Below are 144,179 nucleotides of genomic sequence, written 5' to 3' on the forward strand. Positions count from 1 at the left end.
CAAAATTACCAGCAAATCTGAGTTTATGATGAACATATAGAAAAAATTTACAGCAATTGTATTAAGATGAAAGACAACTTACTGTTATTGTTTGTGATGTGTATTTCCTTAACTTTTGTAATACCCTTTTAATTTGCATTAGAATTTTTAGAAAAATAATAAAAAATTCTTATATGAGAACTGGAAAAAATAAACTGCGACCTGTGCCTCAAACATTAATAACTTCTCTTATAGAGATACCGCAGTTCAACTCCACGTAGTATCACAGCCACTAGGGCTAAGGCACCTGCAAAAGGAAGATCCAAGGGATGAAATGCAAACCTTGTTCTCTTTAAAAAAAGAAAACCAAACCCCCCCAACAAAAAAACAAACCAAACCTCAACCTCTATCAAATGCACTTGAGAAACATTGTTTAAGAGCTGACAGAAGTGTACCCTGCTCAGCTAAAAAGAAAAAAAGAAAAAAAGGAAAAAAAAAACTGTGAAGGACAGGAGCAACATTCATAGTCACATAAGATCCACTCCTGCAGGGCTGACAGAAACAGCCTGTATCACCTCTCCAATTTCTCTAAAATATGTTTGATCCTTAGAAAGTTCCTGGCCATTGAACCTCTGTCTATCCATCTCTCACCGTGGGGCAGGCCCTGCTCCTGGACTCTATTAGACTTACATAGCAAGCAAGGACTAGCAACAATTTCTGCTTTAACCACAAAACCTGTAGATTTGGTCAAGAACCTGCAGATGCTTGGCACTACACATGCTTGAACAGGGCAAAAAACCAACACCAACAGCCAACTCGGGCCAGCTCGGAGTGGACTGTTTTCTCCATCAGCATCCCAGGAAAGAAAACTAGAGACTACAAAGGGTGGCACAGTGGGGGGCAGCAGTATCATCCCATGGGTGCTCCTGGTGCTGACACCTACTTTGCATCACTTCTGGTGTGTGCATTCCTGGAGTGAAGTCAGAGTTGGGCCGTGCTCTTCGCTTCAATGGAATTTTCCAACAGAAAATTTATATATATCTATAACACACTACAATGTCCAGATCATATATTAAAATTTTTTGAAGTCCAAAGATTTAATCTTCTGGGATTACTTAGCAAGAATATAAATGGAAAGAGACAGTAGATTTATTTTTCTTTATAGAATTTGTTTACCCAGTCAAGCTCTGATCTGATGCAGTCCTTGGTTTCCAGTCAGGCCTTTTATCTCTTATTTTTTAAAATAAAGCTGGGGAGCTGGCGCACAGAGAGAACACGGGAATGGCCTGAGGTGAATGGTGCCAAACAGGATTGAACTCACCACCATCCTGGCTCCTGGGCTACAGATGTCACTGAAGTCATGGTACAAAACAAAACTACAAAATAGAATTTGTCATCAATATTTACACAGAGAAGAAACTTGAGCAGATCTTAGCTAACAAGTCACATTTCAGAGACTGGTAAGCACTTATCTTTATTTCAATTGGACAAACCAAAATTCAGAGCCAAGTTCTTCCTTCCTCAACTGCGCTTAAACAAGATACTATCAATAAGATGCAAGTCAATTTTTGGAAAAGGATTTTACTCTGAGCAGGATGGCTGAAGAGAGGCCAGTTTCTAAATCTGTTGACTTAAAAAAAATATCCTGATGTTGATGATGCTTCTTTTAAGACCTTTCTCTCATTCACTAGTCTTGTCTGTACCCGGAAAAAAGACCAGGTGAGAACCTTTCCCAACCACTCATACCATACCTGCTCATCTCACAAATAAAATGGAAATTCTTCTACCCCAGTAGCAGACGACATCCTTCTCCAGTGAATCTCTCAAACATCCTCTTGTACCTGTATCTAATTCACACTCACATTTTCAAGGCCTTGCTGTGTGTTAGACCTTACCTACAGGTAGTTGTCTTACTCTGCAGCCTTCTCTACTCACCCTGATGCTCCCAGTTCTTTGCAGGTTGAACTGTAACCTCTAGCATCACTTCCTACCCTCAGTTCATTCAAATCGATCCTTGGCAGACTGAGGTGGTCAGTGTTGGATCCTGCACTCCCCTCCCCAACACACCCCCTGCCAGCACACTGAGTTTGCAGACTGTCTGCCTTCTGCTGAGTTGCAGAAAGTTGGAAAAGTTGGGGGTGACCTGCAGCTTCCCCTCACCTATTGGTTTCAAAGAGAGAGCACAGCAGCAGAAGTGGTTCTGTAACACTGCTGCACTTGGTTTTGTAACACTGCTGCACTTGGGTTTGTACAGAGGAAAAAACACAGAGAAAACAATGCAATAGTAAAATGTGGACAAAAATAATCCCTCCAGGGAAGACAGTTCCTGACACGTGCCAATCAGCTGTGCAAAGCTCCTCTACCAGCTACTGGCATTGAAACAGTGTATTTTATTAAACACTGCTTCCCTGCAAGAGATGGAAAGATGAAAATCAGGGGAGCAATAGTCCCACCAAAAAGATTTTTCTTCACCAAAGAGGCTACTGGATACTAAGGTGCTCTGCTCTGTCTCCCCTGGCTGGTTCATTGCATCTCTTTTATCTTCTATTATGAGAAAAAAAAAGAATAAAGGGAGATTTGATGACATTCAAGTGGTAGAGAAACATTGTATGCACTTACACACGCTCTAGGAATTTGTTAAAGCTGAGAATTTAGCATAAATAAAAAAAACAATAAAGATGGGGTATTTTGAGAAGGTACTCAAAAACATACTGACCTATTGTAATGAATGATGATACATTTTTGGAGGAGAGATTGAAATATCACCTTATAGCCTATTGCCATTGTTAGCTACCAGTCAGGATGTTGTCCATCATCACCCCGTGCCTCCCTACTGAACAGCAGTGCAGTGGTTCCAGCCACTGCCTGAGATGAGATATTCATCTATGCAGACCTCCTCCAGACTAGACTACATTTCCTCATGCAAAATCCTTGGCCAGCATGTGCCTTAAGGGGTGCACTGAGTTGGCCCTGGAGAAAAAATAATTGCCTGCCTCCGAGTACAGCAGAGATGTGCCTTAAGTTACAGGAGTGAAAGCAGTTCAAGGGAAAATGCTAACACCACAATGTTTCATGCTAAATTTTTATTTCAATGTTATGCAACTGCATAAGTATAAATAATTGTGTTCAATATACAACAATTATGATATCCATAAGGAGTTTCTTAGAGAAAATAAGACTGCAAACACTTTATTGCACAGACCCTAACGATTCTTTCCCTTTTTTTCCCCCTTTTTTTTCTTTCCTTTTTTTTTTTTGTAAGCTGAGAAATCTACAGCAGGAAGTCTACAAAGGAACACATCAGATTTACAATCACATAAAGACTGACCAAGTAGCACACAGGTAGGAGGATCTCTAACAGCTCACTGATAAGGTAAACACCAACAAATAGGTACTATATAAAAACAAGCTTAAGTACTGTAACACTTCCAAAATGCAAAAAACATATTTGTTAGAAGTGATAATGAACTATACAAAATATACACGAAGGTCTACTGTAAAAAAATAGTTAGATGTGCTTTAAAGGAAACTAGGATAGTTTAAAAAATGCAGAAGACTGTAAACTAGGAAATACCTCACAGACAGAAATGTTATATTGAAGTACATTAGCATTCATTTGTAATAACTGCCAAAGCACAGATGAACTGTAAATGTCAAGATCATTTTCTCTTTAAAACTGCTCAAAAAATATTATCCATCACTCACTAGCTCTTCTGTGAATGCATCAAAGGCAGTATGAACACTCCAGTGCCACATGAAAAATGAGGAACTGTTTGTGATTTTTTCTTTCCATGAAAGGTTTGCTGTACTCCAACTCAACTAATAAGTGTAATAATGCTTTTCCCAGAGGGGACTAAATTCTTCACATTGTCAGTTGTCATACAAACCGCACTCAAAGGGTTGCGGTCAATGGCTTGATGTCCAAGTGGAAACCAGTGATGAGTGGCGTTCCTCAGGGGTCAGTACTGGGACCAGGGCTGTTTAACATCTTTGTCGGTGACATGGATGGTGGGGTTGAGTGCACCCTCAGCAAATTTGCTGACGACACCGAGCTGTATGGCGCAGTCAACGTGCTGGAGGGAAGGGATGCCATCCAGAGGGACCTTGACAGGCTTGAGAGGTGGGCCTGTGCGAACCTCATGAAGTTCAACCAGGCCAAGCGCAAGGTCCCGCACCTGGGTCGGGGCAATCCCAGGCACAAATCCAGGTTGGGCGGAGAATGGCTTGAGAGCAGCCCTGAGGAGAAGGACTTGGGGGTGCTGTTGGACGAGAAGCTCAACATGAGCAGGCAATGGGCACTTGCAGCCCAGAAAGCCAACCGCATTCCTGGGCTGCATCAAAAGAAGTATGGCCAGCAGGTCGAGGGAGGTGATTCTGCCCCTCTACTCTGCTCTGGTCAGACCCCACCTGGAGTACTGTGTCCAGCTCTGGAGTCCCCAACATAAGAAGGACATGGACCTGTTGGAGTGGGTACAGAGGAGGGCCATGAAGATGATCCGAGGGCTGGAGCACCTCTGCTATGAGGACAGGCTGAGAGAGTTGGGGTTGTTCAGCCTGGAGAAGAGAAGGCTCCATGGAGACCTTATAGCAGCCTTCCAGTACCTAAAGGGGGCCTACAGGAAAGGTGGGGAGGGACTCTTTATCAGGAAATGTAGTGATAGGACAAGGGGTAATGGTTTTAAACTGAAAGAGGGGAGATTTAGATTAGATATTAGGAAGAAATTCTTTACTGTGAGGGTAGTGAAACACTGGAACAGGTTGCCCAGGGAAGTTGTGGATGCCCCATCCCTGGAAGTGTTCAAGACCAGGCTGGATGGGGCTTTGAGCAGCCTGGTCTAGTGGGAGGTGTCCTTGCCCATGGCAGGGGTGTTGGAACTAGATGATCTTTAAGGTCCCTTTCAACCCAAACCATTCTATGATTCTGTGATTCTAAACCTCCAAGTCAAGTTTACACTGTGCTTTTATGAAACATTTTCTAGCTTTTGAGACAGAAAGACAATCCATATGCCCTGATGAAACAGGTAGGGGCCTAGCTCTAGTGTGGGTACATAGTACATATAACAAATAAGCAAAACCACCATTCTATTGATCCCAATCATTTTAAAACACGCATCTGACAGGGAAGAGCAACAGACATCATCTACCTGGACTTGTGCAAAGCATTTGACACTTTCCCGCATGATATCTTTGCCTCTAAATTGCAAAGGCATGGATTTGACAGATGGACCACTCAGTGGATAAGGAATTGGCTGGATGGCCACACTCAAAGAATTGCGGTCAGTGGCTCAATGTCCAAGTGGAGACCAGTGATGAATGGCGTTCCTCAGGGGTCGGTATCGGGACTGGCACTGTTTAACATTTTTGTTGGTGACATGGACAGTGGGATTGAGTGCACCCTCAGCAAGTTTGACGATAACACTAAGCTGTGTGGTGCGGTTGACACGCCGAAGGGAAGAGATGCCATCCAGAGTGACCTGGACCACTCCCTACAGAAGAGGCGCTTTTCTTATTTAGCTCCTTGCAGCTGGTTGCAGGAAGCTCAGGTGAGCCTGCTTTAACCTTTGCTAAGGATGCATCACTCTTCCCTGAAGACAAAATAGATACTTTTTGTCTACGTTCAGAGAAATTGGCTGAACAAGTCAGCAGCTTTCCTGGTGTTGCAGCCACATGACAAGAACTCTGCCCACTGACAGCCAATGTATGTTTTATAGCAATCTTCTTGTTTGCATCTTCTGGCTGTTTTTATTAACTTGTCCTTTCCCTTTTGAATCTTGAGAGCTTTTGCTACTCGCGATCGTTTTTTCTGCTCCTTTCCCTCTGACATCACAGTTTGCAAGGCAAAGGGTAGGCTCTACTTTCCCCCTGTCATGTTGAACATAAAGTGCATCAGTGCATATTTTTCCTTCAGGTCTTTTGTCTGCAGAGATCATCTGGTTACTGGGGCTTCTGTCTGTCTGTTTTCTCAGCAAGAGACAGTCTTTCACAGTGGAAAACTTTGGAGACATGGTTTGTTTTTCACTGAGGTGAAGTTGCTTTTGATCAGCATATTCCCAAAAGCCTGCTGGTTCTTGCCTTTGCATTTGCTTAGAACTCTCTGGGCCTGCTGGTACCAGGCCAACAGCAGAGAATTTAGGTTTGGTGTCAGGAGTGATGCTGCTCATTTGGAGGGTGACTACTGAGCCATGCTCCAAACTCACAGGCCTTTCAGTCTGTGCATGTTCATTGTTCATTTTTCTCAAAGAGCCTGAAACAAAAGAAAGTGGATTTTAGCACTGGACAGACACTGTCATCTTTTTCTTCAAAGGATATTTTCTTTTTAAGGTAATCAATATTTGAAAGTTTACCATCTAATCTTTCAAATTTGACAAATTCTTTCATTGGTACATTTTTATCTGTGTTTTCTTCCTTTCCGTTTAGCATCCTGTCAGAGGACTGAGGTAGCACATCTTGCAGTGTACATGGAGGGGAAATTCCTTTGAAGTTATAAGACATATGATGGAGTGCATTAAGCGAAGACCCATGATGCATCTGTGCATCTAAAGCAACACAATCATTTGATCTTAAGCTTGCATTCTTTTGAAGAGTGCCTTTGAGTATGCCACCAGCTGACTGGGTCTCCAAAGCAACAATTTTTGTTTCAAACTGATTTGATCTTTCTAATACCTTCTGGAATTCTTTTTTGTTTCTTTCTTCCAGTCTTAAGGTATTGGGATTTTCTGGTTCACTGCTAGGTTCATGTATAGCAGCATTTGCTTTTTCAGCAAAATCTTGCTTTTTCATAACTACCTTGACCTTCAGCTTCTCTCTGTCTAGCTCATCAATGGATTCTTGCCTACCTGATTTTCAGGAGATGGGCTGTTTCAAGCAGTTCTGCTCTGCGGGCCTGACTTGTGTGAGTGATGGCACATCACATACATTCTCCTCCAAGCTATGAAGAGTTACTTCCCTTTGGGACAATTCTCTATTCACTTCTTCCTGGGTCATTTCCAGACTGTGTTTCTGTGAACATAAGTGTTTCTTATCACCACCCTAAGAGGGTGCAAGTTTCTCTTCAGATTGGACTCTCTTTAACAGTGGAGATCTTGGTGACTCTGCACTCCTTGGCCTAACAATATGCCTTACAATAGTTGGAGGGGAGTACATTTTGCTAGGAAAAGACTGAGCTATTTTTGTATTTCCAATCAAATGCCCTAGCAATGGTGATGGAGATCGCTGAGGGGATGTCAGGTGAGGTGTTGGAGAAGGTGTCTGTGCCAGAGGAGAGAGAGGAATGCTGCCAGCTGATTTGCATCTTCCAGATCTGTATCTTTGCCCACCAAGCTTTGGACCCAAGCCATGAAGAGTGCTGGGTCTTATGTGTCCTGAACCAGCACTTGAACTAGGGGAGCTAATCTGGGAAGAATTAGTACCTAAACAAACAAACCAACCAAACATAATATTAGCAAGGTTTTCTTGAATCTTGTCTAAATGCTCAGTTAGAGGCAGCACTTGCACTGGTCCAAAAAGGCATAAGTACTGTCTGCTGCCACAATGTTCCAAAATTTGGAAGGTTTTGAGTGACTGGGCTGTAAAACCCGCATCGCAGGATCATAGAATAGAATCATAGAATAGTTTGGGTTGGAATGGACCTCCAAAGATCATTTAGTCCAACATCCCCCTGCAATGAGCAGGGACATCTTCAACTAGATCAGGTTGCTCAGAGCCCATCCAACCTGACCTTGAATGTTTCCAGGGATGGGGCATCTACCACCTCTCTGGGCAACCTGTTCCAGTGTTTCACCACCCTCATCGTAAAAAATTTCTTCCTTATATCTAGTCTGAATCTACCCTCTTTTAGTTTAAAGCCATTACCCCTTGTCCTATCGCAACAGACCCTCTCTTTCTAAGCCCACTTTAAGTGCTGAAAGGCCGCAATAAGGTCTCCCCAGAGCCTTCTCTTCTCCAGGCTGAACAACCCCAACTCTCTCAGCCTTTCTTCATAGGAGATGTGTTCCATCCCTCTGATCATTTTTGTGACCCTCCTCTGGACCTGCTCCAACAGGTCCACGTCTTTCTTCTACTGAGGACTCCAGAGCTGGATGCAGTACTCCAGGTGGGGTCTCACCAGAGCAGAGTAGATGGGGAAGAACCACCTCCCTTGACCTGCTGGCCACACTTCTTTTGATCCAGCCCAGGATACGTTTGGCCTTCTGGGCTGCAAGCACACATTTTCGGCTCATGTCCAGCTTTTCATCCACGAGTACCCCCAAGTCCTTCTCAGCAGAGCTGCTCTCAATCGCTTCATCCACCAGCCTGTAGTTGCCCCGACCCAGGGGCAGGACCTTGCACTTGGCCTTGTTGAGCCTCATGAGGTTCACATGGGCCCACTTCTTGAGCTTGTCCAGGTCCCTCTGGATGACATCCTGTCCCTCAGGAGTGTCAAACGCACCATGCAGCTTGGTGTCATCTGCAAACTGGCTGTGGATGTACTTGATCCCACTGTCTATCATTGATGAAAATATTGAACAGTACTGGTCACAATATGGACCCCTGAAGGACACCACTTGTCCCTGATCTCCATCTGGATATTGAGCTGTTGACCACTACACTCTGGATGCAACCATCCATCCAATTCCTCATCCACCAAACAGTCCACCCATCAAATCCCTATCTCTCCAATTTAGAGAGAAGGATGTTGTGGGGGACCGTGTCAAAGGCTTTACAGAAGTCCAGAAAGACGATATCCGTAGCTCTTCCCTTGTCCACTGATGGAGTCACTCCATCATAGAAGGCCACTAGGTTGGTCAGACAGGACTTGCCCCTGGTGAAGCCATGCTGGCTGTCTCGAATCACCTCCCTGTCCTCCATGTGCCTTAGCATAGCTTCTGGGAAGATCTGTTCCATGATCTTCCCAGGCACAGAGGTCAGGCTGAAAGGGTGGTAGTTCCCACAGTCCTCCTTTCCCAGGGTCTCCCTTTTTAAAAATGGGTGCGATGTGTCCCTTTTTCCAGTCACCAGGGACTTCACCTGACTGCCATGACTTTTCAAATATCATGGAGAGTGGCTTGGCAACTACATCAGCCAATTCCCTCAGGACTCTGGGATGCATCTTGTCAGGTCCCATCATTCCAATTATGTTGCTATTGCTCCCTTCCTTCTGTTTAAATAGAACAGCTAATGCTTTCTGCCACACTTCAAAGCAACAATCAAGGCTTTCCAAATAATTTACCCTTGGCAAGGGATTGTACAGTCACTTTTAGTAACACACTAAAATCATGACACAAGTAAAATGGGAAAAAGGGGCAGGCGAAGTACTTTTAGGAATCAGAAAGATGCATATTTCAGTACCCAGCCAATCTTTTCAACAATAAATCCATGTTCATGAGAGCCCATGTTAGTTCCATTACATAGGAACTTTTTCTTCAGTTTCATTCTTTTATCAGTCAGCTTCTCCTAGGCAAGATTCTACCTTCTACTCTAAACCTGGATTGTTTATTACTCAACTTATAGCCATCGGACTTGGATTTAAACTCTGGGACAAACCTAGCAGACAGTTCCCTTTTAGGTACTTCTGTGTCATGAAAACTCCTTTGATTTTGTATCAGGAATCTTTTTCCCTTTTCCAGAGATTAACCAGCTGTTCAATGATTATGATTGTCAGAGCTGACTACTCTCAGCAGTGTAACAGATCTGAGGGGCTCACAAGAAGTAAAATACATGTCAATTTCAAGTCCTTTTCCTCTGCCCTCCATTCCTTCACACTCACCAGATGGAAAATCAGGAGTGGACCAGTAGCTTGGGGTAGGTGATCTGGGAGACAAACTGTGGGTTGGAGACACAGACAAGCTCTGCCCTGATGAAAGTGATTGGTTCAGACAGGAGAAACTTATGCTGGTGTGAAGAATAGGAAAGGGTTGCTTGGCTAGTTTTTTTAAGACAGATCTCCTCCTAGCATGAGAAGAGCATGGCGTTAATCAGAAACAAAGATGCACAAAAGATACTATTACCACAGGCAAAGCTCTTGTGGCTGACATTGCTTCACTCTCCTATTACCCTCAGAAAAGCAAATATTAAATCTATGTTTACATGAAAGCAAACCACACTGCAGAGTATGAAGGCTAGAAAATATACTGATTTCCTAACAGGTAGGATAGATATTGTAACTAAATCTATTTGTACTAAAACTTATTCACTGTATTTCAAAGGAACTGTTAGCTCATTATGAGTATAAATTTTCGTTTTCTTAATTTAAGAGCAAATCAAACCTGAAGGAATATCTGTAGAGTACCAGCAATTTATTTACAAAGTGCACATAAACTTAGCACTAGAAAGTTTAATTAAACAAGTAAAAAAAGATATACTGAAACCAAATTAAGATGCAATCTCAATTATTCACTTTCTTCCCTTTATCTGTGTGTGCGCCATGCAAAATTTTTAAGGGGTATTTTAACAGATCTAGTTTAGGCAAAACAGGATTGAAAGAATGTGTTACAATCATAGGATCTCATAGAAGGTAAAAAGAGGTGTAGAAGGCAAAAGAGAGAATTGTATTAACTTAACTTTAAAATTTAATAGTTATGTACACACACAGACAAGGAAACGTTTGCCATAAAACAAAAGGATTACTCACCTCTCTAAACTCTCTTTCTTCTTGGTTTTCTTACTGCGCCTGACCAGTCGGCTCCTGTAGCTGCTTTTCCTGGCAGGTTCTGTCTCAATGGAAGTGTTTTCAAAAGGGGTTGCTGTTATCGACACTTTGTTACCACTCTGCCAAAATGAAGGAGGAACCTTTAAGTGTGAGTAATACAAGACCACTTTGCTTTACACTGAAGTTACACTACACACGCAAATTCAACGAGACAGAACTCCAGCATCAAAGTAAGAGCTGGCAGCATAGGGAACCCTATGCAGATGTTGCCAGGCTAATTTATGTCAGATAAACAATGACTGGAAAATTCTCAAACTGCTGTCAAATTTCCTAAACTTCCTCAATTCCAAGAAACAGCTTCAGGACAAGCAGAAATTCCAATAATTGTAGCTAGACAGAAGGAGACCAAGGACTGACCAAGACTGCAATTTTCAAGAAGAAAATTTCTATAGAAACATCTCATTTTCCCCACAAAGAAAAGCTGTCACCATGCAATGGTCCATTCACCGGCCAGTCACGTCTCAGGATACAGACTGTTACAATGATGAAATGGAGGAGAAAACTTAATCTTCATTATCAGTCACAAACAATCCTTTTATCTTGTTCAAGAGATAACAAATATAATTAAGTTAAGCTTTTTAGGACTGTTTGCATAAACAGATGACAGCTGCTCAATAAAAAAACCCAACTGGAAATAAATATCTTATGTTTTAAAAATCCATACCTCCTGCCCAGCACTGTATAGTACTAAAGTGAACTTTTTTTCAAAGGTATTCCAATAACACAAATTAATTTATGATATATCACATTTGGATAAACAGTGATCTTTTGTGTTGAGTTTACTCTTGTAAGTAGTGTGCAGGGCTGTCATGTTTCTCTTTTTCTGTATTTTTTCTGTATCTATCTGATGCAGAAAACAACTGCACACCTAACTGCCTAAAATTACCAAATTTTCTCTTATATGTCTCTTGCAAAACTGGAAAACCTGGAAATTCCTCTTGGTTTCAGAGAAGGAAAAGAAAGACTTAAGGAACAGTGTATTTTGCATCTTTCCTCAGCTCTCTATATTCCCCAATACTTCATTGCTTTCCAATCTTCTTTTATAACTGACTACTCTCTTTGACAGGCAAAGCTCTGCATGTAACACAATGAAATTGTTAATAATATAGGAAGCAAATATACAGCTGTCTAAAATAATTCTACTTTAGTCTATGCTGCAAAGTTTTCAGAAAAATTGCAATATGAACTACAGTGAATAGCTAAGACACTACCATTCATTTAAAAAGTTGGGGTTTTTTGCTTGTTTGTTTAAGAAAAAAAATGTTTGTTTAAGAAAAAAAAAAGTATGTATAATTTTCTAATAGGACAGACCTCGGAAAACTCCACATGTCAGGAGCAGAGGGTACCAGTCACGCCAGAAGAGAAAAATATGAGAGATTATTCATAAAAGTCCAACTGCAGGATCAGAACTTCATTAAGCAAAGAAACTTTGTGGGACATACCTGGATATATACGAGACAAAAACCTTTTGGGCCTTAAGATTATGAAAGGCAAGTTTCTGTACAGTAGGTATTCTTTGGTTCCACTTTTCCTCATTGATTTCACTTTAAAAGGAGAAAACGAGAAGTAGCATCATCATCAAAAGCTTTAATTACCTGATGAAGATGGGGGAATTCAAGGAAGTGCTTGAAAATGTAAAATTTTTTGAGAGAGAGAGAGAGAGAAAGATTGAGAGAGAGAGAGATCTCTCTGTGTCAGTGCCCTGAATGTACTTTAACTATCTCAGCAGCAATGTCAGTTTATTACAGAGAAACTAAAATCATAACAGGATATATGAAGTCGTTGACCTTTCTCCAGATCTGTGCAATAGTAGCTTAGAGTTTGTACTTGAACAACCAGAAAACCTAATAACTAATCTCTGAAGGAAACAAACATAATCCCTCAAATCCTTGGTGAAAACATCAAGTGCTTTTGTATCCCAGTTGTCCAAGAGTTACCTTTAACAACAACTCAGTGACTTCTGTATGAAGAAGACCATGCACCGGCTCTCCGTTGATATGAGTAATCAGGTCTCCAGCTTTTAAACCCGCTTGGTATGCTGTGCCTCCTTCTTCCACATTCTAGAAATTGGAGATGAAAAGAATGTACACAAAATGGACTCATGTTAACTAAACCTCATACTTTCAAGAGTAGGCTTTGTTTAAAGTACTCTTTCTATAAAGCCAGTTGGCAACGAAAAAACCTTAGAGATATTAAGTTCTATGAAGGAAGAGAAAAAGAAAATCAGACCAGCCATTTCACCATCAACTACTTGAACTTTATACTTACATGGGGCCTGGAATGGTTTCAAAGCTCACTGAAACACTGCTTGTTGCCACTGATATTAAATAAGCTCTGTATAGCAGGGCAGTTTTCATGCAGAATAAAGAAGGGGTGATTCATTCCCCACAGCAAAATTTCAGATTTGAATGAAGATTTTTAACATCTGACACTTCAAAATACTTGCATGATTAAGGCAGTGGTCACATGCAGTACCCTAATCATGATATAAAATTTTAACTCCACCATATAGTTAAAGACTGTTTGTATTTGGTTCTAATTTACCAGGCTGACCATTAGAGGGAACAAAGGTGATGTAGGACCAAAACAAATTGAATTGCAAATGATCAAATAATTTATTATATTTAAAAATGAGCTTTTGAAGAATTTTAAGTCATGCTGCCACTACTGAAGTCTACAGTGCTTACAGAGCTATAAAAATAAATACCTACAGTATTTTGAAAAAAGCCAAGGTTTCACACTTACTGCAATGTACCATTATTGATGTGATGCTACACCAGTGGCGAAAAGTCCAATTTTTTGATTTATTCCATTATCAGTCACATGTACCCCAATCTCCAGATTCAATGTTCATGATGGATTAATAGGTCTGAGAAGTAAACAACATGAACAAAAAATAAATGATACACTACCACATTAGTAGCATTGCTATTTCAAAACCCACCAGGGATATTTACAACAAAACATTGTACAAAACTTCAAAGCTTTTGATAAATTTGTAATGAATTTTTCAAAATTATTTTAAGATAGTTGAAATATTTTAGTTTATATATATATATATACACACACACACATATATATGTATGTATAATATATAAATTATATAAAATATATTACTGGTTACCAACCTAAATTATAAAATAAATACAAATACATACATATTTACATAAATATATATTTATTTTAGAATTAAGGAGGTTGATAACCAATGAAATGCAAGAACTGCTGTCTTGTCCTTTAGCCTGGTCTCCCACTTATATCTCAAACCAGTAGTGAATGGAGGATGAAAAATACATGATTTATTCATGACAGTCAGTCTTTTTCCTGTGCTGTAGAAACCTCAAAGATATTCACAATTCCAAATGATTTGCACATTTCTACACAAAAGAAAGTTGGTGCTTGAAATCTGCCTACTTGTGTCTAGTAAAATACACAAGGAACCTGTTGACTTTCTGAATCCCTTAATTGAAGCAGTTTATTAAACTCCGTGTATATTTCACGGTTCCAGCCACTGCCTGAGATGAGATATTCATCTATGCAGACCTCCTCCAGACTAGACTACATTTCCTCATGCAAAATCCTTGGCCAGCATGTGCCTTAAGGGGTGCACTGAGTTGGCCCTGGAGAAAAAATAATTGCCTGCCTCCGAGTACAGCAGAGATGTGCCTTAAGTTACAGGAGTGAAAGCAGTTCAAGGGAAAATGCTAACACCACAATGTTTCATGCTAAATTTTTATTTCAATGTTATGCAACTGCATAAGTATAAATAATTGTGTTCAATATACAACAATTATGATATCCATAAGGAGTTTCTTAGAGAAAATAAGACTGCAAACACTTTATTGCACAGACCCTAACGATTCTTTCCCTTTTTTTCCCCCTTTTTTTTCTTTCCTTTTTTTTTTTTGTAAGCTGAGAAATCTACAGCAGGAAGTCTACAAAGGAACACATCAGATTTACAATCACATAAAGACTGACCAAGTAGCACACAGGTAGGAGGATCTCTAACAGCTCACTGATAAGGTAAACACCAACAAATAGGTACTATATAAAAACAAGCTTAAGTACTGTAACACTTCCAAAATGCAAAAAACATATTTGTTAGAAGTGATAATGAACTATACAAAATATACACGAAGGTCTACTGTAAAAAAATAGTTAGATGTGCTTTAAAGGAAACTAGGATAGTTTAAAAAATGCAGAAGACTGTAAACTAGGAAATACCTCACAGACAGAAATGTTATATTGAAGTACATTAGCATTCATTTGTAATAACTGCCAAAGCACAGATGAACTGTAAATGTCAAGATCATTTTCTCTTTAAAACTGCTCAAAAAATATTATCCATCACTCACTAGCTCTTCTGTGAATGCATCAAAGGCAGTATGAACACTCCAGTGCCACATGAAAAATGAGGAACTGTTTGTGATTTTTTCTTTCCATGAAAGGTTTGCTGTACTCCAACTCAACTAATAAGTGTAATAATGCTTTTCCCAGAGGGGACTAAATTCTTCACATTGTCAGTTGTCATACAAACCGCACTCAAAGGGTTGCGGTCAATGGCTTGATGTCCAAGTGGAAACCAGTGATGAGTGGCGTTCCTCAGGGGTCAGTACTGGGACCAGGGCTGTTTAACATCTTTGTCGGTGACATGGATGGTGGGGTTGAGTGCACCCTCAGCAAATTTGCTGACGACACCGAGCTGTATGGCGCAGTCAACGTGCTGGAGGGAAGGGATGCCATCCAGAGGGACCTTGACAGGCTTGAGAGGTGGGCCTGTGCGAACCTCATGAAGTTCAACCAGGCCAAGCGCAAGGTCCCGCACCTGGGTCGGGGCAATCCCAGGCACAAATCCAGGTTGGGCGGAGAATGGCTTGAGAGCAGCCCTGAGGAGAAGGACTTGGGGGTGCTGTTGGACGAGAAGCTCAACATGAGCAGGCAATGGGCACTTGCAGCCCAGAAAGCCAACCGCATTCCTGGGCTGCATCAAAAGAAGTATGGCCAGCAGGTCGAGGGAGGTGATTCTGCCCCTCTACTCTGCTCTGGTCAGACCCCACCTGGAGTACTGTGTCCAGCTCTGGAGTCCCCAACATAAGAAGGACATGGACCTGTTGGAGTGGGTACAGAGGAGGGCCATGAAGATGATCCGAGGGCTGGAGCACCTCTGCTATGAGGACAGGCTGAGAGAGTTGGGGTTGTTCAGCCTGGAGAAGAGAAGGCTCCATGGAGACCTTATAGCAGCCTTCCAGTACCTAAAGGGGGCCTACAGGAAAGGTGGGGAGGGACTCTTTATCAGGAAATGTAGTGATAGGACAAGGGGTAATGGTTTTAAACTGAAAGAGGGGAGATTTAGATTAGATATTAGGAAGAAATTCTTTACTGTGAGGGTAGTGAAACACTGGAACAGGTTGCCCAGGGAAGTTGTGGATGCCCCATCCCTGGAAGTGTTCAAGACCAGGCTGGATGGGGCTTTGAGCAGCCTGGTCTAGTGGGAGGTGTCCTTGCCCATGGCAGGGGTGTTGGAACTAGATGATCTTTAAGGTCCCTTTCAACCCAAACCATTCTATGATTCTGTGATTCTAAACCTCCAAGTCAAGTTTACACTGTGCTTTTATGAAACATTTTCTAGCTTTTGAGACAGAAAGACAATCCATATGCCCTGATGAAACAGGTAGGGGCCTAGCTCTAGTGTGGGTACATAGTACATATAACAAATAAGCAAAACCACCATTCTATTGATCCCAATCATTTTAAAACACGCATCTGACAGGGAAGAGCAACAGACATCATCTACCTGGACTTGTGCAAAGCATTTGACACTTTCCCGCATGATATCTTTGCCTCTAAATTGCAAAGGCATGGATTTGACAGATGGACCACTCAGTGGATAAGGAATTGGCTGGATGGCCACACTCAAAGAATTGCGGTCAGTGGCTCAATGTCCAAGTGGAGACCAGTGATGAATGGCGTTCCTCAGGGGTCGGTATCGGGACTGGCACTGTTTAACATTTTTGTTGGTGACATGGACAGTGGGATTGAGTGCACCCTCAGCAAGTTTGACGATAACACTAAGCTGTGTGGTGCGGTTGACACGCCGAAGGGAAGAGATGCCATCCAGAGTGACCTGGACCACTCCCTACAGAAGAGGCGCTTTTCTTATTTAGCTCCTTGCAGCTGGTTGCAGGAAGCTCAGGTGAGCCTGCTTTAACCTTTGCTAAGGATGCATCACTCTTCCCTGAAGACAAAATAGATACTTTTTGTCTACGTTCAGAGAAATTGGCTGAACAAGTCAGCAGCTTTCCTGGTGTTGCAGCCACATGACAAGAACTCTGCCCACTGACAGCCAATGTATGTTTTATAGCAATCTTCTTGTTTGCATCTTCTGGCTGTTTTTATTAACTTGTCCTTTCCCTTTTGAATCTTGAGAGCTTTTGCTACTCGCGATCGTTTTTTCTGCTCCTTTCCCTCTGACATCACAGTTTGCAAGGCAAAGGGTAGGCTCTACTTTCCCCCTGTCATGTTGAACATAAAGTGCATCAGTGCATATTTTTCCTTCAGGTCTTTTGTCTGCAGAGATCATCTGGTTACTGGGGCTTCTGTCTGTCTGTTTTCTCAGCAAGAGACAGTCTTTCACAGTGGAAAACTTTGGAGACATGGTTTGTTTTTCACTGAGGTGAAGTTGCTTTTGATCAGCATATTCCCAAAAGCCTGCTGGTTCTTGCCTTTGCATTTGCTTAGAACTCTCTGGGCCTGCTGGTACCAGGCCAACAGCAGAGAATTTAGGTTTGGTGTCAGGAGTGATGCTGCTCATTTGGAGGGTGACTACTGAGCCATGCTCCAAACTCACAGGCCTTTCAGTCTGTGCATGTTCATTGTTCATTTTTCTCAAAGAGCCTGAAACAAAAGAAAGTGGATTTTAGCACTGGACAGACACTGTCATCTTTTTCTTCAAAGGATATTTTCTTTTTAAGGTAATCAATATTTGAAAGTTTACCATCTAATCTTTCAAATTTGACAAATTCTTTCATTGGTACATTTTTATCTGTGTTTTCTTCCTTTCCGTTTAGCATCCTGTCAGAGGACTGAGGTAGCACATCTTGCAGTGTACATGGAGGGGAAATTCCTTTGAAGTTATAAGACATATGATGGAGTGCATTAAGCGAAGACCCATGATGCATCTGTGCATCTAAAGCAACACAATCATTTGATCTTAAGCTTGCATTCTTTTGAAGAGTGCCTTTGAGTATGCCACCAGCTGACTGGGTCTCCAAAGCAACAATTTTTGTTTCAAACTGATTTGATCTTTCTAATACCTTCTGGAATTCTTTTTTGTTTCTTTCTTCCAGTCTTAAGGTATTGGGATTTTCTGGTTCACTGCTAGGTTCATGTATAGCAGCATTTGCTTTTTCAGCAAAATCTTGCTTTTTCATAACTACCTTGACCTTCAGCTTCTCTCTGTCTAGCTCATCAATGGATTCTTGCCTACCTGATTTTCAGGAGATGGGCTGTTTCAAGCAGTTCTGCTCTGCGGGCCTGACTTGTGTGAGTGATGGCACATCACATACATTCTCCTCCAAGCTATGAAGAGTTACTTCCCTTTGGGACAATTCTCTATTCACTTCTTCCTGGGTCATTTCCAGACTGTGTTTCTGTGAACATAAGTGTTTCTTATCACCACCCTAAGAGGGTGCAAGTTTCTCTTCAGATTGGACTCTCTTTAACAGTGGAGATCTTGGTGACTCTGCACTCCTTGGCCTAACAATATGCCTTACAATAGTTGGAGGGGAGTACATTTTGCTAGGAAAAGACTGAGCTATTTTTGTATTTCCAATCAAATGCCCTAGCAATGGTGATGGAGATCGCTGAGGGGATGTCAGGTGAGGTGTTGGAGAAGGTGTCTGTGCCAGAGGAGAGAGAGGAATGCTGCCAGCTGATTTGCATCTTCCAGATCTGTATCTTTGCCCACCAAGCTTTGGACCCAAGCCATGAAGAGTGCTGGGTCTTATGTGTCCTGAACCAGCACTTGAACTAGGGGAGCTAATCTGGGAAGAATTAGTACCTAAACAAACAAACCAACCAAACATAATATTAGCAAGGTTTTCTTGAATCTTGTCTAAATGCTCAGTTAGAGGCAGCACTTGCACTGGTCCAAAAAGGCATAAGTACTGTCTGCTGCCACAATGTTCCAAAATTTGGAAGGTTTTGAGTGACTGGGCTGTAAAACCCGCATCGCAGGATCATAGAATAGAATCATAGAATAGTTTGGGTTGGAATGGACCTCCAAAGATCATTTAGTCCAACATCCCCCTGCAATGAGCAGGGACATCTTCAACTAGATCAGGTTGCTCAGAGCCCATCCAACCTGACCTTGAATGTTTCCAGGGATGGGGCATCTACCACCTCTCTGGGCAACCTGTTCCAGTGTTTCACCACCCTCATCGTAAAAAATTTCTTCCTTATATCTAGTCTGAATCTACCCTCTTTTAGTTTAAAGCCATTACCCCTTGTCCTATCGCAACAGACCCTCTCTTTCTAAGCCCACTTTAAGTGCTGAAAGGCCGCAATAAGGTCTCCCCAGAGCCTTCTCTTCTCCAGGCTGAACAACCCCAACTCTCTCAGCCTTTCTTCATAGGAGATGTGTTCCATCCCTCTGATCATTTTTGTGACCCTCCTCTGGACCTGCTCCAACAGGTCCACGTCTTTCTTCTACTGAGGACTCCAGAGCTGGATGCAGTACTCCAGGTGGGGTCTCACCAGAGCAGAGTAGATGGGGAAGAACCACCTCCCTTGACCTGCTGGCCACACTTCTTTTGATCCAGCCCAGGATACGTTTGGCCTTCTGGGCTGCAAGCACACATTTTCGGCTCATGTCCAGCTTTTCATCCACGAGTACCCCCAAGTCCTTCTCAGCAGAGCTGCTCTCAATCGCTTCATCCACCAGCCTGTAGTTGCCCCGACCCAGGGGCAGGACCTTGCACTTGGCCTTGTTGAGCCTCATGAGGTTCACATGGGCCCACTTCTTGAGCTTGTCCAGGTCCCTCTGGATGACATCCTGTCCCTCAGGAGTGTCAAACGCACCATGCAGCTTGGTGTCATCTGCAAACTGGCTGTGGATGTACTTGATCCCACTGTCTATCATTGATGAAAATATTGAACAGTACTGGTCACAATATGGACCCCTGAAGGACACCACTTGTCCCTGATCTCCATCTGGATATTGAGCTGTTGACCACTACACTCTGGATGCAACCATCCATCCAATTCCTCATCCACCAAACAGTCCACCCATCAAATCCCTATCTCTCCAATTTAGAGAGAAGGATGTTGTGGGGGACCGTGTCAAAGGCTTTACAGAAGTCCAGAAAGACGATATCCGTAGCTCTTCCCTTGTCCACTGATGGAGTCACTCCATCATAGAAGGCCACTAGGTTGGTCAGACAGGACTTGCCCCTGGTGAAGCCATGCTGGCTGTCTCGAATCACCTCCCTGTCCTCCATGTGCCTTAGCATAGCTTCTGGGAAGATCTGTTCCATGATCTTCCCAGGCACAGAGGTCAGGCTGAAAGGGTGGTAGTTCCCACAGTCCTCCTTTCCCAGGGTCTCCCTTTTTAAAAATGGGTGCGATGTGTCCCTTTTTCCAGTCACCAGGGACTTCACCTGACTGCCATGACTTTTCAAATATCATGGAGAGTGGCTTGGCAACTACATCAGCCAATTCCCTCAGGACTCTGGGATGCATCTTGTCAGGTCCCATCATTCCAATTATGTTGCTATTGCTCCCTTCCTTCTGTTTAAATAGAACAGCTAATGCTTTCTGCCACACTTCAAAGCAACAATCAAGGCTTTCCAAATAATTTACCCTTGGCAAGGGATTGTACAGTCACTTTTAGTAACACACTAAAATCATGACACAAGTAAAATGGGAAAAAGGGGCAGGCGAAGTACTTTTAGGAATCAGAAAGATGCATATTTCAGTACCCAGCCAATCTTTTCAACAATAAATCCATGTTCATGAGAGCCCATGTTAGTTCCATTACATAGGAACTTTTTCTTCAGTTTCATTCTTTTATCAGTCAGCTTCTCCTAGGCAAGATTCTACCTTCTACTCTAAACCTGGATTGTTTATTACTCAACTTATAGCCATCGGACTTGGATTTAAACTCTGGGACAAACCTAGCAGACAGTTCCCTTTTAGGTACTTCTGTGTCATGAAAACTCCTTTGATTTTGTATCAGGAATCTTTTTCCCTTTTCCAGAGATTAACCAGCTGTTCAATGATTATGATTGTCAGAGCTGACTACTCTCAGCAGTGTAACAGATCTGAGGGGCTCACAAGAAGTAAAATACATGTCAATTTCAAGTCCTTTTCCTCTGCCCTCCATTCCTTCACACTCACCAGATGGAAAATCAGGAGTGGACCAGTAGCTTGGGGTAGGTGATCTGGGAGACAAACTGTGGGTTGGAGACACAGACAAGCTCTGCCCTGATGAAAGTGATTGGTTCAGACAGGAGAAACTTATGCTGGTGTGAAGAATAGGAAAGGGTTGCTTGGCTAGTTTTTTTAAGACAGATCTCCTCCTAGCATGAGAAGAGCATGGCGTTAATCAGAAACAAAGATGCACAAAAGATACTATTACCACAGGCAAAGCTCTTGTGGCTGACATTGCTTCACTCTCCTATTACCCTCAGAAAAGCAAATATTAAATCTATGTTTACATGAAAGCAAACCACACTGCAGAGTATGAAGGCTAGAAAATATACTGATTTCCTAACAGGTAGGATAGATATTGTAACTAAATCTATTTGTACTAAAACTTATTCACTGTATTTCAAAGGAACTGTTAGCTCATTATGAGTATAAATTTTCGTTTTCTTAATTTAAGAGCAAATCAAACCTGAAGGAATATCTGTAGAGTACCAGCAATTTATTTACAAAGTGCACATAAACTTAGCACTAGAAAGTTTAATTAAACAAGTAAAAAAAGATATACTGAAACCAAATTAAGATGCAATCTCAATTATTCACTTTCTTCCCTTTATCTGTGTGTGCGCCATGCAAAATTTTTAAGGGGTATTTTAACAGATCTAGTTTAGGCAAAACAGGATTGAAAGAATGTGTTACAATCATAGGATCTCATAGAAGGTAAAAAGAGGTGTAGAAGGCAAAAGAGAGAATTGTATTAACTTAACTTTAAAATTTAATAGTTATGTACACACACAGACAAGGAAACGTTTGCCATAAAACAAAAGGATTACTCACCTCTCTAAACTCTCTTTCTTCTTGGTTTTCTTACTGCGCCTGACCAGTCGGCTCCTGTAGCTGCTTTTCCTGGCAGGTTCTGTCTCAATGGAAGTGTTTTCAAAAGGGGTTGCTGTTATCGACACTTTGTTACCACTCTGCCAAAATGAAGGAGGAACCTTTAAGTGTGAGTAATACAAGACCACTTTGCTTTACACTGAAGTTACACTACACACGCAAATTCAACGAGACAGAACTCCAGCATCAAAGTAAGAGCTGGCAGCATAGGGAACCCTATGCAGATGTTGCCAGGCTAATTTATGTCAGATAAACAATGACTGGAAAATTCTCAAACTGCTGTCAAATTTCCTAAACTTCCTCAATTCCAAGAAACAGCTTCAGGACAAGCAGAAATTCCAATAATTGTAGCTAGACAGAAGGAGACCAAGGACTGACCAAGACTGCAATTTTCAAGAAGAAAATTTCTATAGAAACATCTCATTTTCCCCACAAAGAACAGCTGTCACCATGCAATGGTCCATTCACCGGCCAGTCACGTCTCAGGATACAGACTGTTACAATGATGAAATGGAGGAGAAAACTTAATCTTCATTATCAGTCACAAACAATCCTTTTATCTTGTTCAAGAGATAACAAATATAATTAAGTTAAGCTTTTTAGGACTGTTTGCATAAACAGATGACAGCTGCTCAATAAAAAAACCCAACTGGAAATAAATATCTTATGTTTTAAAAATCCATACCTCCTGCCCAGCACTGTATAGTACTAAAGTGAACTTTTTTTCAAAGGTATTCCAATAACACAAATTAATTTATGATATATCACATTTGGATAAACAGTGATCTTTTGTGTTGAGTTTACTCTTGTAAGTAGTGTGCAGGGCTGTCATGTTTCTCTTTTTCTGTATTTTTTCTGTATCTATCTGATGCAGAAAACAACTGCACACCTAACTGCCTAAAATTACCAAATTTTCTCTTATATGTCTCTTGCAAAACTGGAAAACCTGGAAATTCCTCTTGGTTTCAGAGAAGGAAAAGAAAGACTTAAGGAACAGTGTATTTTGCATCTTTCCTCAGCTCTCTATATTCCCCAATACTTCATTGCTTTCCAATCTTCTTTTATAACTGACTACTCTCTTTGACAGGCAAAGCTCTGCATGTAACACAATGAAATTGTTAATAATATAGGAAGCAAATATACAGCTGTCTAAAATAATTCTACTTTAGTCTATGCTGCAAAGTTTTCAGAAAAATTGCAATATGAACTACAGTGAATAGCTAAGACACTACCATTCATTTAAAAAGTTGGGGTTTTTTGCTTGTTTGTTTAAGAAAAAAAATGTTTGTTTAAGAAAAAAAAAAGTATGTATAATTTTCTAATAGGACAGACCTCGGAAAACTCCACATGTCAGGAGCAGAGGGTACCAGTCACGCCAGAAGAGAAAAATATGAGAGATTATTCATAAAAGTCCAACTGCAGGATCAGAACTTCATTAAGCAAAGAAACTTTGTGGGACATACCTGGATATATACGAGACAAAAACCTTTTGGGCCTTAAGATTATGAAAGGCAAGTTTCTGTACAGTAGGTATTCTTTGGTTCCACTTTTCCTCATTGATTTCACTTTAAAAGGAGAAAACGAGAAGTAGCATCATCATCAAAAGCTTTAATTACCTGATGAAGATGGGGGAATTCAAGGAAGTGCTTGAAAATGTAAAATTTTTTGAGAGAGAGAGAGAGAGAAAGATTGAGAGAGAGAGAGATCTCTCTGTGTCAGTGCCCTGAATGTACTTTAACTATCTCAGCAGCAATGTCAGTTTATTACAGAGAAACTAAAATCATAACAGGATATATGAAGTCGTTGACCTTTCTCCAGATCTGTGCAATAGTAGCTTAGAGTTTGTACTTGAACAACCAGAAAACCTAATAACTAATCTCTGAAGGAAACAAACATAATCCCTCAAATCCTTGGTGAAAACATCAAGTGCTTTTGTATCCCAGTTGTCCAAGAGTTACCTTTAACAACAACTCAGTGACTTCTGTATGAAGAAGACCATGCACCGGCTCTCCGTTGATATGAGTAATCAGGTCTCCAGCTTTTAAACCCGCTTGGTATGCTGTGCCTCCTTCTTCCACATTCTAGAAATTGGAGATGAAAAGAATGTACACAAAATGGACTCATGTTAACTAAACCTCATACTTTCAAGAGTAGGCTTTGTTTAAAGTACTCTTTCTATAAAGCCAGTTGGCAACGAAAAAACCTTAGAGATATTAAGTTCTATGAAGGAAGAGAAAAAGAAAATCAGACCAGCCATTTCACCATCAACTACTTGAACTTTATACTTACATGGGGCCTGGAATGGTTTCAAAGCTCACTGAAACACTGCTTGTTGCCACTGATATTAAATAAGCTCTGTATAGCAGGGCAGTTTTCATGCAGAATAAAGAAGGGGTGATTCATTCCCCACAGCAAAATTTCAGATTTGAATGAAGATTTTTAACATCTGACACTTCAAAATACTTGCATGATTAAGGCAGTGGTCACATGCAGTACCCTAATCATGATATAAAATTTTAACTCCACCATATAGTTAAAGACTGTTTGTATTTGGTTCTAATTTACCAGGCTGACCATTAGAGGGAACAAAGGTGATGTAGGACCAAAACAAATTGAATTGCAAATGATCAAATAATTTATTATATTTAAAAATGAGCTTTTGAAGAATTTTAAGTCATGCTGCCACTACTGAAGTCTACAGTGCTTACAGAGCTATAAAAATAAATACCTACAGTATTTTGAAAAAAGCCAAGGTTTCACACTTACTGCAATGTACCATTATTGATGTGATGCTACACCAGTGGCGAAAAGTCCAATTTTTTGATTTATTCCATTATCAGTCACATGTACCCCAATCTCCAGATTCAATGTTCATGATGGATTAATAGGTCTGAGAAGTAAACAACATGAACAAAAAATAAATGATACACTACCACATTAGTAGCATTGCTATTTCAAAACCCACCAGGGATATTTACAACAAAACATTGTACAAAACTTCAAAGCTTTTGATAAATTTGTAATGAATTTTTCAAAATTATTTTAAGATAGTTGAAATATTTTAGTTTATATATATATATATACACACACACACATATATATGTATGTATAATATATAAATTATATAAAATATATTACTGGTTACCAACCTAAATTATAAAATAAATACAAATACATACATATTTACATAAATATATATTTATTTTAGAATTAAGGAGGTTGATAACCAATGAAATGCAAGAACTGCTGTCTTGTCCTTTAGCCTGGTCTCCCACTTATATCTCAAACCAGTAGTGAATGGAGGATGAAAAATACATGATTTATTCATGACAGTCAGTCTTTTTCCTGTGCTGTAGAAACCTCAAAGATATTCACAATTCCAAATGATTTGCACATTTCTACACAAAAGAAAGTTGGTGCTTGAAATCTGCCTACTTGTGTCTAGTAAAATACACAAGGAACCTGTTGACTTTCTGAATCCCTTAATTGAAGCAGTTTATTAAACTCCGTGTATATTTCAACAATTTCTGTTTACAGTCTCTTAGTTTTGCAGACCCTGCCCCCAATCAAAGAGGGGCTGCACCAACTCTTTGGTTTTCTAAGCTACAGCACTCTGAACTTAGACAGGGCTGTTCACAATAGCTAAACTTGCTAAAAGTGGAAGTGATCCATGCAGAGGGTCAACATTACATGTAGGTACCACATCTGTCAAAGGTGTGCATTATATGGCTTGGGGCGGCCCTACAGCCAACACTGGCCTTGTGCACAGGCACAAATTTCATTCTAAGAAAACTGTTTGAGACACCATCACAATTTACACAGTAACTGGTCAAGAAACAGATACCATGGTGTCCTGGTTCTGGGGGGGATAGGGTTAATTTTCCCCAGGCTCTGTGAGGGACACAAGTATTCCATCCCATGTGAGCCATACCCAGTCTGTAGCCGGGAGCTGGCCACCAGGAGAGGGCTTGTTGTTTTCCTCTATAAGTGTTATTGTTGTTGTTTTCCTGTTCCCTTTGCTGTTCTGTTAAACTGTCTTTGTCTCAACCCATGAGTTTTGCCTTTTTCTTCCGATTCTCCCCCCACAGACAGGGGTGGGGGGGTGCTGAGAAAGCGGCCTCATGGTTCTTTGTTGCAATCCCGACACATGGGTACAGAAGACCAAAAGCAAATATACATCATTACAGTTTTCTGTATATAAGCAAAACCCAATAATAATTATCTTACCAAAACAATGTCGTGCACAGTGTAGATATCACTGTCACCCACATAAACCCTGATTGCTCGGATGGTAAAGCAGCAGCAATCAAAGAATCATGGCTGGGGGATGAATCTCGGGAGGGTGAAGGATCAGATGATATGGAATGAGGAGTGCCGTGGTTTAGCCTCAGACGGCAACAAAGAACCACGTGCCGCTCGCTCGTGCCTTCCAAACACAGGAAGAATCGTAAGAAAAGGCAAGACTCTTGGGTTGAGACAAAGGCAGTTTAATAGAACAGCAAAGGGAACAGGCAAACAACAACAACAACAACAACAACAACAACAACAACAACAACAACAACACAGATAGGGGAATATACAAACGCGATTACGGAACCGCCGCTCGCCGCTCGCCGGCCCGACCCGGGCCACCCCAGCCCGCTTTTAAGCAGCAACTTCCTGCCCCCTCCCCCGGCAGCTCAGGGTGGGCGTGGCTCACATGGCATGGAATACCAGGAAAAATTAACCCTATCCCCACCGGAACCAGGACATTATCCACCCCTTATTCCATACCATCTATGCCATGCCCAGCAGGTTCCAATGAATTGCCACCACTTTCCCCTGTTATATATATATATATATACACACACATATAATACCCTTAGTTTATGGGTCATCCCTCCAAAGTGTCCGTTGAGTTCTTTTAATCCACGGCTTTGGGCTCCATCTGTTAGAAGAGTCTCTCAGGGCAGGTGAGATGCTGGGTGGTGCTGGTCTGTTGCATGCTGTATTTTTCGGAGCTTGTGACTGGTGCACCTGGTGTGGCTCATGCACGCAGTCCATGGGCTGAAGATGTAGATCTTGAGGAAACTCCTGGGCGCCGGCTGCTGAGATCAGTTCTTATCCCATCATCCCTGTGCCTTACTTGTAGTACAACTGATAGCAATTATAGCAATGAGGACATACAGTGACAGTGTTACTTAGCAATTAACAGCACACAATCTGATTCATTGGCTATTCTCGCCCAAAATCAGATCCCCATGAGGTACACATCGGACTTCCCCATCCTTCCGCATCACCCACCAAGTGCACCCAGGTCCTTGGGCAAAAGCAATCCCACGGATGGGTTTGCCTTTGCCTGAGGCAGGACTAACCCAGACTGTCTTCCCTAGCATATTCTTCATGTGCACTACGGGGACTTTATCCCCTTCTACAGTACGTGGAAGTTTTGATTGGGCAGGGCCAGCCCGATTGTTAGATCCCCTGGTGTTAACTAGCCAGGTAGCTTTTGCTAAATGCGTATCCCAGTGTTTGAAAGTCCCACCACCCATTGCTCTCAGTGTAGTTTTTAACAGTCCATTGTATCGTTCTATCTTCCCAGAGGCTGGGGCGTGATAGGGGATGTGATACACCCACTCGATACCATGCTCTTTGGCCCAGGTGTCTATGAGGCTGTTTCGGAAATGAGTCCCATTGTCCGACTCAATTCTCTCTGGGGTACCATGTCGCCACAGGACTTGCTTTTCAAGGCCCAGGATAGTGTTCCGGGCAGTGGCATGGGGCACAGGGTATGTTTCCAGCCATCCAGTGGTTGCTTCCACCATTGTGAGCACATAGCGCTTGCCTTGACGGGTCTGTGGCAGCGTGATATAATCAATCTGCCAGGCCTCCCCATATTTGTATTTCAGCCATCGCCCTCCATACCAAAGAGGCTTCAAACGCTTGGCTTGTTTGATCGCAGCGCATGTCTCACATTCATGGATGACCTGTGCAATAGTGTCCATGGTCAAGTCCACCCCTCGGTCACGAGCCCATCTATATGTCGCATCTCTTCCTTGATGGCCTGAGGAGTCATGGGCCCACCGAGCTATGAATAGTTCACCCTTATGTTGCCAGTCCAGATCCACCTGAGCCACTTCAATCCTAGCGGCCCGATCCACCTGCTGGTTGTTCTGATGTTCCTCCGTGGCCCGATTCTTCGGTACGTGGGCATCTACATGGCGTACTTTCACAACCAGATTTTCTATCCGGGCAGCAATATCTTGCTATAGGTCAGCAGCCCAGATGGGTTTGCCTCTGCACTGCCAGTTGCCCTGCTTCCACTGCTGTAACCACCCCCACAGAGCATTTGCCACCATCCATGAGTCAGTGTAGAGATAAAGTACTGGCCATTTTTCTCGCTCAGCAATGTCCAAAGCCAGCTGAATAGCCTTCACCTCTGCAAACTGGCTCGATTCACCCTGTCCCTCACTGGCTTCTGCAACCCGTCGTGTAGGACTCCACACAGCAGCCTTCCACTTTCGATGCTTTCCCACAATCCGGCAGGACCCATCAGTGAACAGGGCATATTTCTTCTCATTTTCTGGCAGTTTATTATATGGTGGGGCCTCTTCTGCACGCGTCACCTCCTCCTCTGGTGACATTCCGAAATCCTTGCCTTCTGGCCAGTCCATGATCACTTCCAGAATTCCTGGGCGACTGGGGTTTCCCATTCGAGTTCGCTGCGTGATCAGTGCAATCCACTTACTCCATGTAGCATCGGTTGCATGATGTGTGGTGGGGACCCTTTCTTTGAACATCCAACCCAGCACCGGCAGTCGAGGTGCTAAGAGGAGCTGTGCTTCTGTACCAACTACTTCCGAAGCAGCTCGAACCCCTTCATATGCTGCCAATATCTCTTTTTCTGTTGGAGTGTAGCGGGCTTCGGATCCTCTGTATCCACGACTCCAAAACCCTAGGGGTCTCCCTCGAGTCTCCCCTGGTGCTTTCTGCCAGAGGCTCCAGGTAGGGCCGTTCTCCCCGGCTGCAGTGTAGAGCACATTTTTAACATCTTGTCCTGCCCGGACTGGCCCCAGGGCCACTGCATGGACTATTTCCTGTTTGATTTGTTCAAAAGCTTGTCGTTGCTCAGGACCCCATTTAAAATCATTCTTCTTCCGGGTTACTTGATACAGAGGGCTTACAATTTGACTGTAATCTGGGATATGCATTCTCCAAAAACCCACAATACCTAAGAAAGCCTGCGTTTCCTTTTTACTAGTTGGTGGAGACATAGCTGCTATTTTGTTGATCACATCCATTGGAATCTGACGGCGTCCATCTTGCCATTTTATTCCTAAAAACTGGATCTCCTGCGCAGGTCCCTTGACCTTACTTCGCTTTATAGCAAAACCAGCGTTCAGAAGGATTCGGACTATTTTACTCCCTTTCTCAAAAACTTCTTCTGCTGTGTTTCCCCATACGATGATGTCATCAATGTACTGCAGATGTTCTGGAGCTTCCCCCTGTTCCAGTGCAGTCTGGATCAGTCCATGGCAAATGGTGGGGCTGTGTTTCCACCCCTGGGGCAGTCGATTCCAGGTGTATTGGATGCCCCTCCAAGTGAAAGCAAACTGTGGCCTGCACTCTGCTGCCAAAGGGATTGAGAAGAATGCATTCGCTATATCAATCGTGGCATACCACTTGGCTGCCTTGGACTCCAGTTCGTACTGGAGTTCTAGCATGTCCGGCACAGCAGCACTCAACGGTGGCGTGACTTCATTCAGACCACGATAGTCTACAGTTAGCCTCCACTCTCCATTAGATTTTCGCACCGGCCATATGGGACTGTTAAAGGGTGAGCGAGTCTTGCTGATCACTCCTTGAACCTCTAGTTGACGAATCAGCTCATGGATGGGAATCAGAGAGTCTCGGTTAGTGCGATACTGCCGCCGATGCACCGTTGTGGTAGCAATCGGCACCTGTTGTTCTTTGACCCTCAACAACCCCACAACAGAAGAATCCTCTGAGAGACCAGGCAAGGCAGACAACTGTTTAACTTCCTCTGTCTCCAAAGCAGCTATGCCAAAGGCCCAGCGGTACCCTTTTGGGTCCTTAAAATACCCTCTCCTGAGGTAATCTATACCAAGGATGCATGGAGCCTCTGGGCCAGTCACAATGGGATGCTTTTGCCACTCATTCCCAGTTAGGCTCACTTCTGCCTCCAGTACAGTCAACTCTTGGGATCCCCCTGTCACCCCAGAAATACAAATGGGTTCTGCCCCTCTATAGCTTGATGGTATTAAAGTACACTGTGCACCCGTGTCCACTAGAGCCTTATACTCCTGTGGGTCTGATGTGCCAGGCCATCGAATCCACACCGTCCAATAAACCCGGTTGTCCCTTTCCTCCACCTGGCCGGAGGCAGGGCCCCCCTAATACTGGTCATAGTATCCATTACTCCCTTCTTGCATAAATGACTTGGAAGTTCCTTCAAGAGGATCAGAAGCAAGATCAGGCCTTCTGCTTTGTCTGGGGAACGGCCCACTGGAAACTGGGGCGGCACTTTTCCTGGAGGGATCCCCTTTTGTGGTTGTCCTTCCTTGCAACTCCTGTACCCGTGTCCGCAGGATCGAAGTAGGTTGTCCATCCCACTTCCTCATGTCCTCTCCGTGGTCCCGCAGGTAAAACCACAGGGTGCCTCGTGGTGTGTACCCTCTGTACTCTCTCTCTTGAGTGGGGAAATGCCTGCTTCTAATAGCTGAGATGCTGGCCCGTGCAGGTGGGGAGTAGAACATATTCTCTTCAAGTTGCTGGACCTTCCGCGACAGTTTCTCCACAGCTGAGACAAGGGGGGAAGAGAGACTTTCTTCATATCGCCGGAGCCGACCAGCTACCTCATCCACCGTTGGTCCCTCTTCACCTTTCCATTCCATTACTGCCAGGGAGTTGGCATATGACGATGGTGCGCTCCGTACAAACTTCCGCCACATGGGCCTTGTGCATCGCACCTCATCAGGGTCTGTGGGTAAGTCTGCATTGTCCAAGTCATAATAAATCATCTCCCGCACGGCTAATTCTCTCAGGTACTGGATACCTCTTTCCATGGTAGTCCACTTGCTTGGCTGACATACAACATCCTCACTGAAGGGGTACCTCTCCCTCACGCCTAACAGGAGTCGTTTCCAGAGGCTGAGGGCTTGGGTCTTTTTCCCAATCGCCTTGTCAATGCCGCCTTCCCTGGACAGGGATCCCAGCTGCCTGGCCTCCCTACCCTCTAATTCCAGGCTACTGGCCCCATTATCCCAGCACCGGAGCAGCCAGGTGACAATGTGCTCGCCTGAAAGTCGGCTAAAATCTTTTCGCATATCCCGCAGCTCACTCAAGGATAGGGATCGAGTAATTATCTCTGGTTCTGCCTCTTCCTCCTGCTCTCGTGATGGCCCTGGTTCATCATCATCTCTTACTAAGCGAACTGATTTCTTTGTGTACTTCTTCTTCTGTATGGGGGCAACTGATACCGGCACGGGTTGGTTCCCTGGTTCAGTGGCAGTGGCTACCACGGGGGTTGCAGTAGCCGCAGTGTCTGTCGCAAGGATTGCAGTAGCCGCAGTGTCCGTCGCAAGGATTGCAGCAGCCGCAGGGGCCGCCGCAGGGGCTGCAGCAGCCGCAGGGGCTGCCACAGGGGCCGCCGCAGGGGCTGCAGCAGGGGCTGCAGCAGCCGCAGGGGCCGCCGCAGGGGCTGCAGCAGCCGCAGGGGCTGCAGGTCTGGTTTCCATCTCTTCCCCTTGAGGGTGCTGCATAATTCTGAGCAGTGCCTGGTAGATACTGGCCAGGGCCCAGCACAGCGCGGTGAGTTGTGCCTCTCTAGAATAGCCACAGCATTTTCCCTTCAAATATTCTACCACTTTATCAGGGTCCTGTAATTGTTCAGGGGTAAAGTCCCAGACCATTGGAGGTGAGTAGTTCTCTAGGTACCTGCCCATGCTCTCCCACATGCCATGCCACCCCTGACTATCCAGCCTCGGAGCAGATCTCCGGGTGGTAGTCTTAAATAGTCGCTTAACCCTAAACAAGACCTGGAACGTATTCAGGAGACATAGCACTAGGAACACGCTAGTTTGAGTATCCCAAGGATATTCAAAATTCTCAAAAGCTGTCATACCTGACCCGAAGGAGAAAAGGGAGGCAAAAGGGCTGGGGAAATTATTAACAAATTCTGAGAGACGGTGTCCAATGTACGGACAGGACAGGAAAACCACATAAACACCCCAAAATAGCCGTCTGAACAGTGATGTTATCATATCATAAACAGATATCGCACAGGACAGCAGAATGATAATCCTCATCCCTCTTCCAGACATGGTAAACAGCATCGCAGGGAGTACATAAGCCATATAGGAATTTATGTAACACAGCCATGAGAACAAACCAAGCAACATGATGACCAGTGACTACTTACCTAATAAAATAAATGCATCCAAAAAAAAAAAAAACAAAACCGTTTTTTCCACGTTCTAGTTGGATTCTGTCGTTATCTCAACCCTTCGAGCCCCACGTTGGGCGCCAAAAAGGACTGTCGTGGTTTAGCCTCAAACGGCAACAAAGAACCACGTGCCGCTCGCTCGTGCCTTCCAAACACAGGAAGAATCGTAAGAAAAGGCAAGACTCTTGGGTTGAGACAAAGGCAGTTTAATAGAACAGCAAAGGGAACAGGCAAACAACAACAACAACAACAACAACAACAACAACAACAACAACAACAACACGGATAGGGAAATATACAAACGCGATTACGGAACCACCACTCCCCCACCGCTCGCCACTCGCCGGCCGGACCCGGGCCGCCCCAGCCCGCTTTTAAGCAGCAACTTCCTGCCCCCTCCCCCGGCAGCTCAGGGTGGGCGTGGCTCACATGGCATGGAATACCAGGAAAAGTTAACCCTATCCCCACCGGAACCAGGACAGGAGACAAAGGACTTCCTAAAGGAGAGAAACCAAACACATCTGAAAAAAAATAATAAATTCTGCTTATTAGAGTACATTCTGAGCGCACACAAACACAGACACAGAACAGGGAATCGTTTAAAGTTTTATGACACATTTGTGTAAAAATATCACTGTGTTTGCATAAACACTCTCTCCTCCTCGCTCAGTGTGAATCTTAGTGAATGAGTAGTTTGACCGACAACCAGATCTTAGAACTAAATTTATTTCCCCATAGCTTAACCCCTATTTTCTTAATGCAAGAATTAACTTGTTAGATGTAGGCTGCCTTTTCCTTTTAGATAGGAAACACTGATTGCTAACATTGAAAGAACATTTCTCAGTCTTCTTCCTAACAAACACTCACGAAAAGAAAATCAGAGTTTGGTAGCAGATGTCATTGTGGGTATACCCCAAACCGTCCCCCAAATCATCCAGCAGTGCTAAAGAAAGTGTTAGTTGGTATTTTGTATTCAGTTATATATAGATAAAGACTACTGTACTTAAACCACAATATCTAGTTGGTACATAGGATAGTAACTCACAATGCTTGTACCAAGCCTCCATTTTTCTACATTCTGCTACTTCATGTAAGACCACAAGAATTTCTTGCAACAAGAATATCAATTATGGCTTTGTTTTATTTCATTGTTTTGAAAGCGCTCTGTGCTTGCGTTTGTGCAAATGTAAACACAATTGCAGCAGCATAAAACACACTTTGGTGACTGTAACAGGGTGACAGCTCTCGAAAGGAATGCAGCCCAGAAATATTCCAGGTTTGGTTTCCATGCCAAGTGATGTCATGTGAGGGCAGATACGCTTTGTCAGCACAGGCCCTACTCCCTAGATGTGAGTCACCAGAGGCTCCTAGAGATTGGTATCACTAGGTTAATGCTGAAATCCCACAGAACAGCCAAGCCCAGAGGGGCTGTCACTGTCACCCTCTGTCTCTGAAACATGTCTAGATCCCTCCATTTTTGCTACCTGATACATGTGGGACGTCCTGTGACTCGGACGCATGACTCAGGTCAGGAACACTGGTCATTTATTACTGTAGTTTATTTTACTGATAAACATGAATAAGGTAGGTTTTTGGACAGTATTATATACAGCTAACATATAAGATTTTGGTTGATATAAAAGCATTTTTCAGTGTAGGCAAAGCTAAGTTCGGATTTTATAGAACAATGCTGAGATTAAACTGAAAGAAAAAATGTAGTTTAATAAACACAGTAACTCAGTCTATACCATCTCTGAATTTAGTGATTCTTACCCAACAGCTGTGAAAGAACTACTAGAATATAAACTGATGAATAACCCTGAGTATTACTTGTCTGTGTAATTATCTGTGTATATCATACTCCTGTGATAGCTAATCTCAATAATTATCATGCACTGCAGGCCCCCTACAAGCAGAAAAAATAACCACGATGCTAACTGTTACAGGGGTATACCAAAAAAAAATACTTATGACATTTGGGAGAGAAATAATATTTGGAAGAGGAATATTATTTGGAAGAAAGAGTCTATACAAGGAACAAGCCCAGAGTGTTTGCAAGCCACTTGCAGTTTACAGTGTCAACAATGCCCTGAACAGGCTGAGCACATGGTCACTACCTTTCTTATTGTAAACATAAAGCCATCTTCACCTCTTACACGCATTTTGTGAGAATGATCATTCACATTCAGACAGCATCACAGAAATGCTAAGTATTCTTTTCATTGCCACCTGGCTGTCCTCATTCAAGCAGGGCCAAAATATTCCTCTTTAATTGAAACTCAAAATTTTCCTCTTGACTTAACTCATTAAAAAAAGACTCATGGTTAGCTGGTAGAATTACAGGTATTGCATAGGAAGCCTATTCTGTTCTTTAAACTGTATGGTGAAGAAGGGTAGAAAACACGGGGTAAATCAGATGGGCCTTTCACCTCTCCAAGGTCTCCAAAACACATGCACAATAGCATTGTTTGCTCACCAAGGTATTATGGAGCGCATAGGGCACATGTGCTTTACAGCCCAGAGATAGGTGACGTCTAAGATGCCAACTCTCTCCGCCTCAGAGAGCCAGAACCAACTCTTCAACGCTGCGTACAATTCTCCACTAGCCTGAGGACTCAAATGTTCATCTTTGAACATATGAAGCAAGTGCAGGGTTATGTTATCAGACCAGCAGATAAATATTACACCTAAGGTCTAAAAGGTGGATGAGGAAAAGGCTGTGGATGTTGTTTACCTGGACTTTAGCAAGGCCTTTGATACAGTTTCCCACAGCATCCTCCTGGAGAAACTGGCTGCCCATGGCTTGGATGGGAGTACTCTTGGCTGGGTTGAAAACTGGCTGAAGGGCCAGGCTCAGAGAGTGGTGGTGAATGGAGTTGAAATCCAGTTGGTGGCCAGTCATGAGTGGTGTTCCCCAGGGCTCGGTATTGGGGCCAGTTCTCTTTAATATCTGTATCAACGATCTGGATGAGGGGATGGAGTGCACCCTCAGTAAGTTTGCGGACGACACCAAGTTGGGTGGGAGTGTCGACCTGCTTGAGGGTGGAAAGGCTTTGCAGAGGGATCTGGAGAGGCTGGATCGATGGGCCAAGGCCAATGGTATGAGGATCAACAAGGCCAAGTGCCAGGTCCTGCACTTGGGTCACAACAACCCCATGCAGCGTTACAGGCCTGGGGAAGAGTGGCTGGCAATCTGCCTGGCAGAAAAGGACCTGGGGGTGTTGGTGGACAGCCGCCTGAATATGACCCAGCAGTGTGCCCAGGTGGCCAAGAAGACCAACAGCATCCTGGCCTGTATCAGGAACAGTGTGGTGAGCAGGACTAGGGAAGTGATTGTCCCCCTGTATTTGGCACTGGTGAGGCCCCACCTCGAGTGCTGTGTCCAGTTTTGGGCCCCTCACCACAAAAAAAAACATGGAGGTGCTGGAGTGTGTCCAGATAAGGGCAACAAAGCTGGTGAGGGGTCTGGAGACCAAGTCTTATGAGGAGCAGCTGAGGGAGCTGGGATTGTTTAGCCTGGAGTAAAGGAGGCTGAGGGGAGACCTTATTGCTCTCTACAACTACCTGAGAGGAGGTTGTAGGGAGGTGGGGGTTGGTCTCTTCTCCCAAGTAACAGGTGACAGGACAAGAGGAAATGGCCTCAAGTTGTGCCAGGGGAGGTTTAGATTGGATATTAGGAAAAATCTTTACACTGAAAGGGTATTGGAACAGGCTGCCCGGGGAAGTGGTTGAGGCACCATCCCTGGAGGTATTTAAAAGACAGGTAGACATAGTGCTTAGAGATATGGTTTAGTGATGGTTTTTGTCAGAGTTAGGTTGATGGTTGGACTAGATGATCTGAAAGGTCCCTTCCAACCTAGGCAATTCTATGATTCTATAAAAGCAACATATGACCAGTGTGCAAAATTGAGATGTAATCCCACTGTTGGAAAAAGTACCTCCTAAGTTTGGGAAATTTGGACTTTGATTCTGAACCATTACAAAGCGAAGCACCAATGCTTCATCTGGAAACACTCAATACTACTATTATACGTCCACTTATTTATAGCAATATTTCTGGCTTCACATTTTGAGTACTCCATGTAAGCCAATATAGTACAAACAGGAGCCTACAGGCTATTTCCACTTTTGTGACACTTCTCTCTGTCTTATCACCTTTCCTTACAGGAGATGGGAGAGAACTAGTCAGGCTAGTGCTGTTACAGTGTGCTGCTGTAATAAACAGCTATTCATGGAGATGTACCTAGTGAGCTGCTTAGAACTTAAGCTACAACCCTACTGTAGGACAGGCCAGGACTGAAACCTGCATCCTGCTGTGCATGCACATGGTCGAACACAAAGTAGTCACCACTAAGCTACGGTTTTGCCTGTCAGAGAAGGTCCCTCAGCTGTGCTGTGACCACTGTGGCTGACAAGATGGGACCATCTAGTAACACATGTGAACAACAAGAGAAACAAAAAAACCCTGTAACATAGAATCCATTCCAGACTCTCCAAAATCTTGCATTTATGTTGTAAACCATCAAGTATGCACAAATCATAACATTTAAAACAAAGAGACTTCTCTCTACCGCCTGGAATCATGAGGGACAAAGCACTTGCAGAAGGGGACTTTGTGACTTTTCCAGAGATGATCTTTATCTCTGTGCTTTCTAATCGCTGATGAACCATGTGAGATGCAACTTCACTGGGTGGTTCTGAGGAATTATCTGTACTGTTCACACTCTCACTTCTTCTATTTATCTAATCTAAGTGCTCTGAAAAACTACCAACTGTACAAAGAAGAAGGGATAACCACATTGAGGGAAAACTGTAGGTCAGGGAGGGGAAATGGTACAATTGTGAGATAGGAATTTTTCTTTCTGTCCACAGGTTCATAAAACATTATAGAAATCTGAGTAATTCTTCCAGACTTGCAGAATGCATTAAGGTTAATATAACAAATTGAAGCAACAGTTTATGTAGTCACTGACTAAAGTAAAATGTAGACAAAAGCTAAAGCAAGTTTGGTATCTCAATATGCAGCACTCACCTTAGAGAACTTAATCATACATTTATTTTTCATGTGAACTCCTCCTAAAGTAAATGAGAGGCTCCAGTCCTACATAAGTTGCTATCAGCTTAACAACTTTTCCAAAATCATTAAAACACTAAGTACAGTTTTTAATTATTATGTTTTGCTTTTATTCTTTGGGTGGTTTTCTACAATGCCCGTGAGGAGAAAGATACCCGGTACCACAAGACTCAAAATTAAAATCACATTAGTATTAGTCTATCATAGGTAATGAACTTCCACAATACTGAATGGAAGGAAGGACAACAGCATTTCAAACAATGAAAAATACCATAAAGGCCTTGTGTCATGTGAACAACCTGCAAATGATTTCTTCAAAGATTCAAAGATGTCACAGGAAAGTTGTATGACCTTATGATACAAGCACCAAGTGTAGGTGGCCTGTTTAAAGACACAGCAGTAATTTCTAGTATTTCTTTAAGGTCACTGAATATCCTGTTGCTAACGGACCACAGAAAAAAATAAAAATTTTCTTAAATGTAATTGATAAGTGGCAAGAGAGGAACAGATGCTTTGAGTTATCACTGTGACTGTGATGCTAATGCCAACACCACAACATGGGGCTGGGGGAAGTGAGCAGGACTCAGGATACAGCACGGTCAAGGTTTTTGACAAGGGAAACAGATGGAAATAGTTGTACAGCTGTATGGGCTTGAGGAAAATGCAGACTACAAGGGCAATTAGGGGTATGGGAACAGAAAGGAGATATAATATATGGGGTATCTTGAGACAACTCAGTGAGGTACAAAAGAGAAATAAGCTGAAGACAGGTTGTTGTGGTTTAGCCTCAGCCGGCAACAAAGAACCACATGGCCACTTACTCAACCCCCCCACACCTGTGGGATGGAGGGGAGAATCAGAAGAAAAAGGCAAAACTTGTGGGTTGAGACAAAGGCAGTTTGACAGAACAGCAAAGGGAAGAGGAAAACAACAACAATAATACTGATAGAGGAATGTACAAAATGTGATTAATGTACAGCCTCTCACTGACCTGACCTGGAAGCTCCAGCCCACTCCCAAGAAGTGACTTCCAGCCTCCTCTCCCAGCCAGCTCTCCAGCTATAGACTGGGCATGGCTTCATATGGTATGGAATACCTGTGTCCTGTGCCAACTCCTTGGGAAAATTAACCCTATCCCCACCAGAACCAGGACACAGGTATATGTAGAGAAGAAGTAACTGGAACCCATATATGGACAAATCTGAGATTGATATAGGCCTAGACCTGTGTTAAATATCAGGTCTTCCCACAGTTATACAAAACTCTCCTCTGAAAGTACAAAACCAGCAAGATACTAGGGCCCTGGATCCTACTGAAATGCATGCAAATACTTGTGCTGCGAGACAGGTGCATAAAGGAAATAAATTATTCAAGTAGGGAATAGTTTACAACACTCCCTCCTAGATTCCTAATGACACAAATGACTTCCACAAGTCAAAGACAACCCTGCCAATTCTGAAAGGCATACAACATTGAGATATCTTAATTAAAAACACACAATGGTACAGCACAGAGTGTTAGAAAACAGCAATACAGATCAGTTGGAATGACTCCAGGATAATCAATCAAAAAAAAGTAAAAAAATCACCAACTTCATCAAGGGAAGGTATAAAAATAGTTCTAAAAGAGTTCTTTAAGTGCTCAAGGGATCCACAGAAGGATCCTGCAGCAGCTCTATGGCCAAAGTCATAATTTTATTCACTTGCCTAGCAGCCCTCCAGAGTCAGTGAAGTAACATCAAATGTTGGCATTTCCAAAAATGCTGACACTTTCCCATACATATTTTTATGGGATTTTATTAGTTTGAGCCTGAGCCCAAACCAGATCCCCTTTGAGGATGTTTTCTTTTTTAAAGCAGTTCTGAAATGCAGGACTTCTAAATCCATGAATGCTACTGCTAAACAAAGAAGATCCACAACTGTTTCTAATGTCATCATTCAAGAGGCCCACTGTGAATTACCTGATAACGTGGAGTGGTTACTTCAGGTTTGTCTTGCACTATTTCTTCACTCACAAATGCAGTCTTCCATTCTTCCTGAGGTCCCACTAAGCAGGTGGAATCATCCTGTTCTCCTTCAGCTGATATGGCCAACTTCAGAAGCAAACCAGAACTGTGTCGCTGCCTGCTACTCTCAGTGTCAGAGGAGATGGATGTAGATATTTGTTGTCTGCATTAAAATAAGCAAACTCTCATGCAGTTATTGAGATGAAGAGGCCTGCTACCTGACAAGCAGGATATGGACCACTTCCATTACCTCATTCTACTTACGTTTCAGAATATTCCAAACTCCAGCTTAAAGATTCCACAGAAGGCAATGTTATGCTTTTTGGTTTGTCTCCTGCATCTTTCTTTTCTTCACCTTGCGTTTGAGTGACTCAATCTGTGCTACTAAAAACCTATTACAGATACAAAAACAACAACAAAAAACCCAACTCATCACAGACATATTTGATATAAAAAGGTATGCGGGAAAGTACATTTCAGGTGGTACTCTGCATGTTCTAAATGTTTATACAGTATTTCACAGCATATACTTCAAACTTCTTGAGCCTCTTCAAATTTCTAAGAGTTTGTGTTCTTAAAATGCTTTCCTATTTTGCTTTCTTGGTTCCTCACATAAAGGGTCACAAATAACATCTCATTATGAATTCATCAGCTTTCTCCCTATTTCACTGTGTGAACTACGAAACTACAAACAAAATCCATAGCCTTGGGGGCTCTAGGTCACAGGATCAATGCACATCTTGGATTAATTCACAACCAAAAAATCAATCAAGAAAAAAAACAAACCAAACAACCACCAACCTTAACCCTAAGATACTGACTTAATATCTACCAGTCAGGTGTGGAGAGCAGAAAAATGAATCTGAATTGGCTTTGAAGTTAAGAATAAATTACTTGGCTAAAGGATTTAGAAAAAAAATAAACTCTGATCTTTGAAAGTCTGTTGTTTCCTTAGCTGACAAATTGCATACAGAAACTGTCAGCTGTATATTCTGCAGCCTGAGAGTCACAGCTAGAGATGCAATGACATAATGACATTAACAAACCAAACTATAACTGTGGTACAGAGCTTTCAAAAGGACAGAAGTTCACAGAATCACAGAATGAGGTCAAAAGGCACTTCTGTGGGTCATCTAGTCCAACCCCCCTGCTCAAGCAGGGTCATCTAGAGCTGGTTGCCTAGGACCATGTTCAGACAGCTTTTGAAGATCTCCAAGGATGGAGACTTCACAAACTCTCTGGACAACCTGTGCTAGTGCTCAATAACCCTCACAGTAAAAAAGTGTTTTCTTCCTTTCCAGGTCCCTGCTGACTGGAAGCCAGTCAATGTTATTCCAATTTACAAGAAGGGCAAGAGGGAAGATCCAGGAAACTACAGACCTGTTAGGTCTAACCTCAGTTCCTAGAAAAATTATGGAGCAGATCATACCGAGTGCTATTGAAAGGCATTTAAAGAACAAGGCAATCATCAGGCACAGTCAACATGGGTTCACAAAGGGAAAGTCCTGTTTAACTACTTTGATATCCTTCTACTATAAGGTCACCCACCTAACAGATGAAGGGAAGGCGGTGGATATAGTTTTTCTGGATTTTAGTGAGGCTTTTGATACTGTCCCTCACAGCATCCTTCTGGACAAGTTGCTCAACTGTGGGATGAGCAGGTACATGGTGCACTGGGTGAAGAACTGGCTGAAGGGCAGAGCTCAAAGGATTGTAGTGAATGGGGCTACATCTGGCTGGCAACCGGTCACCAGCGGTGTTCCTCAGGGTTCAATTCTAGGGCCAGTTCTGATCAATGTATTTATCAACGACCTGGATGCAGGAGTTGAATGCACCATTAGCATGTTTCCTGATGATACCAAACTGGGAGGTGCTGTTGACTCTCTTGAGGGACAGGAGGCCTTGCAGAGGGATCTAGGTACACTGGAGCACTGGGTAATTGTCAGTGATGTGAAATTTAACAAGAACAAATACCAGATTCTGCACCTAGGACAGAGTAATGCCAGACACAAGTATAAATTAGGAGAGGAGTGGCTGGAGAGCAGCCCTGCAGAATGGGATCCGGGAGTGCTGTTTGACAGCAGTCTCAATATGAGTGTGCAGTGTGCCCTGGCAGCCAAGAGGGCAAACTGCATCCTGGGATGCATCCAACACAGTATAACCTTGTCTAGTTTGGAGAAAAGGAGACTGAGGGGTGACCTGATTGCTCTCTGCAGCTTCCTGAGGAGGGGAAGTGGAGAGGGAGGTGCTGATCTCTTCTTCCTGGTATCCAGTGACAGGACACATGGGAACGGTTCAAAGCTGTGCCAGGGAGGTTTAGACTGGACATTAGGAAGCTGCTGCCTCCCTGGGGCACGGGTCAGGGATGTGTTGGACAAACTTCCGGCCCTAGTAAACTCCTCTGACTATTACCCCCTCTTAGTATTTCAGGTGGGTAGGGATGAAGTGGGTAGAAGGAGCCCAAAATCAATTAAAAGAGATTTTAGAGCCTTGGGACGGCTGCTTAAGGAATCAGGAACGCAAGTTGTGTTCTCCTCTATCCCTTCAGTGGCAATCACGAATGAGGAAATTAACAGGAAGAGGCAACAGGTCAACTCATGGCTCCAGGACTGGTGTCATCAGCAGGGCTTTGGGTTTTTTGATCATAGGCTGCTATACGAGACACCTGACCTGCTGGTGGCAGGTGGGATGCACCTGTCCCAGAAGGGGAAAAGAATTTTGGGGCAGGAGTTAGCAAGGCTCATTGACAGGGCTTTAAACTAGATATGAGGGGGGAAGGGGAGATAACTGGGCCTGTCAGGACTAAACCCAAGGGAGGCATGCCAGGGCTTGAAGGATGGTGGACTAGTGAGGACTCCCACTCTGCCATTTCATTTGAGAGAAGGGATAGATGTTTAGAAATCATGGAAGCACCTGGGAGGGGTCTGGTAGGAAATGGGGCCCACACTCACAAAAAGGTGCTGGAGTCATTAGCTCATCTGAAGTGCTTCTATACCAATGCACGCAGTATGAGCAACAAACAGGGGGGGCTTGAAGCCATGATGCACCAGGAAAACTATAACACAGTGGCTATCACAGAAACGTGGTGGGATGCCTCACACGACTGGAGTGCCACAATCAATGGCTACAAGCTCTTCAGGAGGGATAGACAGGAAAGGAGAGGCGGTGGAGTGGCCCTGTATGTTAGAGAATGCTATGAGAGCTCGGAAATCAAGTATACTGATGATGGGGTGGAGAGTGTTTGGATTAGGTTAAGGGCCAATAAAGCTGATGTCACTGTGGGAGTCTGCTATAGACCTCCCAACCAAAGCAGTGAGGTGGATGAAGCTTTCTATAAGCAGCTGGGGGGAATCTTGCAGTCACTTGCTGTTGTTCTTGTGGGGGACTTTAACCTCCCGGATATCTGCTGGGAATACAACACAGCAGAGAGGGAACAATCCAGGAGGTTCCTGGAATGTGTGGAAGATAACTTCCTCACACAGCTGGTAAGTGAGCCGACCAGGGAAGGTGCCCTCCTGGACCTGCTTCTTGTGAACAGGGAAGAACTTGTGGGGGAAGTAAAGGTTGGTGGCCGTCTAGGGCACAGTGATCATGAGATGATCGAATTTCTGATTCTTGGGGAAACAAGGAGAGGGGTTAGTAAAACTGCCACCTTAGACTTCCAGAGGGCAAACTTTGACCTGTTCAGAAGACTGCTTGACAAAATCCCTTGGGAGGCTGCCCTGAAGGATATAGGAGCCCAGGAAGGCTGGACATACTTCAAGAGAGAAGTCTTAAAGGCACAGGAGGAGGCTGTCCCCGTGTGCCGAAAAACAAGTAGGTGGGGAAGGAGACCAGCCTGGCCAAATAGGGACCTTTGGCTGGACCTCAAGAACAAAAAGGAGAGTCTATGACCTTTGGAAGAGGGGGCAGGTCTCTCATGAAGACTATAAAGATGTAGTGAAGCTATGCAGGGAGAAAATTAGGAGAGCCAAAGCACAGCTAGAGCTCAACCTAGCTACAGCTGTTAAGGATAATAAAAAAATGTTTCTATAAATTCATTAACAACAAAAGGAGGGTTAGGGAAAATCTCCCTCCCTTATTGGATGCAGAGGGAAACACAGTCACAAAGGATGAGGAAAAAGCTGAGGTGCTCAACGCCTACTTTGCCTCAGTCTTTAGCAGTGGAACTAGCTGTTCCTTGGGCACCCAGCCTCATGAGCTGGGAGACAGGGAGGGGAAGCTGAATGAGGTCATCACAATTAAAGAGGAAGTGATCTGTGACCTGCTACATCGCTTGGATGCACACAAGTCTACGGGACCGGATGGGTTACATCCAAGAGTGCTGAAAGAGTTGGCAGACGTGCTCGCCAAGCCACTTTCCATTATCTACCTGAAGTCATGGCTAACTGGGGAGGTACCAATGGACTGGAGGGTAGCAAATGTAACACCCATCTACAATAAAGGCAGAAAGGAGGATCCGGGAAACTATAGGTCTGTCAGTCTGACCTCGGTAGCAGAGAAGGTCATGGAGCAGATCACCTTGAGTGCCATTACAAGCCATATAAGGGACAAGCAGGGGATCAGGCCTAGTCAGCATGGGTTTAGGAAAGGCAGGTCCTGCCTGACGAACCTGATCTCCTTCTATGACAAGATGACCCGATTATTGGATGAGGGAAAGGCTGTGGACATTGTCTACCTAGACTTTTGAAGAGCATTTGACACTGTCCCCCATAGAATTCTCATGGGAAAACTGGCGGCTCATGGCCTGGATGAGCATCGTATGATCTGCTGGATCAAGCACTGGCTGGATGGGTGGTCCCAAAGAGTGGTGGTCAATGGAGTTAAATCCAGCTGGCGGCCGGTCACAAGTGGTGTCCCTCGGGGCTCAGTGTTGGGACCATTTCTGTTTAACATCTTTATTGATGACCTTGATAAGGACATAGAGTGTATCATCAGCAAGTTTGCAGATGACACCAAGTTAAGCGGGAGTGTTGATCTGCATGAGGATAGGGAGGCTCTACAGAGAGACTTGGATAGACTGGATCAATGGGCCAATGCTAACGGGATGAGCTTCAACAAGGCCAAGTGCCGGGTCCTGCACTTGGGCCACAACAACCCCATGCATCGCTACAGGCTTGGGGAAGTGTGGCTGGCAAGCTGCCTGGCAGAAAAGGACCTGGGGGTTCTAATTGACAAGCGGCTGAATATGAGCCAGCAGTGTGCCCAGGTGGCCAAGAGGGCCAGTGGCATCCTGGCTTGTATTAGAAACAGTGTGACCAGCAGAAGGAGGGAGGTGATTGTCCCGCTGTACTCAGCACTGGTGAGGCCACACCTCAAGTATTGTGTCCAGTTCTGGGCACCTCAATACGAGAGAGATCTCGAGATGCTGGAGCAAGTGCAGAGGAGGGCAACGAAGCTGGTGAAGGACCTGCAGAATAAATCTTATGAGGAGCGATTGAAGGAGCTGGGACTGTTTAGTTTGAGGAAGAGGAGGCTGAGGGGAGACCTCATCACTCTCTACAACTACTTGAAAGGACATCCCTTACTGGATGCCAGGGGGAAAGTTGCAACCAAGGACGAGGAGAAGGCTGAGATACTTAATGCCTTCTTTGCCTCCGTCTTCAAAAGTCAGACCAGCTATCCCCAGGGGGTTCAGCCTCCTGAGCTGGAAGATAAGGATGGAGAGCAGAACAGCCCACCCATAATCCAAGAGGAAGTAGTCAGTGATCTGCTTCTGCACCTAGACGCACACAAGTCTATGGGGCCGGACGGGATTCACCGAAGAGTACTCGGGGAGCTGGTGGGAGAGCTCACCAAGCCTCTCTCCATCATTTATCAACAATCCTGGTCAACAGGGCAGGTACCAGATGACTGGAGGGTGGCTAATGTGATGCCCATCTATAAGAAGGGTCGGAAGGAGGATGCGGGGAACTACAGGCCTGTCAGCCTGACCTCGGTACCAGGAAAGATCATGGAGAGGATCATCTTGAGTGAGCTCTCACAGCAAGTGCAGGGCAGCCAAGGGATCAGGGCCAGCCAGCATGGGTTTAGGAAAGGGAGGTCCTGCTTAACCAACCTGATCTCTTTCTATGACCACGTGACCTGCCTTCTGGATGCGGGGAAAGCTGTGGACGTTGTCTATCTGGACTTTGGTAAGGCCTTTGGCACCGTCCCCCACAGCATTCTCCTGGAGAAGCTGGCGAATCATGGCATAGACAAGTGTCCTCTTCGCTGGGTTAAAAACTGGCTGGATGGCCGTGCCCAGAGAGTTGGGATTAATGGGGTGAAATCCTCTTGGCGGCCGGTCACCAGTGGTGTCCCTCAGGGCTCAGTTTGGGGGCTGGTTTTGTTTAATATCTTTGTCAATGATCTGGATGAGGGGGTTGAGTGCGCCCTCAGTAAGTTTGCAGACGACACCAAACTAGGTGGGAGTGTTGATCTGCTTGAGGGTAGGAAGGCTCTACAGAGGGACCTGGACAGGCTGGATCGATGGGCCAAGGCCAATGGTATGAGGTTTAATAAGGCCAAGTGCCGGGTGCTGCGTTTCGGTCACAACAACCCCAAGCAACGCTACAGGCTTGGGGAAGAGTGTCTGAAAAGCTGCCCAGCAGAAAAGGACCTGGGGATGCTGGTGGACGGCCAGCTTAACATGAGCCAGCAGTGTGCCCAGGGGGCCAAGAAGGCCAACAGCATTCTGTCTTGTATCAGGAATAGTGTGGCCAGCAGGAGTAGGGAAGTGATGGTGCCTCTGTACTCGGCACTGGTGAGGCCTCACCTTGAGTACTGTGTTCCGTTCTGGGCCCCTCTGTATAGGAGGGACATTGAAGTGCTGGAGCGTGTCCAGAGGAGAGCTACCAGGCTGGTGAGGGGTCTGGAGACCAGGTCATAGAGGAGAGGCTGAGGGAGCTGGGCATGTTTAGCTTGGAGAAGAGGAGGCTGAGGGGAGACCTCATTGCCCTCTACAACTACCTGAAAGGAGGTTGTAGAGAGGTGGGTGTTGGCCTCTCCTCCCAGGTGAATAATGACAGGACCAGAGGAAATGGTCTGAAGTTGTGGCAGGGAAGGTTTAGATTAGATATTAGGAAGAATTACTTTACTCAAAGAGTGGTCAGGCACTGGAACGGCCTGCCCAGGGAGGTGGTTGAGTCACCATCCCTAGAGGTATTTAAGAAACGTCTAGATTTGACACTTCAGGGCATGCTCTAGTGGCAGAGATTGTAGGGGCTTTTTGGCCATGCGGTTGACTTTCTGAGCTGCAAGTGCACATTGCTTGCTCATGTTGAGCGTCTCATCCACCAACGGCCCCAAGTCCTTCTCCTCAGGGCTGCTCTCAATCCATTCTCCACCCAGCCTGTATTTGTTCTTGGGATTGCTCCAACCCAGGTGCAGGACCTTGCGCTTGGCCTGGTTGAACTTCATGATGTTTGCATGTGCCCACCTCTCAAGCCTGTCAACGTCCCTCTGGATGGCATCCCATCCCTCCAGCGTGTTGACTGCACCATACAGCTTGGTGTCATTGGTAAACTTGCTGAGGGTGCACTCAGTCCCACTGTCCATGTCACTGACAAGGATGTAAACAGTGCCAGTCCCAGTACTGACCCCTGAGGAACGCCACTCTTCACTGGTTTCCACTTTGACATTGAACTGTTGACCGCAACCCTTTGAGTGCATCCATCTAGCCAGTTCCTTATCCACCAAGTCGTCCACCCATCAAATACATGCCTTTCCAATTTAGAAACCAGGATTAGAAAAAAACCTTTAGAAAGGTCCTGGAGAACAGGCAAGGTGCCTGAGGACTGGAGGAAAGCCAATGTCACTCCAGTCTTCAAAAAAGGCAAGAAGGAGGACCCAGGAAACTACAGGCCAGTCAGCCTCACCTCCATCCCTGGAAAGATGATGGAACAGCTCGTTCTGGGCGTCATCTCAAGGCATGTGGAGGAAAAGAAAGCTATCAGAAGTAGTCAACATGGATTCACCAAGGGGAAATCATGTCTGACTAATCTGCTAGCCTTCTATGATGGCATGACTGGATGGATAGATGAGGGGAGGACAGCAGATGTGGTCTACCTTGACTTCAGCAAGGCTTTTGACACGGTCTCCCACAGCATCCTCATAGGGAAGCTTAGGAAGAGTGGGCCTGATGAATGGACAGTGGGGTGGATTGAAAACTGGTTGAAAGACAGAGCTCAGAGGGTCGTGATTAGGGGCACAGAGTCTAGTTGGAGGTCAGTGACGAGTGATGTTCCCCAGGGGTCAGTACTGGGCCCAGTCCTCTTCAATATATTCATCAATGACCTGGATGAGGGGATAGAGTGCACCCTCAGCAAGTTTGCTGATGACACAAAGCTGGTGGGGTGGCTGACACACCAGAAGGCTGTGCTGCCATACAGAGAGACCTAGACAGGCTGGAGAGTTGGCCAGAGAGGAACCTTATGAAGTTCAACAAGGGCAAGTGTAGGGTGCTGCACCTGGGGAGGAATAACCCCCTGCACCAGTACAGGTTGGGGGCTGACCTGCTGGAGAGCAGCTCGGTGGAAAGAGACCTGGGAGTCCTGGTGGACAACAGGATGACCATGAGCCAGCAATGTGCCCTCGTGGCCAAGAAGGCCAATGGCATCCTGGGGTGCATCAAGAAGAGTGTGGCCAGCAGGTCATCCTCCCCCTCTACTCTGCCCTGGTGAGGCCGCACCTGGAGTACTGTGTCCAGTTCTGGGCTCCCCGGTTCAAGAAGGACAGGGAGCTGCTGGAGAGGGTGCAGCAAAGGGCTACCAAGATGATTAGGGGACTGGAACACCTCTCTTATGAAGAAAGGCTGAGGGACTTGGTCTCTTCAGTCTGGAAAAAAGACGGCTGAGGGGGGACCTTATCAATGCTTATAAATACTTAAAGGGTGGGTGTCAGGAGGATGGGGCCAGGCTCTTTTCAGTGGTGCCCAGTGACAGGACAAGGGGTAACGGGCACAAACTTGAGCATAGGAAGTTCCACCTAAACATGAGGAGGAACTTTTTTACTTTGAGGGTGGCAGAGCACTGGAACAGGCTGCCCAGAGAGGTGGTGGAGTCTCCATCTCTGGAGACATTCAAAACCCGCCTGGACGCGTTCCTGTGCAACCTGCTCTAGGTGATCCTGCTTTGGCAGGGGGGTTGGACTAGATGATCTCCAGAGGTCCCTTCCAACCCTTTGATTCTATGATGTCATGCGGGACAGTGTCAAACACTTTGCATAAGTCCAGGTAGATGATGTCGGTTGCTCTCCCCTTGTCTACCAATGCTGTGGTAACATCATAGAAGACCACCAAATTTGTCAGGCATGGTTTGCCTTTGGTGAAACCATGTTGGCTGTCATCAATCACCTCCTTATTTTCCATGTGCCTTAGCAGAGATTCCAGGAGGATCTGCTCCATGATCTTGCCAGGCACAGAGGTGAGACTGACCAGCCTGTAGTTCCTTGGGTCATCCTTTTTTCCCTTTTTGAAAATGGGGGTAATGTTTCCCCTTTTCCAATCCATCCCCTTCACCAGACTGCCACAACTTTTCAAATATAATGGAAAGCAGCTTGGCAACTTCATCTGCCCGTTCCTTCAGGACCTGTGGATGGATTTCATGAGGTCCCATGGACTTATGCACCTTCGGGTTCCTCAGATGGTCTCGAACAGTGGGTGGTTCTTCATTCTCATAGACCCTGCCTTTGCATCCTGCAAGTTGAGCAGTGTGGTCAGAGCCCTTGACAGTGAAGACCAAGGCAAAAAAGCCATTCAGTACCTCAGCCTTCTCCATATCCTGGGTGACCAGGTCTCCTGTTTCCGTCTGGAGAGGGCCTACATCTTCCCTAGTCTTGCCTTTATCCCTGACATAGAAGATTTTCTTGCTATCCTTGATGTCTCTAGTCAGATTTAATTCTATCTGGGCTTTAGCTTGCCTAATCTGGTTCCTGGTCACTCAGACAGTTTCTCTGTATCCCACACAGTCAACCTGTCCTTGCTTCCACCCTCTGTAGGCCTCCTTTTTGCTTTTGAGCTTGTCCAGGAGCTCTTTGTTAATCCACACAGGCCTCCTGGTATTTTTGCCTGACATCTTCTTTGTTGGGATACATCACTCCTGAGCTTGGAGGAGGTGATCCTTGAATACTAACCAGCTCTCTTGGGCCCCTCTCCCCTCCAGTACTTTTTCCCATGTTACCCTGCCAAGCAGGTCCCTCAAGAGGCCAAAGTCTGCTCTCCTGAAGTCTGAGGTAGTGAGTTGCTGCGTACCCTCCTTGCTGCCCGAAGGATCTTGAATTCTACCATTTCATGATCACTACAGCCAAGGCTAGCCTTGAGCTTGACACTTGCCACCAGCCCCTCCTTGTTGGTAAGGACAAGGTACAGCATAGTTCCTGACCTCGTTGGCTCCTCTACCATTTGAAGAAGAAAGTTGTCATTGACACATTCCAAGAACTTCCTGGATTTCTTGTGCCCTGCTGTGTTGTCCTTCCAGCAGATATCAGGGTGGTTGAAGCCCTCCATGAGGACCAGGGTCTGTGAACACGATGCTGCTCCTATCTGTCTATGGAGGGCCTCATCCACTTTGTCGTCCTGGTCAGGTGGCCTGTAGCAGACCCCTACTGTAATGTCACCTGCCCCTGTGTTCCCTTTAATCTTCACCCATAAGCTCTCAGTTGGCTCCTCATCCATCCCCAGATGGAGCTCCATGGACTTGTGGAATAATTACTAAATTGGCTAAAAATACAAAAGAACAGCATTGTTCACACATTAAGGAAAAGTATAAAATCAAGAGGCTTCTGAGGTAGAAAATAGCCGCAGCTGGCATGAAGGACACAACACCTGTGGTTCCCTGATAAGCTACATGAGGTACGGGACGGGATGCAATTATTCCACGGCTTTACCTTATGATGTATAGCGGATACGGGAATGGGATGATACCATGAAACAGATAAGCTGCCAATTAGCTGCCCGCTTGATACTCGGAGCCAACATTTTGTCAAATTTTGATGAAATGCTGTCCTTTGTGTGAACTTTGCTCATTATAATGTCATTATAATACCAAAACACACCTCCATCCCGAAGGCTACCTGCCTCCAAGGTGCGACCACTCCTTCTTGAGTCTGCGCCCTGAATTTCTCGTAAACTATACCTTTAATTGTGAAGCGAGAGAATTTTACACCAATCATGATAAAAGTATGTATGACTAAAGTCACTCAAACTCCACCTTGAAGATAACACATAGTATAAAAATAGCCCGAGAGAGGGGGGATACCCAGGGAAGACACCATCGCAAAGAATTACATCACTGACTTCTGGGGTCAGTCAACGGGCTGAGCCTCTCTTCCCCCCCATAGGGACGCCTTTGGGTAAGACTTAGATTATATTGAGTGCTTTCTCGGGAAACTTAGAAATTTCTCTAGAGAATCTCTTTCCTACATTTATAGCCAGGCTGTATTGTTTATAACTTTGTCGTGCGTTTTGTATATGTAACAATACTTTCATTTGCACGTGCTTTGCAGACAGTGTATTTATCACCAGCGATCCTAAGAACCTATATACCTGTTGTTTAAATAAACTGCACTTTTTATAAGTAGCTAGTCGTTTTGGTTTCTCACTGAATGCGACCAAAGACTCGAGAGCAGCCGTGCTAGTTAGTGTATCCAAATCGTAACAGTTTAATACATATTAAACGCGATTGGACTGATAGTGCTGAATTTGGCATCACTCAGAATTTAAACCTAGCCGCACCTAGCCTCCCACCTCGGTGAGGAGTGTTAGAACGCAAGGGGGTTTATCTTCTGCCAAAACCATTTTGCCCCTTTTCACGCAACAGGACTCCAGCTTTTCATTGACATAGAGGGCAACACCCTCTCCTCATCTCCCCAGCCTGTCCTTCCTGAAGAGTCGGTATCCCTCCATTCCAACACTCCAATCATAAGAGGCATCCCACCATGTCTCTGTGATGCCAATAAGATCATAGCCCTGGAGGCATGTGTACATCTCTTAACTCCTCTTGCTTGTTTTCCATGCTATGTGCATTGCGTAAAGGCACTTCAGCTGGGCGCTCGATGAAGCTGACTCACCGGCTGGAGTGGCTGCATTTCCTTCATGCTGCTCTTCAGGTGGTCTTCCTCTGGGATGTTTTATCTGTGACTCCCTGGTTCCTATTGCCTCAGGAGCCCCTGGCTTGTCCCCATAAGACTTCGAGTGTGCTGCAGTGTATCCAGCACATCTCAGAGCAACAAGTTGAGGGCCTTCGCTAGTGACCCATCCCTCAGACCTTGGAGCATCATTAATATCCCCCTCCCCCAACAAGCCTAGTTTAAAGCTCAGTCCCCCCTCCCCCAACAAGCCTAGTTTAAAGCTCAGCCAATGAGTCCTGCTAGCTCACGAGCAAACACCCTCTTCCCCCTTTCAGAAAGATGAGGCCCATCCAACGCCTGGTGCTGTGTAGGCCATCCCATTGTCAAAAAACCCAAAACTGTGGCGGTGACACCAGCCCCGGAGCCATGTATTGACAGACTGCACATGTCTGTTTCTTTCAGAGTCCTTGCCTATAACTGGGAGAACAGAAGAAAAGATAACCTGCAGAAGCTAGCTAATACATATTAGATAGGACTGTCATTTGAAATGCATGGTGGAGCCTGGGATAAATCATGCTATTTTCCAGTGCCCCTGTGGGACCTGTCATGCTGCAGCCTCTATTTCCGTAAGTTGCTTCTGACATTTATAAAACTTTGTTGTGGTTTCTAAACACCCCTCTGCACTCCAAAGAAATGGCTGCCCGATTGCCTTCTTCAAACTGCCAACTCTTGAGAAACCATAAACAATTGAAAGAAATCAGACTGTAAACAAACTGCACAAATGCTCTGTGTGGCAGCACTGACCATTACAGGACTTAAGCCAGCCTCATTCTAGCCAATTCTCTTTCTCAACCAGCTGTAGAAAAACAGAGGCAGAATTTGCAGTCTACTTGTGATCCAGCCTCTCACAGGGTGGCAATCTTGCATTAATGCTGTGTTTACCAGGAAAAAGCATGCTGGCAATGAAACGATAATGCCTGAAAGGAGTATACTTAAAACAAGGGAATGGATCTAGTTGTGGCTCTTCATTTTGCCTTTGGTAGTGCCCTTTGGCGGTAGTGCCCTTTGGCAGCAGATGAAGCAGGCAGCAAGTGGAGAAGCTGACTGGGGCATGATACCTCCCTCACTCTTGTCGTGTTCAACATGAGGCAAGAGAGAACAAAAAAGTTTGCTGGATGCCACTTACTCCAGGACCATCAGCTACAGTGAAATCTAAAGTCTACAGAGATCCCAGATGCTCAGGGAGCAAGGGACGTGCAATTCACTTATCTGTCATGTCATCATGTCCCAAAGGAAGACCTGTCATTTGGGACCGCATCAATAGTACTTAGGGTCTGGGTTATACTCACGTTCCCCCTGAGTGGCTATGGTAAGGCCAGTTACGAACTGATTCCTAAAGCTCCTTTTTATATTAGCTCTAAAAATATGCAGCACGATCTGACTGCTGGACTCAGTTTTGCCAGCAATTTTCCAAATACTGTCATGCTGACTCAACCCACCCCTTGGTTTCCTTAACGTCCCCAGTAAATTTATATTCATGGTATACAGTATTCACTATAAATAAAAATATGGCTTTATATTCAGGTTCTTTTACGTAGGAGGCCTTTTTTGCTGTGTTTACACAGTGCTTTGCCCAGTGGGATGGCAGTCAGTGACTAGGGCTCCCATACTTTAACACTTTAAAATCATGTGCAATATTCTCTCTCACCCACGTTCCCAAATAAATCCTGCTCCATCAACTAACAAATAAACTCTATTACATAAATGCACAGTGCTTTCATTAGCCTATGCAGGCTCACTGCTCCTAATACCACATGCCAGGTTCTTCACTTGAAATGGAAAGCACTGAATAACTACAGTGGAATAAGCTGGCAGCTTGCATTCTCACCGATATCCATTTACTTCCTTAACATTCACACTTTTGGTTTTATTCTTTTTCATGCAAGGCAGTAGTGGTGAATGAGAATGACAAGACCTTTCACATGACAACCTAAGACAGTAATTTCTGAATAATTAGTTTGAGTACTCATCAACCACCCTAAAGCCTGGAGGAACTAATTTGCCAGGTTAAGATACTTCTGGAAAAAGAAGCATCAGTTGTGTATTGATTCCCCTTCTTTATTTCTGTGTTTAGTTATTTAATACTGTATTCATGAAGGAACCCTATCCAACAGCTAACTAGGTCTTTGAGAGGTTTCTGTTTTACTTGTCAAAGAAAGAGAAGAATAAATGCGAACGACCACATGTAAACTCCACAAAAGGACAGTCATCATCTTGTTAAGCTCATATTACTAGTTTAAATCGATAAAATAGCCTCTGCTATGATAACATGTTGTCATGCTACTTGCCCTGACAGTTGTTTCCTGAGCAAAACAAATAGGTTAACAGAAGCTCCCAATGTCAAATGTAGAAGCTATTTCTAGCACACTAACAATTTAAAATAGTGCCTCCTAACCTTTTCCCAGTCTTTCCAAAGGATTCTGCCTGAGCAGCAGGGTAATCAGATCCTGGGCATCTGGAGGTGGTGCTTCATCCTTTTCAGGCCAGTTGATTTCATCTAGCAAAACAGAAAGTTGTTTGTTATTATTAAGGTCTGATCCCAATATTCATCAGAAACTGTGTGAAAGCTCTCATAGTGAGCTAGCAAGAAAGCCAGAGTTAAGGCAACTTTTTCAAGTTGCTCTCTGTTCCATACCAATTACTTCTGATTTTAATACTCTTTATACAGACTCCATAAACATATTTTTATGGTCCCCTTTTCCTTGGAAGTATCCTTTAACCCAAAACCGTGTTTAACAACAGAATACAAGAATGCTTGGCTCATGGAAAAGTATTGCAAAACACTAGAGTATGCTTATGTTGTCCCTTCCTCCCCCCCAGTCATTATGGTTTAAATTTTAGTTCTGTTCCACAGAAACTACTGATAAGATGGACACAGCTGACATAACTGACCAAGCAGTACATCTGTAATCCTTCTCTAATGCTAGTAGATTCATTGAAGCCTTACTCCCATGACTAAGGGATGAAGTATTGGACTCCGCTCTGGAGAGATACATGCCAATGTAGCTTTTTTCCAAGTCTCTCGTACTTCAGAGGAAAAAAACCTCACTCTACTGACTCTTATACTACTAAGGCTTTTGCACTTCATAGCAAGTTGTATCTAAATCTTGCATTCAAGATATTAAAGCCCTGCAGCATCCAGGTAAGGCTGAATAAGAATGCTGCCAAACATTAATTTAAACTAAACAATGGAAAATTGTGCTAGTTTCAATATGAAATGAACTTTATAAAAGCTTACACAGCAAGTTTTGTCTGATTTTTAACAAAAGCTGCCTCTACAAATGTAATATATTGCAGGTTGAGACAAAACTCTGCAGAAGTTTCTTGGGAGGTACAAGGATTTTGGCATCAGAGAAACAGAAGACTACTAGAAGCTCAGGAAATACAGAAGACTCTTAAGGATTTTGTTGTAATTAGATGATCTAGATTTTTTCCTTCAAAATGATCATCATTGGAGAAATAATGATCAGAAGCTACACATGAGATTAATCTTTGCATTTCAGAGTTTAAAGAAAGGTACTGAAATAAACAGGCATGAAATGTAACCTGTTTCTGGAGGGTTATTTTTAACCATGATCATTTTAGGCATCTAAGTTTACACTGAGGCCTCCCATGGTTGTACTCATACAACTTGGAGGAAGGAAAGACAACCTACAATGAAGAAGAAAGGAGCTAAAACGAAGGGGCAAGATTTTAAAGTAGATTTTAACGTAGAATGTAGATTTCACCCACAGAAACTGGAATAAAAGTCTATGCTATATAGTTAGGATTTTTTAACATGGCTTTTACAGTTGAATACAAGGGGACCATATATGTTAGCACAGGAATCTTATCCAACAAAAGTTCTCCTGTAGATATTGACAGTAAGAAAGATTTCAGTAAGTAAGGTTGTTAAAAAAAAAAAAGAAAAAAGCCTGACAAGTCGATATCAAAACAAGAAACTAAGCTGACCATCAGTCTTGGAGAGTGAGTGGGAATGGATCAGGTTTACAAACATACACTTCTACAGATAATTTCTGGAAGATAAGTGGACACATTCAAACAGATAAAGTTATTTACATAAGCATCAGCTAGATTGTAACACATGAGAATTTGGTTTACAAAATGCAAAATTAATGCAACATGTGAAATAAAGTCTGAAGTGCAAATTTTGTCATTAATTTTAGACTATTCCCTCTCCTCCTCCTAGTCAGAGAGCATAAAGATAAAAACACATATGCATGTGTCTGGAAATGCAATAAAACCATGAGTTATTTCCATGTTTACCTGCCTACAGCTTCCACTGTAGTTTAAACCTGATTTGGAAAATAAAGCATGAATATGCATCACAGCTGTGAGGCATAAAGAACAAAGCCAGCATTTGCTGCTTGTGTTAATTAAACAGTTGATTCTCCTTGCCACTCCTTGGTGTATCACATCAGAAAACAGCATGGTTATAAATCCATATGCAGCTAGGATGTTGTACAAAGAGGTCATATACTAGAAGCAACTCACAAATCTATTTCATTACCGTTTATAAACATGCCTGGCTTTCAACTTCAGAGATGGATATAAGCAAGATGATGACAGAATGTCTCCTTATGTACAACAGGGAATTTGTTGCATTCTCAGAGAACAAGGAACCAGAGGTGTGGTTAGTTTTGTTTCTATTGGGTTTTTTGTTTGTTTGGTTTGGGTTTTTTGGTCTTAGCTAATGGACCTTTTAAGCAGACCATAAAACAGACTGGGAAATATTCAGTAATAGAGGTGCCATTCTGTTAAACTTTTGGCATAAATAGAAGCCTTCTACATCTATGCATCTGGAAAATTTATGGAAACAGCAGGCAAGATAGTAAATTATTCTGTTTAATTATCATTCAGTTTTGCCACAAGCCACATAACAATACTTAGGGTCAGCTTGCAGGTTAATATCTAAAAGGTTATTGAATTTTAAATGAAAAAAGAACAGCTGTTACAGGAATAACATTACACTACAACAGTCACCAATGAAATCATTAACAATCTGTGAATTGGTTTCCTTCTTTCCCATTATTTATTATTCGGGAGTCATATGTTTTAGAGTTTTATTACATCTTTGTTAATTTCCTCATTGTGCCATGAGGGATTTTCCCATTTATGCAAATTTATGTTAACCGTTTATTATCTAGTGTAACTTCTCTACTAAAGACTGAAAATGCTGTGCCATAGTGGCATGACTTTTCTACTAATACTACTTTTCTTTTTCAAACAGTGTAGCTTAACTATTGTACTTTACTGCATTTCTGTACCGGGCAACAATATACGGTAAATTCAGATTTTAATCCAAATTTATTCTTATTGCTTTGACAGCAAATTATAGATTGCAATAATGGTGCCTTTTTTTTTGAGCAAAACTAGCTTGAAAACCTAGTGTATCAGTAAAGTTGTAAATATCTTTACTATTAATATAAATTGAAATGTTTCACAGCAAGCTAAAACTTCTGTTCTTTTGTGATGATCCTCACCACTGATTACTTGTCCAAACAGCTCTTCTGGTATATCTCCAAAGAATGGCACACACCCAACAAGAAATTCATAAAGACTAATTCCCATATCCCACCAGTCCACTGGTTTTCCGTTTTTCTCAGTATCGCTTCAGGAGCTATGTATTATGGTGTACCACAGACCTAAAAGAAAGAAAATAAGCATGATGGTAAAATAAGTCTAGTGGTACTAGCTATATCACATCATTTATAATTCTTGAAATGAAAAATAATGTGGAAACATGGAAAAATGGAATTCTGTAGGTATTAGTCAGCTGAGTTTGCATACCATCTAATGTTTTTAGAATGACCTATCTAATATTTGAATGCACCCTCAGTAAGTTTGCCAACGACACCAAGCTGTATGGAGTGGTTGACACGCTGGAGGGAAGGGATGCCATCCAGAGGGACCTGGACAGGCTTGAGAGGTGAGCCCGTGTGAACCTCATGAAGTTCAACAAGGCCAAGCGCAAGGTCCTGCATGTGGGTCGGGGCAATCCCAAACACAAACACAGGCTGGGCGGAGAATGGATTAAGAAGGACATGGACCTGTTGGAGAGACTCCAGAGGAGGGCCACAAAGATGATCAGAGGGTTGGAGCACCTCTCCTATGAAGGCAGGCTGAGAGAGTTGGGGTTGTTCAGCCTGGAGAAGAGAAGGCTCCATGGAGACCTTATAGCAACCTTCCAGTACCTAAAGGGGGCCTACAGGAAGGATGGGGAGGGACTCTTTATCAGGGAGTGGAGCGATAGGATGAGGGGTAGTGGTTTTAAACTGAAAGAATGTAGATTTAGATTAGATATTAGGAAGAAATTCTTTACTCTGATGGTGGTGAGGCACTGGAACAGGTTTCCCGGAGAAGCTGTGGATGCCCCATCCCTGGAAGTGTTCGAGGCCAGGCTGGATGGAGCTTTGAGCAACCTGGTCTAGTGGGAGGTGTCCCTGCCTGTGGCAGGAGGGTTGGAACTAGATGATTAAGGTCTCTTCCAACCCAAAGCATGCTATGATTCTATGATTTATGGGCATCATAATCAAATTTGCATGTCTGTTATGCAAAGGACAGTTTGCTTTTCGTACATGGGAGTCCATCACAGCAAATATTTTATTTAACTTAAATATATCCTTATCTTTACATGAAAGTTGTGATGGTTTTATCTTAAGTAACTTTTGCAGTGAACAGATTGTGAGCAATGATAATGAGGCATGGTTAAAGGGAAATGAGCTATAGCAAGGATTTTAGCACCCTTGGTTGTACAATGCATCATGAGCTCCACAAGTATCTGCTGAGACTTCTGAATTCCCTATAAAAACAGTTTTACATTTGTGTCTCTCACAGATTTGCGTGCACACAATTAGATTGTTCATCTTACTAATAGATCCTAATGCAGAAAGAAAAAAGCCTAGAATAATCTGCAGGGCATCAGTAAAAGTAACTGACATACACAACTGGAACATCGATGCAGAAATAACAACAGTTTATACGGTATTACAGTACATTCTGCTGGCAAAACATCACTTCATTTGAACACTCGACATAGAAATGAAAAAAGCTGTGTCTTACTTGTTTGTCAAGGAATTCTCTGGCATCCTTCTCAATGTGACCCTCATACAGATTGGTAGTCAAACTCATTAGTCCCACCTTTGACAGGCCAAAGTCTGTAAGCTTTATATGGCCCATGGATTTCACCAATAAACTGAAAATTAGAATGATCTGAAGTTACTGTGATATAATTCAACATTATGTGCTTAGTATTATTATTCTTGGAGAAAAATGTTTCAGGATGGCAAAAATATAAAGACAGCTTAAAAAGTAATGTAACCAGGTACAAAATAAACAGGTTAAAAATCTGATAGTCTTACATTTGTTACTATTATTACCAGATGTAAACAAACTTCTCATGTGCAATTGCACATCATTTTATAGAACCATACAAGTGTTGAGAGTTGAATGTTAGATGCTTCAAACAAAAAGAAAGAGTCATAATTCTGAAAGATCTAGAATAGAATAAATTTAGCTTTTGAAGTGAGATGGGCATTTTCTGTCTGTAACAAGCTGGGTCATTAATTTGAAAAAAACCTCAGGTATTAAGATAGCTGGTAACTAACACTACACTGGCCTGAGGTTATCATGCTATGAAGGTATTGTCACTCAAGAGATGTGACTCCAATTCTTTTTTTTTTTCTTTAATATGAAACAGGGAAAAGATTAATGGGGATACAACAGTCATACTTTTCACTACAGCTTCTTGCTGTAATGTTATTTACATGTATAGGAGATATACTGTATTTCTAAATATTGAAAAAAAATGAAACAAGAAAGATTTCCCATCTGGTCAATCTTATCTTTGTATATACAAATATCTGCAAGTTGATGATACTTTGTATTAAACAGTGTTTTAAGCATACTTTGAAAGATATTTTCTTAATGACCAAAATGCATTTCCCTCCATTTCAGCCAGAAGAGTAAGTACAGTTTTCTTTAGCTACTTTGATAGCCCCTCCCATCTTAAAGGATTTTAAAGAGCACTTTTGGAAAAAACACATCCTCTGTAACTGTAGGTAATGAAAATGCACATATTGCGCAGAAATTGTGAATCTACATAACATTCACCATAACAAAACCATTTCATGCATAGCAAATTTACACCTTTCATATTTTATCTAACAGTTTCGAAGTCCTCTTTTGGTTATATTATATATACATACTTGTCTGGTTTCAAATCCCTGTGTACAATTCCATAATTATGAAGGTATTCCAAGGCCAGAACAGTTTCTGCAAAGTACATCCTTGCCATGTCTACAGGTAAGGGACCCATATTCTTCATCAAAGTAGCACAGTCTCCACCTGTGAAAACAGGACAAATGTTATAAATGACGCTGTAAATTCTTAGGTGTATCAGTATAAGTAGACACAAACTGCAGTCATAAATATTTAGTTTCCAGTCAGATGATCCAACTGAACATGTAAACCCACCAACTGCTGTACTGGAAAAACAGTGTGAAGCTGGGAGCAAGCAATTCAAGCAAGCAGTGGGTTCAGCTGGAAACCAATAAAGCCTGTGCTGCTACTTTAAAAAAATATTTAAAAAAGCAAACACACACACACACACAACCATAGTCTGGGTATCTCATCTCACACTGTCTCTGTCCACTGTCTTCCTTCAGCATTAGTACCTTTTCAAATTGCTTCCTCTTCCCTCTTTCTTTGTAAAAATAACTATTACAAATACCCCAAACATGCTAATGAAATTTTTAACTCCAGAAAAGCAAACAGCATTTCCACATGAACTTTGAATGCTAGGACACTTACGATTACAGTCCATGAGGAACTTATTCAAAGAGGAATTATTTCCCATTATAGCTGGAGCACAAGTGTTTTACAAGCTCTCACCAGTAGATGATGACTGGGAAAAAAGCCACCTTGTTGTTGGATTTAGATCCTAAATCTGTATTGCCAGAGTACAGAGGAGGGCCTTTCTAATGCAAGTACCATACAGCTTATTTTTCTTTCTTGGTGTAAGAAAACCCTCTTTTTCCTCTGTAAAACAGAACACTTTACCTTCTACATATTCTATGACCATGCATAAATGACATCTTGTTTCAAAGGAGCAATACATGCTGACAACAAATGGATTTTCTGCAAACATCAGGATATCGCACTCAACAAAGGCCTGTTGAATCTGGTTTTGGAGGATGAGATTGTGCTTATTAATTTTCTTCATGGCAAATCTTTGTCTGGTTTCTTTATGTCTCACAAAATAAACCACACAGAAGAAGTTCAAATGGGAGAGAAAAAGTACTGAATAACTGTATTACAAATGTATTTTTAATACTTTTTAAATAAATAAATATATATATAAACACTGTATAAATATTAAATAAAAGACTTGGTTTTAATTTAATGTAGTTGACCAGCCTTTCACATTAGAGAATGGCTACAGACCTCATTTTGTTTCATAACCAGGATAAGTTTCAGTCAACACAAATTAGTACACAAATTATAAAAAATCCCAACCCACACACCCCCTCCCTCCAAACCCCAAACAAACAACAAATATAGCAAATGCACCCTCCAACAGATATTGCAAACTCTCTCAGCTCAGACAGATTTTGGGCATTTCCATCAGTATAGGATTATATACAAACTCCAGCTATGGTACAGTGTTATAAATCATTCTGACAAATGCTTATTCTGTAAGTGTGCTGTCAGATAATTATGACTCCGACTCTGGTCCAGGGGATTTTAAAACATGTCACAGATTTCTCATGAAGGTTGTTCAGAAGTTGCTCAATGGGGTGGCTCCCTCACTGCCAGGTACAAAATCTTCTGTACTTGTGCAGTCCCTGACATCAGCACTGATTCATATCACATGTAGGTCACCAGTAGGTAATCCAAAACAAAGATAACTGCATGGTAATGTGGGATTAAGATGTATCTTGACATGCAGAATTTCCACTGGTGTACTAGGTACAAAGTTTCCTATAAGCTTGGTCAGATAAGGTCAAGGCAGTGGGGGAAGCAAAGTGAAAGAAAACTTCATGTAGACAAGCCTTCTTACTTTCAAGGCTCAGGAGAAGGAATCACTGGCATGAAACACTGACACAGGGCATTAGTGCTGCATTTCTCAAAATCCCTTCTGAAAATGTTTGCCTTGCTTGAGATCTACTCTGTAGCATTTAAGTATATAATTACCACAGTAGTGAGTGTTTACGGAAAGAAAGGATAAAATGGGGGGGGAGGGACTCAGTTATGTAGTTTTTAAATTCAATTTGTTGTCCCTATGAGGTCCTATTATCACCATACTATTATTTAAACACAAAAAGCAATTTTTGCCTTACTTTTTTTATTATTTTTATGAAGATCGTCACACAGCTACCAAAGTTACAGACACTGAGAAACATCAACATTGTTTCTGCTTTCCTTTGTGGAGGAAAACTTTTTCTAGACAAGGAAGTTTCTCTTACTGATTCCAAAAGCTGTCCCCAAGTGTCGCAAGTCTAAAGGGCGGGGAAAATGGCCACCCTGGATGAATAAGGAACTTCTGATGGGACTTAGGAATAAAAGGAGGGTTTACCACCTTTGGAAGAAGGGACAGGCAACTCAGGAGGAGTACGGAGATCTCGTTAGGTTATACAGAGAGAAAATTAGGAAGGCAAAAGCCCAGCTGGAGCTCAACTTGGCCACTAACATTAAGGACAACAAAAAAAGCTTTTATAAATACATCAACAGAAAGAGGGCCAGGGAGAATCTCCATCCCTTACTGGATGCTGGGGGGGAAAGTTGCAACCAAGGACGAGGAGAAGGCTGAGATACTTAATGCCTTCTTTGCCTCCGTCTTCAAAAGTCAGACCAGCTATCCCCAGGGGGTTCAGCCTCCTGAGCTGGAAGATAAGGATGGAGAGCAGAACAGCCCACCCATAATCCAGGAGGAAGTAGTCAGTGATCTGCTTCTGCACCTAGACGCACACAAGTCTATGGGGCCGGATGGGATTCACCCAAGAGTGCTCGAGGAGCTGGTGGGAGAGCTCACCAAGCCTCTCTCCATCATTTATCAACAATCCTGGTCAACAGGGCAGGTACCAGATGACTGGAGGGTGGCTAATGTGACACCCATCTACAAGAAGGGTCGGAAGGAGGATCCGGGGAACTACAGGCCTGTCAGCCTGACCTCGGTACCAGGAAAGATCATGGAGAGGATCATCTTGAGTGAGCTCTCAAGGCAAGTGCAGGACAGCCAAGGGATCAGGGCCAGCCAGCATGGGTTTAGGAAAGGGAGGTCCTGCTTAACCAACCTGATCTCTTTCTATGACCACGTGACCCGCCTTCTGGATGCGGGGAAGGCTGTGGACGTTGTCTATCTGGACTTCGGTAAGGCCTTTGACACCGTCCCCTGTAGGAATGTGTCTCAGAGAAAATGGCCATGTGAGCCAGCCTCCCTACTATGAGAGATTAGATTAAGGGCAAAACAGGTGGTAGAAGATGGAATTAGTACATGGGAAAAACGGGAACTGAGAAGGTAGAAAACATGTTGTGCTAATGACTAAGCAATTTACTATGTGAATTCTTGTAAACAATCTGATGTGTGAATGAACTGCATGGACAGCACGTGGACAGTGTAACTAGCTAATCAGAAATAAGCGAGTGGCATGTACGGCTACAACACAGGGTATAAAAGATGATGATCTGTGCTTAATAAACGGCTTCTGTTGATTCACATTGGATCGTCTGGAGTCCAGTTATTTCTCCTCAGATGGTGACCCCGACGTGATACCGATCGGCGCTTGGCTTGAGCAACGGAATGCGAGGGGCGGAAGACCCAGAAGGAGAATCCACCGGCTGGAGGACGGCTCAGCTGGACTGAGACCAGGCGGATTGGGCGGCAATCCGGAATAGAGGAAACAGACGACGTGGCCACGGACACCCAGAGAGAGGTGAGCAGCCGGGGCAGGAGATGGGGCAACAAGTAACAAAAGAAGAAGGGGCTGTATTAAGACTTCTCCTGCATATCCTCTCTAAGAGAGGGGTGAAATACGATGAGCGTATGCTCCGAAGGTTGTTAATATCTGGTGCAGAGGGAATGGATTCGCACCAGAGCCCCAGACAGCTTTTAAACCAGAAATATGGGAGGCTGTTGGGAAAAAACTGTGGGAAGTGATAAGTAAAGGAGACAAAGAGGCATCACTGTTAGTGACGACATAGCGGTTGGTGTTATCGACCTTACAAGATATGAAGGCGGAGCGAGCCACGGCAGCCGGGGCTTTTGCAGCATTACAACCCACGGGAGGGGGATCGAACAGGCCAGGTCTGAAGGTCTGGGACGATCCCCTGCTGATCCCCTCTGCTCCACCTGAGGCCGATGGAGGAGGCAGAGTGTCAGCAGAGAAGGACAGAGCCGGAGCTGTTTGCTCCTGCCATTGCCCGCCTCGCCCCCTCCCCTCCCCAGTCGTCTCCCTGAGATAGAAGTGCTGGTTTTGTATGTCTGCTGTGTGTGTGTGGGCGCCAGCTTATACCTGCTGATCAGCATGTGTGCTACTGTTTGCTTTTTGTTGTGTGCAGTGTCGTTAGGTGACTCCCCTTGAGCAGGTGTTCTGCCCGGTGTGGTACTGTTCTCGTATGCATCTAGGGCTGACACTCCGTCAAGTGAAGAAGTTTGTATATACACAATGTTTAGACGTAAGGCGAGCGCACGGCAGGTAGATACACCAGGATGGGCTGTAGAACCGATGGAAGTCCTGAAATATTGGGGGAGTTTTCACCAGCCGACACGTTTACGCTCTTGAGAACGGCTCGCCCGTGCAGGGTGTATCGCTGGTTGTTTGTTGTTTGTCTAGAAGATCATGGTTGATTGGGAAAAGGAGTTGAGCCAAAATCTATAGGATGCTGTGTAGGAAAATGAGAAACTTAAGGAAAAATGAGAAACTGAGCTCTCGTTGCAAAGGCAGACTTTTATGTCAGTCGTAAGTGATGGGAAAAAAAAAAAAAGAAAAAAAACTAAAAAAAAGAAAAAAGAAAAAAGAAAAAAAAAGAAAAAAGAAAAAAGAAAAAAAAAGAAAAAAAGAAAAAAAGAAAAAAAAAAGAAACCAAACAGGAACAATTAGATGGGAAATGTGCCACGTTAGCACAAAAGTATGCCATACGCACTACGAGAAAGCATCAGAAAAAGAGAAATAGGACACCTGATTCAAAGCAGTACCATAGAGATATGTTTTTGGTTGTTTCCTATATGTGTATATGTTATTGCATGCCTTAGTAGATTGCTCTGTGTTATACCCTGCGAGACTAAAATGAACCCCAGCAGAAGCGGTCTCTTGAGCAAGGGGGTGGAATATGGGAAAGCAACGGAAGATCGTCAAGGAAGATTGTAAATACACTCAAGGGACTCGCACCTGGGTGCTGGAAAACACATATATCACACCAATTGTTATTCAGTCTCGGGTGCTGGCAAGAAAAACATTTGGATGACATAAGCCTGTGATGGACTCACAGACACCTTATCCAGCTGCTTGAGAATCTTGGCCTGTTGTGGAGGAAGATCAAAGCACAGTACCAGCAAGAACAGGGAGTCCGCATGCGCTCTAGCTAACAAGGACTTTTGCTGCCAAGGATTCGTGATAACAAGGACTCTCTTGCTGCCAAGGATAAGTTTAGTAATGCTACTAGTATTTCTGAGTTATTGCTAGATGTAGATAGTATTCGATATGCGATGTTGCAAAACAGAACTGCTACTGATTTTTTGCTTTCAGCTCACAGACATGGCTGTCAAGATTTTAAAGGATTGTGTTGTATGAATCTAAGTGACCACTCCACATCCATCCTTGCCCAGTTGCAGGAATTTGTCTGTTTAGTATGCTGTTTGCTGTGTTTAATAAGCATTATGTGATCAGTTGTAGATGCCGCTTTGCATCGTAGCCTTGTACAAGTTGTAGAATATGTTGCTCTAAAAACTATGTGTGTATCCATGAGAACCTGACCTTCACAGAAGAAGATAACAAGAAGGGATTACAACAATGTAGTCACGTATCAGACAGCCGCTGTTAGCAAAGCTGGATCATGAGTTTGGTGAGACTCGCTGCATATGCTGGCCACGCGTGCAGCGACTCTAGCCTGTACTTTTCTACTCAGTCCAGTGCAGGAGAGTCTGGTGGGACTTGCTGCATGCACTGGCCACGCATGCAGCGACTCTAGCCTGTACTTCTCCACTCAATCCAGTGCAGGATATAGGGGGGCTGTCTCGGGTCAGAGAGGGGGAGAGAGACATGAGCGAGGGGGAGAGAGACATGAGCGCACTTTGAAGGTACAGGGGACACCCTGAAGCACTGTGTCTGCCCCCGCTCCCCCCCCCATAAGTTCTATGTTCATTAACCCCAACAGCTCCGAAGGCATTACAGCATGTTGCAAGATAACATATAGTCTACTACTGCTGCAAGACGCACTGAACACCTTCCTACAAGAATTTCAACCTTACGCCCTGACAGGACAGTGGGATGATGCACTCACAAAGAGCCTGACTGCATTAGAGTGGGTATTTTTGCCACATACCTTTTCAAAAGCAGTAACTATGATGATTGAAATGTTACCACGATTGTTTTTCCAGGGTCGTTTGTGCTGTCACCAGCTTTCTGGAATGGATCCAAGCCACATACGTGTCCCCATCAAAAAGGATGACCTTGACCCTTGGTTATCACAAAGTCTTAACCTACAAATTGCCTTAGTACATTATATTGGGCAAATAAATTACTCTTTCCCCTAGCACAGACTATTACAGTCACTTTAACAGTCAGCAGCTGGCTCCTCTGCCATCATTTGCGGGGGTTAACCCGCGAGGCCTTACACCTGATGAACTTTGGCAATCCGATGTTACGCGCATTATGGAATTTGGACATGTTTCAGTTGATATGTTTTCTCACTTTGTTGTAGCTACTGCTCATACAGTATGCTCATACATATTATCAACAAAACTACTCCCATCCACAAATAAATTCATTTCTGCTGAGTCTATAGGTTCATCCTTTAAATCCGCTTGGCTAGAATAAACTTGTTCAATTGTTGCCAAACAGTCATGTTCTAATTCTACCTCACTCGGTAAAGGTAACAAGGTTTCTGGGTTCAGTACCGAAGTCACTTTTAATTCTACATCATCCTGTTCTAATAAAACAGCTTGATATTTCATCATTCGGCTAGGGGACAACCAATGCCCCCCTTTTGCTCTAAACAGTAGCCACTGCATGTGGTACCTGAACAATCAGCTTCTGCCCCAGGGTTAACTTCCGCGTCTCTTGTATGAGCATTACAGTAGCTGCCACCACCCGCAAACATGAACCTTTACTTACTTGGTCTAGTTGCTTGGAAAAATACCCTACCAGTCTTTTCCAGGATCCAATCTTCTGAATCAGTACTCCCAAAGCAATTTGCTGTTTCTCATAAACAAACAACTCAAAAGGTTTTTCCAGGTTTGGTAGTCCGAGAGCCGGGGCAGCCATGAACGCACGTTTCAACTGAACAAACGTTTGTCTGCGTTCCGGAGTCCATTCTAGGAGATTTCCAGGTCCCTTGATAGCTTCATACAAGGGTTTCGCTAACAAGTTGAAATTAATGATCCACAGGCGACACCATCCGGCCATTCCCAGAAACGCCCTCAGCTCCTGTTTAGAGTTTGGTTCAGGTATTTGACAGATTGCTTCTTTCCGCTCCATTCCCAGGCTCCGTTCTCCCTGCGTAATCGTAAAACCCAGATAAACAACGGTTTGTTGCACCGCTTGAGCCTTCTTCTGAGATACTCGATATCCAGCTGCTCCTAGAAAATTCAAGAGATCAATTGTATATTGAACACAATCGGGTTTTGTCTGTGTCCCCAGGAGAATATCATCCACATACTGTAACGAGGTTACTGTCACAATTTCTTTCTGACAGTTCTCTAATTCTTTAGCCAGCTGATTGCCAAAAATTGTGTGACTATTCTTAAATCCTTGCGGTAATACAGTCCAACATAATTATGTTTTCCATCCCGTAGTGGGACTTTCCTACCCAAAGGCAAACAATTTCTGACTTTCTGCTTCTAGTGGGATACAAAAGAAAGCATCCTTTAAATCCAATACAGTAAACCATTGGTCTATTTCTTTATGGTGGTCAGCAGAGTATACGGATTAACCACTACTGGGTGTACATCTTGTACAATTTGATTAATAGCTTGCAAATCTTGGACCAATCTATACTCATCAGTATGCGGCTTCTTTACCGGTAAAATGGGAGTATTATATTCTGATTGGCATTCCTGCAACAGTCTGTATTTAATAAACTTTTCTATCAGTGGTTCAAGTCCTCTCCTCTTTTTGCTTCTAATTTTATTGGATATTGTTTTCATCTTACCGGTCATGCATTCAGCTTTAAGTCAATTTTTACTGGTTCTGCTGCTTTAGATTGTCCCAGCATTCCCGCTTCCCATACAAGAGGATTCACTGCATTCATCACTTCCTCCGGGACTGTAGATGTCTGTACATCTTTGTTTTGCTGGAATAAAAACTTGCACCTTCAGTGCTTTTTCTTCTGGTATTTGCACATGGATATGATTATCTCCAAATACAATCTGAGCATTAAGTTTACTTAATAAATCCCTTCCCAATAATGGCATAGGGCAATTGGGTACATACAGGAACACATGCATAAAAACTCAAGATCCATATCCACATTTCATAGGTTGAAAGAAAAGCCTTATTTCTCTATTCCCTGTGGCACCAATCATAGAAATATTTTCACTGCTTAATTTTCCTTTACAAGAATTCAAAACTGAGCATGCTGCTCCTGTATCCACTAAAAATTCTACCTTCTGCAGGGGTTCTGTTGAGGACACTTTCGAGTTTTTCCCCGGTCCCCGTCACTTGGAATCCTGGTCCAGAGTGAGCAACTCTGTTACCCTGGGATTTTCCACATTTCGGGGAAATCTTTTCTGAAATCTATTCTGGGGACATTCTCTCTTCCAATGTCCCTTTCATCTACAAAGTGCGCACTGATCCTTTTCCAGAGTGGGGCGAAAATTCCCATCTCTTCTCCTTATGTTTTGGTCCCTTCTGTTTCCATCCATTCCCTTCTGCAATAGCTGCTGCTAACAACCGTGCATTCTTCACTTGCTCTCTACCCTGTCTCTTTTAGTATTCTTCACTTGGTCTCTACCCTGTCTCTTTTTCTATTATAGACTCTGAGCTGCCTTCTGCGGATATTCTCTATAAGTTCCTGACATTTCCTTCCAAGCTTTTAAATCTGATTTTTAGCCACACAGGTTCCCCTGCAGGTCCTACTGCTTGTCTCAAAGGAGCCTGGAGCACTGCTCCCCCCCCTCGCCTAGCACGACCAGCCACAGGACTATAATGCTGCCCATCCTCTATCCCTTCCTCAACTTCTCTCCTTCTTTCCTCTTTCAGCGGTGCCACCGGCAACTGACTATCTTCCTCTTCTACTTCATCCTCCTCTTTATACTTATTACGTCTTTTGTCAATACTACAAGCCAAACATCACCTCAACAATCTTGATTTCACGTTTTCCTGTTCTAATGCCAGCACATTAGTATCTTTAACTATTAAGCCACAATCTTTTCTGCTCTTACAGTAATTTCTTAAGGTGAAAAACAAATCAACATAGGGAATTTCATCCCATTTACCTTCCCTTCTACAAAATAATATTAATTGCAATATGGTATTATATTTTAACATGCCATTCTTTGGCCATTTTTCCTGATCTTCCAACACATATAAAGGCCGCCATTGATTACAATATTCAATTAATTTCTTCCACATCAGGGGATCTTTCCCAAATTTTCAATGTTTCAAATTACATCCTAAGGGAAAAGCCTTTGCAATACCCCCTTCCCGGAATGATGAAACATTTCCCATTATTCCAACCCTTTACCTGCTCCGGTCGTCACCGTACAAGCGCAGGAAAGGAATCAACCCAGCAGCTGCAAATACCAATTAACCCACTGACATGTACCCCTTCTGGTACGATTTACTCGGGGGGGTGGTTACCATGCAATTTTTACCATGCAATATCTCAACTTGTTGCTCAGCTGGTTACTCACCGCCCAACAGGGAATCACCAGGGAAGTCCCCAGAGAAGAGGTCCAGTGCGTGCTGGAGTTCCGCTTGTGATTCCCCGCAGTGATGAGAAGCAGTCAAACGCCAAGCCTATATGCGATGTCCCATCTGGGTCGCTAAAACTGTTACCTGAAATAAAAGCTCTCGAAACCAAAAGTAGTTTAGAGAGGAGATATTGCTTTATTCAATAGGGGAAAACCTACAAATCTAGCACACCTTACTGGCGATATTCACCCATTATTTCTACACAAAAGTTTCTCATAATTCCGCCTACCTAATACATAACTCCACCTAGACTTACATATTCATTAGGATGACTGAATAGTCTTTTTGCACATGTGTATCAAATTTTGCTGCGTTGGCAAAACACTTCTGCACAAGTGTGTCTTGGTGGTCGTTTGGGTAAGGAGACCCTTCTTCACATTATCCTTTTAAGGTATTGAGTCATCTCAGGACAGTAAAAGTTTACTGTAAGTTTGCCAACTTCTTGAGGATGAAAAGGATGTTCCTTGAAGTAGCCACAGCTCTGTCCTAATTGGTATAGGAGTACATACTTGGCACATAAAAAAAACCTTGAAGTGATTAACTACTTCTTGTTATCCCGTCCTTGGTGATTAGCTACTTCTGGCTGTCTCCTCATTATCACTATTTGTAACATCAGCTCAGTGACTAACTATTTTCTCACACAGTAAGAAGGTCAGTAATTAGCTATTTTCTCACACAGTAAGAAGGTTAGTAGGAAACAAACCGCATTTTAGTTAGCATATGATTATAAACAAAGCAGAGGCCTGTCTTTGGTAATAGAGGTGGGGAGAAACCTGAGACGAAACTGCCCTATAGCAGTGCAGTGGGTCGTACTGATACAGTGAACATAAAAGGGGAAAATAAATGCCACTGGGGGGATACATAGAAGAGCGCTCTTACCCCCCCGTTGACATGACCAGCGCTGGAACCAGGACCAGTGATCTCTTTATCTCTCTCTCCTTCTCTATCCCTCTATTTCTCTTTCTTTTCTTTTTTCTTTTAAAGTTGTTAAGTAAGTAACATGAGGCATACCTTACCACTCGCCATAATTCATTGTACATCTGTTGTTAAGTATTGCTTGCCATAATTTGTTGTATATCTGTTGCTAAGTAACACAAGGCGTACCGTACTGCTTGCCATAATTTGTTATATACCTAATCGATTATCGTGGACCTAGTTAAGACATATATTAATCACTTTGGGAATCTAATAAATGTTTGTATACGGACCTTGAGAGTTGTCTCACCTTAGTCCGTCCTGCTGGGGATTTGCGAATCTGAGTAACTTACCCCCCCCTCTTCTGAGTGGGGCATGACACCATCCCCCAGCATCCTAAAACTGCTGGGAAGCTAGGCAAGCCCAGTGACTCATACACCCTTTTCTTGGACAGGGACCCACCCCACACAGTTCTTATCCTCCTCCAGTAAGACAGAGGAAACTGGGTAGGAGATGAAAGGGAGAAGGGAGGGGACTAAGCATCTGCCAAGGGAAGGAGAAAGGAATGCAGCCAGGGAGGGGGGCAGCAGCTACTAACTGCTGAAAGAAAGGCTTTTCAAGTCCTGGGGTAATTGGGAGAAACTGGAATATGGAAAGTAACGAGTTTGCCTAGAGAGAAATTATGAGAAAATGAATTGTGGAGAGGTTGAACAGTGAGAAGTTCCTTCAGGCTGAGCTATGTAAGCAGGTCTGGACACAAGTAATAGCTTCTACATGAGCTATCATGACCAACAATACTAGGCAGTACTAAATGCCTCCTGTTCCATCAAGAGCTCAAGGTTACCTTTAACTAAATCTGATCAGAGAGGCATTACTGTGCCCATCATCCTTTGGCCATTAAAATGGCATGCAAAACTCCAATGGGTAGATAGCAGGTGCTTTCTCTTCCACGCCCAGGGTCTCTTCAGAGTGCTCAGTCCTATCGGGTTGCCGCTGCTTCCTACCTCAAGCAGGAGTAGCGCAGAGTTGAGTCAGTCTAATAGGGTCTGTGCTAGAGAGCAGCACAGCCCTCTCCTTCACTGCTGTGCTGTGACACAGACTCATTTGGTGATGGGCTCCTCGCCTCAAGATGGAACCCCCTATTTTTTGAGCCAGTACACCTCTCCTGGTCCTGCAGGTTAGATCAACAGTTCCTGTCTTGATACATTTCAGCACAGATAAGGAGCCAATCAAGGGTCTAATAGATAGTATATGATCAGAAAAGGAGACTGAAGATAGACTTCTGTCTGCTGGTAGACATGATCCCTGCTCGGTACTTCCAGAAAACATTTAGTGTTCACTTAAGGCCTGGACTAATATAATTTTCTCTTGGTCTTCCAGGATATCTCCAGATGAATCACATACCACTGGGCAGTAAGCTGTGCACTTCCCAAGTACTCAGAAACTAGCCAAGTAACAGCAATTCCTTAAAAGATAACTGGATAAAATTTGAGGACAGAAGAGTGTCCATGGGGAAGCAACAAAACAGTGCAGCCCTACTTAAGAAAATTGGTTTCCACTTCACCAATATTTTTAGGTCAAGTAAGTACTCATTTTTAATAATCTGTCTCCCTACAGATGCAGTTTTATTCTGTTTCACATTTCCATAAACATAGGCTGCTTCCAGTATTATAAAGGTGGCTTTAAAGCTTAAAGCTCCCTACCAGGGGAGGTGCCTTGCTAGACCTACTGTTCACAAACAAAGAAGGGCTAGTGGGGGACGTGGAGGTCGGAGGCCGTCTTGGGCTTAGTGACCATGAAATGGTTAAGTTTTCCATCCATAGTGAGGTAAGGAAGGGGGTTAACAAAACCTCCATCTTGGACTTCCGGTGGGCAGACTTTAGCCTGTTCAGAACCCTGGTTGGGAGAGTCCCGTGGGAGGTAGTCCTGAGAGACAAAGGAGCCCAGGAAGGCTGGACGCTCTTCAAGAGGGAAATCCTAAAGGCCCAGGAGCAGGCTGTCCCCATGAGGCACAAAATTAAAGGGCGGGGAAAATGGCCGGCCTGGATGAACAAAGAGCTCTTGATGGGACTTAAGGAAAAAAGGAAGGTTTACCACCTTTGGAAGAGGGGACAGGCAACTCGGGAGGAGTACAGAGATCGTGTTAGGTCATACAGAGAAAAAATCAGGAAGGCAAAAGCCCAGCTGGAACTCAACCTGGCAATTAACATAAGGGACAACAAAAAAAGTTTCTATAAATACATCAACAAAAAGAGAGTGACAGAGAATGTCCATCCCTTACTGGATGCGGGGGGAAACCTTGCAACCAAGGACGAGGAGAAGGCTGAGATACTTAATGCCTTCTTTGCCTCTGTCTTTAATAGTCAGACCAGCTACCCCCAGGGTGTTCAGCTTCTTGGGCTGGAAGATAAGAATGGAGAACAGGACAACTCCCCTGTAATCCAGGAGGAAGTAGTTAATGATTTGCTTATGCACCTGGACACGCATAAGTCTATGGGGCCGGACGGGATTCACCCAAAGTTTCTCAGGGAGCTGGCAGGAGAGCTCACCAAGCCTCTCTCCATTATCTATCAACAATCCTGGTCAACAGGAGAGGTGCCGGATGACTGGAGGGTGGCCAATGTGACGCCCATCTACAAGAAGGGTCGGAAGGAGGATCCGGGGAACTACAGGCCTGTCAGCCTGACCTCGGTACCAGGAAAGATCATGGAGAGGATCATCCTGAGTGAGCTCTCAAGGCAAGTGCAGGACAGCCAAGGGATCAGGGCCAGCCAGCATGGGTTTAGGAAAGGGAGGTCCTGCTTAACCAACCTGATCTCTTTCTATGACCATGTGACCCACTTTCTTGATGAGGGGAAGGCTGTGGACATTGTCTATCTGGACTTTGGTAAGGCCTTTGACACCGTCCCCCACGGCATTCTCCTGGAGAAGCTGGCGAATCATGGCATAGACAAGTGTACCCTCCGCTGGATAAAAAACTGGCTGGATGGCCGTGCCCAGAGAGTTGGGATTAATGGAGCAAAATCTGGTTGGCGGCCGGTCACCAGTGGTGTCCCTCAGGGCTCAGTTTTGGGGCCAGTCTTGTTCAATATCTTTATTGATGATCTAGACAAGGGGATTGAATGCACCCTCAGTAAGTTTGCGGATGACACCAAGCTAGGTGGGAGTGTTGATCTGCTTGAGGGTAGGAAGGCTTTACAGAGGGATCTAGACAGGTTGGATCAATGGGCCAAGGCCAATGGTATGAGGTTTAATAAGGCCAAGTGCCGGGTCCTGCATTTTGGTCACAACAACCCCGGGCAACGCTACAGGCTTGGGGAAGAGTGGCTGGAAAGCTGCCCGGCAGAAAAGGACCTGGGAGCGTTAGTGGACAGCCGGCTTAACATGAGCCAGCAGTGTGCCCAGGGGGCCAAGAAGGCCAACAGCATTCTGTCTTGTATCAGGAATAGCGTGGCCAGCAGGAGCAGGGAAGTGATCCTGCCTCTGTACTCGGCACTGGTGAGGCCTCACCTCGAGTACTGTGTTCCGTTCTGGGCCCCTCTGTACAAGAGGGACATTGAAGTGCTGGAGCATGTCCAGAGGAGAGCTACCAGGCTGGTGAGGGGTCTGGAGAACAAGTCCTATGAGGAGAGGCTGAGGGAACTGGGCATGTTTAGCCTGGAGAAGAGGAGGCTGAGGGGAGACCTCATTGCCCTCTACAACTACCTGAAAGGAAACTGTAGAGAGGCAGGGGTTGGCCTCTTCTCCCAAGGGAATAATGACAGGACCAGAGGAAATGGTATGAAGCTGCGGCAAGGGAGATTTAGATTAGATATTAGGAAGAATTACTTTACTGAAAGAGTGGTCAGGCACTGGAACAGCCTGCCCAGGGAGGTGGTGGAGTCACCATCCCTGGAGGTATTTAAGAAACGTGTAGACATGGCTCTTCAGGGCATGCTCTAGTGCCCAAGATTATTGGTTTGTGGTGGGGTGTTGTGTGTGGGGTTGTGGGTGTGGAGTTTAGTAGGTGGGTGCTTTTTTGTTTTTTGTTTTTTTTTTATTTTTTATGTGGTTGGACTCGATGATCTCAGAGGTCCCTTCCAACCACTAAGATTCTGTGATTCTGTGATTCTGTGAAATCTGCCTTTTGATTTATTCAGATTTCACCTTTGGCATTACATGATACCTACTTCTGAAAATTCTTTGTAATTTAGTATTTTAATTTAACGCAGTACACAGTAATTCATTATTGGCTCGCAGGCTTTACAAAAAGTTGTTCTTGTGATCTTCAAGTCGTATCAGCAAAACAGGAAAGCAGAATTTAAAAAGCAGCAGTGCAAACAAACTCCCTCACATAAACATCACTTCGATAAGAAATAATGGGAAGTTCCACGAAAATAAAATGCAAAAGAGCTTTTGCACTCATGGATTACTCACCCATAAGCTCCATTACTAATCAGGTTAATTGTTTCAAAATCAGTTTCCCGAGGTTTCCTCTGCAGCTTCAGTGAGGTATTGGAGCTCTTCAAAGTTAAAGAGGAGAAAGAACAAATTACTACAGTCCTTTTTTCAAAATCAGGGAGCAATAAAAGAACAAACCAAAAAACCCAACTATCACCAGGCTGTCACACCCTGATGAACCAGCTAAAAGCTCTGGCCAGTTAGCCACACAGTGAGGGACCAGAGGGATTCCTGAAGCAAAGTTGCTTTTTCACCAAAAAGGTATCTGTTACACCATAGCTATCTGTCCACTCATCTACATGCTAGGGTTACAGCGGACAGGCACAAAGGCTTCTGTTAAAGGAGTTACTGGCAATTCCTATCTAGAGTTATGCACTTCTGTGAATCCCACCATGTGGATGCCGAAGAACCTGCGGACACGGCACCCGGAAGGAGCCCTGGAGTTCTCATCACTCTCACTGGCGGCAAACCGTGGGATAAGTAAACAAGCCCTAGCTGCACAGCACCTGGGCCATGATAAGAGGAAGAAAAGGAGAGAGTGCTGACGGCCGGCCGGGTTGCTAAAGATGAATAGCTTGTCTTGATTTACACCATGTATGGTATGTGGTATGTGTGGTATGTGCTGTGTAATCACATGATAAGGATGTAGCAGTGGGAAATTGCTAGCTCGGTAGCAGAAGGTATTTAAGGAGGTTGTTGCCTAAAATAAAGCGATTTCGTTTGTGCGCCAAAATGGAGTCCGTGCCTAATTGCCACACCACCAGGCACTCATTGGCCATTGATGTCCCATGTTAGTAAATCTGACTCTGGCAGTATGGCCTGGTAGTAACATAATGTAGATTTGTAGCGGTGTGCTCTCCCCCCTGCCCTGTTCCCCGGCTCCTGCTCAAGCCATAACTGTCAGTGGGAGTTCTGATGGGTTGCACCTGGACTTTGGGGGATGGATGGCAACATAGCCAAACGCTGTCTGGAATAGGGACCTAGATGTCTCGCTGCTATGCAAATATGACTATAGGTCAATCATCTAACTCTATAAATAGTGGACAACCCAGGGCCTGTTGAGCTCTCCTGAATGGCAGTGGGCTGCACAACAGGATCTCCCCTTGAGTAGGGACGCCTCTCAAGGTTAGTCCTCGAGGTTGAGAGATTCCTTGCCACAACAGATCCTTGGTAAGTGGTTAATAGCATGCTAAACTTTGAAATCTTAGCTAAGTGATATAAAGGATTGATTGCGCATATATAATCCTTTAGACATAAACCGTTGACCAAGTCTGGGACTAGGATTGGATCCAGCCGCACCTAGACTCCTCTCTGAGGAGGAGTTTAGAAAGCAAGGAGGGCCTTTCTGAATCTCGTGACTCAACGGGAGGGTCTCCTTGACAGTTCTGTCTGACCCTGTCCTGTGCAGTAAATAATCAAGTGTACCTTGTAAAACACTGTCACATTTACTATCAAACTTTGTTAAATTGCTGTTTTATATCAATAAATGGTTTGCTGCTTCTCTCTTATGAGTGAAGTGAGTCACTCTGTCTGCAACAAGATGAGCTCTCGTTCATTCAAATAAAATTTTGTACATTTCTAACTAGTGTTAGGATAGACTGTGATATAACTTAGGATGGACTGTGAAAGAGACACAAAATGAAAAAGAAAAATATGGAAGATAAAATTCTACCATTACAGAGGTCACTTTCACCTACTTGTATGCCAGAATATTTTCAAAATGGAATTGTCCTGAGTACTGTACAACATTTTTCTATCTTTAATTTTTAATTAATCTTGAAGATCTAAGTGCAAATTAAAATTGGGGGGTGGGGGATGATTGGCGAGGGGACGGGACTTCCAAATTCAGTATTCCAAACCCACAAGATCCTTTTCAAGATGTTTTCCAAATCTCAAAAAAGTTCTGTGATCCCTTTCTAGGCAGTTTGGTAATAGTTAAGGTTGAAAGTCGACCTGGTTGGAACATTTTCAATTAAATGCTTGCTAAAGAAATAATTCAGTACAAGATTAATGAATATGTCAATAGAATGAATTACACAGGAGCAGAGAGAGAAGATTTGTTAAATTGCTTAGCCCACTTGCCTGACAGTACAGGATTCTTCCTAATTGCATATTTAAGATGATTTTGAATGGTTTTTAAGTTATGCTTCCTGCCACTTCCCATGTGTATTTATTCCACAACTACACATTTGAGAAAAACATTTCCAAATATTCATCCTATCTTTTTCTTTACTCATTTTATCACCTCCCCCAGTTATGTTCCTTTATTAGACTGAATTATCCTTCCTTTATTTCTTCAACATTTGTGCAACACAAATAACTTTACAATTTCTTAAGCTACTACTAAGCCAGTTTGCACCTTAGATTCTCCTAAGCACTTCAGCACTTCCCTTAAGCCTTTTAGTTATTCTTTCTGACTTTTCTCCAATTTGTCAGTATCTTTCCACTAAATAACACTCAGGTCTAATATGGTATTTTAAATGCAGATGAATGAAAGCAGCAGAGTAAGAAACACCCTTCATGTCACAACTCTGGAAGCCTTTATAGGTGGCATTTTTCCAGAAAATCAGAAATTATCTCAAGATAATATGACATTTACCAGAGGATGATGTCTTTTTTGGTAGCATATTAGAGCTAGTTTAACAGATAATCCATGCCTGTATTTTAAACTCTATTAACATTTGTAAATGCCTGTAAAGCACCACTGAATTACCTATGCATCCCACAAAATTGCACTTGCTTTTTATATCCACTTACACTGAAAATTTACACTAAATTGTTAGAACTGCATTTACTCTGCTGACTGAAATCCAAGGTATAAGAACCAACTTTTAAAAATAAGAATTTAATTTGAGAGCATTTAACCCCATAATATTCAGCCCAATCAACTCCTCCAACTCATTTTTCTTTTGCCAACCTGAACAAGCATCTGACAAAATATTACTGTATGATACCAATTACTGTAGTCAAATATTTTCAAACACAGATTAAGAACAATGCACAGTCTTCCAGATTGCAAACTAACTTTCTGAATCCAGGATATTTGCTAACTTGCTCATTTCTTCCTCGTCTCTTCAACTGGATCTGTTCAGACTCTAAATTTGATCATTAGCTGCCTCTGTAAATGGACTGTCTTAAAATCTGTTTAAAATTTTTTAATGAAAGGGTTTAAATGTCCTTCTAAAAGGAAAATAAATACATTAATTAAACAGAAATAAAGGAAGCAGTGGTGAAATTTGTGGTCAAACATCCTCCACATGGTGAACACTGTAACTTCATGGAAGCTAAAGATACTGCAACATCTAGGAAAACAGATAGAAAGATTTGTTCTAATATTTTTTGCAAGCCTTCTGTCTGCTGAGCACCATGGTGTTAGTCTGAGGATTTACCACTGTTCTATTCAATCCATTTACACATATCAGGAGAAAATACAAGGCGGGGGTGAGGGATGGATGGATGGATGACGATGGACAGGGGACACCCAACACATTTATTTTTCCTTGCTCAGATTCAGCAAAAGAAGCAACATAACAGGAAAACTTATTGATTCATCCATTTCCAGAGTTTCCGTTGTCCCATTGTCACCTAGCTGAGCTATTTCTAGAAACAAAGATTAGAAATCCCATTTTAAACCATAGTAAGTACAAAACTAAATGAAGTACAGAAAACCTGAGAGGTGACACTTTACTGGAATAGTTAACAAAGATGCTGTCCCATCCGTGGTACTTGTCTAATAACTTTTAAGGCATCTCCAGGCATATATAAAAAAAAATCCCACCTGGAAAATTAAGACTGCTATTCACTGCTTATGTAATCTTCCACTGAATTCAAACAGCCATGAAGCAATGAAGGCAATATTGTTATGACTGCTGAGACATGGGAATTCTGAGATCTGTGTGTGATTTGAGCATTAAGGGAAAGGCAGCACTAATTTGCTAAGACTCCTGAAGATCTTAGGCCCTGAGCGGTTAATAGTAGGCCCCATCCTTGTTGGACTCCTTCACATAGAATGTCTAAACTGGATTTTTCTATATAGTAATAAGTGACTATTACAAGTGAAATTCTGCACAGCACTGTAATCATTAAGAGCAAATTAATCACACAGATAATTTTCTTTTGGAACAGCTAAAGATTTAAAGAGTAACTCTCATATGTAATCACTACACAAAACACAATGTTTGTAAAGCGTAAGAATCCGAAGTAATCAAAACATCACTTCAACAAACCAAACATATCTTTAAAGCATTATAGAAGCTAAAAACATTCAAAAAATTCTGATTACGAAGTCAATAAACAGTGAAATGTTTATTCTCCAATGAGAATAAACAAATGTAAAAAAATCTAAAAAAAAGAGCCTAAGCTAAAATGATACAGGGCAAATTCCAAACTGGAGTGGATTTCCCTAGCAAAAGTCACAGTTTTGTAAACGTGGGGTTTTCATATTAGAAGTCTTGATGAAACCTTTATTGTATGGGTGAGAATCAAGCAAGCTAGAATAATATATTTTGACAGCCTTCTCAACTGAAATTATTTTCATAAATAGCAAATTAAAATGAGCCATTTTTAAACAGAACTTTTGCAAAATAACCATTATCTGAGAAATACCTATTATTTGCAAACAGTAGGCAGCAATGGAATGGAACCATGAGTCGGCTTTCAAAACATGGAGCTATGGAATCATTTTGCAATGCCTGAAGAGATTTTTTTAAAACTCATCTAAATACCTTCAAACATCTTACTTTTTCTTTCATTGATTTAAACCATTTCTGAAGACTCATGATTCAAAAAGGTAAAGATGGTAATTTAAAAACCATGGGGAAAAATTTCTCCCTGGGGTATTCTTTAGAAATGCAGCCACCAGTCTCTGATAAGTGATGAATCTTTTATGGTATAGCTTTCATTACATTATGAAGTAATGCATGCATCATTTTACTCAAAGAAAGGATGCTACAGCTATGGCAGCAAACAAAGGAGGTAAGTAGAGAAGGGTCTAAAGAAGTAGCTTGCTTTTTTCTGCAGAGGAAGTCAAATCCCTTGCATGAACATTTATGGACATTGCAGACAGAATTTAATAGCTTATTTAGAAATACAATTCCATGTTTCAGGATAAGCAGAATTACTGAGGTGGGTTTTGTTTGTTTTGAAAGATTTGGTTCTTCTGCTATATAAATATTTTGCATTTTTGCATACAAGGAATTTAAAAGCTCTCTCAGGAGGATAATCCTCATGCAATATTTTTTTTATACCAGTGAATACAGTGTTTCCAAATAATTACCTTTGTAAATGATTAATTCAAGAGCATAAACCCATAGAGACATTCTTTTATTTTTGCTTAGGAAATGTACTTTTATATAGAGGCATCAATTTAAAACCAAAGCCAGATCATTTAAGAAGTCATTACACAGTGATTTATACTGCTTACAAATATCACTTTTTGTGGAGAGGTGGGAAAGCATTAATATGAGTCAGATGGCCTGAATTGTTTGATCACAAATCTACATGCACATTAACCTTAAAAGTGATACATAAAATAATTTAATCACCCAAATCTCCAATTGAACCAAAGGTCAGTAATCCACACACCATACACCCCTCAGTATTTACTGACAAACCATGTAGCCCATTTTCCCCCTCACAAACCAAACATTTCAATTATCCTGGAGTGTTTCAAAGTTTAAGTTATATTCATCAATATTTAATTTATGAAATGCAATTTTAAGATGTCTTCTAGATGAAGTACACTCACATAAAATAAATATTCAGTCTGAGAAAATAGTATCCCTTATTTCTATGTAGCATTTGTCTCGAACTCTCTCACAATAAACTGTTTAAAAACATTCAAAGACATTACTAAACTTATTTTTTTGACTCATTCTGAGGAACGCTTTTATCCAAGTGGCCAGAAAGAGTTAATCAGTAAGATAAGGTTCAAGTGGCAGAACCAGGGTCAATAATACTACAACCTTAACCCACACTCCAAATTAAATCTTGCATACTTGATCAGTGAAGAATTTATGAATTGTCAGATTAGGCCAGACAAACAGCTCTCCAAATCCAGCAGACACGTCCATCTTGCAGAGAATTTTAAGCTACTTCTTGATCTTTCCCAGTACCACATGGAAAACAATATTTATGTGTATTTTCACAATTTGCCCTACATCCTTGCTGCACTCCAAATCCAAGCAAAAAGTGCCGAGGCTGCTTTAATCTCTCTCTCAGATAAAAATAATAGTAAATTTGGATGAGGAAGTTCTTCTGTGAAGATAGGAAGAGGACTAATAATAGGCTTGACTTCCTTTAAATCTGATAACATAACATGAATATCATCTATAACAATATACAATCTAATTGAATTAGATCTAACCAAATTCCTGACAACATCTGGCAGTGCTGAACACAAGCTGCTTAATTTGAACAAAAAAGCATTTTCTTTTAACACACAATATGCTCCTCCTTTGATTTAAGGCAATGGGATCTTGCATAATGAAAACTGGTTAAAACAAAAAGCTTATCATTCACCTTCAGCCAAATTGCAGAAGGCAAAGGCAGGGGCTGTGAGAATGAAGAACCGCGCACTGTAGGTGAAGATCAAGTATGAGACCATCTAAGGAACCTCAAGGTATGCAAGTCCATGGGACCTGGCTGATGAAGTTGCTAAGTCACTTTCCATTATATTTGAGAAGTCGTGGCAGTCTGGTGAAGTTCCCACTGACTGGAAAAGGGGAAACATAACCCACATTTTCAAAAAGGGAAAAAAGGAAGACCTGGGAAACTACAGACCGGTCAGTCTCACCTCTGTGCCTGGCAAGATCATGGAGCAGATCCTCCTGGAAACTCTGCTAAGGCACATGGAAAATAAGGAAATGATTGGTGACAGCCAACATGGCTTCACCAAGGGCAAGTCATGCCTCACAAATTTAGTGGCCTTACAGCATTGGCAGAGCAACTGACGTCATCTACCTGGACTTATGCAAAGTGTTTGACACTGTCCTGCATGACATCCTGGTCTCTAAATTGGATTTGATGGATGGACCACTCGGTGGATAAGGAATTGGCTGGATCGCCGCACTCAAAGGGTTGCGGTCAACGGCTCAATGTTCAAGTGGAGACCAGTGACAAGTGGTTTTCCTCAGGGGTCAGTACTGGGACTGGCACTGTTTACATCCTTGTCAGTGACATGGACAGTGGGATTGAGTGCACCCTCAGCAAGTTTACCAATGACACCAAGCTGTATGGTGCAGTCAACACGCTGGAGGGAAGGGATGCCATCCAGAGGGACCTGGACAGGCTGGAGAGGTGGGCACATGCAAACATCATGAAGTTCAACCAGGCCAAGCGCAAGGTCCTGCACATGGGTCGGGGCAATCCCAAGCACAAATACAGGTTGGGTGGAGAATGGCTTGAGAGCAGCCCTGAGGAGAAGGACTTGGGGGCGTTGGTGGATGAGAAGCTCAACATGAGCCGGCAATGTGCACTTGCAGCCCAGAAAGCCAACCACATTCCTGGGCTGCATCAAAAGAAGCATGGCCAGCAGGTCGAGAGTGGTGATTCTTCCCCTCTACTCCGCTCTGGTGAGACCCCACCTGGAGTACTGCATCCAGCTCTGAAGTCCCCAACATAAGAAGGACATGGACCTGTTGGAGTGGGTCCAGAGGAGGGCCACAAAGATGATCAGAGGGTTGGAGCACCTCTGCTATGAGGACAGGCTGAGAGAGTTGGGGTTGTTCAGCCTGGAGAAGAGAAGGCTCCAGGGAGACCTTCCAGTACCTAAAGGGGGCCTACAGGAGAGATGGGGAGGGACTCTTTATCAGGGAATGTAGTGATAGGATGAGGGGTAGCAGTTTTAAACTGAAAGAGGGTAGATTTAGATGAGATATGAGGAAGAAATTCTTTACTGTGAGGGTGGTGAGCCCCTGGCCCAGGTTGCCCAGAGAAGCTGTGGATGCTCCATCCCTGGAAGTGTTCAAGGCCGGGTTGGATGGGGCTTTGAGCAACTTGGTCTAGTGGGTGGTGTCTCTGCCCATGTCAGGGGGTTTGGAACTAGATGATTTTTAAGGTCCCTTCCAACCCAAACCATCCTGTGGTTATAGGAGTCTTTGATTATCATAGTTTTTGCTATTATTTTGTGTTATCAAGTCCTCTCCTAGAGATCCCCCTTGTCAAAACACAAAAGACAAGCTAAATGGCACTAGCTAGATGCATTTATCATGATGATGTTTCTGGTGGACTTCCAAATTGCAGGACTAGCACTGAATACAATGAACCAATTTCCATATGTCACCAGTGATAGAACCTGGTCTCAGGATGGAAGAGAAGATGATCTGGTTAGGAAACAGAAGTAATTCTAGTTTTTAAAATACTGTCCTTAAAACAAGAATCAGGCAACCAAAAATTGTGCAATGACAATACCTCCATGGGAACCTGAGTTCCCCCTACAGAAGTCCTCAACATGGACATATAAATTACCCAGAAAAATAAATCTTTGCAATTTTGATAGGAATGGGAGACATTCTTCTCAGGGATTCTAAGATGTGGGAGCCTGGGGGCACTGAAAGGCAAATAATAGCTCAGCCCAGTTTCATTTATACCTATGGTTGGACAACAGTTGCCATCAAATGATTCCAGTAAATTTCAAGCTAGAGCTGTACTAAGAAAGTTGCATTGCCAAGCTGGAAGATGATGACAAGTATCATTGACACAGTGTATTTGTAAGTGATATTCACAATAGAAAGTCTCAGATAGCCTTTTTGATGCCTTTGAGCTTGTGAGAGAACCATGCGGGTTAGTGAATGCTTGTTCTGCTACCATATTTACTTTGACTCTTTTGAGGTACACATAGATTATCACAGTGACTAAATACGTTGAGAAGAAAGCAATTGTGAGTCTATAGCTTGACCAGGAGATGTACTTACCTTCCAGAGGATCTTTATTTAAGCCCATATGGCTAATAATATATTGAGGGATGTCTGTTTTAATGCCTTGCCCCTCTTTAGCATGGCCTTCAGCTGCTTCCAAAAGATAGTAAAACTCTTGGGGATCAAATTCCTAGAAGAAAAATAATCACCATCATTCTCCCTGCAGAAACTGAAGTCTTAAAACCTAACATAAAAGCTTCCTTTGCTGCTTCTATTGCAACTATTTGACATTTCCCTTATTAAAAATGATACCTCATTATTCTATTACTAGTAGCCTATTATTCTGTTATGATTCCTATAGAATGCAATATATGATTCCTATACTATTCTTTAAGCAATGAAATTTCACACCAATATTTCAGAGCACTACTTTATAAGAATAGTAAGTTCTTTGCCCTCAAAACTTCATATAATACTCAGAGTGAAATGACCCATAACCATACAGAAGGCATCTCCCTGCAGCCACTTGCTTATAAAAATCCACTACTGAAATAAAGAAACTATATAAATATATTGCTCTTTGCTTTTACTTCTAAATGAAGTTTTGAAGTATTTTTAATCAATATATATGTACTATGTTTTATGGAAAATAAAATTAAATAAATCACTAACTTTAGAATGAAGCCAAAATCATAAGTTGCTGAAAATGACATTCAAACTTAATTGATCCAATTGTTCCAAATCTAGAAATGAAACATCCTCCTTTGGGAACCAACTCTATTACTACTAACATTTATATCATCCCTAAAAGGCAAGCCTCAAAGAGGTAAAAAACACTCAAATGAAACAAAACAAAACAAGATGGAGAGCAGAACAGCCCACCCATAATCCAGGAAGAAGTAGTCAATGATCTGCTTCTGCACCTAGACGCACACAAGTCTATGGGGCCGGACGGGATTCACCGAAGAGTACTCGGGGAGCTGGTGGGAGAGCTCACCAAGCCTCTCTCCATCATTTATCAACAATCCTGGTCAACAGGGCAGGTACCAGATGACTGGAGGGTGGCTAATGTGACGCCCATCTACAAGAAGGGTCGGAAGGAGGATCCGGGGAACTACAGGCCTGTCAGCCTGACCTCGGTACCAGGAAAGATCATGGAGAGGATCATCTTGAGTGAGCTCTCAAGGCAAGTGCAGGACAGCCAAGGGATCAGGGCCAGCCAGCATGGGTTTAGGAAAGGGAGGTCCTGCTTAACCAACCTGATCTCTTTCTATGACCACGTGACCCGCTTTCTGGATGCGGGGAAGGCTGTGGACGTTGTCTATCTGGACTTTGGTAAGGCCTTTGACACCGTCCCCCACAGCATTCTCCTGGAGAAGCTGGCGAATCATGGCATAGACAAGTGTCCTCTTCGCTGGGTCAAAAACTGGCTGGATGGCCGTGCCCAGAGAGTTGGGATTAATGGGGTGAAATCCTCTTGGCGGCCGGTCACCAGTGGTGTCCCTCAGGGCTCAGTTTGGGGGCCGGTTTTGTTTAATATCTTTGTCAATGATCTGGATGAGGGGGTTGAGTGCACCCTCAGTAAGTTTGCAGACGACACCAAACTAGGTGGGAGTGTTGATCTGCTTGAGGGTAGGAAGGCTCTACAGAGGGACCTGGACAGGCTGGATCGATGGGCCAAGGCCAACTGTGTGAGGTTTAATAAGGCCAAGTGCCGGGTCCTGCACTTGGGTCACAACAACCCCAAGCAACGCTACACGCTCGGGGAAGAGTGGCTGGAAAGCTGCCCGGCAGAAAAGGACCTGGGGGTGCTGGTGGACGGCCAGCTTAACATGAGCCAGCAGTGTGCCCAGGTGGACAAGAAGGCCAACAGCATTCTGTCTTGTATCAGGAATAGCATGGCTAGCAGGAGTAGGGAAGTGATCGTGCCTCTGTCCTCGGCACTGGTGAGGCCTCACCTCGAGTACTGTGTTCAGTTCTGGGCCCCTCTGTACAAGAGGGACACTGAGGTGCTGGAGCGTGTCCAGAGGAGAGCTACCAGGCTGGTGAGGGGTCTGGAGACCAGGTCATATGAGGAGAGGCCGAAGGAGCTGGGCATGTTTAGCCTGGAGAAGAGGAGGCTGAGGGGAGACCTCATTGCCCTCTACAACTACCTGAAAGGAGGTTGGAGAGAGGTGGGTGTTGGCCTCTCCTCCCAGGTGAATAATGACAGGACCAGAGGAAATGGTCTGAAGCTGCTGCAGGGGAGGTTTAGATTAGATATTAGGGAGAATTACTTTACTGAAAGAGTGGTCAGGCTCTGGAACAGTCTGCCCAGGGAGGGGGTTGAGTCACCATCCCTAGAGGTGTTTAAGAAACGTCTAGATGTGGCACTTCAGGGCATGCTCTAGTGGCAGAGATTGTAGGTTGTTTGGTTGGACTCGATGATCTCAGAGGTCCTTTCCAACCATGAGGATTCTGTGATTCTGTGAAAAAAGCCCCACACCTCAAAACCCTGCCTATCCTTTAAGTCTCTTGGAAATAAGTTTATTTTACCACCTTAATAGATGATAAAAATAGGAAAGCATTGAAAGGAACAAGAAAGATTAAAAGGTTTGTTGTTTTGGTTTTTTAAAAACAGACTTTCTCTGTCTTCTGTTATGAATTCATACCAAAACCTCTCTCACACAGCCATTACATTCTTAAAGATGTTCTTGCCAACCATATATCACAACAGGTGCAATGCTTAATAGAGGGAGAGCCAGAGTCATGAAACATTGATGCAACAATACCAGACTTTTTTCTGGAGTAAGTCAGTTCTGTCAAAAATTTCTGCAGAAGCCAGGCAGGCTTCTGAGCTGGTTAGTTTCCCCATAGGTCATTTCTTTGCCTGTCGTAATTCCCCAGGGCTTTAGTCTGCCTGCTGGGTCACAAGGCACTTGTCCTAGCTCCTCAGGCTATCCAGGACTTGGGAACTCAACATCATGAAACAATTTTCATCATCTCCAGCCTACTCCAATGGATTTACCACAAATGCATGAACCGCCCAAACTCTTATTTAGCTCAAAGTCTCAGGATGCTGCTAAACTACCTAAAATCTGAATTGAGTAAATAAGCATTACATGCTGTTTTAGCCTTACTCTCCTCTTCTGACATGCTGTTCCTAGCTGTATCTCTTATATGTTACTCCATGTCACTGAAGAACACAACAATGTGATGTGTGCCAAGACTTCCATCTGCCTTCATCATGAAAAAGTCATCATCTTACCTGCAGCAGTGGCAGATATACAGCTTCTCCTCCACTTGCTAATAAAGTCAAGGTAATTTCAAAACAGATACTTTTAATCATATGAATATGTGTGTGTATACATACACATATGCATATATGCACACACATGCAAATAATTAGAAGCAAGGAATTTATTTTCCAACTTTGTTTCATTTTCCATGTGAAAATGGAGAAAATCTTTCAATATTTGGCAGTAGCTCTTGGCACATATGAAACTGAAAAAGCTTTATTCATATGATTAACAAGTGAATACAAATAGGAATTCACATACCATGAACACGCGAGCTAAGATCACCGTCAGAAAACTGACAGCATTACTGTATGGTATCTGAAACTTCTCATGACAAAAGTGCTGGACTTATTTCCTATAATGCTACAAAGTTTATTAGAAAGGCTGAAGTTTTCCATACCTAGTATCCATTTCAGACAGATGTTCTAAAATATCAGACAGTATTATTCAAAATTTTCCAGAGGGAAGCTATGGAAAAACAATAACAATATTGTTTCTGTAAGATTCCAGTGACCTTTATGGGGCAGGCTTAATGCTTTCTTGCATGAGAAATGTGTTCTTTTGTGACAGTCTGCCTAAATTTGTTCAAGTTACCTGCCTCTGAAGAAACATACTGTGCAGAGTTGTTATATTCCAGCTTAAATCTCTTATAGATACCACCTGAAGTAAGCACACTCCAAGGCAGCTCTGCTGACTTTCTCTGCCATTGCTGCTCTGAAAAGCTAAACAGCTGGAAGCAACTAAGCACCAGAACACCAAGAGACAGAGCTCATCTCCTGGCCTCGCAATACCGTCCTTACACTTGCATCAGCAGGCCCAGCAAAAGGAGGGATACAGGATGCACAGCAGCTCTACTTGAAGCATGATAAGGCAGAGGAAGTAGCCTAGGATAAAATCCCAGGGATAGAAACTGTGAACTAAGTGAATGAAGATTTGGACTAGCTAGCTATAAAAACTTAATATTTAGGGAGAATGAACTAATGGGCAAATAGGTCACCAGGAGAGAACCTGAATTAAGTGGCTAAAAGACAATGATGAGGCTAGGGCCAGGGGTAGGTGGGAGAGCAAGCATGGAAGGGAAGGACAAAGCATCACAAGGAAGCCTTGGTCTGTCAGCCCACAGGATGTGTTTAAAGGCATTTCTGGATCTGCAATGATAAAGACACAGATTGGGGGAAGACAAGACAACACATGAGAAACTGAGCAAAGAGATGGAGAAAGATTACATGAACCCTAAGAATGGAGCAAAAAAGATCACTCCAGATATAGAAGGAGCATTTCAAGGGTCAGGGAACAGGGTGAAGGAGTAACACAAGTTTGGATTCAATAGCAGAGTGGCCTGGTTTGGGTAGAGCAGAGCCAACTTTCTGTTCAGTGGTTTTGCTTCTTGGCTCTGAAACTGACAGCATATTGTGCAGAAAACTGTTCGTTCTCAGAGTGATAACACCAGTGTTTACAGTCTGTGCCAAGGAATGGTATGGAGAAAGGCTCTTGCTTATACTTATTGCTGTAACAACCATGGTCAGCTAATTTTGTTATTTGCCCTGTTTGAGGATTGGAAACAGAAAAGCGTAGAGGGGTCCCACCTGCAGGGAGGAGCAGACAGGACAGGTGACCCAAAATTGACCAACAGAGGTATTCCATCCCATCTGCCCCATGCTCAGTATAAATGATGAGGGATCAAAGGGTCAAGTTTCTTCCTTCAATGGCTGACGTCCAAGGAGGACCCTGTTTATCTGTTTTTGATCCCAGTCTCTGTGTTCCTGACTCCATCTCTGGAATCCAGTTCCCACCTGTTGCTGAGTCCAGTCTGGGACTTCCCCAGTGCCTGCCAGTGATGTCATCCTGGGACCTTAATATGGTTTTGTATATACTGTATCTATTTCATTATTTTCCTTTTTATTTTATTATTAATATTTCATTAAAGAAGTTTAGTTCCTTCTAAACTCATAAATCTCTGTCTCTCCTCCTCCTCTCTGTGCGAGAGGCTGGGGGAGAGCATCTGTTGCCAGCCATTAGCCAATTTAGCCAAAACTATGACAGTTGCCCAGAGAGATGGTGGAGTCTCCTCTGGAGACATTCAAAACCCACCTCGACACTGTTTCTGTGCAACCTGCTCTAGGTGAACCTGCTTTGGCAGGGAGGTTGGACTTAATGATCTCCAGAGGTCCCTTCCACCCCCTATCATTCTGTGATTCTGTGACTACCTCAAGAAAGGGTATTTCAAAGACCCAAAAGCATATGGGTGGGCTTTTAGTATAGCAGCTGGAGAGACTGAGGATGTTATACAGCTGTCCACCTTACCTGGCCCTTCAGATGACCCTTCTGTGGTGGGACTGCTGAAGGTTAAAGAACAGCAGGTGCCAATTGCTACTGCCACAGTGCATTGATGCCAGTATCGCACCAACTGAGACTCCCTGATTCCCATCCAGAACCTGATTCGTCAGCTAGAGACCCAAGGACTAATCAGCAAGACTCCCTCATCCTTTAACAGCCCTATATGGCCAGTGCGAAAGTCTGATGGAGACTGGAGACTAACAGTAGACTCTGGTGGCCTGAATGAAGTCACACCACCACTGAGTGCTGCTGTGCCAGACATGCTAGAACTCCAGTATGAACTGGAGTCAAAGGCAGCCAAGTGGTATGCTACCATTGACATTGCTCATGCCTTTTTCTCTATTCCTTTGGCAGCAGAGTGCAGGCCACAGCTTGCTTTCACCTGGAGAGGCATCCAGTACACCTGGCATCGACTGCCCCAGGGGTGGAAACACAGCCCTACTCTTTGCCATGGGCTGATCCAGACTGCCCTGGAGAAGGGTGGAGCTCCAGAACACCTGCAATACATTGATGACATCATTGTGTGGGGTAATACAGCACAGGAAGTTTTCAAGAAAGGTAAGAAAATAATCAAGATTCTTCTGAAAGCAGGTTTTGCTGTAAAAAGAGGTAAGGTCAAGGGACCTGCATGAGAGATCCAGTTCTTCAGAATTAAGTGTCAAGATGGGTGTTGCCAGGTCCCAATGGATGTGATTAAAAAAGTAACATCTATGTCCCCATCTACTGACAAAAAGGAAACACAAGCCTTTTTAGGCATTGTGGGTTTCTGGAGAATGCATATTCCAGGTTATAGTCAGATTGTGAAACCTCTTTATGAAGTGACTCGAAAGAAAAGTGAGTTTACGTGGGGTCCTGAGCAACGACAGGCCTTTGAGCAAATGAAACAAGAGATTGTGCATGCAGTAACCTTTGGACCAGTCCGAACAGGACGGGACGTTAAAAATGTGCTCTACACTGCAGCTGTGGACAATGGGACTACCTGGAGCCTCTGGCAGAGAGCACCAGGGGAGACTCGAGGTCGACCCCTAGGATTCTGGAGTCGAGGCTATAAAGGCTCCGAGGCCAGCTATACTCCAACTGAGAAAGAAATCTTGGCAGCATATGAAGGAGTCAGAGCTGCTTCAGAAGTAATTGGTACTGAAGCACAGCTCCTCCTGGCACCCTGATTACCAGTGCTGGGCTGGATGTTCAAGGGTAAAGCTCCTTCTACTCATCATGCCACCGATGCTACCTGGAGTAAGTGGGTTGCCTTAATCACACAGTGAGCTCAAATAGGAAACCCAAATCATCCAGGAATCATGGAAGTGATCACAAACTGGCCTGAAGGCAAAGACTTTGGAATGGCACCTGAGGAGGGGGTGACTCATGTGGAGGAAGCCCCACCATATAATGAACTCTCAGATAATGAGAAACAATATGCCTTGTTCACTGATGGATCTTGTCGTATTGTAGGGAAACAGAGAAAGTTGAAAGCTGCTGTATGGAGTCCTACACAATGAGTCACAGAAGCTGCTGAAGGAGAAGGTGAATGGAGTCAATTTGGAGAGGTAAAAGCCATCCAGCTGGGCCTAGACATTGCTGAATGAGAAAAGTGTCCAGTATCTCTATACTGACTCATGGATGGTGGCCAATGCTCTGTGGGGATGGTTAAAGCAGTGGAAGCAGAGCAACTGGCAGCGCACAGGTAAATCCATCTGGGCTGCTGAATTATGGCAAGATATTGCTGCCCGGCTAGGGAAACTAGTCGTGAAAGTATGTCACGTAGATGTCCACATACCCATGAGTCGTGCCACTGAGGAACATCAAAACAATCAGCAAGTGGATCAGGCTGATAAGATTTTCCAGACAGATTTGGACTGGGAACATAAAGGTGAGCTATTTTTAGCTCGGTGGGCCCATGACACTTTAGGTCATCAAGGAAGAGATGCAACATATAAATGGGCTCATGACTGAGGGGTGGATTTAACCATGGACGCTATTGCGCAGGTTATCCATGACAGTGGAACATGCACCGAAATCAAGCAAGCTAAACGGTTAAAACCTTTGTGGTATGGGGGACGATGGCTGAAATATAAATATGGGAGGCTTGGCAAATTGACTATATCACAATCCCTGTGTGCTTACAATGCTGGAAGGAAGCACTGGATGGTTGGAAACCTATGCCATGCCCCGTGCCATTGCCCGGAATACCATCCTGGGCCTTGAAAGGCAAGTCTTGTGGTGACATGGTACTCCAGAAGGAATTGAGTCAATGGGACTCATTTCAAAAACAGAATTATAGGTAATTGGGGAAAATGCATGAGGAACTGGTTGCAAGCAAGGAAGAAGGCTCTCGAAGGCCAGAAGAGCCACCAAGGCCAACTCGCCTCAGGCCGGCCATCAAAACTGACCCTGAAAAGAAAAATCGAAGGGTCATTGTTGTAGGTGACTCCCTGCTGAGGGGAGCAGAGGGCCCAGTATGAAGACCAAACCTGCTTCATAGAGAGGTCTGCTATCTCCCTGGTGCCCGGGTAAAGGACATCGTAGGTAAACTCCCCACCCTTGTGAGTCCTTCAGATTATTACCCGCTTCTGGTCTTTCAGGTGGGAAGTGATGAGGCAGCAATGAGAGGCTCACAATCATTTAAAAGAGATTTCAGGGCCTTAGGGCAACTGGTAAAGGGATCAGGAGCTCAGGTTGTGTTCTCCCCCATCCCTCTGACATCAGCGATGGACGAGGGAATATATAGGAGGGGTCAACAGGTCAATTCATGGCTCTGGGACTGGTGTCATCGACAGGGCTTTGGGTTTTACAATCACAGCTTGGTATATGAGGCACCAGAGCTGCAAGCAGCTAATGGGATGCACTTATCCCAGAGGGGGAAAAGGATTCTGGAGCAGGAGTTGGCAGGGCTCATTGATAGGGCTTTAAACTAGATTTGAAGGGGGAAGGGGTCAATAATTTCATGCTTGCCTGTAACAAACAGTGGGGCAGCACATCAGGGGCAGAGGGATGGAGTCTTAGCAAGGGCTCTCAAATTCTTGCCCCGAGGCAAGCCGGAGACGATGCACCGGGACACCCCAAGGGAATCAAGGGGGATTCTCACAAGAGGGTGACGCAGCCAGCCCAGCTGAAGTGCCTCTACACGAATGCACGCAGCTTGGGCAATAAACAGGAAGAATTAAGGGCCACTGTGCTGCTGGAAAGCCATGACATAGTGGCCATTACTGAAACTTGGTGGGATGATTCCCATGACTGGAATGTAGGGATAGACGGATACAAGCTCTTTAGGAAGGACAGGCAGGGTAGGAGGGGAGGAGGTGTTGCCCTCTACGTCAGTGACCAGCTAGAATTGAAGGAACTCCACATGGGGAAGGACGATGAGCTGGTTGAGAGTGTATGGGTTAAGATTAAAGGGAAGACAGGGGAAGGCAATGTTACAGTAGGGGTCTGCTACAGGCCACCTGACCAGCAGAGCCAAGCAGATGAGGCCCTCCATAGACAGATAGAAGTGGCTTCGCGTTCACAGGCCCTGGTCCTTGTGGGGGATTTCAACCACCCTGACATCTGCTGGAGGGACAACACAGCAAGGCACCAGCAATCCAGGATGTTCCTGGAATGCATAGATGACAACTTCCTCCTCCAAATGGTAGAGGAACCAACAAGAAAAGGTGCTATGCTGGACCTCGTTCTCACCAACAGGGAAGGGCTGGTGACCAATGTGAGGCTCAGGGATAGCCTTGGCTGCAGTGACCACGAAGTGATAGAATTTAAGATCCTCAGGGCAACTAGGAGGATGTATTCCAAGCTTACGACCCCGGACTTTAGGCATGCAGACTTTGATCGCTTCAGGGATCTGCTGGCCAAAGTGCCGTGGGACAAAGCTCTAGAGGGAAGGGGGGCCCAGGACAGCTGGTCAGTATTCAAGGATCACCTTCTCCGTGTCCAGGAGCAAAGTATACTGACAAAGAGGAAGGCAGGAAAGAATGCTAGGAGACCTGCCTGGATGAACAAGGAGCTCCTGGATACACTGTCACACAAAAAGAAACTTTATAAGGAGTGGAAGAAAGGACAGATGGAATGGAGGGCATATAAGGAAGCTGTCCGAACAGCAAGAGACCTGGTGAGAAAAGATAAAGCTCAGTTAGAATTAAATCTAGCCAAGGAGATCAAGGGAAACAGCAAAAATTTCTATAGGTATATTAATGGTAAGAACAAGACTAGGGAGGGTATGGGCCCCCTCAGAAAGGAAATGGGGGAGCTGGTGACAAGTGATATGGAGAAGGCCGAGGTTCTCAACGACTTCTTTTCCTCAGTCTTCGCTGGCAAGGGCTCCAGCCACACTCCCGGAGTCACAGAAGACAATGGCAGGGGTTGGAAAGAACTGCCCACTGTAAGTGAAGATCAGGTTCGTGACCATTTGATGAACCTGAAAGTGAAGAAGTCCATGGGACCCAATGGGATATACCCACGGGTACTGAAGGAACTGGCGGATGAGGTTGCTAAACCACTCTCTATTATATTCCAAAAGTCATGGCAGTCTGGTGAGGTCCCCACTGACTGGAAAAGGGGAAACATAATCCCCATTTTCAAAAAGGGAAAGGAGGAGGAACCAGGGAACTATAGGCCAGTCAGTCTCACCTCCGTGCCTGGTAAGATTATGGAGCAGATCCTCCTGGAGGCACTGCTGAGGCAGAAGAATAACGAAGAGGTGATTAGGTACAATCAACACAGCTTCACCAAGGGCAAATCGTGCCTGACAAACCTGGTGGCCTTCTATGAGAAGGTCACAACATCAATAGACAAGGGGAGAGCAACTGACGTCATTTACCTGGACCTGAGCAAAGCCTTTGACACTGTCCCGCATGACATCCTGGTCTCCAAGCTGATAAAATATGGGTTTGATGAATGGACAATTCAGTGGATAAAGAACTGGCTTGATGGCCGCACCCAAAGAGTGGCTGTCAATGGGTCCATGCCCAAGTGGAGGCCAGTGACAAGTGGAGTCCCTCAAGGATCAGTACTGGGACCGGTCTTGTTTAACATCTTCATCAGCGACATGGACAGTGGGATTGAGTGCACCCTCAGCAAGTTTGCTGATGACACCAAGCTGTGTGGGGCGGCTGAGACGCTGGAGGGAAGAGATGCCATCCAGAGGGACCCTGACAGGCTGGAGAGGTGGGCCCATGCCAACCTCATGAAGTTCAACAAGGCCAAGTGCAAGGTCCTCCATCTGGGACGGGGCAATCCCAAGCACCAGTATAGGCTGAGCAGTGACTGGCTTGAGAGCAGCCCCGAAGAAAAGGACTTGGGGGTGCTGGTGGACGAGAGGCTCAACATGGGCCGTCAGTGCGCACTAGCAGCCCAGAAAGCCAATCGTATCCTGGGCTGCATTGGGAGAAGCGTGGCCAGCAGGTCGAGAGAGGTGATTCTCCCCCTCTACTCCACTCTCGTGAGACCCCACCCAGAGGACTGCACCCAATTCTGGAGCCCCTACTACAAGAAAGATATGGACATGTCCAGAGAAGGGCAACGAGGATGATCAGAGGGCTGGAGCACCCTATGCTGTGAGGACAGACTGAGAGAGTTGGGGTTGTTCAGCCTGGAGAAGAGAAGGCTCCAAGGAGACCTTATAGCAGCCTTCCAGTACCTAAAGGGGGCCTACAGGAAAGCTGGTGAGGGACTTTTTAGGATGTCGGGTAATGGTAGGACTAGATTATAACTAGAGATGGGACGATTCAGACTGGACGTTAGGAAGAAGTTCTTCACCATGAGCGTGGTGAGACACTGGAACAGGTTGCCCAGAGAGGTGGTGGAAGCCCCATCCCTGGAAGTTTTTAAGGCCGGGCTGGATGGGGCTCTGAGCAACCTGATCTAGTGGGAGATGTCCCTGCCCATGGCAGGGGGGTTGGAACTAGATGACCTTTAAGGTCCCTTCCAACCCTAACAATTCTATGATTCTATGAAAAGAACGTGGCATTGAGTGGGTATATCATATCCCCTATCATGCACCAGCTTCTGGGAAAATTGAGCGACACAATGGATTGTTAAAAACTACCCTGAAAGCAATGGGTGGTGGAACCTTTAAAAATTGGGACCAGCGTTTCCACAGTCTACCTGGTTAGTTAACACCAGGGGATTCATCAATCGAGCTGGTCCTGTTCAGTCAGACCTGTTACACCTGTTACATGCTGTAGAAGGGGATAAAGTCCCTGTGGTGCATGAAAGGAATATGCTAGGGAAAACTGTTTGGGTTTTTCCTGCCTCAGGCAAAGGCAAACCCATTTGTGGGACTGTTTTTGCTCAAGGACCTGGATGTACTTGATGGATGATGCTGAAGGATGGAGAAGTTCAATGTGTACCTCAAGGAAATTTAACCCTGGGTGAGACCACTTGATTCTGAACTGTATGATGATAATTGTTATAAAATACTAACAGTGTTCAATAAGTGTTTTTCAGGATAACGTAGTAGTGATGATACCCGAGGTAGCTTCATCAAGTGGTGTCCAGCAAAACTCTTTGAGACGGACATGCTACCCATGGGCATGAACCACAATGAATTTCATACCATCTTTCCTGCCCTGAGAACCTGCTAGGATAGATGAAATCTTGCAGTTATTAACTAAATGGACTCAGCAAACTTTTGTGTATTAAGATAAATCATAAATGAGTGACCTGCAAGTATGTATCTATATATATATGTGTGTGTGTATAGATTTGATAGATAAAAGTAATAGCGATCTGAGCACGATACAAATGGTATGGAGTAAGGGGTGCAATGTCCTGGTTTGGGGTGGAGCAGAGCCATCTTTCTGTTCAGTGGTTTTGCTTCTTACTAAGCCTCTTCTAACTCTTTGAAAGTGACAGCATGTTGTGCAGAAAACTGTTCATTCTCAGAGTGATAAGACCTATGTTTATAGTTAATGCCAAGGAATGGAATAGAGAGAAGCTCTTCCTTATAGTTGTTGCTGTGGCAATCAGGGTCAGCTGACTTGGTTGTTTGCCCTGTGGGGGGGTCGCACCTGCGTGGAGGGGTGGACAGGACAGGTGCCCCAAAACTGACCAACAGCATCTTCCATCCCATCTGTCATGCTCAGTATAAAAGCTGAGGGATCAAAGAGTCAGAGCTTCTTCAGTGGCCAACGTCCAAGGAGGACCCCGTCTATTCGTCTGCCTTGGATCCTGATCTGTGTGTTCCCAAATCCAGATCTGGGATCCAGTTCCCATCCATTGCTGAGTCCAGCCTGGGACTTCCCCAGTACCTGCTGGTGGTATCTTCCTGGGAGCTCAATACAGTTTTGTATATGTTGTATCTATTTCATTATTTCCTTTTTTAATACTTTGTTGAAGTAGTTTAGTTCCTTCTAAACTCATAAATATCTTTATGTCTCTCCTTTCTCTTCTTGGAGCAAGAGGTGGGGGAGAGCATCTGTTGTCTTGGCATTGGCCAATCCGGCCCAAACCATGACACAGAGGCAGGACATGCTAAGGCATCCTCTTCTCTAAAGCCTGACTTAAAAAAAAAACCCAAACAAAACACCACCAAAAAAAGCATCTCTCTCATGCTGATAGGGAGCACATACCTTCTTTTGAATTCCTTCTGAACTGCAAGTCATGAACAAATGGCAACTGGGCACACTGAGACATGGTGTTTCTAAAAGAAAACAGCCCATGGCTGAACTATCCCAGTTGTGGATTAACTGTGCCACAGATGAATAGACACAGCACAGAGCCAAAATCAGGTTGTAATGACTTATAAACTCAGATTCAGTGCCATGCAAATGCAGTTATGACACTTTCAGGCATAACCTGAGTCTAGCAGCAGGTTAGCAGCTCCCATGTAAGCCTTGCCAGCCTCAAATAGGTATGTGCAACATCAATGCTCAACGAAGTCAGCTTGGGCTGCCTGCCAGGCCCGTTGCAACCAGCCTAGCTCTTACATAGTATTTGGGTGTTTATCCTGTCCTCCTGAGTACACTGGATTCTGTGAGGGTTTATTAGTTCCATTGAACAACTGAAGCACATTGGCTCTGTGTGTAGGAGTGACTTCCTGCACCTGAGCCACCCCGGATCCCACAGCAAAGCAGAAACACGCCCACCTGGCCTCCCACAAGCTAGCCCAGTCTGGCAACATCAGTGCTACGCTTGTGCATAAATAAATTAACTTTTCTGTTTCTTCTGTCCCCCCAGTACAACTTGGACTATCTGTATATGCAGATATGCTAACCCCCACTGCTGCTGTTCCCCCCAGATCAAGTACCACAGAGCTGACTGCAAGTTGCTTATAGCCCTGACAGCTGAGTGAAACAAAACTATGAAACTTGTAAGAAGAAGAAGAACAACAGGAAAACTGCCAAGCAATTGCAATTCCAGAACAGTCTTCCCAAGAGAATAGCAAAGTCTAACAAAAAAACTGAAAGACCCAACTGGTTTCAAACTGGAGCTTCCTCAATTGATGAAAGGGATCCTATAACATAGTATTTGCAACAGCAGGGAACCAAACACAACTGCAGGAGGTTACCTGCCAATCCCATGTTCCTACAATAAAAGCAAAAATGATCCTACCAACAATGGAGCCCTGCTTGGTTGTTTTATGTGTTTCAAAAAACGATTGTAAAAGGCTTTGAATGCTAACCCAGAAATTTTCCTACACTAACAAGTGAAAAACTTACTTAAAGTAAGCATGACCTTACCAGGCATTCCAGTAAGCGAGAAGGACGAGCAATAACTATTAGGATTTTTTGGACTAGATGCTTAATAAATGCCAGTTCTCCACTCTCTGATCGCTCTTGAGCCTAAAGGATAAAAATAAAGGGATAATAAAACAAACCACATTCGATGCACAACTCAGGAAAGTATATATGATATCTGGGACACTTTTTCAGGTTTTGAAGTATGTACTTGAGACAAACAGCACATCATTTTCAAGATGCCAGCAGAAATAACAAGAGCAATGTTATAATTTCAAATTGAAGTAATCCTATTTGTACAATTCTAACACTGTAAAAACAAAGTAAAAGTGCCTACAATTAACATACCTACTTTTTTTTTAAACTTACGTAGTATTATTACCATCAATTTTGCAAAAGGCACTACATTTCAATACAACATACATCTGTCTGCATGTACAGTTGTCTCTCAATTTGTTAATAATTTTAGGATGAAATTAAAAATTACCTCAATGATATTAATAAAAATAAGCAACATCCATGACAAATTGATACTGATTTCCTATGGCCACATGTCATACTAAAATGACAATGACCTATATATATAGGAGACCATACTTGCAGAGAGCGGCTGTATACACATAGAAAGGAAGACAATGAAAAATTAAGTTTTACAAAGATGACAACAAAGGGGGAAAATGCTATAAAAGAATACATACAGAAAAAATCCTTCTGGAAGGTTTGAAAAGATTTGCACAGTGGTCTGAGCTGCATTTCAAATTTCTTTCAAACTTTCTCCTCTAAGAACAAACAGTATAATGTAAGGGTGATAATAAATGCAAAGACACCATATCATTCTCCTCCTGATTAATATATACCAATAGCCCTTCGATCAAATATCAAAGCATTTCTTTATGCTGAACAGTAAAAACTGTAGACTTAAATTTTTTCTCATCTCTTGATTATTCAAAACCACAAAGATAACTGAAAGAAAACTAAGAAACTAACATTTTAAAAGTTATTAATATGGACAAATAAGTACTTTTCATATAATATATATCTGTGCCAGTTTGGGCTGGGATAGAGTTCATTTTCTTCATAGTAGCTAGTATGGGGCTATGTTTTGGATTTGTACTGGAAACAGTGTTGATAATACAGGGATGTTTTCGTTATTGCTCAGCAGTGCTTACACAGAGTCAAGGCCTTTTCTGCTTCTCACACCACCCTACCAGAGAGTAGGCTGGGGGTACACAAGAAGTTGGGAGGGGACGCATCTGGGACAGCTGACCCCCAACTGACCAAAGGGCTATTCCATACCATATGTTGTCATGCTCAGCAATAAAAAGCTGGGGAAAGAAGGAGGAAGGGGGGACATTCAGAGTTACAGTGTTTGTCTTCCCAAGTAAATGTTACACATGATGGAGCCCCGCTTTCCTGGAGATGGCTAAACACCTGCCTGATGATGGGAAGTAGTGAATTAATTCCATGTTTTACTTTGCTTGCGTGCATGGTTTTTGCTTTACCTATTAAAATGTCTTTATGTCAAACCACAAGTTTTCTCACTGTCCTGGTTTCAGCCAGGAAAGAGTTAATTTTCCTTCTAGTGATTGCCCTGAAACAAATGTCAATAATGTATATTGGTTTAGTTGTTGCTAAGCTATGTTTATGCTTTTTCCATGGAAGCTGAGAAGTACAGACAGAACAACGGAATGGCCAATGGAATATTCTGTGCCATAGACATCATGCTCACAGTATAAATGGGTGTTGGCTGAGGAGCAGGAATCCACTACCACTGCTCAGAACGGTGCCAATTCACCATTCTTCTTCTTCTTCTTTATTATTGTTATTTTCCTTTTCTGTTATTGTTTCTATTAAACTGTCTTTATCTCAACCCATGATTTTTTCTTCCCTTTTCCCTCCTTTCCTCCCTGCCCTTCTGGGGGAAGGGGGAGAACTGCGCAAGTGACTGCATGGTCCTAGATACTGAGTGTGGTTAAAACATGACACTCACTTTTACTCTTCTGATTCTCTCCCCCATCTCATTGTGGGGGGAGTGAGTAGGCAGCTGTGCAGTGCTCAGTTGCCAGCTAGGGTTAAACCACGACAATATCTCTCATATTTTTGTAGTTTTAAAAAAACTACATAAATATGAAGCTACATATCGCTCTCAATATAAAGACTATAATTTAAAAACAAAAAAACAACCAAATATTTGAGAAGAATTAATCTGTGAAGTTTAAAGAAGGAAAAAAGAAAGAGGCACAAATACCACCCAGCACTCTGGAACAGGTTTTGGAAGAACCTTAACTGAACACAAGCATTTGTGTTCTGCACACTATCAACCAAGTCCAAAGAAAAACTCTTTGGTAGGCAAAAGACCTGACCTTTTTAAAAACCAGTGTCCTGGTTTGAGGTTTCTAAACTCATAAATCTCCTTATCTCTTCCTCTCCTCTCTTTGGAGGGGGTAGGGGGGGCATCTGTCATTCTGATTGGCCAATCCGGCCAAAACTGTGACAACCAGCAAAATTTAAAACACCGTTGTGAACATTCAGATGCGTATCTGAACAAAAGACTCAATACATGTTCCCTTTCAGAAGGATGAAGCAGGAAAGTATTCAAGTCCACTTGACCTTGACCTTAGAATTATAAAAATGTTGGCTGAATCAAACTGCTCAAACCTCGAGGGAGTCTTTCCCTGGTTATGCAAAGTAATCACAATATACAAAGTAGAATCACAGAACAGTTTGGTTGGAAGGGACCTTTAAATGTCATCTAGTCCAACCACTCCATGCAATGGGCAGGGACATCTTCAATTAGATCAGGTTGCTCAGAGCCCTGTCCAACCTGACCTTGAATGTTTCCAGGGATGGGGCATCTACCACGTCTCTGGGCAACCTGTTCCAGTGTTACACCACCCTCATTGTAAAAATTTTTTTATATCTAGTCTGCATCTACCCTCTTCCAGTTTGAAGCCATTAGCTCTCATCCTATCACTACATGCCCTGATAAAATCTTTGTCCCCATCTTTCCTGTAGGAACCCTTTAAGTACTGGAAGGCTGCAATAAGGTCTCCATGGAGCCTTCTCTTCTCCAGGCAGAATGACCCCAACTCTCTCAGCCTGTCCTCGTAGGAGATGTGTTCCATCCCTCTGATCATCTTTGTAGCCCTCCTCTGGTCCTGCTCAAACCGGTCCATGTCTTTCTTCTACTGAGGACTCCAGAGCTGGACGCGGTACTCCAGGTGGGGTCTCACCAGAGCAGAGTAGAGGGGCAGAATCACTTCCCTCGACCTGCTGGCCACGATTCTTTTGATACAGCCCAGGATATGCTTGGCCTTCTGGGCTGCAAGCACACATTGCCAGCTCATGTTGAGCTTTTCATCAACCAGCACCCCCATTTCCTTCTCCTCAGGGCTGCTCTCAAGCCATTCTCTGCTGAACCTGTATTTGTGCTTGGGATTGCCCCAACCCACATGCAGGACTCTGCACTTGGCCTTGTTGAACTTCATGAGGTTCACACGGGCCCACTTCTCAAGCTTGTCCAGGTCCCTCCGGAAGGCATCTCATCCCTCAGGCGTGTCAACTGCACCACTCAGCTTGGTGTCATCTGCAAACTTGCTGAGGGTGTACTTGATCACAGAATCATAGAATTGTAGGGGTTGGAAGGGACCTTTGGAGATCATCTAGTCCAACCCCCCTGCCAGAGCAGGGTCACCTAGAGGAGGCTGGACAGAAACGCATCCAGGCAGGTTTTGAATATCTCTAGAGGAGACTCCACCACCTCTCTGGGCAGCCTGTTCCAGTGCTCTGCCACCCTCAAAGTAAAGAAGTTTTTCCTCATGTTGAGATGGAATTTCCTGTGTTCCAGGTTGTGTCCGTTGCCCCTTGTCCTGTCACCAGACACCACTGAAAAGAGTTTGACCCCACCATCTTGACACCCACCCTTTATTTATAAGCATTGATAAGATCCCCTCTTGGTCTTCTCTTCTCCAGGCTAAACAGACCCAGGTCTCTCAGCCTTTCCTCATAAGAGAGGTGCTCCATTCCCTTGATCATCTCTGTAGCCCTCTGCTGGACTCTCTCCAATAGTTCCCTGTCCTTCTTGAACTGGGGGGCCCAAAACTGGACACAGTACTCCAGATGCGGCCTCACCAGGGCAGAGAAGAGGGGGAGGATAATCTCCCTCTACCTGCTGGCCATGCTCTTTTTAATGCACTCCAGGATGCCATTGGCCTTTTTGGCCACAAGGGCACACTGCTGTCAGGGATGCATTTCTGGGTAAGTGCTGCGCCTTTCACCCTCTGGTGAATGTCACCCTGGGTTGTTGTACTATCCTTATTTTTGCTAGCAATATTAACCTTAAGTAATTAGCACTATTGTAGTTAGTGAATTTATCAACGGCAATCTCAAATCTGCGACTGTTGCTCTCAATAAAATAACTAATTTCGATTATTTGTGAATCTGATTCAGTGGAAGTCCTTTGGTGGGACTCTGATAGTAAATCAGTGAAAGTCCTGGGACTCTGACAGACAAATATCAAAACTACAGTCCTTTTAACACGACAAGAGATGACATCCATAGCTCTTCCCTTGTCCACTGATGCAGTCACTCCATCATAGAAGGCCACTAGGTTGGTCAGGCAGGACTTGCCCCTGGTGAAGCCATGCTGGCTGCCTCAAATCACCTCCCTGTCCTCCATGTGCCTTAGCATAGCTTCTAGGAAGATCTGTTCCATGATTTTCCCAGGCACAGAGGTGAGGCTGTCAGATTGGTAGTTCCCAGGGTCCTCCTTTCTACCCTTTTAAAAAATGGGTGCAGTGTTTCCCTTTTCCAGTCGCCGGGGAGTTCCCCTGACTGCCATGACTTTTCAGGTATCATGGAGAGTGGCTTGGCAACTACATCAGCCAATTCCCTCAGGATCCTGGCATGCATCTCATCAGATCCCATAGACTTCTGTATGTTCAGGTTCCTCAGGTGGTCACAAACCTGATCTTCTCTTACAGTGGGAGGGACTTTGCTCCCCCAGTCCCTGCCTTGAGGTCCATCCACTTGAGAGGTGTGGGGAGAGAGGTTGCCAGTGAAGACTGAGGCAAAAAAAGTTGTTGAGTACCTCAGCCTTCTCCTCATCCATTATTACCAGTTTGCCAGTCTTGCTCGTCAGGGGAGGTACGCTTTCTTTGACCTTCCTTTTCTGGCTGATGTACCTGTAAGAAGCCCTTCTTATTATTCTTTGCATCCCTTGTCAAGTTCAGCTCCAGCTGAACTCCCTACACAACCAAGCGGCATCCCTATACTCTTCCCAGGATACCTGTCCCTGCTCCCACTGCCTGGGCATTTCCTTCTTGCCTTTTAGTTTGACCAGCAGGTCTTGACTCAGCCATGCTGGTCTCTTGCCCTCCTTTCCTGATTTCTTACACCTGGGGATCAAAAGCTCTTGCTCTCTATGGAAAGCATCCTCAAAGATCTGCCAGCTCCGTTCTGTTCCCTTGTCCCTGAGGACAGTTTCCCAGGGGGTCCCGTTGACTAACTCCTTGAAGAGCTGGAGTTTGCTTTCCTAAAATTCAGGGCCCTGACTGTGTGGAGAGCCTGCGCTGGAGAAGGTTCCTGGCAGGACCTGTGACCCCATGGAAAGAGGAGCCCACTCTGGAGCAGGTTTGCTGGCAGGACTTGTGACCCCATGAGGGACCCACGCTGGAGCAGTCCATTCCTGAAGGACTGAACCCCATGGAAAGGACTTACGCTGGAGCACTTCGTGAAGAAGTTCAGCCCATGGGAAAGACCCATGTTGGAAAAGATCATGGAGGACTGTCTCCCATGGGAGGGACCCCATGCTGGAACAGGGAATGAGTGTGAAGAGGAAGGAATTGCAGAGACAACATGTGATGAACTGACCATTCCCCATCCCCCTGTGCCGCTCAGGGGGATGAGGTAGAAAAATCAGGAGTGAAGTTGAGGCCAGGAAGAAGGGAGGAGTGGGGGGAAGGTGTTTTAAGATTTCGTTTTATTTCTCATGATCCTATTCTGACTATTGATTGGCAATAAATTAAATTAATTGCCCTGAGTTGAGTCTGTTTTGCCCATGTTGGTAATTGCTGAGTGATCTCCCTGTCCTTATCTCAACCCACAAGTCTTTTGTCCTGTTTTTCTCCCCCTGTCCAGCTGAGGAGGGTGAGTGACAGAGCGACTTGGTGGGCATCTGGCATCCAGCCAAGGTCAACCCACCACACTAAGTGTATAGCCTAGTGTAAGAAAGGGAGGTATTGCTTTTGCAGAGGAGAAAAGCCGTTTCCATCAGAGGTGACATGATAAGGGAATGACTAAGACAAAGAGGCTCCAGCAAACGCTTGTAGAACATCTCTTATCCCACAGACAAAAGGACAAACTGATTCCTACTGGATTAGTGTCTAGAAGGGTAGTCAAACATTTAACCAGGGCTAATGACATTGAGCAGTCTTTTACCAAAAAGGAAAGAAATAAACTAGTCAGATAATCCCTTTAGGTGTAGCATAAAGAGAAGTAAACAGAGGCAGGACATGCGGGAAGAATTTTAGGTGCCTCGGACAGACTGTGAACCCTGGAGTACCTAACCAATGGGAAACAGGGGAGGGAAAAATTCGGCCGGGATTAGGGAATAAAAAGGTGTGTTTCAAGAACTGGAAGTGTGCCTACTTGCTAGGTCACCCGCTCTTGCAAGAACGTGAATAAAAATGTGCTTCACAGAGGATTCTGCCTGAGCCTATTTCATTTGGACTGGAACTTGTCCAAATGGGGACAAGTTGGGCGGCCGGGGGGGCCGTGGACATCCTGGGAAGGGTCTCAGGGGTGTCCTAGGGGTCCTGTGTCTGTCTTAGAGGATCCCAGAGGTGTCCCAGGGGGGACATGTTTGCATTTGCATTTGAATTTGTTTGGACCAAAGAACCCGTAAGACCTCCTAGTGTATTTTGGCCCAAATTTGGATCTGATGAAGACCGGGTCTGTCAGACTTTAAACATGTCTGTGAATAATAAGGAATGACAAGGAATTAGAAGAAGGTGAATATGCTTTTTGCTGGGTCAAGATGAATAGATTCAGGATTCGGGGACGCCCAAATCCATTTTATATGTTCCCAGCCCAGACTGTCGGTGATGTTTCAATCGACAAAGAAATTGAATCCCCGAAGTGGGACCCCTTAGACTGTTACTTGGGGGCGAGGAAGAGGGGTGAATAACAGGGGATGAGGATTGCCCCAGCCACTCCTACCAGCAGCTCGAGGTTCACCGGTAGGATGTTATCATTGTGGGATTTACAGAATCCCCTAATTTGTTTGGCAAGTGTTAGAACAAGTGCTTGAACAATTCAGCCCTCCATTGGGAGTAGCCCTGCTTCAGTATGTGGATGATTATTGGTATCTGGGGAGGAAGAAGGCAGGGTAAAAGAAGCCACGAATGGGTTACTGGACTTTTTGGGACAGCAAGGTTTGAGGGTCTCAAAAAAAAAAAAAAAAAAAAAATTGCAATACGTGGGAACAGAAGTGAAGTCCTTGGGACATCTAATCAGTAAAGGGAGTCAAAAAATAAATCCTATAAATCCTGAGAGGATCAAAGGAATAGTAGACGTACCTCTGCCAAAGACCAAGAGGGAACTGAGAAAATTTTTGAGGCTGACTGGGTACTGTAGACTGTGGATAGAGGGGTATGCTCAAAAGACTAAAGGACTATATTCCAAACTGTTAGCTGAAGAACCAAATGTATTGGTTTAGACAGAAGAAGAGGAGGATTTAGTGTAAGATTTAAAACAGAGCCTAATCAGAGCTCCAGTTTTAGCCTTATGTTCTTTGGAAAAATCTTTTCAACTATTTGTAACTGTAGACAAAGGGGCTGCGTTAGGAACTCAAGAGTAGGGGGGGGATAAGCGGCAGCCAGCGGCCTATTTATCTAAACTCTTAGATCTGGTCTCCCGAGGGTGGCCAGGGGAATGATAGAAGTTAGCACCCCTCACCAAGTAAAAACCATTTTAGCCCAAACCATGGGAAAACGGCTAACCAATTCAAGAATACTGAAGTATGAAGGAATTTTAATTGAAAAGGATGATTTGATTTTAATTTGATTTTAACTACCAGCCCTTGCCTTAACCCAGTGAGCTTTTTGTTAAAAAAAAAAAAAAAAAATAGAGGCAAAGGATGAAGAACTTACACACGAATGCTTAGATGTAAATTGAGTACCAGACTAAGATACAACCTGACTTAAGGGAAGAACCCCTATCTGGGGGTTTTCATTTGTTCGTAGAAGGTTCTCCAAGAGTGATAGAAGGAAAGAGGTGTAATGGATATGCGGTGGTGCATGGAGTGAGTCAACTGTGGAATTTGGATAATGAGGTGAAGTCTCTGTGCTCAAAGAGCAATTAAGACTGGCTTTGCTATCTCTTGTGCAGCCCAGGGGAGTGAAGGCTTGTCTGGCTATCACAGGATACATAAATGACGGGGTAGTCCTTTGCCTCATTACCTATGAAATGCATATTAAAGTTGACACCCCTGTATATGCTAAGGAAGATTTTAGAGATCATGCTAAACATATATGACTATAGCACTCGTCTCTCCACCCAAATCATACTACACATCACCTAGGGGAGGGAAACCTCGTAATTTTGTGGATAAAAGGATGGAGAAAATGACTGTTAAATTGGGAGAGAAGAAACTTGATACCTGACGGACCAGTCCATGGGCTGTGTTCTCTCCATCCACCCCAGGCAGGGACGCCTTTCTGGGTAAGCGCTGCGCCTTTCACCCTCTGGTGAATGTTACCCCGGGTTGTTGTACTATCATTATTTTTGCTAGCAATATTAACCTTAAGTAATTAGCGCTATTGTAGTTAGCGAATTTATCAACGGCAATCTCGAATCTGTTCTGTCGCTCTCAATAAAATAACTAATTTCGATTATTTGTGAATCTGATTCAGTGAAAATCCTTTGGTGGGACTCTGATAGTAAATCAGTGAAAGTCCTGGGACTCTGGCAGACAAGTATCAAAACTACAGTCCTTTTAACGCGACACCAACAAGTAAAAGCATCTGAAAAATTACCTAGTGCATGGTCTGCTCAAACATGTGAGATGTATACCTTAAACCAGGCACTTAAATTAACTGGAGAAAGGGGAAGGAACAATATATACAGACTCTCGCTATGCCTTTGGGGTAGTGCATACCTTTGGTAAAATTTGGGAAGAACGAGGACTAATAAATAGCAAAGGGAAAGAACTTTTACACTAAGAATGTACAAAGCAGGTGTTAGCTAATATATTAATACCAAGTGAAATAGCAGCTTTACATGTTACAGGTCACCAGAGAGGCAATTCAATTACCGCAAGGGAAAACAGATTGGTGGAGAAAGTGGCAAAAGAGGCGGCCTTGGGGCAGGAGAAGCAATGACAGAAGCAGGGGCAGTGGAGAAATGTGGTAGATGGATTCTGCCTGATGGAAGGGAAATGGTCAACAAACAATGAGAGAAACAGTGACAGTGTTACAACAGGGAAGCCATTGGGGAACACATGCAACATGCAAATAGTTTTGTGGATAGTTTGGGAATTTCACATCCCCTAGAATCCCCCATCATCAGGAAAAGTTGAGGATGAACCAGACCATTAAGAGACCGTTGTCGAAACTGATTTTAGAAACCAAATTACCATGGACTAAATGTTTACCAATAGCATTGTTGAGGATCCAGACTTCTAGAAAAGATACAGGTCTCTTGCCCTATGAGATGCTTTTTGAACTACCTTATATGGGTAACAGAGAAGACGCACACTTTTGAAACTAAAGATGTGTTTCTTAAGAACTGTATACTGGGGTTGTCGTCTTCTTTCTCTCTCCTCAGAAATAAAGGACTTCTTGCTCAAACTCCACCCATTGGAATTTGCAGTCCATGCCTTCCGACCAGGAGATTGGGTCTTGATCAAATCCTGGAAGGAAACCAAGCTCCAACCAGAATGGGAAGGCCCGTTCCAAGTGTTACTGACCACTGAGACTGCAGTGAGGACGGCCGACAGGGGTTGGACTCACTACACTCAGCTAAAAGAACCCGTTGAACCCCCACCAACAGATCCAGTGGAACAGTGGACTGTACATTCTACTGACAGCCCGCTGCAAGTAACCCTAAAGAGACAATAAGCCGTAGGTTGGGGCGGGATGATCCAGTCGGGAGATGTAAATCTGTGTACGGCATGAATTTTAAGAAGCATTTTGCGATGATACTAGTCATAGGGGTGGTGTTGTACGCCTAGATCACATACGAAGTGCACACCCAGATTACCCGGTTAGACTTATCATAAATATCACTAAAGGAAATACCCCACAGACTGTACGTTTTGATGCCTGTCAAGTACTGAAGTGTGGGACTCTAGAGGCCCAAAGATGGTTGAGTGGTGAAAACAAGTTACCTGTGCCCAGAAATTTGGAGGATCGCAGAGGGATATCACGAGGCTACACCTTGTGACCAATGGAGTGAAGTGCGGTGGACCACCCAAATTGGAGGGTGGGCCATTGATAAGTGGATCAAGTCTTCTTATTATTACCCTCTCAAAAAGAAAATACATTTTTACAAAGGATCACCTTCCCCAGAGTGTGGCCTTTTAGAATGTAATCCTCTGTTGATAACTATAACCCAGGGGGATGATACGGCTAACCTAATGTATGGAATAGGAGCAGATGTGTCTGGAAGAGATCCAAGGGGAAGATTTAGAATAGACACACTGGAAAATAGCAGTTAAGCAGAAGGGACAACTATGACTACTAAAACTCCCAGTAATACAACAGTAGGAACCACTGAATGATCCAGCTTTGGTAACAGTTACTGAGATTAAAGATCTTAGACAAACATTTGGGATTGAGACAGGGAACAGTGAGACAAATGCTTGGGTAGAATGGGTAAAATATACCGTTAATAGTTTGAACCAAAGCAATCGCTATGCTTGTGCCTCAGGAAGGCCCACAGCACAGGTCGTCCCTTTTCCCTTAGGGTGGACGAAAGATTCCGTAGGGATGTGGTGTATGATAGCATTATACCAAGAAAGGACCGCCTGGGGAAATGAGACCTGGCATTCACTTTCCTTACTGTTTCCTGCCTTGGAATCTAGGGATGTTAAAGTGCCACCAGCATTTTCCACAGCGATTGGTAACCATCCAGCGTGCCTCTCACGGCAGGGTGTGAAGGCTGCCAGACCTGTGGGGGGATTTACCCTGTGCACTGAAACTCTGAATGTGACCAAGGATGTGAAAGGAAACTACTCAGCGATACGAGTGCCTCGGGCGGATCTCTGGTGGTATTGTGGAGGGAAGACCTTGCGATCTGTGTTGCTGGCTAACTGGAAAGGTACATGTGGAATGGTACAATTGGCAATACCATTCACCCTAGCATTTGAAAAAGGAACAGGAACCCTGATCTCAGGCAATAGAGTAAAAAGAAGTTTGGGTGTATCCTTTGATGAATGGATATATATAGATCCCATTGGAGTCCCTAGAGGAGTCCCAGATGAACACAAAGGAAGGAATCAGATAGGAGCAGGATTCGAGTCTGTCCTTTTCTGGTGGGTAACTATAAACAAAAATGTAGATTGGATAAATTATATTCACTGTAACCAACAGAGGTTTATTAATTATACCAGAGATGCATTGAAAGGAATAGCTGAACAATTGGATGCAACCAGCCGAATGGCATGGGAAAATAGGATCGCCCTGGACATGATCTTAGCAGAGAAGGGAGGTGTGAGCATAATGTTAGGGAATTGGTGCTGTACCTTCATCCCCAACAATCCAGCTCCAGATGGTACTATAACTAAAGCCCTTCAGGGGCTCACCACTCTAGCTGATGAGTTAGCTGAGAGCTCTGGAATAGACACCACACTGACAGGTTGGCTGGATTCCTGGTTTGGGAAATGGAAAGGTATGGTGGTATCAATATTGACTTCTCTTATAATGGTAGCGGGAATGTTAGTGGCTGTAGGATGCTGTATCATTCCCTGTGTGTGAGGATTTGTTCAACAATTAATTGAAACTGCCCTAGCGAAACGAATGGAAGTAGACCCTCTCCCATACCCTGGAAAAATGCTTCATCTAGAAGAAAATAAAAACTCTCAAGAAGAAGAAGAATGTAACATCATGCTGTCAGCCCTAGAGGCCTCATATGGAACCATGCCCTAGAAATGCAAAAGACAATAAGATTATGAAAAAGGAAAGGGGGAAATTGTAAGAAAGGGAGGTATTGCTTTTGCAGAGGAGAAAAACCGTTTCCATCAGAGGTGGCATGATAAAGGAATGACTAAGACAAAGAGGCTCCAGCAAACGCTTGTAGAACATCTCTTATCCCACAGACAAAAGGACAAACTGATTCCTACTGGATTAGTGTCTAGAAGGGGAGTCAAACATTTAACCAAGGCTAATGACATTGAGCAGTCTTTTACCAAAAAGGAAAGAAATAAACTAGTCAGATAATTCCTTTAGGTGTAGCATAAAGAGAAGTAAACAGAGGCAGGACATCCGGGAAGGATTTTAGGTGCCTCGGACAGACTGTGAACCCTGGAGTACCTAACCAATGGGAAACAGGGGAGGGAAAAATTCAGCCGGGATTAGGGAATAAAAAGGTGTGTTTCAAGAACTGGAAGTGTGCCTACTTGCTAGGTCACCCACTCTTGCAAGAACGTGAATAAAAATGTGCTTCACAGAGGATTCTGCTTGAGCCTATTTCATTCCGACTGGAACTTGTTTCTCACACCAAGTAGACCAGACAGTGAATATTGTAGAAAAGGAAGTATCAGTGTTCCCTCTGTGATGGGGAAGGATTTGTGCAAAGAGGCATGACATGGTCTTCTCAAGGTAGAGCAAAATTCAGAAGAGTTAGCAATTAAATTTGCATCTTTCTGGTCTCCGAGTAGTTTTTTTGCTTCTGTGTGATCTGCTGTAGAACTGCTACTTCTTGGATTTGTAAGGTTTTAAGACACAGGAGGACTGTATTTCAGAGGATGCCTCCTTTCCTTGTGTCTTAGTGCCACAGCTGCCATACCCAGGGATGCTCAAGCAAACATTCTTCTTTAAAATTTATTTCCACCTTTGCTTCCCAAGATCAGTACAAAGTACATTGACTTTAAAGTTATGCTGAAAGATGCTTTAAATTTTCTGAGCCCTGTAGAGTCACAACAGAAGAAAAGATTTTTGTGGTTTTATTTTTGCTGTTTTATTTTTGCTTGTGAATCATCATCAACAGTATTTTATTGTGACAGGCGGTTACACCTGTATAAACCTATTAGCATCTTAACAGGGTTGCATATGTGTAACTGAGGGTCCAATTTGAAAACTGCAGGAGCTGCACAGCTGTCATCTGTGAGCATGGGTCCCCTGGAGAATCTTTACTGTTCGTTTGACACACAAAAGGGATATGAATTTCTGATCTCATGTGTTTTTTTCGGCTGGCACTAAAGAAAGTGCAGTGGAATCAGAGAGGCTGCGTTGTTACAGTGATGTTTTGTACAGCTTCTGGAGTAGAATAAGAATAAAATTTTGCTGAAATCATGAAGATTCGGTTTTAAGTACATTTTAAAAGCTCTCAGGAGAAATGCGCATTCTTGTATGTGTCTTCAAAAAAATTATGTGGAATATGGCAATTTGATTTGTGGTTTGTGCTCGTTGATGTCATTCAGAAGAAAGATTTTTATTTTTTTTTTATTAAGTAAAGACAGAACAGCAGCCCCTTCTCCCTACAGCATATCCCAACTTAGAAGGATAGATAACAAAATTTTGCAGGGCTCACCAGAAATACAATTCTTTACTGTAGTGCTGTGTTTTTCTTTTTTCTTTTTTTTTTTCCCCCTGTACGTGTAAGATGCATCTTAGGAAATCAAGAAAAATTTTTGTGTCAGTGATTTCCTGTGGTAGTCTGAAAGCTACTTTTTTCATTTATGAGAGAGATTTCTGAATAATTTTAAATGCCATTTTGTTGATTTCTCCCTGAACTCTTATAAAGATTGTCCCAAAACAGTTGTGTGCTGGTTTTATTAAATATTGCTGTTAGCAGGTAATTTGCATGTACTTGAAACCCTATGGTATGACAGTGTAGGAATCACAGAATCACAGAATCACAGAGTGGTTGGGTTGGAAGAGACCTCTGGAGATCATCCAGACTATCCATTTTCAAGTATATTTCAAGAGTTGTCTAGAGTTATTTTTGCATTATACAATGTGGATCAGTTATTCAAATTTTAACCAACTGTACTTGTTGACCTAGAGGCTTTGCTTGTCAGACAGTGACATATCTATTAATAATGATTGTAAATGGCCTGAGACTCAATTGTCTCAGCCTGCATGTAAAATTCAGACTTCTGTAGTATGGCATCATAACTGGCTTAATCTTATTTAATGGGAAAGCATTTTAAACATCCAGAATTCAAGGTCAATTTATTGTCCAAAATGAGACTACTGTCTGTAGTCTGTTTTGTTGCCAATCAATTCTTGAAGATACAGCAAAAATACTATTTAAGCCTGCTCGTTGTCCTTAGCTTTTCTTTAAAAGTTTGGTCTGATAGGGATGTCAGCAGCTCACTTCTTCCAGGAGAGGTATTTCCTTAGGTAATTCCACTTCTGTTATCCCAAATTCAGAAATTCTGCAGTCTTTTGTGCAGCACAGTGACCAATTCTGGCTGCTTCTTGTACAAGTTGCCAGAGAAACAATCCTGCAGCTAAATTCTTGAGATGGAAATTCTAAACCCTGCTCTGTGCCAACGCTGCAGAATTATGTTGCATCTGCATCATTTTATTGCACCTTGATAAAACTAGATGCAGAACAGAAACTAGCGCTGCAAGCATCAGCCTTCCCTACGACACATAATTCCAGCAGACCAAGCTGCAAAGCACTGCAAGCTGCAAAAAGGAGTTGCTTATGTTAGGAAAATCTCATTCCCCAACTATTGTACCAATTAGTCTTTACAGTATGAATTTGTATTAACTTAAGATATATAGTTTACATTGTATACTGCATAGTCATGATTAAGTCAGCATGACTAAAGGACCCCAGCTCATTGCAAGGAGGAGAAGGACAGCCCCCACCCTGAAGAATAAAAGATAGCCCTGGACTACTGAGATAACACCAGCATCCTAGCCCCTCTAACACCTCTGTGAAAACCTTCCCATTATCTGGCATCAAGGATAAGTAACTGTAGCAAGACTGACTACAGGGAAGTTTAGATCAAGAAGTTTAGATTCGGATGGATGATGATGCCACAGAATTATAGTTGCTTTGCAAAACAGTAGTATGTGTGTGTTAAGTAGTGATTGGTCAAATCATGTTGTACCTGAATGCTTGAAAGTTATAAGAACCATGCGTAAAACTGCATTTGGGGTGCCCCAATTTCAATGGGACACCTCATGCACATGAAAAAAAGAATTACTCATAATTCTATACTTTGCGTTCTAGCCTCTCTCTTTGGTCAGCATGGGCCAGTCGCAAAATTTTCGTGACACTCAACTGCCTTGAGGCATAAGAAATACTTTGAGATTCTCAGAGCTTTGAGGAATGCAGAAGAAGGTGTGCATCGGAAAGGCACTGCTGTCTCTGCAATGGCCTTTTCTGAAGGCTTCGTTATTTCTGCTGTACACTATACAACTTGGTTTCTCTCCTGTGTAGGCTGAATTGCTTTGCAATGAAAGATGGTGATCCCTTAGGGAAAGTATCGTGCTTTGGTATTAGCTTATTTTTGAATACTATTAAAGTGATAACTTCACAGCCGCAAGTTCTAAAAATTCTTTTAAAATGAACATTTTGGAAACAAAGTGGTAAATAAGAATGTAAGAAGCATGAGACATTTTCAGAAGAATACTGAAAGCAGACCAAAAAAAGCCAAACCCCAGCCCTCCCCCATAAGTACCAAGCTTCTCAGTCCCTTTGTTCTTCAGATATCTTATTGTTCCTTTTGCTTGCTAGTGTGGTGGGTTGACCCTGGCTGGATGCCATGTAAACCCAATAGCTAGTAACCATTTCAGAAGAAAAGTAAATGTGTAGGTTCCTAGAGGCAGTACCTTGAAACTGTAGCAAACTGAAGAATGTCACCAAAGTGCTATATTTGAGACTTGGGAGCCTTTCCCTGTGTTTTGGGTTTGCGTGGCAAGGTTTTGGTAGTGGGGGTGTCTTCTGTGAGAAGATGACAGAAGCTTCCCCTATGTCGGATAGAGCCAGTGCCAGCCAGCTCCAAGATGGACCTGCTGCTGGCCAAAGCTGAGCCAATCAGCAATGGTGGTAACCCTTCTGTGATAACATATTTAAGAAGGAGGAAAAAAAACTGGGGACAGAACAGCAAGCCGAGAGAGGAGTGAGAATATGTGAGAGAAACAACTCTGCAGAAACCAAGATCAGTAAAGAAGGAGGGGGAGGAAGTGCTCCAGGCGCTGGAGCAAAGATTCCCCTGCAGCCTGTGGTGAAGACCATGGTGAAGCATGTTGTCTCCCTGAAGCCCATAGAGGTTAACAGTAGAGCAGATATCCACTCTGCAGCCTGTGGAGGACCCCATGCCAGAGCAGGTGAATGCACCCAAACGAGGCTGTGACCCTGTGGGAAGCCTGTGCTTGTGAGTGATTCACTTCACTCGTAAGAGAGAAGCAGTGAACTATTTATTGATATAAAACAGGGATTTAACAAAGTTTGATAGTAAATGTGACAGTATTTTAAAAAGATTTGATCATAGAATTGTAGAATTGCCTAGGTTGGAAATAACCTTTCAGATCATCTAGTCCAACCATCAACCTAACTCTGACAAAAAACATCACTAAACCATATCTCTAAGCACTATGTCTACCCATCTTTTAAATACCTCCAGGGATGGTGCCTCAATCACTTCCCTGGGCAGCCTGTTCCAATGCTTAATAACCCTTTGAATGGGAGCACCTGGCTAAACCGGTTTCAGAACACAAGAGGTGAGATGCAGGGAGTTGTCATTCAACTCAGCTCCATCTCGCCTTGGCAGATGCTTATTGATCCCTATCTATGCAGAGATAACTTGGGGGGAGCTGTGGAAATGGCTCAGCCTGGGGTGGTCTCAATACTGCATCACAATAAGAACTGAAACCCGAACTGAAACCCGAATGGTACCTTTAACAAACAAAATGCCCTGAGTCAAGTCCCACCACTATTCAGTGAGTGTGAGACCAGACATCACAAAATAAACATTGCTACCTAAGGGGCCATCAAACCACCGGACATAACCATCCCAGACAGTGTAATCCATTCAAGCACAGTCCCGGAAAAAGGATATTTAAGTCCAAAGTTTTGGGGAGAAAACTGGGGGAATCTTCCAAAGATACAGCTGGCCTGTAGGAGGTTCTGCCCCACCTTGTCCAGGACGCTGTGCAAGGTAACTTCCCGGGATTGAGTGGCCTTACCTGAGAGAGAGAGGGTAAGTGATTTAATAACATACATATGATGTCTAGCATGCTCTAAGATCATGATTTGCGCACTCGTTTAAGGTATTCATATCTAGCGTGCTGGTGGTTAGTGTTGTTGCTTTTCGGGATCACTTGTTAGGTGGTAATAGCGTATTCTGTGAATTGTTTTGTTCTTTTCCCCTTAAATTGCAATAGTGCACTCTTCCATTGTATCCATAAGAACTTGCAATAGTGGTGTATCGGACCTGTGAGTGAAGTACAAATAAATTGTTAATTTGAACCTCTCAGTAAAGTCTTCTTCTCTCCGTCACACACTTTCAGTGTAAAGACTTTTCCTAATATCCAGTCTAAACCTCCCCTGGCACAACTTGAGGCCATTTCCTCTTGTCCTGTCGCCTGTTACTTGGGAGAAGAGACCAACCCCCACCTCCCTACAACCTCCTCTCAGGTAGTTGTAGAGAGCAATACAGTCTCCCTTCAGCCTCCTTTTCTCCAGGCTAAACAATCCCAGCTCCCTCAGCTGCTCCTCATAAGACTTGGTCTCCAGACCCCTCACCAGCTTTGTTGCCCTTATCTGGACACACTCCAGCACCTCCATGTTTTTTTTGTGGTGAGGGGCCCAAAACTGGACACAGCACTCGAGGTAGGGCCTCACCAGTGCTGAGTACAGGGGGACAATCGCTTCCCTAGTCCTGCTCACCACACTATTCCTGATACAGGCCAGGATGCTGTTGGCCTTCTTGGCCACTTGGGCACACTGCTGGCTCATACTCAGGTGGCAGTCGACCAGCACCCCCAGGTCCTTTTCTGCCAGGCAGATTGCCAGCCACTCTTCCCCAAGCTTGTAACGCTGCATGGGGTTGTTGTGACCCAAGTGCAGGACCTGGCACTTGGCCTTGTTGATCCTCATACCATTGGCCTTGGCCCATCAATTCAGCCTGTCCCGATCCCTCTGCAAAGCCTTTCCACCCTCAAGCAGGTTGACACTCCCACCTAACTTGGTGTCGTCTGCAAACTTACTGAGGGTGCACTCCATCCCCTCATCCAGATCGTTGATAAAGATATTAAAGAGAACTGGCCCCAATACCGAGCCCTGGGGAACACCACTCATGACTGGCCACCAACTGGATTTCAACTCCATTCACCACCACTCTCTGGGCCCGGCCATCCGGCCAGTTTTCAACCCAGTGAAGAATACTCCCATCCAAGCCATGGGCAGCTAGTTTCTTCCAGGAGGATGCTGTGGGAAACTGCATCAAAGGCCTTGCTAAAGTCCAGGTAAACAACATCCACAGCCTTTCCCTCATCCACCAAGCGTGTCACCTTGTCATAGAAGGAGATCAGGTTCATCAAGCAGGACCTCCCTTTCATGAACCCGTGCTGACTGGGCCTGATCGCCTGGTTGTCGTTGATGGCATGGTACACTTGGTTATTTACTGCATAGAGGACAGGGTCAGACAGAGCTGTCAGGGAGACCCTCCTGTTGAGTCACGAGGTTCAGAAAGGACCCCCTGGCTTTCTGAACTCCTTCTCAGAGAGGAGTTAAGGTGCGGCTGGATCCAATCCTAGTCCCAGACTTGGTCAATGGTTTATGTCTAAAGGATTATATATGTGCAATCAATCCTTTATATCACTTAGCTAAGATTTCTAAGTTTAGCATGCTCTTAGTCACTTACCGAGGATCTGTTGTGGCAAGGAATCAGCCTCGAGGACTAACCTTGAGAGGCGTCCCTACTCAAGGGGAGATCCTGGCATGCAGCCCGCTGCATCTCTACATCTCTAATAAATTTATACTTTTTGTCTCATCCCCTCCTGCATTAACTCGCCCAGCAAAGCTCCAAACTGAGCCATCAGGGAGTTTCCATGTTCTGCCAAATAATAAATCAAATCCCAATATGTTAGCATTGGCTGCATCCACTAATACCTCATTTCAAGTCAATTTATATTCTCCCAGGAACCATAAAGTGATCTTTGCAGTGGGACATTCCTTTATCATCCCATTAATTTCTGTGAATTTTAGCTTGCAGCGACCAGGTTTAACATTTAGGTGTTCTGCGGTCTTTTTAGTAATCACTGATATTTAGGCACCAGTATCAATAAGAAAATTTGCAAAAACTCTCTGGGGTCCCACTGGTATAATAATAATTGTTTCATGATGTTTATTAGAGAGCCACTGCATAGCTAACACCCTCCGGGCAGGGTGGCTCACTGTCCTCCCCGGGGGCATACGTTTTTTTGCAGCGTATCTTTCCTGTCAATCAAATCTCTCTGTGGCGCTGAGGGTGTGAGTTTGTCAGGGGCTATATGCCTTCCTGGTGACTGATCTCTCTTTTGCGAATCAGTTCTCCTGCTCAGCAATTTTACCAGAGCTCGGAGATCAGCAGTGGATGAGCTGTGTAACAACCATCAAGACACTCCCACCGCCACAGTCCCTCGCCAGAGGTCATTGCACTCCTTATCAAATTTAGGTTTGACCTCAGGTTTTGGCTTAGGAGTAAAGAATTGATGGACTTGGCGAGGGGGAGGGTCGTGGGGCCTCTCAGCAGTCGAGCCAACCCAGCCCATGCTGTGTCCATAATCTACCAGTTCCTGTACTAAATTGCCCCAAGTAGTTACACGAGCCTGTTCTGCCTGGTCTCTCCGTCGCGTACCACCCTGTTGCACTACACTGTGGGTGATTTGTATGCGATCCTGCACATTTGCCACATACATCTTTAGATTATCTGGGAGTCCATGGATAAGGGGGATTAATCTAGCTGGATCAATAGGGGCTAACATTGGGGATTTCCTTGACAAGTTCCGCTCATACATTGCCTGTATACAGGCTGCCTTTTGCACAGATGCAGTCAAGTCAATGAACCCTGAAGTCTTTATCACACGAGGGTCTCCCCTATCCTGTGGGTCAATACCACTGGCCCAATAAGCAGCCCATGTGGTCAATGAATAATTATGATCACCCAGCGTGGTGGTTAAAAATACTCCAGGACCCCAATAACCTCCTGCTGCTTCTTCACTTAACAAAACGTTATCTCCTGTGAGGGATACACGCCACACGTACTCAGTCTCGGACTCCCCTGGGCGCCATGAGTATTTTTCCCGCAGCTTAGCTAAATCAGTAGGAGACAATGGGACAGTCTGCATAGTGGTATGATCATTCCCCCTGCATTTGTGACCTCAGTTTTAATGAGCGGCCGTACGGATACAGGCTCTGGGGTATAATCATAATTGGAGCCCTCCTCCAGTTCATCAGAGTCATCATCATCATACCAGGTATCTCCATCCCATGTCTCAGGGTTAGTATGCCAAACTATCCTGCGGATCTGTGCTGTGGAATCACTAGCGGTCGGCATTGATTCCAGCACAGAGCGCAACTTTTCCCGAAATGGACTTTCTATTGATTTTTCACTAACAGCTAACAATAACGTCTTAAGCAGCTCATTTTCCTTCTTTAAATTTGCAATTTCAATTAGGAGAGTATCTACTCACGTTCCTAACTGTTCCCACTCAAAACTTAGAGATTTCTGTAACACTTCCTTGTATGACTTTAAAGTAGCATATTCCATATCTGCAATTCGTTCAGGAGGCGGGGATTCCTTAGCCTCCTGCTGCGTGCATGATAAACAAGCTCCTAAAATCGCACAGACAATTCCTTTACTGTTATCATCTTTAACCTTCTGCTCACTCCTGCACTGTTCAATTTGCTCAATTATTTTACCTTCATCTTTCCAGAATTTCTGGGCCCACTCTAGTCCTGCTTGGGACGGTGCACACTTATATTTTTGTAGCAGTTTATCCATGGCAAATCCTGCCTGACTACGCCAACTTTTACTGTCGCGTTAAAAGGACTGTAGTTTTGATATTTGTCTGTCAGAGTCCCAGGACTTTCACTGATTTACTATCAGAGTCCCACCAAAGGACTTCCACTGAATCAGATTCACAAATAATCGAAATTAGTTATTTTATTGAGAGCGACAGAACAGATTCGAGATTGCCGTTGATAAATTCGCTAACTACAATAGCGCTAATTACTTAAGGTTAATATTGCTAGCAAAAATAATGATAGTACAACAACCCAGGGTGACATTCAACAGAGGGTGAAAGGCGCAGCGCTTACCCAGAAAGGCGTCCCTGCCTGGGGTGGATGGAGAGAACACAGCCCATGGACTGGTCCGTCAGGTATCAAGTTTCTTCTCTCCCAATTTAACAGTCATTTTCTCCATCCTTTTATCCCCAAAATTATGAGGATTCCCTCCCCTAGGTGATGTGTAGTATGATTTGGGTGGAGAGATGAGTGCTATAGTCATATATAGAATCATAGAATCATAGAATCATAGAGTCCTCATGGTTGGAAAGGACCTTTGAGATCATCGAGTCCAACCATACACACACAAAAAAAACAACCAACCAAAACCAAAACCCACAAACAAACAACCTACAATCTCTGCCACTAGAGCATGCCCTGAAGTGCCACATCTAGACGTTTCTTAAACACCTCTAGGGATGGTGACTCAACCCCCTCCCTGGGCAGGCTGTTCCAGTGCCTGACCACTCTTTCAGTAAAGTAATTCTCCCTAATATCTAATCTAAACCTCCCCTGCAGCAGCTTCAGACCATTTCCTCTGGTCCTGTCATTATTCACCTGGGAGAAGAGGCCAACACCCACCTCTCTACAACCTCCTTTCAGGTAGTTGTAGAGGGCAATGAGGTCTCCCCTCAGCCTCCTCTTCTCCAGGCTAAACATGCCCAGCTCCTTCGGCCTCTCCTCATATGACTTGGTCTCCAGACTCCTCACCAGCCTGGTAGCTCTCCTCTGGACATGCTCCAGCACCTCAGTGTCCCTCTTGTACAGAGGGGCCCAGAACTGAACACAGTACTCGAGGTGAGGCCTCACCAGTGCCGAGGACAGAGGCACGATCACTTCCCTGCTCCTGCTGGCCACGCTGTTCCTGATACAAGCCAGAATGCTGTTGGCCTTCTTGTCCACCTGGGCACACTGCTGGCTCATGTTAAGCTGGCCGTCCACCAGCACCCCCAGGTCCTTTTCTGCCGGGCAGCTTTCCAGCCACTCTTCCCCAAGCCTGTAGCGTTGCTTGGGGTTGTTGTGACCAAAATGCAGGACCCGGCACTTGGCCTTATTAAACCTCACACAGTTGGCCTTGGCCCATCGATCCAGCCTGATTACCAAGTCTTCACTATCATTTACTTGTGCTCTTAAGGATAAGCCCTATGTTTCCCTTTATGAAGCCTATTCATTCGTATAAAGTTGCTGTGGGCATATGCCAGACTTTTCACAACTCCTCCCTTCATTTACATGCCTTTGTCAAAGTCTTGGTAGTGCCTTAATATGTGTATGTCCACCAAGCACTTGAGAAAAAGAATTACTCAAGTCTCCTTGGTTTTGAGCCCATGTTAGAAACAGCCTGACTAAGTAGCAGGACCGTGTGTGTATCTAATTGTGCACGGAAAGCCAAGGTGAAGCTGTGTTTGAAACCACAGGTCATGTAACTTTGGGAGCTATAGCTTGGGAATAGTCTGTGCAGGGTTTAGAGACAGAATTGCAAGGGGTTTGACCATGAGAAGCCACACTTTGAAATGAACGGTGTTCAGCACCGAATGTAGAACAACACTGTGACATGATTATGATACCCTGTGTTGCTTTTACCTAGAATTTCTTTATTACTTTCTGCTTTTGCAAAAATCCAACTTTTCAGATCATGAAATGTATATTTCAGTAGTCAGGTCTGTGTAATCCTTTTGGTACAATCATCTGTCTGGTTGTACATAGAAGGGTTTGACTTCTTTTGCCATCAGAATTTGTCTACTTACAAGCATCAGTCATCCTTTTTCAGGTGGGTCTTTGCCTACAGTATGATAGACTAGTCTTGCTTCATTTTTGAAAATTTTTAGGGTATGTTTCAGAATTGAATGTTTCACATCATTGTTCATAAATTGGTAGAGAGTTTCACAAAGAAATCATGAGCTTAATTACAGCCTAGCCTTGCAGGAGAAAAGATTGCTAATATTTGTCCTTAATATGAAATGAGTTTTGAGCTCCATGTTCCATGATCATCCCACACGTGATGCGCTTGGCTGAAGGTGACTGAGTTATGGAAACTGAACTGCTTTTGTTACTCAGAGGGGGAAGGTACTCCTTTAACTGCCTCTTAAGAAGGATGAGGAGGGGAGAGCTTGCAGGACGATGGGGGCACTGAAATTTTTCCTGCATGATAGATGGAAGCCTTTGTTGTTATTTTTTAGCCACTGCTGTTCACAACATCAGATAGGTAAAGTTCCCTGGTTTCATGGTTATGTACAGTTCTTTCTCCAAACATGCAAATTACAGGCAAATGCTTGTGTACAGAGCAGAGAAGATGAGGTAGTGGAGTACATGGAGGAGGAGATGTTTCTCAGTGCTTATGCGGAGATTTGGGAATTTCCTTCTTAAGAAGTTTTAAGATAGAAAGGTTCCCAGGCATGCTTGGCATGAACCTTTAAAACTTCACGCTCGCTATGTGCAAACATGCCTCAAAGCAAAAAGAAATGGATGAGAGGTTTTCTGTTACTGGCTACAGTAGGTGTGAATACTTCTTAAGTGGTTTAAAAAGAGCAGGCATGCAGGCTGGCTGGGAAGCACCCTCCTACCGAGGTCTCGTGAGGGGCATAGATGGTGATTGGCCTGATTACCAGCTTCTGCAGCCACTTCAGCCTTACTTGTACAAGACAGAACAAGAAAATCTGACCAGAGACCTAGATGGGGCTGTTTTCCCTTCTTCTCATTCTAAAATTAAGACATCTTTAGATCAGAATTCCACCAGATCAGGAAGAGGAAGTCGATGAGGCCTTCTACAGACAGCTGGAAATAGCCTCACGATCACAGGCCCTGGTTCTCACAGGGGACTTCAACTGCCCTGACATTCGCTGGAAAGACAACACAGCCTGTCACACACAGTCCAGGAAGTTTCTGCAGAGCGCTTCTTGACACAGGTGGTGGAGGAACCAAGGAGGAGAGGTGCACTGCTGGACCTTGTGCTGACAAACAAAGAAGGACAAGTTGGGGATGTGAAGGTCAGGAGTAGCCTTGGCTGCAGTGACCGTGAGATGGTGGAATTCAGGATCCTGCATGGAAGAAGCAGGGCAAAAAGTAGAATTGCAACCCTGGACTTCAGGAGACCTGACTTTGGCATCTTCAAAGACCTACTTGGAGGAATCCCATGGGCTAAGGCTCTAGAAGAGAGAAGATAGTTATCCTAAAATTGGGGGGAATAAGAAATACACCTGTGCAGGCTATCTGTGCTTTCAAAACACATTGTCATTAAATATGTTTTGTTAAAAGTTAATCTGTTGAACTAAAGATCCCACTGCTTTCTGCGCTAGATAGTGAAGTGTTAATGTATCTTGGTAATTGTATTTCCTTTCATTCACAGTAAGGGTTGTGTGTTAAGGGGGATAGCCTTACAGTCTCACCATCAAAGTGAATACTCCGTTGTTTCTATTCTGGTTGGTTTACTTGGCCAATCTTTTTGTTGAAGCAATTAATATATTTCAAGTTCTGCTTACAATCTGAATGTTGGCTGTGAAAAATAGTGAAGGTATTGGCTTTCGCCATAATAACAAGGCTATAAATCTTTGACTTATAAGGATAACTAACCTTTAGTAAATTAGGAAACATGAGAAACCTCAAAGATAACAACTAACAGCAACTATGAAGAAAAACATCATGAAGAAAAACATCCAAGAGAAACAAAAGAGAACTTCTCCAAAAGACTCCACAAGTGATTAACAGAAGGAAACAGATGCATAGGAGAAGGGAGCTGATGATAATCAATCCTACCAGAAGGAAACACATGCATGGGAAAAGGGAGCTGATCCTACCAGAAGGAAACAGATGCATGGGAAAAGGGAACTGAAGATCATCGATCCTCAGAAACAATTGCCAGAAGGAAACACACAAATAGAAGAGAAAAGGGACTAATGATAATCAATCATTATAAACAATTACTCTGCCTAAAATAGTGAATACATATGCAATATTGAATGTATATAAGACGTGGGTGAAGTATTAGCTGGTGTGCCTCTGACTTGAGTCATGCACCCAGCGCTGTGCTTTTGCTTTATTGACTTTGTCCCTATAATGAAATAAGTGCCATTTCTGTTTAAGGGATCTGGCTATTTATTACAATTTGGGGGCTCGTCTGGGAGAATTCACTTGGTCCCAGTGGGCTCCGAGACCCCGAGCAGGAGGTGCACCCCACCGATTTTGGCGGCCTGCTCAGAGGACTTCCCGGTGCCTGTTGAGACTCCAAGCTGATAATCCCACGAGAGGAGGGACTCATAAAGCAAAAGGGGTAAGTCTCCCCAGGAAAAACCGCGGTAGCCCATAATTCTTGTGCACGAAGACCCAGGCAAGAAAACAGGACTGTAAGTACTGCATGGTTGGGCGGGTTTGGGGCTTGATTGCTGTGTGTGTGGAACTCGGACCGGACAGTCCGGATCTGGGGAGCCAGTGTGGAGTCTTTCTAACCGCGGTTCCAATCTCCCGCGAGGGAATTGGCCGGTGAAGAGACGAAGCGTCAGAGATTGAGTTGAAAGACAGCCCCGGGAAAATTGGGTGCTTGACTGCTGTGGTGAGCGGAAGACAGCCCCAGGGAAATGGGACAAAAGATAAGTAAAAAGAGTCCCAGGGAAAAGGGGAGCGGGAAAGTGCCGGCAGATATACCCCAAGACAGTCCTTTGGGGATAAAATTGGCTAATTGGAATATTGATCCGGATACTAAAAATAAGGATAAAGTTAAAATGATTCAGTATTGTATGATAGAATGGACAAAGGAACCTATACGAGCAGACCATTTGTATTGGCCTAGATATGGGTCCTTTGAAGGGTGGATATGCCAGGCTTTAAACCTTTATGTAAACTTTAAAGAATCCTTCAGCCCAGAGGAGAGTGAATATGCCTCCTGCTGGAAAGGGGAGATTTGGCCAAAAGGAGTTAGTGCCTTTAAAATATCTGAGATCCCAAGGGAAGAAAAGGAGAAGCGGTGGGATCCTCTGGAAGTTTTGCCCCCTCCCTACCGCCTCCCTCCAACGGCTCCCCCTTTCTCCTGGAAAAGAGCTGACACCTAGTGCTAGGAGAAGGTCGGACAGGTCTCAGAGGTTAATTGAAAAAGTATCACTTACAAACTCTCCTAGGTTACGGAGGAAAACTTCTGTTAAAGTAAAGGAATCGGAAGACCAAGACACGGTGCAGGAAACACCAGGAGTTAGTTTATTCCCCTTAAGGGAAGTACCCCTGGGGGGAGCACAAGGGGGGATAGGATTTGTAAACGTTCCTTTGACTCCCACTGAAGTCAGGAACTTTAAAAAGGAATTAAAAGGGTTACTGGAAGATCCAATAGGCCTATCAGAACAATTAGACCAATTCCTAGGCCCTGATATTTATACCTGGGAGGAAATGCAGTCGATGATAAGTATAATATTTTCTCCCGAAGAACGGCAAATGATTAGAACAGCTGGGATGAGAATTTGGGAAAGGGAAAATCAGCAAGACCCACCTGGGGACCAGAAGATGCCAATAGTACACCCAAATTGGAATCAAAATGATGTAGAGGGTCGTAGGAACATGAGTGATTATCGAAATTTAATTATTAAAGGTATAAAAGAAGCCGCCCCTAGAGGGCAGAATGTAACCAAAGCATTTGATGGGCAGCAGGGAAGGGAGGAAACCCCGACCGAATGGCCTGAAAGGCTGCGACCTGACATGAGACAGTACTCAGGAAGAGATTCAGAGAGTCCCGCGGGGCAAACATTACTGAGAGTTCAATTTGTTACACACGCCTGGCCGGACATTCGAAGAAAATTAAGAGAAACTAGAGGACTGGCAGGATCGGGGCCTGAACGAATTACTGAGGGAAGCTCAGAAAGTATATGTACGAAGAGATGAGGAGAAGGCTAAAGCAAAAGCTAAAATCACGGTAGCCACCATGAGGGAAGGAAATAATCAGAAAAATCCCAGGGTGATGGGGGGGATGGGATGGAATCCTGAGAGGTGGGAGGAGACTTTTATATGGAATCAGATCCCTCCCAGGAGGGGACCATCGGGAACTGAGAAAAGGAATGAAGGAAGTCGATGTTTCTATTGGGGGAAACTTGGGCATTTTAAGAAGGAATGTCCTCAAAGGGATAAAGATCAGAAAATGTTTAGAGAAATTGAGGATTAGGGGTGTCAGGGGCTCTACCTCCTGGGGGATAGCTATCACCTTGAGCCCTTGATAAACCTAAGAGTGGACCCCAGGAGGAAGTATTAGAATTTCTAGTAGATACAGGAGCTGAGCGAACTTGTGTTTGTAACATACTTAAAGGATGCATTATAAGTAAAGAAGCAATTAATGTAATGGGAGCAAAGGGGGAAAGTTTTAAAGCCCCTTTGATCAAGCAGGTGGTTTTTGAAGGTAATGACAAAATAGGTGTAGGGAATATCTTGTTAGTGCCTGGAGCTGGGTGCAATCTGTTGGGAAGAGACTTGCAGATCCAGCTGGGGGTTGGAGTAATCCCCGAAGAGGGGAAAATGATTGCAAAAATATTAAGTCAGGAGGACGAATCCAAAATTAATCAGCAAGTTTTGGCTGCAGCGGACATATAGGTTGGTGCAAGACTTACGGAGATGAATAAGAGAACTTTGACTCGGTACCCTGTTCTACCAAACCCTTATATCCTTCTGAGCAAAGTTCCCCCGGAACACACCTGGTTTAGTGTAGTGGATTTAAAAGATGCGTTTTGGGCATGTCCCCTGGCTGAGGAAAGTCGAGATATCTTTGCTTTTGAACGGGAGGACCCAAACACTGGACGTAAACAGCAGCTTAGATGGACAAAGCTACCTCAAGGGTTTACGGGGTCTCCCAATCTGTTTGGACAGGTTCTGGAGGAGCTGTTACAATCTTTTCACACCCCTCCGAAAACTCAAATCACTCACTTGTGAAGGAGGGGAGGCTAGTATTAAACAATATGTAATGCAGATTGCAAAGAACTTGGAACAACTAAGAAATAAAGGGTTACTCCCACAAACTACCCTGTTGGATTTTAAGATCCATAACATTAAAATTGGAGAATGGGGTTTAGTAAAAACTTGGAGAGAGCAATCTTTAACTCCCCAGTAGGAGGGTCCCTTTCAGGTGCTGTTGACTACGGAAGCTGCAGTACGGACGAAGGAAAAAGGGTGGACTCACGCCAGCAGAATAAAAGAACCAGTAGAAGAACCTAGAGATTGGACTCTGACTTCAACTCCCGGGGACACCAGACTCACCTTAAAACGCCAACCAACGCGGTGATGTATGGGAGAGGAACTGAATAATAACTTAGAAATCACAGAAACTTGGGAAGTGAAACCAGAACTTTACCGTTGGTTTCGGGTACGGCCGGGGCAAACCTTAAGGAAAATTAGATATCCTCCTTGGGGAAGAGCACTCCCGTTACAGACAGGAGGGTCAGGGTTGTATAAAACTGAAAACTCTCTGTTTGCACTTGCATGCGATTTATATGAAGAAGATAGTCGGCTATATCCTAACCTTGAGGAAGAACTACAGCCCCCTCCGGTACCCCGTAGTATACCTTGTCTGATACATCCCTATGCTAGACATCATAGTTGGGTGAAGTGCGAATGCTTAGGTTGTAAGCAAAATTGGTATTACCATTCATCCCGAAGACATCCCTTCTGTTTAAATTGCCGGAAGCAAAATTTGAGTTTGGCTCAAACTCGGATACAATATACCAATATCATAACATTAATTTGTGGGTGGGAATTGCTAGTGCCAGTTTTGTGGGAAATTCCTGAAGAAAGGTGGGAAACAGTGGTTTCTAAGTGTAAAAAACGATTTGCTTGTGTCCTGGTTCCGGTGGGGATAGGGTTAATTTTTTCCTGGTATTCCATGCCATGTGAGCCACGCCCACCCTGAGCTGCCGGGGGAGGGGGCAGGAAGTTGCTGCTTAAAAGCGGGCTCTGGCGTCCCGGGTCCGGCCGGCGAGTGGCGGGGAGCGGCGGTTCCGTAATCGTGTTTGTATATTCCCCTATCTGTGTTGTTGTTGTTGTTTGCCTGTTCCCTTTGCTGTTCTGTTAAACTGCCTTTGTCTCAACCCAAGAGTCTTGCCTTTTCTTACGATTCTTCCTGTATTAGGAAGGCGCGAGCGAGCGGCACGTGGTTCTTTGTTGCCGTCTGAGGCTAAACCACGACAGTCCTTTTTGGCGCCCAACGTGGGGCTCGAAGGGTTGAGATAACGACAGAATCCAACTAGAACATGGAAAAAATGGTTTTGGTTTTTTAGGTAAATAGTCACTGGTCATCATGTTGCTTGGTTTGTTCTCATGGCTGTGTTACATAAATTCCTATATGGCTTATGTACTCCCTGCGATGCTGTTTACCATGTCTGGAAGAGGGATGAGGATTATCATTCTGCTGTCCTGTGCGATATCTGTTTATGATATGATAACATCACTGTTCAGACGGCTATTTTGGGGTGTTTATGTGGTTTTGCTGTCCTGTCCGTACATTGGACACCGTCTCTCAGAATTTGTTAATAATTTCCCCAGCCCTTTTGCCTCCCTTTTCTCCTTCGGGTCAGGTATGACAGCTTTTGAGAATTTTGAATATCCTTGGGATACTCAAACCAGCGTGTTCCTAGTGCTATGTCTCCTGAATACGTTCCAGGTCTTGTTTAGGGTTAAGCGACTATTTAAGACTACCACCCGGAGATCTGCTCCGAGGCTGGATAGTCAGGGGTGGCATGGCATGTGGGAGAGCATGGGCAAGTACCTAGAGAACTACTCACCTCCAATGGTCTGGGACTTCACCCCTGAACAATTACAGGACCCTGATAAAGTGGTAGAATATTTGAAGGGAAAATGCTGTGGCTATTCTAGAGAAGCACAACTCACCGCGCTGTGCTGGGCCCTGGCCAGTATCTCAGCTATTAGAAGCAGGCATTTCCCCACTCAAGAGAGAGAGTACAGAGGGTACACACCACGAGGCACCCTGTGGTTCTACCTGCGGGACCACGGAGAGGACATGAGGAAGTGGGATGGACAACCTACTTCGATCCTGCGGACACGGGTACAGGAGTTGCAAGGAAGGACAACCACAAAAGGGGATCCCTCCAGGAAAAGTGCCGCCCCAGTTTCCAGCGGGCAGTTCCCCAGACAGAGCAGAAGGTCTGATCTTGCTTCTGATCCTCTTGAAGGAACTTCCAAGTCATTTATGCAAGAAGTGAGTAATGGATACTATGACCAGTATTAGAGGGGCCCTGCCTCCGGCCAGGTGGAGGAAAGGGACAACCGGGTTTATTGGACGGTGTGGATACGATGGCCTGGCACATCAGACCCACAGGAGTATAAGGCTCTAGTGGACACGGGTGCGCAGTGTACTTTAATACCATCAAGCTATAGAGGGGCAGAACCCATTTGTATTTCTGGGGTGACAGGGGGATCCCAAGAGTTGACTGTACTGGAGGTGGAAGTGAGCCTAACTGGGAATGAGTGGCAAAAGCATCCCATTGTGACTGGCCCAGAGGCTCCATGCATCCTTGGTATAGATTACCTCAGGAGAGGGTATTTTAAGGACCCAAAAGGGTACCGCTGGGCCTTTGGCATAGCTGCCTTGGAGATGGAGGAAGTTAAACAGTTGTCTGCCTTGCCTGGTCTCTCAGAGGATTCTTCTGTTGTGGGGTTGTTGAGGGTCAAAGAACAACAGGTGCCGATTGCTACCACAACGGTGCATCGGCGGCAGTATCGCACTAACCGAGACTCTCTGATTCCCATCCATGAGCTGATTCGTCAACTAGAGGTTCAAGGAGTGATCAGCAAGACTCGCTCACCCTTTAACAGTCCCATATGGACGGTGCGAAAATGTAATGGAGAGTGGAGGCTAACTGTAGACTATCGTGGTCTGAATGAAGTCACGCCACCGCTGAGTGCTGCCGTGCCGGACATGCTAGAACTCCAGTACGAACTGGAGTCCAAGGCAGCCAAGTGGTATGCCACGATTGATATAGCGAATGCATTCTTCTCAATCCCTTTGGCAGCAGAGTGCAGGCCACAGTTTGCTTTCACTTGGAGGGGCGTCCAGTACACCTGGAATCGACTGCCCCAGGGGTGGAAACACAGCCCCACCATTTGCCATGGACTGATCCAGACTGCACTGGAACAGGGTGAAGCTCCAGAACATCTGCAGTACATTGATGACATCATTGTATGGGGAAACACAGCAGAAGAAGTCTTTGAGAAAGGGAGTAAAATAGTCCAAATCCTTCTGAACGCTGGTTTTGCCATAAAATGAAGTAAGGTCAAGGGACCTGCGCAGGAGATCCAGTTTTTAGGAATAAAATGGCAAGATGGACGCCGTCAGATTCCAATGGATGTGATCAACAAAATAGCAGCTATGTCTCCACCAACTAGTAAAAAGGAAACACAAGCTTTCTTAGGTATTGTGGGTTTTTGGAGAATGCATATCCCAGATTACAGTCTAATTGCAAGCCCTCTGTATCAAGTGACCCGGAAGAAGAACGACTTTAAATGGGGTCCTGAGCAACGACAAGCTTTTGAACAAATCAAACAGGAAATAGTCCATGCAGTGGCCCTGGGGCCAGTCCGGGCAGGACAAGATGTCAAAAACGTGCTCTACACCGCAGCCGGGGAGAACGGCCCTACCTGGAGCCTCTGGCAGAAAGCACCAGGGGAGACCCGAGGTCGACCCCTAGGGTTTTGGAGTCAGGGATACAGAGGATCCGAAGCCCGCTACACTCCAACAGAAAAAGAGATATTGGCAGCATATGAAGGGGTTTGAGCTGCTTCGGAAGTAGTTGGCACAGAAGCACAGCTCCTCTTAGCACCTCGACTGCCGGTGCTGGGTTGGATGTTCAAAGAAAGGGTCCCCACCACACATCATGCAACCGATGCTACATGGAGTAAGTGGATTGCACTGATCACGCAGCGAACTCGAATGGGAAACCCCAGTCGCCCAGGAATTCTGGAAGTGATCGTGGACTGGCCAGAAGGCAAGGATTTCGGAATGTCACCAGAGGAGGAGGTGACACGTGCGGAAGAGGCCCCACCATATAATAAACTGCCAGAAAATGAGAAGAAATATGCCCTGTTCACTGATGGGTCCTGCCGTATTGTGGGAAAGCATCGAAAGTGGAAGGCTGCTGTGTGGAGTCCTACACGACAAGTTGCAGAAGCCAGTGAGGGACAGGGTGAATCGAGCCAGTTTGCAGAGGTGAAAGCCATTCAGCTGGCTTTGGACATTGCTGAGCGAGAAAAATGGCCAGTACTTTATCTCTACACTGACTCATGGATGGTGGCAAATGCTCTGTGGGGGTGGTTACAGCAGTGGAAGAAGGGCAACTGGCAGCGCAGAGGCAAACCCATCTGGGCTGCTGACCTATGGCAAGATATTGCTGCCCGGATAGAGAATCTGGTTGTGAAAGTACGCCATGTAGATGCCCACGTACCGAAGAATCGGGCCACGGAGGAACATCAGAACAACCAGCAGGTGGATCGGGCCGCTAGGATTGAAGTGGCTCAGGTGGATCTGGACTGGCAACATAAGGGTGAACTATTCATAGCTCGGTGGGCCCATGACTCCTCAGGCCATCAAGGGAGAGATGCGACATATAGATGGGCTCGTGACCGAGGGGTGGACTTGACCATGGACACTATTGCACAGGTCATCCATGAATGTGAGACATGCGCTGCGATCAAACAAGCCAAGCATTTGAAGCCTCTTTGGTATGGAGGGCGATGGCTGAAATACAAATATGGGGAGGCCTGGCAGATTGATTATATCACACTGCCACAAACCCGTCAAGGCAAGCGCTATGTGCTCACAATGGTGGAAGCAACCAGTGGATGGCTGGAAACATACCCTGTGCCCCATGCCACTGCCCGGAACACTATCCTGGGCCTTGAAAAGCAAGTCCTGTGGCGACATGGTACCCCAGAGAGAATTGAGTCGGACAATGGGACTCATTTCCGAAACAGCCTCATAGACACCTGGGCCAAAGAGCATGGTATCGAGTGGGCGTATCACATCCCCTATCACGCACCAGCCTCTGGGAAGATAGAACGATACAATGGACTGTTAAAAACTACACTGAGAGCAATGGGTGGTGGGACTTTAAAACACTGGGATACACATTTAGCAAAAGCTACCTGGCTAGTTAACACCAGGGGATCTAACAATCGGGCTGGCCCTGCCCAATCAAAACTTCCACGTACTGTAGAAGGGGATAAAGTCCCCGTAGTGCACATGAAGAATATGCTAGGGAAGACAGTCTGGGTTAGTCCTGCCTCAGGCAAAGGCAAACCCATCCGTGGGATTGCTTTTGCCCAAGGACCTGGGTGCACTTGGTGGGTGATGCGGAAGGATGGGGAAGTCCGATGTGTACCTCATGGGGATCTGATTTTGGGCGAGAATAGCCAATGAATCAGATTGTGTGCTGTTAATTGCTAAGTAACACTGTCACTGTATGTCCTCATTGCTATAATTGCTATCAGTTGTACTACAAGTAAGGCACAGGGATGATGGGATAAGAACTGATCTCAGCAGCTGGCGCCCAGGAGTTTCCTCAAGATCTACATCTTCAGCCTATGGACGGCGTGCATGAGCCACACCAGGTGCACCAGTCACAAGCTCCGAAAAATACAGCATGCAACAGACCAGCACCACCCAGCATCTCACCTGCCCTGAGAGACTGTTCTAACAGATGGAGCCCAAAGCCGTGGATTAAAAGAACTCAACGGACACTTTGGAGGGATGGCCCATAAACTAAGGGCATTATATGTGTGTATATATATATATATATATATAACAGGGGAAAGTGGTGGCAATCCATTGGAACCTGCTGGGCATGGCATAGATGGTATGGAATAAGGGGTGGATAATGTCCTGGTTCCGGTGGGGATAGGGTTAATTTTTCCTGGTATTCCATGCCATGTGAGCCACGCCCACCCTGAGCTGCCCGGGGAGGGGGCAGGAAGTTGCTGCTTAAAAGCGGGCTCTGGCGTCCCGGGTACGGCCGGCGGTTCCGTAATCGTGTTTGTATATTCCCCTATCCGTGTTGTTGTTGTTGTTGTTGTTGTTGTTGTTGTTGTTGTTGTTGTTGTTGTTTGCCTGTTCCCTTTGCTGTTCTGTTAAACTGCCTTTGTCTCAACCCAAGAGTCTTGCCTTTTCTTACGATTCTTCCTGTATTAGGAAGGCGCGAGCGAGCGGCACGTGGTTCTTTGTTGCCGTCTGAGGCTAAACCACGACAGCTTGGAAAAAGAGATAAGAACCCTACCTGCTACAAGAGCCAGGGATACCGCATCAAAAGAGGATGGAGGGCAAGACCAGGTTGGCCACTGTACTCGCTGCCAAGAAGAATTATTTCTCGGCTGTTGGAAGCACCCCAACAGGCATGAGAGTAGTCCAAAGCATGCAAGAAGTTTCCATACCCAAGAATCCAAAATTGGCAGCCTCAGGCTCAACTAAAAAGATAATGGTATTAAGGAAAATAAGAAATACTCCACATCAATTGGAAGAAGCAGAATCGATCTATGAACAGAACAAATGGATTAAGCAAAATGAAAGTTATGGCTCAAGCCAAATGTAGTATAAAAGACAAAAAGGGGGAATTGTGAAAAATAGTGAAGATATTGTTGGCTTTCGCCATAATAACAAGGCTACAAATATTTGACTTATAAGGATAACTAACCTTTAGTAAATTAGGAAACATGAGAAACCTCAAAGATAACAACTAACAGCAACTATGAAGAAAAACATCCTGAAGAAAAACATCCAAGAGAAACAAAAGAGAACTTCTCCAAAAGACTCCACAAGTGATTAACAGAAGGAAACAGATGCATAGGAGAAGGGAGCTGATGATAATCAATCCTACCAGAAGGAAACACATGCATGGGAAAAGGGAACTGAAGATCATCGATCCTCAGAAACAATTGTCAGAAGGAAACGCACAAATAGAAGAGAAAAGGGACTAATGATAATCAATCATCATAAACAATTACTCTGCCTAAAATAGTGAATACATATGCAATATTGAATGTATATAAGACGTGGGTGAAGTGTTAGCTGGTGTGCCTCTGACTTGAGTCATGCACCCAGCGCTGTGCTTTTGCTTTATTGACTTTGTCCCTATAATAAAATAAGTGCCATTTCTGTTTAAGGGATCTGGCTATTTATTACATTGGCAATGTACAGTTTTCTCCAATGAGCCTTCATTTGTTTCTTACCTTCAGCCAGACTGGTGAGGATTCATTTGGTCATATTCCTGGTTTTTGCTTAGTATTTACTCTGAAAAATTTCTATTTTCTTAGAATTAAGTCAGGATCTTACTGTAGAAAACTTGGGGAAAGCAAAATTAAGAGTGAGGTGAAATGAAGCTTGGAAAAGTGCTGGAACATGCTGAAAGAAACTAATGTTTTTACTGTTGTGGTTAGTGTCTGCTGTTACAGAGTAGGAGACAGTCTTTGTCCTTCTTAACCAGGGAATCAAAAGGACAGTAGTCCAGAGGTCCCTTCATTAGCTGTAGTTGTTGGGACACATCACATGATGGGGGCATATTACACAAAGATTCATTCTTCCTACTCTGGCTTACATCTGCTGTTGATGTCCTACAGAGCCATTAAAGTTCTTACTGTATTATAAGTTGACTGATCCTTCTCAAATGTAAATTTTTAAGTACACAGGAGGTCACTCATGCAGTTGGTTAATAGTTGCCTCTTCTGCTGCATCTTTTGTCAGAGAGCTTGAAACTTCTGTTAGCAGTAAACTATTGTCGCGGTTTTGGCCGGATTGGCCAATCAGAATGACAGATGGCCCTCCCCCCCCACTCTCCAAAGAGAGGAGAGGAAGAGATTAAGGAGATTTACGAGTTTAGAAAAAGAACTAAACTACTTTAATGAAAATAATAATAAATAAGAAAATAGTAAATAATAATAGAATAATAAAAATTAAAGAAAAAAAGAGTATACAATATATACAAAACCATATCCAGCCCAGGATGACGATCGCGTCACCAGCAGGCACAGGGAAAGTCCCAGACTGGAGTCAGCGATGAACAGGAGCTGAATTCCAGATCTGGAGTCAGGAATGCTTGTAGCGGGATCAAAGGCAGACGAACAGACAGGGTCCTCCTCAGATGTCGGCCATTGAAGAGAGCGAGCCCCTTGCCCCTTTGATCCCTTAGCTTTTCTACCTAGCGTGATGCATATGGGATGGAATACCCTGTTGGTCAGTTTTGGGTCACCTGTCCCGTCCACTCCTCCCTATTATAGGTGTGACCCCTCTATGATTTTCCACTTCTGACCCTCTAACAGAGCAAATAGCGAAGTTAGCTGACCTTGGATGTTATAGCAATAAGTCTAAGCAAGAGCCTCTGTGCATACCATTCCTTGGTATAATCAGGTCTTATCACTCTGAGAGTGACCAGTTTCTGAACAATATGCTGTCAATTTCAGAATTTAGTCAGTTAGAAGAGGCCCAGCTAAAAAGTAAAATTACAAAACGGAAAATTGGTTCTGTTTTACCTCAAACCAGGACAACTATGTGCCTCCTTGTGTGGCTGCACATACTGATTTACAGGCTTGCCTCTGGTAGTTCTTTATCAAAGCTGGAAAATGATGGTCAGATAAGTGGATTCCAGGGTAGGTTCCTCGTGAATTTATTACACACATCAGCGTGCATGACTTGCAAAGTAGGAAACTTGAGTGGTAATGGTTTAGTTAGTTATTAGACATGAAACCATTCAATATTTTGAGCCACTGTGTTCAGAATATGAAGATACTGTGAACTGATTTAGGTTGAATGTTTTTAATGAAGCTTATTAAATGTGTCATACTAATTTAATAATGGTGTAAAGCTGTTTAACGTTGCATGCAGTTCCTTTGTGTATATTGCCACATCTGTAGGCTGTAGATGTGGATCAGGATGTCACAACATTATATGTCATTAAAAAAAAGTATAGTAGGAGGTAGGTTTGTTGGAAGGAACACTGTGGTGGCATCAGGATAGAGTATATGTGCTTTACTGTATTTCTCAAATTGAGGAAAACAGTAAGTTCTGTTCCTTGATTCAGCTGTATTCAACACGTGTATTGCATTCAGTGACAGCTCGTGGATTTTCTCTTGGGAGCCTTTCAGAGGATTTTACCTCTGAGCCTTCACAAATTCACTAACTGCAATAGCTGTGAAATTTTAAAATCACGGTCAATATAAACATATCTCAGAAGTACTGTAAACTAGAACAATTCCCAGATTGATCTACCCAATAGAGAGACTTCAGAACTACAAACTGCATGTTACTAGTATTCCTGCAACTGGCAGATAAGTACAAAAATATTTGGGTCGTGCCAGAATAAATATATCATCTTTTTCTCCCTTTCTTTCAGTTAGCAATGGTCTTCCCTAAATAATTGTTTAGGAATAAGGAAAACTGTCATGCTCTGTTGTTCCTGAAAGATTATAATTATTATTGTAAGTAGAATCTTTTATTCCCATTGTGAGAAACAAGTTCCAGTCCGAATGAAATAGGCTCAGGCAGAATCCTCTGTGAAGCACATTTTTATTCACGTTCTTGCAAGAGCGGGTGACCTAGCAAGTAGGCACACTTCCAGTTCTTGAAACACACCTTTTTATTCCCTAATCCCGGCCGAATTTTTCCCTCCCCTGTTTCCCATTGGTTAGGTACTCCAGGGTTCACAGTCTGTCCGAGGCACCTAAAATCCTTCCCGGATGTCCTGCCTCTGTTTACTTCTCTTTATGCTACACCTAAAGGAATTATCTGACTAGTTTATTTCTTTCCTTTTTGGTAAAAGACTGCTCAATGTCATTAGCCTTGGTTAAATGTTTGACTCCCCTTCTAGACACTAATCCAGTAGGAATCAGTTTGTCCTTTTGTCTGTGGGATAAGAGATGTTCTACAAGCGTTTGCTGGAGCCTCTTTGTCTTAGTCATTCCTTTATCATGCCACCTCTGATGGAAACGGTTTTTCTCCTCTGCAAAAGCAATACCTCCCTTTCTTACAATTTCCCCCTTTCCTTTTTCATAATCTTATTGTCTTTTGCATTTCTAGGGCATGGTTCCATATGAGGCCTCTAGGGCTGACAGCATGATGTTACATTCTTCTTCTTCTTGAGAGTTTTTATTTTCTTCTAGATGAAGCATTTTTCCAGGGTATGGGAGAGGGTCTACTTCCATTCGTTTCGCTAGGGCAGTTTCAATTAATTGTTGAACAAATCCTCACACACAGGGAATGATACAGCATCCTACAGCCACTAACATTCCCGCTACCATTATAAGAGAAGTCAATATTGATACCACCATACCTTTCCATTTCCCAAACCAGGAATCCAGCCAACCTGTCAGTGTGGTGTCTATTCCAGAGCTCTCAGCTAACTCATCAGCTAGAGTGGTGAGCCCCTGAAGGGCTTTAGTTATAGTACCATCTGGAGCTGGATTGTTGGGGATGAAGGTACAGCACCAATTCCCTAACATTATGCTCACACCTCCCTTCTCTGCTAAGATCATGTCCAGGGCGATCCTATTTTCCCATGCCATTCGGCTGGTTGCATCCAATTGTTCAGCTATTCCTTTCAATGCATCTCTGGTATAATTAATAAACCTCTGTTGGTTACAGTGAATATAATTTATCCAATCTACATTTTTGTTTATAGTTACCCACCAGAAAAGGACAGACTCGAATCCTGCTCCTATCTGATTCCTTCCTTTGTGTTCATCTGGGACTCCTCTAGGGACTCCAATGGGATCTATATATATCCATTCATCAAAGGATACACCCAAACTTCTTTTTACTCTATTGCCTGAGATCAGGGTTCCTGTTCCTTTTTCAAATGCTAGGGTGAATGGTATTGCCAATTGTACCATTCCACATGTACCTTTCCAGTTAGCCAGCAACACAGATCGCAAGGTCTTCCCTCCACAATACCACCAGAGATCCGCCCGAGGCACTCGTATCGCTGAGTAGTTTCCTTTCACATCCTTGGTCACATTCAGAGTTTCAGTGCACAGGGTAAATCCCCCCACAGGTCTGGCAGCCTTCACACCCTGCCGTGAGAGGCACGCTGGATGGTTACCAATCGCTGTGGAAAATGCTGGTGGCACTTTAACATCCCTAGATTCCAAGGCAGGAAACAGTAAGGAAAGTGAATGCCAGGTCTCATTTCCCCAGGCGGTCCTTTCTTGGTATAATGCTATCATACACCACATCCCTACGGAATCTTTCGTCCACCCTAAGGGAAAAGGGACGACCTGTGCTGTGGGCCTTCCTGAGGCACAAGCATAGCGATTGCTTTGGTTCAAACTATTAACGGTATATTTTACCCATTCTACCCAAGCATTTGTCTCACTGTTCCCTGTCTCAATCCCAAATGTTTGTCTAAGATCTTTAATCTCAGTAACTGTTACCAAAGCTGGATCATTCAGTGGTTCCTACTGTTGTATTACTGGGAGTTTTAGTAGTCATAGTTGTCCCTTCTGCTTAACTGCTATTTTCCAGTGTGTCTATTCTAAATCTTCCCCTTGGATCTCTTCCAGACACATCTGCTCCTATTCCATACATTAGGTTAGCCGTATCATCCCCCTGGGTTATAGTTATCAACAGAGGATTACATTCTAAAAGGCCACACTCTGGGGAAGGTGATCCTTTGTAAAAATGTATTTTCTTTTTGAGAGGGTAATAATAAGAAGACTTGATCCACTTATCAATGGCCCACCCTCCAATTTGGGTGGTCCACCGCACTTCACTCCATTGGTCACAAGGTGTAGCCTCGTGATATCCCTCTGCGATCCTCCAAATTTCTGGGCACAGGTAACTTGTTTTCACCACTCAACCATCTTTGGGCCTCTAGAGTCCCACACTTCAGTACTTGACAGGCATCAAAACGTACAGTCTGTGGGGTATTTCCTTTAGTGATATTTATGATAAGTCTAACCGGGTAATCTGGGTGTGCACTTCGTATGTGATCTAGGCGTACAACACCACCCCTATGACTAGTATCATCGCAAAATGCTTCTTAAAATTCATGCCGTACACAGATTTACATCTCCCGACTGGATCATCCCGCCCCAACCTACGGCTTATTGTCTCTTTAGGGTTACTTGCAGCGGGCTGTCAGTAGAATGTACAGTCCACTGTTCCACTGGATCTGTTGGTGGGGGTTCAACGGGTTCTTTTAGCTGAGTGTAGTGAGTCCAACCCCTGTCGGCCGTCCTCACTGCAGTCTCAGTGGTCAGTAACACTTGGAACGGGCCTTCCCATTCTGGTTGGAGCTTGGTTTCCTTCCAGGATTTGATCAAGACCCAATCTCCTGGTCGGAAGGCATGGACTGCAAATTCCAATGGGTGGAGTTTGAGCAAGAAGTCCTTTATTTCTGAGGAGAGAGAAAGAAGACGACAACCCCAGTATACAGTTCTTAAGAAACACATCTTTAGTTTCAAAAGTGTGCGTCTTCTCTGTTACCCATATAAGGTAGTTCAAAAAGCATCTCATAGGGCAAGAGACCTGTATCTTTTCTAGAAGTCTGGATCCTCAACAATGCTATTGGTAAACATTTAGTCCATGGTAATTTGGTTTCTAAAATCAGTTTCGACAACGGTCTCTTAATGGTCTGGTTCATCCTCAACTTTTCCTGATGATGGGGGATTCTAGGGGATGTGAAATTCCCAAACTATCCACAAAACTATTTGCATGTTGCATGTGTTCCCCAATGGCTTCCCTGTTGTAACACTGTCACTGTTTCTCTCATTGTTTGTTGACCATTTCCCTTCCATCAGGCAGAATCCATCTACCACATTTCTCCACTGCCCCTGCTTCTGTCATTGCTTCTCCTGCCCCAAGGCCGCCTCTTTTGCCACTTTCTCCACCAATCTGTTTTCCCTTGCGGTAATTGAATTGCCTCTCTGGTGACCTGTAACATGTAAAGCTGCTATTTCACTTGGTATTAATATATTAGCTAACACCTGCTTTGTACATTCTTAGTGTAAAAGTTCTTTCCCTTTGCTATTTATTAGTCCTCGTTCTTCCCAAATTTTACCAAAGGTATGCACTACCCCAAAGGCATAGCGAGAGTCTGTATATATTGTTCCTTCCCCTTTCTCCAGTTAATTTAAGTGCCTGGTTTAAGGTATACATCTCACATGTTTGAGCAGACCATGCACTAGGTAATTTTTCAGATGCTTTTACTTGTTGGTGTCGCGTTAAAAGGACTGTAGTTTTGATACTTGTCTGCCAGAGTCCCAGGACTTTCACTGATTTACTATCAGAGTCCCACCAAAGGATTTTCACTGAATCAGATTCACAAATAATCGAAATTAGTTATTTTATTGAGAGCGACAGAACAGATTCGAGATTGCCGTTGATAAATTCGCTAACTACAATAGCGCTAATTACTTAAGGTTAATATTGCTAGCAAAAATAATGATAGTACAACAACCCGGGGTAACATTCACCAGAGGGTGAAAGGCGCAGCGCTTACCCAGAAAGGCGTCCCTGCCTGGGGTGGATGGAGAGAACACAGCCCATGGACTGGTCCGTCAGGTATCAAGTTTCTTCTCTCCCAATTTAACAGTCATTTTCTCCATCCTTTTATCCACAAAATTACGAGGTTTCCCTCCCCTAGGTGATGTGTAGTATGATTTGGGTGGAGAGACGAGTGCTATAGTCATATATGTTTAGCATGATCTCTAAAATCTTCCTTAGCATATACAGGGGTGTCAACTTTAATATGCATTTCATAGGTAATGAGGCAAAGGACTACCCCGTCATTTATGTATCCTGTGATAGCCAGACAAGCCTTCACTCCCCTGGGCTGCACAAGAGATAGCAAAGCCAGTCTTAATTGCTCTTTGAGCACAGAGACTTCACCTCATTATCCAAATTCCACAGTTGACTCACTCCATGCACCACCGCATATCCATTACACCTCTTTCCTTCTATCACTCTTGGAGAACCTTCTACGAACAAATGAAAACCCCCAGATAGGGGTTCTTCCCTTAAGTCAGGTTGTATCTTAGTCTGGTACTCAATTTACATCTAAGCATTCGTGTGTAAGTTCTTCATCCTTTGCCTCTATTTTTTTTTTTTTTTTTTAACAAAAAGCTCACTGGGTTAAGGCAAGGGCTGGTAGTTAAAATCAAATTAAAATCAAATCATCCTTTTCAATTAAAATTCCTTCATACTTCAGTATTCTTGAATTGGTTAGCCGTTTTCCCATGGTTTGGGCTAAAATGGTTTTTACTTGGTGAGGGGTGCTAACTTCTATCATTCCCCTGGCCACCCTCGGGAGACCAGATCTAAGAGTTTAGATAAATAGGCCGCTGGCTGCCGCTTATCCCCCCCCTACTCTTGAGTTCCTAACGCAGCCCCTTTGTCTACAGTTACAAATAGTTGAAAAGATTTTTCCAAAGAACATAAGGCTAAAACTGGAGCTCTGATTAGGCTCTGTTTTAAATCTTACACTAAATCCTCCTCTTCTTCTGTCTAAACCAATACATTTGGTTCTTCAGCTAACAGTTTGGAATATAGTCCTTTAGTCTTTTGAGCATACCCCTCTATCCACAGTCTACAGTACCCAGTCAGCCTCAAAAATTTTCTCAGTTCCCTCTTGGTCTTTGGCAGAGGTACGTCTACTATTCCTTTGATCCTCTCAGGATTTATAGGATTTATTTTTTGACTCCCTTTACTGATTAGATGTCCCAAGGACTTCACTTCTGTTCCCACGTATTGCAATTTTTTTTTTTTTTTTTTTTTTGAGACCCTCAAACCTTGCTGTCCCAAAAAGTCCAGTAACCCATTCGTGGCTTCTTTTACCCTGCCTTCTTCCTCCCCAGATACCAATAATCATCCACATACTGAAGCAGGGCTACTCCCAATGGAGGGCTGAATTGTTCAAGCACTTGTTCTAACACTTGCCAAACAAATTAGGGGATTCTGTAAATCCCACAATGATAACATCCTACCGGTGAACCTCGAGCTGCTGGTAGGAGTGGCTGGGGCAATCCTCATCCCCTGTTATTCACCCCTCTTCCTCGCCCCCAAGTAACAGTCTAAGGGGTCCCACTTCGGGGATTCAATTTCTTTGTCGATTGAAACATCACCGACAGTCTGGGCTGGGAACATATAAAATGGATTTGGGCGTCCCCGAATCCTGAATCTATTCATCTTGACCCAGCAAAAAGCATATTCACCTTCTTCTAATTCCTTGTCATTCCTTATTATTCACAGACATGTTTAAAGTCTGACAGACCCGGTCTTCATCAGATCCAAATTTGGGCCAAAATACACTAGGAGGTCTTATGGGTTCTTTGGTCCAAACAAATTCAAATGCAAATGCAAATGCAAACATGTCCCCCCTGGGACACCTCTGGGATCCTCTAAGACAGACACAGGACCCCTAGGACACCCCTGAGACCCTTCCCAGGATGTCCACGGCCCCTCCGGCTGCCCCCGGCCCTGCCGGGATGCGTCCCGAACAAAACAAATCATTTTCTTTTTATCTTTATCCCTTGTACAAGAAGAATCATTCCAAAACCTCAACATTCTCCCCTAAAGGACTGTCTGGGGGAATGTTCCCAGGGTTTTTCTTATTATCCCCTTTCTCATCCCTAGGCCTAGAATCCTTATTTCCCATTCTGAATGGAGACTTTTCTTACACCCCTTCCTTTCGCTTTGTCCTTCTCCAGCTGCGCCCCTCGCGGGACTACAGAACCGCGGATCCGGACTCCACACTCGCTTCGTACCGCAGTACGTCTCAGTCACTCACACACAAGTCTCTTAGAATGTCCCCGACCACCAAGGCAATACTTTAACAGTCCGATTTTTCTTACCTTGGTCCATGCACGGAGTTGCCTGGTCGTACTCTCTGTGCCTACTGCACCTATCCCTTTTCCCCCTGTGGTTCACAGAGTCTGCTGTACAACTGGGTCTCGAGATCTTAGTCGATTCCTCCCGGAATCCCTGCCGACGATCCACGAGACCGTTGAAATCAAAGGGACGTGTCTTCCCGTCCTTCGGCGACAGGGACTCCCAAGAAGATGACTTCTACTCCCGGACGATCCCCCAAATTGTGAGAAACAATTTCCGGTCCAAATGAAATAGGCTCAGGCAGAATCCTCTGTGAAGCACATTTTTATTCACGTTCTTGCAAGAGCGGGTGACCTAGCAAGTAGGCACACTTCCAGTTCTTGAAACACACCTTTTTATTCCCTAATCCCAGCCGAATTTTTCCCTCCCCTGTTTCCCATTGGTTAGGTACTCCAGGGTTCACAGTCTGTCCGAGGCACCTAAAATCCTTCCCGGATGTCCTGCCTCTGTTTACTTCTCTTTATGCTACACCTAAAGGGATTATCTGACTAGTTTATTTCTTTCCTTTTTGGTAAAAGACTGCTCAATGTCATTAGCCCTGGTTAAATGTTTGACTCCCCTTCTAGACACTAATCCAGTAGGAATCAGTTTGTCCTTTTGTCTGTGGGATAAGAGATGTTCTACAAGCGTTTGCTGGAGCCTCTTTGTCTTAGTCATTCCCTTATCATGCCACCTCTGATGGAAATGGCTTTTCTCCTACGCAAAAGCAATACCTCCCTTTTTTACACCATGAAATACTGGCATGTTCAGTTTGGTGATTAGAAAGTAAAACCTGCTGCAATTTCCTTAGCCACTTGTTCTTTTTTCTGCATATGAAGTAAATATGTAGATGTTGTAGCATGTAATAGCCTGCTTTTGATCTCTATCATTTGGCTTTAACCTAGATTTCAAATTATATGCTAAAGAAAAATTGTTAACTAGTTAACCGCTAGTAGATCTTTTTTTTTTCCCTCCTCACAAAAGTATTGAAGTTTATGTCAAGTGAAGCACTGCTTACTGGTAGGAAAATGACTGCTTATAGATGATCTAAGTGTCTATCTTTTCTAACTAGACTGGTTTAAAACATAATTATTAACATCCTAATAAATTATGGGGAAATCAAAGATACATATATTCAGTCTTATAAAAAAAATATTTTCATTTATGTAAGCATTTACATGTAAGCAATTCTAAAAATCTGTTCTAACAGTGGGTAGACTAAGGTAGTCATAGAATCATTTAGGTTGGAAAGGACATTTAAGATCATAGAGTCCAACTGTTAACCTAACACTGCCAAGTGCACCATTAAACCATGTCCCTCGGCACTACATCTACCCATCTTTTAAATCCCTCCAGGGATGGTGACTCCACCACTTCCCTGGGCAGCCTGTTCCAATGCTTGATAACCCTTTCGGTGAATAAATTTTTCCTAATATCCAGTCTAAACCTCCCCTGGTGCAACTTGAGGCTGGTTCCTCTTGTCCTGTCACTTGTTACCTGGGAAAAGAGGCTGACACCCACCTCACTACAACCTCCTTTCAGGTAGTCCTGTGTAAATCAAGTGTGTCGATTTGATTATTGAAGAAATACCATTCCTAATGCAGCTTAATTTGCTGAAACAAATAATAGTGAAGTGTTGCATGTTGAATTAATTTATTTTAATAAAAATATATATATA

At 43.9% G+C, this 144,179-nt stretch overlaps 2 pseudogenes; one reads left to right on the plus strand and one right to left on the minus strand.

Annotated features, from left to right (window-relative positions):
* The window catches only part of LOC128902041 (CD180 antigen-like), a 12,509-nt pseudogene extending 12,488 nt beyond the window's left edge, over nucleotides 1–21 (plus strand).
* A 14,566-nt stretch (nucleotides 22–14,587) lies between these two features.
* On the minus strand, nucleotides 14,588–118,957 carry LOC128901878 (microtubule-associated serine/threonine-protein kinase 4-like; annotated as a pseudogene).
* Nucleotides 118,958–144,179: the final 25,222 nt, after the last annotated feature.

Source organism: Rissa tridactyla, chromosome W (assembly GCF_028500815.1).
Source record: "Rissa tridactyla isolate bRisTri1 chromosome W, bRisTri1.patW.cur.20221130, whole genome shotgun sequence".
Lineage (NCBI taxonomy): Eukaryota > Metazoa > Chordata > Aves > Charadriiformes > Laridae > Rissa > Rissa tridactyla.